Source organism: Mustela nivalis (assembly GCF_964662115.1).
Source record: "Mustela nivalis genome assembly, chromosome: 11".
Taxonomy (NCBI): Eukaryota; Metazoa; Chordata; class Mammalia; order Carnivora; family Mustelidae; genus Mustela; species Mustela nivalis.
The window spans coordinates 113,520,445-113,664,623 of record NC_139030.1 but is presented as its reverse complement, the minus strand read 5'-3'; the positions used below and the strand labels follow the sequence as shown (position 1 = coordinate 113,664,623).

General features: G+C 39.5%; 1 protein-coding gene and 3 long non-coding RNA genes across 5 annotated transcripts; 1 reads left to right on the top strand and 3 right to left on the bottom strand.

The window, feature by feature from the left end:
- Window positions 1-32,665: 32,665 nt before the first annotated feature.
- LOC309844032 lies at window positions 32,666-34,823 on the bottom strand. Its single transcript, XR_014300453.1, has 3 exons — window positions 34,752-34,823; window positions 34,260-34,355; window positions 32,666-33,303 (listed from the first exon to the last, which is right to left on the bottom strand). It is a non-coding gene; the product is annotated as an uncharacterized lncRNA (long non-coding RNA).
- An 8,371-nt stretch (window positions 34,824-43,194) lies between these two features.
- LOC309844033 lies at window positions 43,195-46,860 on the bottom strand. The gene is made up of 2 exons (XR_014300454.1): window positions 46,782-46,860; window positions 43,195-46,541 (listed from the first exon to the last, which is right to left on the bottom strand). It is a non-coding gene; the product is annotated as an uncharacterized lncRNA (long non-coding RNA).
- A 653-nt stretch (window positions 46,861-47,513) lies between these two features.
- On the top strand, window positions 47,514-48,778 carry LOC309844031. Its single transcript, XR_014300452.1, has 2 exons — window positions 47,514-47,598; window positions 47,967-48,778. It is a non-coding gene; the product is annotated as an uncharacterized lncRNA (long non-coding RNA).
- Window positions 48,779-53,893: 5,115 nt separating this feature from the next.
- CALCRL (calcitonin receptor like receptor) lies at window positions 53,894-140,642 on the bottom strand. Of its 2 annotated transcripts, XM_082690170.1 has the most exons (16): window positions 140,263-140,642; window positions 120,777-120,844; window positions 88,766-88,856; window positions 88,510-88,598; window positions 87,179-87,270; window positions 84,272-84,407; window positions 81,535-81,645; window positions 81,314-81,426; window positions 79,836-79,927; window positions 69,769-69,895; window positions 66,612-66,765; window positions 64,921-64,981; window positions 64,771-64,837; window positions 60,479-60,697; window positions 60,285-60,326; window positions 53,894-57,049 (listed from the first exon to the last, which is right to left on the bottom strand). In XM_082690170.1, exons 5-16 carry the CDS (start codon window positions 87,227-87,229, stop codon window positions 56,834-56,836), a joined length of 1,389 nt encoding a protein of 462 aa, XP_082546296.1. In that variant the 5' UTR covers window positions 87,230-87,270; window positions 88,510-88,598; window positions 88,766-88,856; window positions 120,777-120,844; window positions 140,263-140,642; the 3' UTR covers window positions 53,894-56,833. The 2 variants fall into 2 exon arrangements, with proteins under 2 accessions (XP_082546296.1, XP_082546297.1); XM_082690171.1 differs by lacking the exon at window positions 120,777-120,844.
- Window positions 140,643-144,179: the final 3,537 nt, after the last annotated feature.

The following is a 144,179-nucleotide window of genomic DNA, read 5'->3' as shown; positions in this document are numbered from 1 at the left end:
TGCTGCAGCTCATTGGTACCTCCTAGAAAGGAGCTTGTTTGCACATCTGAAACCCTAATCATTGCAACTGTTGCCCAGATAACACCTCCAGACTGGCTGGTCTGGAAGTCAGCAGAGTCTATGTCTGCAGTCTCATAAGACCCTATGTATTTGCATCCTTTAAAACCTGCTGCCTGAATTCCAATCACCCTGTGTCTGGGTGCTGACTGAGACCATTTCCTTTGAAGCACGTCCAGGTCCTGGCACACCCCCAACAACTGAGATCTATCAAGAATAAATTAGGCTGCTAGACAATCACAAAGGTTAGAGAAGCAACCAAGAGATAGGACAAAGTTGAATGATAAGTTTCACCTCCTATACAAGGCCACTCTTCCAATAGTGGAAGAGGTAACTGTTTTGCCTCATATATAGAAATAAACACAGAGCATCAAGAAAACAGAGGAAATGGAGAAATTTGTTACAAATGAGAAAAACAAGACAAAGACCTAGAAAAAGCCTTGAATAAAACAGAGATGGTAATATTCCGCTTGATAAGGAATTCAGAGTAATGGTCATAAAGATTCTTTAAAATAAAAAAAAAGACTTTATTTAGTTATTTGACAGAAAGAGATCACAAGTAGGCAAAGAGGTGGGGGGGGGGGTTGTGGAAGCAGTCTCCCTGATGAACAGAGGGCCAGAGGCAGGGCTTGATCCCAGGACCCCGAGATCATGACCTGAGTTGAAGGCAGAGGCCTAACCCACTGAGCCACCCAGGAACTCCAGTCATAAAGATTCTCACTGAACTCAGGAGAAGAACAGATGGACACAGGGTATAGTACTTCAACAAGAAGATAGATAGTACAAGAAAGTACCAAATGGAAGTCACAGACCTGAAGAATACAATAACTGAACTGAAAAGTGCATGAAAGGGGATAACAACAGACTAAGAAAGCAGAACAACAAGTCAGCAATCTGCAAGACAGGGCAGTGGAACTCACCTAATTAGAGCAGTAACAACAACAACAACAAAAGAATTTTAAAAAGTGAAGATAGCTTAAGAGGCCTATTGGACAACATCAAGCAGGATAATATTTGCATCATAGAGATCCTAGAAGGAGAAGAGAGGAAGGGTAGAAAACTTACTTGAAGAAATTATGGCTAAAGACTTTCCTAACTTGGGGAAGGAAACAGGTTCGGGAAGCACAGAAAGTTCAAATAAGGTGAACCCAGAGATCCATGCCATGACTCATTTTAATTAAATTAAATTAAGTTTAATTTAATTTAAATGCCAAAAGTTAAAAAACTTAAAAGCAGCAAGAGAAAAAAAAAATGTTACAAACAAGGGAACCCCTGTAAGAATATCAGCTGATTTTTCAGCAAAAACTCTGCAGGTCAGAAAGACTAGCATGATATAGTCAAAGTATTGAAAGGAAAACCCTTCTAAAAATACTGTACTCAGCACACTTTTCATTCAGAATTGAAGAAGAGATAAAATGTTTTCCAGACAAGCAAAAGCTAAAGGAATTCATCACCACTAAAATGGCTTTACAAGAAATATTAAAGAAAAGGGTTTCTTTAAGCTGAAGAGAAGAGGGGCTAATTAGTAGTAAGAAAGCATAAGAAAGTAGGGGCACATGGGTGACTTAGTTGGTAAAGCATATGACACTTGGTTTTGCCTCAGGTCATGATCTTGGGGTCATGGGATTGAGACCCACATCAGGCTCCACACTCTGCAGAGAGTCTGTTTGTCCCTCTCCCTCTGCTCCACCCCCGACTTGGGCTCTCTCACACAGATAAATAAATAAAAATCTTTTCAAAAGAAGAAAACATGAGAAAGTAAAAATCGTTCTTGTAAAGACAAATATATAGGAAGGGTAGTGGATTCACCACTTAAAATGCTTGTGTGAAAGTTGAAAGACAAAAGTAGTATAATTAACCAAACTACAATAATTAGTTAAGGCATACATAAAAGAAAAAGGTGAAATGTGACATTAAAGTCATAAAACGGGGGAATAAAAAATGTAGAGTTATTAGAATATGTTTAAATTTAAGTGCTATTACTTAGAGTGCTATAGGCCATTGTATGTGAACCTCACAGAAACCACAAAGAAAAAAGTATAGTGAATACAGAAAAGATCACGAGAAAAGAATTAAGCATAATACTAAAGAAATTTATGAAACCACAAGGGAAGAGAATAAGAAAAGAAGAAGGAACAGAAAGGAACTACAGAAAACGTTAACAGAATGGCAATAAGTACAAATCTATCAATAATTACTTTAAATGTAAATGGATTAAATTCTCCAATCAAAAAAACATGGAATAGATGATGGGATAAAAACAATAATACTTGTCTGGGGGTGCTGACAGGCTTAGAGGAGTGTGTGCCTCTTGAACTCAGGGTTGTGGGTTCAGGCCCCATGCTGGGTGTAGAGATTACTAAAAAAAACTAAACTTAAAAAAAATAAGACTTATCTATATGTTGCCTATAAAAGACTAACTTCAGGTCTAAGGATATACACAGACTGAAAGCGAAGGGATAGAAAAATATTTTCCATGCAAATGAAAACAAAAAGCTGGTGTAGGTATACTTTTATCTCACACACACACACACACACACACACACACACACAGACTTTAAAATAAAGACTGTAATAAAAGAGAAGGCATTACATAATGACAAAGGGAAGATTCCAACAAGAGAATATAACCACTGTAAATATTACACACCCAAAATAGGAACAGCTAAAAATATAAAGCAAATATTTATAGACCTAAAGGGAGAGATCGAGAGCAATAAAACAATAGTAGTATTACTATTAATAGCAACTAATAGTATTGCTTATTAATTAATTAATTAGAGTAATTAGTATTACTTTAATACCCCACTTATACCAATGGATAGATCATCAGACAGAAAATCAGTAAGGAAGCATCAGCATTAAATGACACATTAGACTGGATGGTCTTAATAGGTATATACAAAACATTCCAACCAAAAGCAGCAGAATACACATTCTTATCAAGTGTACATGAAACATTCTGCAGGATTGATCATGTTAGACCACAAAACAGGTCTTAATAAATTTATGAACATATCAAGCATTTTTCTGACCACAATGGTATGAAACTAGAAAGAAACAAGAAAACTTGGATAATCACAAATATATGGAGATTAAACAACATGCTACCAAACAACCAGTGAGCCAATCAAGAAATCAAAGGGAAAATTAAAAGACTTTTTTTTACTTAAAAAATATTTTATTTATTTATTTTAGGGAAATAAAAGCTATTCAAATTGGCAAAGAAGAAGTCAAACTCTCTCTTTCTTTGCAGATGACATGATACTCTATGTGGAAAACCCAACACTCCATTCCCAAATAGAACTCATATAGCAACTCATTAATGGGGCAGGATACAAAATCAATGCACAGGTATCAGTTGCTTTTCTATACACTAACAATGTAACTGTAGAAAGAGAAATTAAAGAATCAATTCCATTTATAATATCACTAAAAACTATAAGATACCTTGGAATAAACCTAACCAAAGAGGTAAATGACCTATACTCTAGGAACTACAAAACACTAACGAAAGAAACTGAAGAAGACACAAAAAGATGAAAAAGCAATCCATGCTCATAGATTAGAAGAATAAACATTATTAAAATGTCTATGCTACTCAGAGTAATCTATACTTTCAATACCAGCCCAAGAAAAATATCAATGGCATTTTTCAAAGCGGTGGAACAAACAATCCTAAAATTTGTATGGAACCAGAAAATACCCCAAATCACCAAAGGAAATGTTGAAAAAGAAAACCAAAGCTGGGGGCATCATGTTGCCTGATTTCAAGGTGTATTACAAAGCTGTGATCACCGAGACAGCATGGTACTGGCACAATAACAAACACATAGATCAATGGAAGAGAATGGAAAGCCCAGATATGGACCCACAACTCTATGGTCAGCTAATCTTCAACAAAGCTGGAAAAAAATATCCAAAGGAAAAAAGACAGTCTTTTAAATAAATGATGCTGGGGAAATTGAACAGCTATATTCAGAAGAATGAAATTTGATCATTCTCTTACACCATACACAAAGATAATCTCAAAATGATGGAAGACCTCAACGTGAGACAGGAATCCATCAAAAGCCTAGAGGAGAACATAGGCAATAACCTCTTTGACATCAGCCACAGCAACTTCTTTCAAGACATGTCTCCAAAAGCAAGGGAAACAAATGCAAAAACGAACTTTTGGGACTTCATTAAAATAAAAAGCAAAAAACAAAGAGGCAACCCACAGAATGGGAGAAAATATTTACAAATGACACTGCAGACAAAGGGCTGATATCCAAGATCTATAAAGATCTATAAAGAATTTCTCAAGCTCAACACCCAAAAAAACAAATAATCAAGTCAAAAAATGGGCAGAAGACATGAACAGACACCTCTCCAAAGAAGACATACAAATGGCTAACAGACACATGAAAAATTGTCCATCATCAATAGCCATCAGGGAAATTCAAAGCAAAACCACATTGAGATACCACCTTACACTAGTTAGAATGGCCAAAATTAACAAGGCAAGAAAGAAGTGTTGGAAAAGATTTGGAGAAAAGGAAACCCTCTCACACTGTTGGGGGGAATGCAAGTTGGTTCAGCCATTTTGGAAAACAGTGTGGAGGTACCTAAAAAAATTAAAAATAGGGGCACCTGGGTGGCTTAGTGAATTAAGCTTCTGCCTTCGGCTCAGGTCATGATCCCTGGGTCCTGGGATCGAGCCCCACATTGGGTTCTCTGTTCAGTGGGGAACCTGCTTCCCCCTCTCTCTCTGCCTGCCTCTCTGCCTACTTGTGATCTCTCTCTGTCAAATAAACAAATAAAATCTTTAAAAAAAATTAAAAATAGAGCAACTGCACTACTGAATATTTACCCCAGAGATATAGATGTAGTAAAAAGAAGGGCCATCTGTACCCCAATGTTCATAGCAGCAATGACCACAGTCACCAAACTGTGGAAAGAACCAAGATGCCCTTCCATGGACAAATGAATAAAGAAGATATGGTTCATATATACAATGGAATATTTGCAGCCATCAGAAAGGATGAATACCCAACTTTTGTATCAACATTGACAGGCCTGAAAGAGATGATGCTGAGTGAAATAAGTCAAGCAGAGAGTCAATTATCTTATGGTTTCACTTATTTGTGGAGCATAAGGAGTAGCATGGAGGACATTAGGAGAAGGAAGGGAAAAATGAAGGGAGGGAATCAGAGCAGGAGATGGACCATGAGAGACTATGGATTCCCGGAAACAAACTGAGGATTTTAGAAGGGAGGGGCATGGGGGAATGGGTGACCCTGGTGGTGGGCACGGATTGCATGGAGCACTGGGTGTTATAGGCAAACAATGAATCATGGAGCACCGTGTCAAAAACTAATGATGTACTGTATGCTGACTGACATAATTTTTTAAAAAGTGCTATTGGGGTGCCTGAGTGGCTCAGTGGGTTAAAGCCTCTGCCCTCGGCTCAGAGTGGCATGTAGAGATTCTGCAAGACATTAGAACTACCATATGAGCCAGCTATTCCACTTTTGGATATTTATCTGAAGAAGATGAAAACTAATTCAAAAAGATACATGCACCCCTATGTTCACTGCAGCATTACTTACAATAGTCAACATACGGAAACAACTTGGTTCATTTATGGATGAGGGATAAATGAGATGGGGTAGATAGACACGGTGGAATAGTATGCAGCCATAAAAAGGAGGGAATCTTGCCATTTGCAACAACATGGATGGACCTTGAGGGTCTTATGCTGAGTGAAATATGTCTGATAGAGAAAGACAAGTATCATAGGATTCAATTATATGTGGAGTCTAAAAATCAAACACACAAAACTCATAGATGCAGATTTAGAGAACAGATTGGCGGCTATCAGAGAGGAAGAGGGTTGGGAGCGGAGCAAAAAGGGTGAAGGGGTCAATCGTATGGTAACAGACGGTAACGATACTCATGTGTTGCTCACTTTGCGGTGTATACGAATAATTATTATGTTGTGCATCTGAAACTGATGTAATGCTTTAATACCAATTTTACCTCAATAAAAGATTGACTTGAAAAAATAAAATTTTCCTTCCCAAATATAAGTGTAAAATTTTAGAACTTATATTGATATATTTTATTGCTCTTTGATATCTTAGTACTTTTTAAAAAGATTTCGTGGTGAATAGTGGTGTTCACAGAATTTTTTTCTGGCTATATTAAGAGCTTCAGTTCTTTTGTATTAGATGGAAGGAATAAAGTGATCATTCTGATTTCAGTTTTGAACGTTGTGTGTACAGACTTTCATGTCGTTCAGAAGGAGATATGAGCTAATTCATTTGCTATCACCTTTTTTCAGCTGAATTAGAGAAATTCAGCTGAAATTTCTTTAATAAATTAATAATTTAATAAATTCTTTATGCTGAAAGAATATCATGTAGTAATAATGATGATGATTTTTATAAAATTTGGTTTACTTCCTAGACAAATCTTTGTTTCTTAAACAGTTGTTATCCCTATATTTTAGGTAAGTAAAATATTAACTGGCAACTTTGTGTTCTGATGACTAAAATGTATAGAAAGTCATTTTATTTATGTTTCTTAATTTGGTTGTTTGTTTTGGTTTCAAGAAACTAAGTCTCAATTAATTTAGGAGTTTGCATGTTTTTTGGAGTGATATACATACATGGAGAATCCAGAGAAGACTGGATGCAAAATAACTTATTGGAGTTGAGCTACACTTTGGTCTTTGAACCAGTGGCTTTTTTTTTTTTTTTTAATAACTAAGACACAGCCACACATACCTATACTTCAGCATCTTCTTTGTATCTTTTCTCTATCTCATTAGTTTTGCTTTCTTATAATTTTGATACCCTTATAACTTGAGTGTATCAAGCCTTCTACAACTCACTCCTCCCTCTGTATTCTGTGTCTTAAGACTATTCAGCTTCAGCATTTATCAATGCCCTTAACACCCTTGTTTGACACCCTCAAGCCCAAACTGGCAATCATGTTGGCCAAGTTCACCTTTCATTCCAAACATGACAAGTGACTCTTCAATTTGAGGATGGGCTGCCCTTGGATCATATATCTAGTTTTTGTCCAATTGTGGAGGGACTAGGTCATGTGAGTCTAATAATGGGTAACAGTTCATCAGAGGGAGAGTTAAAGCATTTTCCTTTAGGAGAAACTCTAGGCTTCGAAGGAACAGTAACTGGAAAATCTAAGATAAGATTCTGTTTTGTCTAACACGAAAGAACTGTGCTCCAGGGTTGTGTATCATTTTTCATTTATATTTTCTTTAATTCATATGTGATATACATATACTATTAGTTTAGGGTAGAATATATTGAACTTTGTATCTCTTCCTAGTCTGAGAATAAGAACACTTTATGTGAGTGGGTTATCAAAGTGAATAATTTTTAACTGACTGCGGATAGGTTCCCTAAAAGTCATGTTTTTTGGCCTTCTATTCTACATTTTATAGGACGAACCTCATCCCATGTATAATCTTCAGGAGCCTTGCCTCCTGGAATACATGTGTTTTTTTATAGGGCTACACTCCTTGGTATTTTGTATCCTAGAACACATTAGCAATGACCCTCATAAGCACCTCTTTCGGATGGGAATAATGGTTCCTTCTAGCCCGTGCTGTTGTTGGTGTATTTGGAATTGGCAGTGCTGTTGACAGTAGGGTTACCATGTTCTCATCAAAATTTTCCATTTCGAGATATTCTTCATACTCAGGGCTTTACAGAGATTCCTTGTAATGAGTGGATGACAGTTCTTAACTGATCTTTGTTTCCTACAGAATGAGAATAAGTTCTCTAGGCAATATGCACTCTGACTTTAAGATTTAATGCCAATGCGTTGGCATAAACATCATCAATCTTACAATAAAGTTATATGGTTATTACCAGCAATTGGGTGTGGCATACTAACCTTTGATTGTATAAAATAGACATATCACACAATATTACATGTTCTCCTAACCCTTCATTAAAATTATAATTGTTTAATCATATAATTCAGCATTATAAAGTTCCAATCTGAAATTATAATTGTGATCTCAGTGTGTAATTAATTTATTCACTAATTCCATAAATATGCTTTGAAGTCCTACTGTGTTTGGGACTCTTATACTAGATGTTGGGGATATAGAAATAAAAATGAGTGTCCTAGAGTTTACAGGGGATTCATAGTATGCTTAGTGCTGGGCAAGACATTGGAAGAAGTGCCATGAGGAATGTGTATATAGATGCTGTTGAAGTTCCCATGTGGTCCCATATCTCAGCCCAGGAGAGGAGAGTTACTGAGTGTTTCCATATGGAATCATTTTTAATCATATTAGTGAGGTATAATTTATATACAATAAAACATAATTTATATTATATATATAATTTATCATTTATAATATATAATATATAATTTATAATTGTATATAAATTATGCTTTATTATATATAAATAAATTATATTATTGTATATAAATATAAAGACAATATATTGTATATAATTTATATACAATAAAGCAGATGTGTTAACTCTACAGGTTGATGACTTCTGACAAACATGTATTACTCTGTAAGCTCCACCCCAATGAAGATCTAGAACTTACCGATGTTCTGTGACATTCTGACCCTTTGCAGTCTTTCCTCATACACTCTTCCCTTCCGCCCTCTTAGAGTGGGCGCATTTTGAGGTGCATTTTAATAGATCTGCAAGTAGTTAATTAACCGTGCAAGAAGGAGAAGAAAAAGCATCTGACTGAAATTAGGGCTTCTGTTGTGCAGTATAAGATGAGGCTGCAGAAGTTAATGTGTTATAGAGACTCTGAGTTTTATCCTTACAGTAATGGGAAGTCTTTGAATGGTCTTAAACTAAGGAGACTCATCATAATAGCAGCAAACAATACTAATTGCTCACCGAGGAGTGAGCACTTACAAGCACGACCATTCCATCTTGATACTTTCCCTGTCAAAGATATAACAAGAAGGAACCTCAAATTCATGAACTGCAGGTTCAAATTTAGTAAGGACTCCAGGGACCATGTTACACAAAAGCACATGTCGTTTCACATTCAACATCAAGTGTCTTTTCAGAGCATAAACAGTAAATTGACAGATAAGACCAGTTAGGCTGCTAGTAGAGGTATCATACAAACGAGGAGTAGTGAGGCTACTACAAGGAGGAGATAGAGCCTTCTCAGCTTCAGAATAAATCACCGTGGGATGCACGGGTCGCTGAGGCAGGTAAGCGTCTGCCGTAGGCTCGGTCCTGGGATTGAGGCCCGAGTCAGACTCCTTGCGCACAGGGAGTCTGCTTCTCCCTCTGCCAGTCCCCTGCTCGGGCTCTCTCCTCTCTCAAGTATGGAAAGTCTTTAAAAGTAACAATAATAAATAGTAATTGTAAATCATTGAAGGAAGCATTTAGTCAAGAAAGTACGGACAATCATCCCCAATTTAGGAGGGGGATGATGCGATCACCTCAGCTGGTGATAACAAGGAGAACAGGCCCGGAGGCAGCAGGGCCAGAGTCGCTCCTGCGGGACGTCGGCGCCTATTGACTCCAACTCCTCAAGTCTGGCAGGAGGTGGCAGATGTGGGCCTACGCTCCTGAGAAGATTTCTGAAGTGCGAAGGAAGAGATAGGATTGTTAGGTCTTTGTCAAAGCCAGGGAGAAAGAAAGTAGTTAGCAGAGAGGCCAAGAATAGGAGAGGAAGACAGGAGCCCTTACGGAGCGCTGGAGAAGCAAGACATGAACCTGGCCACCAAACGGGAAGGCGTAACAGAGACCCCTGCTGGGACTCCAGGCTGCTGGGTTCCCCGCACCGGTGAGCAGTGACATCACAAATAGCGTGGGGACGCGGAAGGACAGAAGAGATCAAATACCTTCATCGCACTCCTAATGCAGGCAATTAGGGCAATTTGAGGGAAAGTAATTTCTTTGATGGGGGAAGAAGTCAGACTGCAATGAGTGGGAAAAGGAAATACAAGACAGAAAACTCAAGGAACTTAACTCGAAGGGAAGGAAACAAGTGGAAAAATTATAGGAAACCATAAACTCAAGAGAGCTTAAAAAATGTTTTTAATGGAAAATAGGTGACGGCCTTTATGTGAAGGAAACAGAGACAGTCCACAGGACAACAAGAAAAAATAAGGAGAAGGAAAAATAGTGAAAAAGAACAGAATCTGAAAAGATTTCTGGACTGAAAAAATATATCAAGTTTTGAGTACATAGGTCTTTGTTAAAGTCAGAGAAAAAGTCAGTCATTCCAGAGGACAGTGTTTGGAGCACGATGCCTGAGGACGGGGAGGGGAAGGTATGTGAGCAGCTGGGGGGACAGCATGAGGGCCACTCCGAGGTGGGACAGTCCGAGTGCTCGTTGGAGAGCAGGCATTTGTGCCACGGCACCGTCCCCGGCCCCGTGTTAGTGGGATGGCGGAGTCTGACTGTCCTCCCTGCGGGCACTGAGGGGGTCTCGATAAGGAAATCTGCTCTGGAGCTCTCCTGAGGCAGCCGTGTGCGCGGCGCTTTCCAACGAGGTACGATTTAGAGGCAACATTTAGGATGAAATTAGCATTGCAGACACTTGCGTGGAAACTTTTGAGAGGGAGGAGGCTTGTTACAACAGAAAATTCTGTTTTAAGTTCTACTCGATGAAGCATCGTGTCCAAGTTCGGAAACCTCGGTGGCCTCTAAGTGTCACTAATCATCTTTCAAGAGCTGCGTCTGCTTCCTCCTGTGAACTCTGTGTTTTTTCTTGTGCTGCCCAGTCACTCAGAGCATTTTCTATGGTTCTTTTTATTGCTTTCTCATTGAATTTTCTTATCTTTTCTCACATTTGTTTCCTTATGATAGAGCGGGGCTGAGTCCTGGTTCCTCAGGAGCTGCGGGACTCTTCGCAGCTGAAGCATTCTCTCCCTCTCTCTGTCTCCCTCAAGGGTGGAGAGGGGCATGTGTTGGTGCAAAGGGAAGAAAAAGTGTTTCTAGAGAGCGGGTGTGAGTGGAAATTGTGAGTAGGGGTTAATCAGGAGGCCTTTCTTTCCTGCAGTTTCAGCGATGACATTTCTGATAACATTGGTCTATTAAATAATAGACCTGTGCTTTCCTGATTTTAAATATACACTTTGGTAAATTAATGGTTCAAGTCACACTATAAGTTCAAGAAGTTAAATGGGGGACACGGTTCCCTAGGAAACTCTGAAGAACATGAGACTTTAACTTTAGCGTGAGACGGAAATATTCTTTGTGTGAAATAGGCAAGACTTACTTTGTGACATGTAAAATGAAATACATAAGTGCCCGCCAATAGCCAGATTTCATAATAGTATAAACATTATAAAATAAAAACTAGAGGACAGAAATCCTGTGTGAAAAGGTCAGTGTCGGAAATTGTGAACAATGTTAGCTGGTTCAGCGCTTACTGCTGGAGAAGACTCGGCGCTTATTCTGAACTCGCCGTCTCCTGAGAAGTGTGGAAGTTTTGTTGCTGAGAGCAGGCAACGATTTTAGCACAACTTACCTCAGCAGACATAGTACAAGCTTTATGTAGAAAAAATAAGACATTTTTGGGGGCGCCTGGGTGGCTCCGTGGGTTAAAGCCGCTGCCTTCGGCTCAGGTCATGATCTCAGGGTCCTGGGATCGAGTCCGCATCGGGCTCTCTGCTCAGCAGGGAGCCTGCTTCCCCCTCTCTCTCTGCCTCTCTGCCTACTTGTGATCCCCGTCTGTCAAATAGGTGAATAAAATCTTTAAAAAGAAAAAAAAAAGACTTTTTTTTTAAGATTTTATTTATTTATTTGACAGATAGGGATCACAAGTAGGCAGAGAGTCAGGCAGAGAGAGAGAGGAGGAAGCAGTCTCGCTGCTGAGCAGAGATCCCAATGTGGACTTGATCCCAGGACCCTGAGATCATGACCTGAGCCGAAGGCAGCGGCTTACCCCACTGAGCCACCCAGGCGCACCCAAAAAAAGACATTTTTAATAGTATATGTGCTTTTTGAAAGTATTTGCAATTCTAAGAGTAACTATATTTCAGAGTCAAAAAATGTTCCTATAGAAAGCAATCACTCACCTTCTCATCACTTCCATTATAGTCCCTCACGAGACTCTCGTTTCTCTAAGGAATGGTACTCTGATTTACTTACTTATCCTCAACAGTCAGCACATTACCCGTGACGTAATACATTTCAACAAATATTTGTTGAATAAATCAATGAACAAACAGTTCTAGTCTAATTGGCCAGTTTCTAGGCAGAAATTTTAGAGATTTGATTTTGAGTTCTAGGAAGAACTCAACTAAACTAAAACAATCTCAAATTGCCAAGTGTCATTTGAAAATGCTAATTACATAATTAGCTCATAATCAAGAAACTGCCAGTTTTACTGAACAATGGTTACTTATCTAGGAAAGGTTACTACTGCTTCTTTGAGAGTGGACAATCGAAAACACTTCTGAGCTGTTACAACTCTTCTTCCTGTGAGTCACGCTGTCACACATGCTGCTGTGGACGTGCGTGTGCGTATATATGTGGACACAGCACATACCTGTTCTATTTCTAAAGACACATTCCAAGAAAGAGAATTCTTTGGAAGAAGAGTGTCACAGATTCGTGTTTTTGATGCACATTGGTCCGCAGGGTCTCTCTCTGCTTCCTCAGCCAGCAGGAAAGGGCAGAAAGAATCTAGAAAATGTTTATTACTGTCTTTGGTTTCCTAGCTAGGAAATGGCACCCATCAATTCTGCTCTGAGCTTCTGCTAAATTTTATGGGAAAACTTGTTCATATGGATGTGTTTGTTTGTTTGTTTGTTTGTTTTTAATGGTGAATCTGCAGTGTTATGTGTTCAAGATATGAGTAGGAAATAGTAATAAAAAGCATTTTAAATATATAAGCAAATTCTAGCTTAAAAATTTAACTATCACTATTGGCCTCCTACTATGATTTTTCTTATTTAAGTTGCTAAATTTTTTAACCTCAAGTTTGTTGAAGCCCTCATGAAAGAATCTTCTTTTATTATACCCTAAATTAGTATAAGGAACATTTCTCAGTCAGGAACATTTTTGGTACAAATAATATCAGAATTAAAATAGCTAATATAGGTGGAAATAGTCAGTAAAGGAAAAGACAGTTAAGGACAGCATTTCCTATCAACGCCTACTGTATGGCACCGTATCTCAGAAGTGCCCTATTTTCCTTTTATGTGTTTTTGTGTTTGTGGTTTTCCTCTTTGGAGCTTACGAGAATTTCAGATGATTTAGAGTAAAGTCAGTGAGTTAAACAGTTCTATGGAATCCATCTACCTGTTCTTTGTTTTTGTTTTGTTTTGTTTTGTTTTTTAAAGATTTTATTTATTTGACAGACAGAGATCACAAGCAGGCAGAGAGGCAGGCAGAGAGAGAAGAGGAAGCAGGCTCCCCGCCTAGCAGAGAGCCTGATGTGGGGCTTGATCCCAGGACCCTGAGATCATGACCTGAGCCGAAGGCAGCGGCTTAATCCACTGAGCCACCCAGACACTCCTTTTGTTTTTTGTTTTTTGTTTTTTTTCCCTAAAAAGGTTTCACCTGTTGTTACTTGCACAAGTTATTTGAAGTTTTAGCAGTTCAACAATAGATAATAAGCTTTACCACATTCAATTAAAAATATAATCATTTCTAAATTAGTTTTCAGATTATTTTTTCTGACTTTAATGATTCACATATTGTCCCTAGAAGTATACTTGGATAAACAGCATTCTGTATAAATAAAGCTCATAATAGGGTTTTTTATTTCCTTACCATAATTAGGCATTTACATACAGAAATGTTTGGTAATCAAATTGAACTACTAAGTATAATTTTAAGTGGCAATTTTTTTATAAAAATGTCTCATGAATTTTTAAATGATACTTCCCACAGAATCTTTAATATATGTATTACAGTGACCAAACAGTATCATGTAATAAGTAATATTATTCAGGTTATCATATCCCCTTGAATGCTATAAACAGTATAGTTATTTCTACTTCTATAAATTTTGTGATTATTAATTTCTAAGGCTATCAGTTTAAAAACATAATGATCATTTGTATTCAATTGTTCCCATCATACAAGCTTTTAATAACTATTTTATATATATTTAATATACATAATACATATTAAGTTTGGTAATTTTTTTTTAAAGGTGGGTAGGGACAGAGGGAAAGGGAAAGGGAATTTAACTAGGCTCTATGCCCAGCATAAACCCCAATGCAGGGCTGGATCTCACAAACCTAAGATCATGACCTGAGCTGAAATCAAGAGTCAGACGCTTAACTGACTGAGCCACCTAAAAACCCCTATGTTTGGTAATTGTTAAATTTATTCTGTTACCTTAAAATTTTTTTATCCCAAAGAATAGCAGAGGGTCAAAGGAGGCTAATTTGTTCCCTTTTCTTTTGCAAATAATGCAACAAAACAGGAATGCAGGTGTATAGTTAGGCCCTGTTGGGATAATGCATCTGTATCTTCCTCTCTCAGATCGCATCTCCAGAAAACAGGCCATCTATGTGTCTCATCTATTGCTGTATTTTATAGACGTTTTTTGAAATAGACTACTGTGTTTCTTCCTTCTTTCCAGGAAAAATTACCAAACACAGTAAACAGTACTTCATAACAACCCTCCATGAAATGAGAAAATTTTCATGATCAAAATAACCTCCTATATTTGTGCCTCCAAATTAAGTTTGAGATGGCAGTAGAAATAGAAATAAAATACAAAGTTTAGAAACTTTGCAAAAGAGAATGATACTTGAAATATTTAAATTCAACATTGTTTGTCACATTGTGATATGGACATCAGGAAGAAGAGCCCTGAAATTCTGAAATTACTTTGGTGTTCAAACATTCTTTTAATTTCTTTTTGAAGACTGGAAGCCATTAAAGTGTATCTCACATGAAAGATTTAGAAATTGTCTTAAAATATTTTGTTTCAGGGGTGCCTGGGTGGCTTAGTCAGTTCAACGTCCACCTCTTGGTTTGGCTCAGATCAGGGTCTCAGGGGTTGGGAAATCAAACCAGGAGTGGGGTTTCACAGCTAAGGCAGAGTCTGCTTGAGATTCTCCCCCACTCCCTCTGCCCCACGCCTGCTTGCTGGCACCGGCTCACACACTTTCTCTCTCAAATAAGGAAGGGAGAGGGAGGGGAAGGGACTCCTGCCAACGGCACACGGAGCGAGGAGCCTGAGGAGGGGCCTCTCCCTCCCCGAAAGCACGACCTGAGCAAGATCCAAGTCAGGTGTCGTCGTCCGAGCCACCCAGGCTTCCTAGAATAAATAAAATCTTCAAAAAAGATATATTTTTTTGTTTCAGATAGATAGGGATATATCCTGTATCATAATGTAAAATATATTGCCTCAGTAGAAAGTTGTTGGAAAAAATGCACTTGAGAATTTGTTTCATTTTCCCACATAACAGTCCATTCAAATGGAAAATGGCTCAGATACATCATGAATAGCTTTTGTTTATGTGACAGGCAAGACCCTGGATTTCAGATTTGAAAAGAAAAGGGGGTGGCTAGTTGTGGAAACCATGTTTGAATCCTAGTTTAATCCTTAAACATGAAACGTCATGCCGAAAGTGAGGGAAAAGGCCATATTGTAGAAGGTAAACTGCCCATTTCTTTAAAAAGCTGACATTCTGGCTCCTAAGCATATATATAACCGTGAAAAGATGAACTTTTATTATACAACGAAACATGACAAATATGTTTCTGTTTTTCAGAAAGCAGTCTCAGAATCCTTGATAGAATAATGCACCAATCTACAGCTTCAGTTCATTAGGTACGGCACAAAGCAGTCCACTTAGAGAAATACATTTTAGGAAGACATGATACTCCAGAAGATTAGAGGTACATTAACATTTTTATTATTCTAGAGAAAAGAATGTACAACCTTAAAAATCGGAAAATTTAGTATTTTGAGTCTAATATGAGTGATAAAAGATTTACTAAAAACGAACTGGGTTTTCTTGTGAAAGGGAAAAAATGTTTAGCAAACTCTTCCCTTTTTCTTAGTTTTAATGCTAATGTTTTCCCTTTATTAGACAGAGAACAAGGTTCCTGCCTTGTTGAAAATGTTATCTGGAAGGAGTCTTGATTTTTCCCTTTAGAATATACATTATTATCACCTAAACTTGAACCAGTTAGAAAAATGTATATTTCAAGTGTTCTTAGAGAAAAGTATAATATAAAAATCGATTCCAGGGTCGCCTGAGTAGCTCAGTCAGTTAAGCATCTGCCTTTGGCTCAGGTCATGATCTCGGTTTCCTGGGATGGGGCCTGCATCGGGCTCTCGGCTCAGCTGGGGAGGCTGCTTCTCCTCTTCCTCGGACCTTCCCTCTGCTTGTGCTCTTTTTCTCTTTCTCTCTTGCCCTGCCTCTCAAATAAATAAATAAAATCTTAAAACAACAACAATAACAACAACAGCAAAGAAAACTATTTCAGAGTGGGGTATATCTTGTCATTTTAGGCTTTAAAAGCTTCCCCTGGAAATAGCTTTAAATCTAGGAGATGCTGTCTCTCGTGCCTCAAGTACTGCTGACCTTCCGCGTACAATGCACGAGGTGGTGGTAATGTTGTTTTCCGTATTTTTAGCTATGAGTACTTTAGAAGTCATCAGCTCATAGTTAGGTGGAGGGTTTTGGCTAATGAGTGCAAATAATATCAATTGCTGTTCTTGAGAAATTCAGGGAAAAGGACTGAAAAAAAATCATTTTTTCAATGAGTCATTGGTAGTACTTGAAATTGTATCATACTGGTGACATTTTCTAATATTTTATGAGTAATTTCTTTGTTTTCTTCACATGTCTATAATAAAAGAAGTGTTTATTTACTTATTCTTCATCCAAAATAATAATTCATCCCACCTAAGAATTGTTACTGGGTATAATGAATTTATTTCCTTACAAGATATAACTATGACAATTATGTATGAAATTTACCAAACAAATAAAGGGTACTTTTCTATCCTCAAAAAAATTGTTAGGTTATAAAATTAGCATGTGTTAATTAGGTAGCATTTTAATTTATGACTTAAAATCAAGTTAATGATGGCCACCAAAAATCAAAATGATGTGAGGTGGGACATTTACATAAGATTTTAAGTAAACCAAGAGGCTAGTTGAACTTCTCTCTCCAACCTTCGACAGTCGCTCTCACTTCTGAAAGAGCAGCCATGGTCTCACATGCTGGAAGAGGAACCCTATGAAGTTTCATTATCATCATGGAAATTGGATCAGAGATTGAAATTAGAGTAGAGGGTCACATTTTTTTTATTTTTTACTATATGGTTACAAACATATACTGGGGTGGGATTAATACTTCGTTTGGGATCATAAAACCAGTTTCCAGTCCTCAGTCATTCTGTATTAAGTACATAATCTTAACACAAATCACGATCAATTTTTGAGTTTTAGCTTTTTCTGCTCTGTAAATGTAATGATGCCCACCTCAGTAATGCAACTAAGTTCGAATTGTGAGAACCTGTTGTAATTAAATACTATACAAAAATGAATTCTTATTCCATATGACTGAATTATTGCAAATGCATCTTTTGCTTGAAATAAATTAGCTTTTTGTAAATCACAAACAAAATCATGTTACTTACACATGATGTGTGGAGAAAATAAATATTGCACAAAGCTGTTTCAAAGCATAGAAAATTTGAAAAACATGACTTGGGAACAACGCCATGTCATTTGTTTATAAGATGAGCTCAATTTGACTTTATTACCATCTTTAATCAATTTGTTCCTATTACAGCAAAGGATACTGGGATTTATTTAATCAGAAGGATAATATGAAAATGCTGGCTCAGAATATCTTTTGCCTTTGTTAACCTTTCCTGTGGTAGGTATAGCATCCAAGTAGAAATTATAATAATAAGTGTGAATTTTTAATACTTTGCTTCTCAAAACCTACTAGGTCAGTAGAGATGATCCAAACCTTTCCATCTCAGCATTTCTTCTAATAAGGACAGAATAAATATGACAATATTCACAAAATAAATTTGATTTGTAAGTCTTGGTCTTATCAGCACATCTGTAAGTTACAACTTAACTGTAAGTTAAATACTAAGTGCATAAGACACAAGTATAAGATGCATGAGATACTTACGCCTCTTATGCACGTAAGTACATAAATACTTATGCATGAAGCATTTAATTACTTACCTGTTAAAGAAACTGCCTATTTTCTCCTTAAACATTGCCCTGTGTCTTTTTTATTTTTCTCTTCATCTGACTTAGAGAAAAATTGATAATCTTTTGACTTGTATTAATATTTTAACATCTCTAATCCCCCTTTCTTCTGAATTTATTGGACCAGTTATCTTCATATCAACATCTTCAACTTCTCACTCTCTAGCTAAGATTAAAAGCATTTTTGAGGGTTTTCATACTATAAAAACATTGTTTGTTCTTTTTATGCTTTTAAAAAATACCATTTATCCTTAACTAATTATAATTTGTACTCTTCATTTTCACGGAAGTAAGGCTTAAATTTACTTTCATAGAACTTTTATTCTTAGCTAAGTCAGCTAATAGTCTACAGTCACTTGTTTGCCTCTTAAGTTTGGCTTTTACTACGACTTTTCTCTTGACACCTATTCCTGAAGCTTTAACATGCTTTACCTTATTTTTCATCCTCTGAATTCTTAACAGCATCCATCACTACTTGATAGAAGTGTGCAGTTTGATGGAATTGGACAACGTTTGACCAGATTCCTGACATGCTGGAGTCCTGCCTTGCCAGTCATCTGTCTCCTGATAACATTTTCTGAACGAGGGAAGCCCAATGAACAAGAGTGAATAGGAAACAAATTATCACTTCATTTTTAGCTAAGCCGGTGCCAATAAACCCCATTTCTAAACACTTGCAGAAGTGAATCATTGTATGTCCCAACCAGAAAGCCAATAACCACCTCTTTTCTTTTTTTACCACTCTAAGCCTAATAGGAAAGATGGAAAAATCCCAAATACCACACAGAGATCATAAGTTCTCAAAATGAAACTTCTCTTCTCTGGATAAAATTCCAGAGTAACCAAAGTCCATTGCACTCTCCTTTCATATTGTCTTATTTTGTTCATCTCAGAAGGATTTCCACTCAGAAGTCTGGGTGGTCAAAATCCCTTGTGCAAGTATTTGTAGCATGCCCGTGTTCCCTGGGATGGGTGTAGCCATCTCAGTAGATCAGAATTTTATTTATTCTGTCCCATTTCGTTTCTTTTTTTCTTAAAGATTTTTATTTATTTATTTGACAGAGAGAGATCACAAGCAGGCAGAGAGGCAGGCAGAGAGAGAGGAGGAAGCAGGCTCCCTGCTGAGCAGAGAGTCCGATGCGGGGCTCGATCCCAGGACCCTGAGATCATGACCTGAGCCGAAGGCAGCGGCTTAACCCACTGAGCCACCCAGGCGCCCGTATTCTATCCCATTTCTTATATGTTTCACTTCTTCAAATTTCCAAGAATAACCACATTCAATAAAAATAGCCCCACACTCAATAAACTTAAAAATCAACAGAGATAATATAGAAATGTATTATCTAAGCTTTATTTCCTTTCTATCAATAAAGAAGAAAATACCCAAACCCGCGACCATTAAATTTGTTTCTCTTTGTGCTTTAAGCAGTCATAGGCCGTAGCTAAGGCTTAGAGCTATTTGGAAAGAACAGGATAAATGTAAGACAAAGACAAAAAAAAAAAAAAAGAAAGAAAAGAAAAGAAAATTTTCTCGGTTTCTACCTTTTTAGGACACCAGTCAGTTCGTGCCGGTTGTCAAAAGTTATAATGTTTGGGTTTAAATGACATTGGGAGAAAATCCCATTCAAAAAGCTGTTTATCTTGTTATGGAAGCAGAGACTGTCTCCAGGTCATGCAGCTTCCTCAGGGACACCCCAAGCCTAGGGATTAAAGGAAAGTCTACTGAGAAGAATCATTGCCTCCTCCCGAGATCTTTCTCTTTGTCAGACTTTAATCGCCTGTCTTGATTAGTTTTCCTATAACTATCCTTTTCCGTCATCTACTATTTTTCTTTAGCTACAGAGCCTCATTTCCCAGCAAAGAAAAATATCATTTTCTCAGTCATTTCTAAATATAGGAAACAACAACAAGCAAGAAGCCATCTCTAGCAAACCGACGCCGGAGCATCAGTCTTCCGCCTGTTGTCAGTTCACATCCGTATAAAGATGCTGGTCCAAACCTCACTCTCTAGACTTCTGCTGTGTGTTACTTCCTCAGTCTTGTGGCCAGCAGCCGTTGTTAAGAATACATTTATGTGTGGAAGATAGGCATATTTTAAGGTGAGTCTTCCTTTCCCTAGCAAGGTCTTAACATCTCTACAGAGAGCTCCCAAGTTCTGAAGAAATGGACCTTCCATTATTACCAGACTTCCTAGGCAGCTGGATTCCGTCAGTTCTCTTTTGCCACAAACACTAGCTGCAGTGATACCTGTTACAACGCGTGGCTACTAAACACGTGGAGCCTTAAATATACACAGGGAGAGGTAGTGCCCAGAGAGGAGTCTCTGAATATGGCATTAGTGAGACTGTCTAGAAATCATGATTATGATGGAATAGAGATTTTGATGGAATTCAGGCTAAGGATCTAAAAATTACTCTGTATACTAAATAGAATCTCTTGTCAACTTTCATTTGCGATGCAGGCTAGAAGACTGAAGACTAATCTAACACTCTCAACCTTCCTGTTATGTTACACTAGTAGGTGGCTCTGAGGAAAGATTGGAAGGAGGCAAGAAGAGCCATTTCCTTTCACGTATTTATAAGATGGAAAGCTCTCACGTCCTTCCAGGAGAAACAAAGAAAAAGAGCAGCTCTCCAGCAACTCAGCCTCAGACTTGATAACTGCTTCTTGATTTTTTCATAAAAAAATCCTTTTCTCCCTTTTGCTTGAACAGCATCATTTATGCCACTTGGTCTTTCAGAACTCTCACAAGCTATCAAATTCCATGGCCTAATGAAAGAATGACCATGAGCGAAATCTCCAGAACCATTTTTCCCCTGACTGAAAACTGACTGATGGGTTTCTTGGTATCAGGAAACATATCCACAAAGATAAGCATCTAGGATTTGTGAGCTGATCTAATTAGATTGAAATGCACTGATGACCTCAGCGCTAGTGGAAAATTGGAGGCTGCTAGTCAAAATGAGGCAGTGGGAAAATAGTCATTCAAGTCACTTTCTGCAGTTGTCTTGTAGGAAGTGGCTATTGAAGATAAAATTTGGGGAGACTGAGGGTCCGCTGCACTTGATCACAATTGAGCAAATGATGACTAAAGGTGGGTGAGCACAGCTGTCTTTGACTTAGCTGAAGAGATTACAGAAATACAGTGTCAAGGTGAAGTTTTTAATCAGCTCAAGTCATTGTCAGACAACCAGAGTACTTCTAGTATTGCCCTAAAATTAATTATTTTCTCTAGAAGCTTCGAGGCTTCTGCAGATAAAATAAGACCCAAAATTTGATTTTGTGGATGAAAAATTACAAAGTGAGTTGAATTCATAGTATTGTCATTTTTTACTTTAAAGTGTAACCCAGGAAGACGTAACTTATACACAGTATAACACACTAACTTCTGCAATGGGAACTTTTCTAAGGATATTAGATCAAAGACAGTAGAGCATAACATTTAGTCAAATTTACCAATATTAGTGTACTTACCAGAGACTCTTGGATCCGTATTTCATCTTGAGCAGCAACCAGGAGCAGATCTAACACTTTGCTGAGATTGACTGAAAGTTTAACTCACATCCAGTGAAGTTGAGATCCCAGAATATTCCTTTCAAATGCCTCTTTGAAATCACATAAAAGAGAGTACCCGAAGGCTTAGGACTATAAGAATATTAAAGTGGATTTATTATGTGTGCCCTTCCTCCTATTCACCAGCTGGACCAGAGGACATTCCACGTAGCAATGTATTTAAAAATCTCAAAATCTTTGTATTGTGTGCTTTCTGAAATTTGAGGACGATGATGCAAAATTGAGTCAAAATTTCATTTCCTGATTTTAAAGGAAATGCTGGCAATGGCAAAGGTTAAGTCATGGTGCTTAATGGACAACAGTCAAGTGGGCATAGTTGCTGTAAAGGACAGAATGGCTTGGGTGGCAATCAATGTCAAAATGATTTTTTCCTTTAGCACTGACTAACTGTTCAGGTTTTGTGACAGAAATAGATGGGCAGCCTCTTAAAATACTGGTGATCTGTATTTTCCAAAAAAAAACCATAAAACACAACCAACTTTAAACCTGACATACATCGCTTAAATAAGCATAGTACAGTTTCAAGAATTTAACCACTTTCTTTACATTTTCCAAACAAAGACCCAAAACCTCTTGAAAGAAGGAGAGGCCTATCGCCTTAAAAAGGGATGTGAGAAATCACACTTTTCCAGAGGAACCAACAACCATTTTTTGGAATTATTATGTATTGGAAAAATGGAAATAATCAGATCTTTTATGAAATTGTTAAAACAATAGCTTTGAATTGGCTTTAATCACTGGAGATCTGAGCCATCATTATCATCCACGGATCAGAAGAGTTGGGAGTTACTGTTGACAAGTAATAAATGTTGATTTGAACCAAGTCCTTCTCAAAGGATCCCTGGGTCTGTGGATACAACTTACAACTCTTTCCCTTTCTGAAATGAGATGTTGGGAGACACATATTTAGCAACTGGTGAAACCCCACATGGCTTCCTGATCTGTGGGACAAGAGCTGCTATACAAGGAAAGATCGTGTAAAAAGCTTTGAGGTTAACCTCCCTCCCTGAATAAACCAAAACAATGCTCTCTGGTAGAATCACAATATCAATGCCATCACTGAAAGCTCGAAAGATTCGTATATGATTACAATCACATTTCGAGTTTACTCAGTTATTTAGCATGAAAAATGATAACCTACAAAAAAACACATGCAAAAGCTGGACAAGTCTGGGAAAAATGACATTTAATTATCATAAAATTAATTAAATTGTAAATACTGTTCTAAATATGATCTCCATACTAGACAAATCAATCCTGTCTTATTTTTATTTTTATTTATTTATTTATTTATTTATTTATTTATATTTTTCTTATTTCCATGGTTCTATTTCCTGCACTTTTGAACAGCACCAATAAAAGAAGTTAATTTTGCTAAGACCAGACTGTGTCTAGCTGAAATTTTTTTTTAATTTCTCTCTCTTTTTGAACTTAATGATTATCATATTGTCTTCTTCACTTTTCTATAATACTTCACTGTCTGCAAGGCATTCTCTCACATATTTACTTGGTCTTTAATGCATATTTTGAAGTAGGTATTTTCATCTTCCCAATAAGAAAACTAATACTCTCCCTATAGTTTTCTAATATATATTTAATAACTTTCTCAAGGGCAAAAGGGTACTGAACTGAGAAGAGATTTCATTTCAGATTTTCTTTTTTTCTTTTTTTTTTTTTAATTTACTTGACAGACAGAGATCACAGTAGGCAGAGAGGCAGTCAGAGAGAGGAGGAAGCAGGCTCTCTGTGAGGTTCCCAGGAACCTGAGATCATGACCTGAGGCAGAGGCTTTAACCCACGGAGCCCCCCAGGGGCCCCCATTTCAGATTTTCTTAAGTGAACCCAGACTCTGTATGTGTTCGCTGAGGGAAGATCAAAGAGCAGGCGAGAGATGCTTTGATGCCTACACACTATCTTCAATGGAAATATCTCTCTATGGAATTATAAATTATGAAGAACCAGATCCAGGATCTTTCAAGGATCCAACCCACTCATTTTACAGACAAAGAAACTATTATAAACAGTTTGAAAAAATTAAAAATGTACACTAAGTGGACAAAAATTTCCTTTCCTAATCTATTACATAAAACTCTCAGAGAAAACACGCACTGTCATTATTCAGGGATCCTATTCTGACTTCTATTACTTACAACTATATGAGTGTGTGTGTGTGTATTCTTCTCACCGTATAATGTTATTACAATATTATTGCCAATATTTCCCATGTTTCTGTGAGTCATTGATTTTATAACTGGAAGTTTGTGCCTCTTAATGCCTTTCACACATTTCTTCATCTATACTAAGTATATTTTTGATAATATATCTGAAATGTTTCATTATTATTATTATTATTATTATTATTATTATTGCTGGGTTTCCAGCCCTTTGCAAGTAAAAGAGTACGAGTGGCACTGAAGAGGTCAAAATAAACCAAACCTAATTATCGTAGTTCAACATATCAGGATGTCAAAGATGACTTCAGTGATGAATTTTCCTCCTGAAATAGTTGTAAGAAGCTAAATGCTGTATGGAGTCAACACAGCTGGTATTTGTTAACTGTGTTCATGGGTCATATTAAAGTCAGTGGGAAGAAGCAATGGGTGGGGAAAGTTCATTTCTTCTTTCCAGATGGCTTCTGTAGCTCAGCCTGTCAGAATTAAAGCCTGATGAGGGAATCTGAGCATGCACACTGAGCCCCAAGTTACCGAAGATTTGAGTAAGATGTTCCTGAATAGCCTCGCCCATTCTTGCCATCCATTACGTGAGGAGACGGGGCACCATTTTGGAAAGGATGCAGAAATTAGCATTAAAATACTTCAGTTCCAATCCTGTCTGGGTGGTCTTGGACAAATGCTACTTGTACTAACTTCTTTAGGTTGAGCTTCTTAATTCATAACAGAAAGGAAAAAATAAAACCAATAGAAATATTATAAGCCAAGATAGATAGTGTTTGTAAAATCTACTACTACTAATCATTCCCTAAATCTTAGTAATTGTTACATATACATATATACATATATACATAGTGCATATCAAGGATGAGTCTTTTCTGATCACCTCAAATCCATAACAGCAACTTCTGCTTCTGAAAATAACCAAATAGCTCGTTGAAGGGGCAGCCCACCATATATAGTTAAAAAGATGGAGTAAATATGTGAAATAACTGTTTTCCAATTTTCAACAAAAAATTACAAAGCAATAATACCTAACATAAGGGAAATAAATGAGATACATCCCCAAACAGTCAGCTTTTTGCCTAGAGGCCCTTTCTGGTTGTCAGCACAGAGGGGAGTCCAGTACGAGCATAGCTGTCGTGCTGAGCAGACGAAGCAGAGACCGGTGGTTTACACACTCTGAAGAGGCTGGAGTTGGTGGGACACCAGAGTGAAGGAAATTTTGCAGAGAAACAACAGGAAACCTGAGAGTAGCAATTATTGTACCATTGATTGTGCAATTTGCTCCAAGTATTTAAATAATCATATACTATAGGGAAAAATATATTTGAAGAACTTTCTATTAAGGCATCATTGAAATATTTCAGAATGTCCGATCTTCTGATCTTGCTGGATTTGGAACATTTCAATATCATACTCCTCACTTCTACACCGACCTTTCAGAAAATCCCAAACCATTGTTATAAAAAGAGACACACAAGAAGAAAAATATACTAACACTCTGAGTCCAAAATATGGCTGTATCAATATGGTAATCAGAGTTCAGAGCTTTCTTATGAAAATGCTCAGTCTTCCTCTTCAAGTCTCTTAAAGATACACTTCTGTGAAATAGTGCGTAATTTATGAGAATAATGCTCCAAGGATGACTGCTATTGCCGTTGTCTGTTACTAATCTATATAGTCGCAGACCGTGATATGTTGCCAAAGCTTCTATGTAAGCATTAAAAAATGGAATTTTTCAGCTTAATTGATGTTTACATTTTGATTTTTCTGTTTTTGTATTTGTTTAAAAAATATGAACTACTTCAGGCACACAGAAAAGTAAAAGAACAAAATAAAACAAATTATGTAATGCAGTGATTAAAAACATGGTCTCAAGAGACGAAATGCATGGGTTCAAACCCAGTTCAACCTTTATTTGCTGAGTAATTTTGGAAAGCTTACTTAGCCTCCCTGCCTCAGTTTTTATTCCATAAAATGGAAAGAGTATGGTGCTCTTCTTGTTGGGTCTTATAATAATGGGTGTAGAGGACAACCGAATCAGTGAGACTTCAGTAAACAGAAGTGATGCAATACAACATCTCCACTCAGTTAAGTCTTTATGTTTAACCATGTTTCCTTTAGATCTCTGTCTCATCTTTTAAGAATTAAAATATAATCTGTAGTTCAAACTCCCTGGAGTTTGTCTTTCTTTCTTTCTTTTTTTTTACTTTTTCATTCCCCAAAGGTGGCAGATGAGGTTGCTGTTTACCATTCCCACGCCTGTTTTTAATCTGTGTGTGTTATGAGACTACAATGAATCTCTATATTGCTTGATATACTAAGCTTTAAACTCCATACGCATATTCCTATGTGTAATAAGGGAGGATGCTAAGTTTTCAGCATGTGTGTTTAAATAACAAAAAAAGAATTGTGCATATGTGTCTTCTATTGAGTGAAAGTTCAGCCTTTTATGACTTGGTGTATCAGCTTAAAGATCAGATAAATAGAAAACTATGTACTATTTCTCAGATGATATGTTACATCTTTTATCTGCTAAAACATATCCCACAGTTATAAAGCATTAAACTCTAAATACAAAGGTATCTTAAATCACATTGTAGTGACTTGAAATGGCAAAGCATTTGCTTATAAATAATCTTGGACTAATATAGTTGATTCTTATCCATCTGAAAGAAGGGCCTGAGTTTATTTTTATGTTTATTTATTTATGTATTTTAAGATGGGCTTGGTTTCAAAAAGTACACATTAGGCAGTGATGAGAAATTGGATTTTGGTTTCTGAAACAAACAAACAAACAAACAATAAAATACTATAATGCTCTGGAGTAACAGCCGAGAGAGGAAGGGGTGAGGGTGAGGAGACAGGGCTGTAGGTAGACCTTCCAGGAACACGTCTTCGGAAGATGTGCTCTGTTGCTCGTGCTGTTCACAGATGCAGGAGGCAGATAGCGTGGGAATAGGGAACAGTGCCTGGGTGGTGCATCCGTTCTACTTGAGGGACCCCGAGGGCTTTCTTGTTCTTGTAGGAGAATGTGCTTCTGTGTTCGTTCACCAAAAGTCGCGCTGTACCATTTCATCACAACAAACATCGTATTTTCAAACCGAGCTCTCCTGGAATCCGTTATACATGGTCTCTTCGTGAGACACATATGGTTTTAGGTTGCACTTCTTATGTAATTCACCTTGAATTCAGATGACTCTGCTTAGCCACAAACACATACTCTATGGGATCTTATGTGCCAGAAAGTGGTTGCCTAATGAGGTCTTATCAAAACAGTGAAAAGTTCCATCCAAAAGAGACATTATTTTCTCAACCCTATCATATTACATGGTCGTTCAAAATCATCTTAAAATTAGTAATTTTCCCTCCTTCTGGCTCTTCTTAGTTTTTTGCTCTCACTTTGGTATTTTTCTGAAAACTATGTGTGGACAAAGACCTGTGCTAGGAATTCAAGTGGCACACACACACACACACACACACACACACACACACACACAGAAACCATATGCACAGCTTAACCGTGTTCCGAACCTCATTAGAGAATAAGCACGTGGATGTGAGAACACTTGCAGGGATGACTAAAGGGTTAAGAAGGAAGTAAAATTAGTTCAGAAAAAAAGTATGAAAATTAACGATGGAGATAGAGAAGCTGTGGGAACAGGCGTGGGTTTGATCGTGGGAGGCCACCGAAACCCTCGCCGGCCGTCAGGTGTGGGGAGGAGTAGTGAAAGCAGACCCTGGGGAAACCCAAACACCCAGTCTCAGCTTCAGAAGGCGATGGGGAATAGACGAAGACATTTACTGTTGTGATATTAGCTAAGAAAAGTGATTTTAACTTTAGAAAAATCCTCCGATTTTAAAATGTTTGAAATGTTCTTTGTGTCTTTGACATGTAGAAGATGACATGGAAGAAGTGGATATGGAGTGTTTCTAAGAGATCTGAGTCTGCTGTTCACTCTTGTTATTTCTAGTTTTATTACACTGCGGTCGGGTTCGCACTTCTGGTTTCACACTCTTCCTTGCTTCATGGAAGACTCCACGCACACCCTCCTGTCCTCTCCTCCGGTCAGTCAAGCAGTGGCTGGAGATACAATTCCTTACTGCTCCTCTGCAATTTTTTCACATAATTCTCTCATCATTTTGCATTTTGTTGATTGAGGGAATGAACAAATTATCCATTGAACAGAATAGTCGTGGATATATAATAAACGTATATCCCTGACAAATATATCCATGGCATTTTAGGATTATTTTTGTGCAACCCCCAAATAAGAAGCTTCTATGTGTTTATAATAACTAGTATATGTCTATTTTATGCTTTTATCTTGAATCCTCACTTAATTATGGAACACTTCTGGAATTGGGCACAGTGGAAATATCATGAAAATCGTTTAATTTTTACTGCTACCATTAATTTAAAGGTAGATAGCCATTGCCCTTTGTCTTATAATTATATGTATTCAGTCTGATAAATATAATAGAAACAGCAATTTCTCTAGGCAGGAATATGAAAGTGGTGGTGGTTGAGCATGAAGAGTTAATAATTCTAAAGGGAGTCTAAAAGATTGCTTTCTGCCAAATCAAAACCATGATGACTGCGGGTCAGGAGAGGGCAGCAAAGTGCAGCCGCGTCGGAAATCTGGACTGGACCAAATGGCCCGGGAGGAGATGAAAAGTGTCCCTGAAAGGACCATGGAGGACGGGTGCGGCATGCAGCAACTGGAGAAACCCAGGTCCAAGAAATTCACCGCTGTCTCTGTAGCAGGGGCAGCAGACGATAAAATCAATAGAACGAGAAGTTTGGAAACAACATTGTTCTTACCCTCCTTATCACGCTTTCATCTTTGAAACATTCCCTGCAGTGTAAATAACTAGACAACCCGAGGGAAAGAACACCCAAAGAGGAACTCCCGGGCACCAGGAGAGCCATGATTTCTCTCGGAAAACCCAGCCAAGGGGAAGAGGAGCAAGTCAGACTGACGAGAGGCAGAACCAGCAAGTTTTCCGCCAGGGAAGCAGAGGCCAAGAGCAGAGTCTAAGAAGCAGAAGCAAATGAAAACAGCAGAAGGCCAGAGTCCGGAGACAGAAACCTCTCCCACAAAAGAGGCACGGTAGCTTTCAAAGGCTGTTGGGAATGGATTCTGAAGTCCTGGAGACCATTCCTTCGGATTCAAGACGCTTTGTTAGGCCCAGAGTCAAAATGAGACCTACATGACTACCAGATTGGTCTTGTTGGAACTCAAATCTTTTGACATCTCTTTATGGCCACGGGGTGTAGCATGGCGTTGGAAGTTGAGTATATGTATTATAATCTAGCCATTTTAGTCCCACTGCTTTTTCCTATTTAGTGAACCTACAACAGTTTTATGTTAGTTTCAGTGGTTCCTGGGGAGGGATAAGATAGTATAATAAGCTCTCGAGCAATTTTTACTAAATGAATGTACTATTAGTGCTTATACCAACAGAGACGAAATACTTTTTAGTACTCCAGTAGTACTCTATTACTTTGCTCTTGAGAGGTAGTAATTGAGGTGATCATTACAGCCAAAATTAACAATTCTTTTGATTGAAATGGCAGGATTCTCTGAGATGGGGTCTTATCCTTAGAGGAAGTAGGTGCCAAAAAGCGTCGTCTACCTTGCAAGTCTGCCAGAAAACTGCCAACGCAGAGACTCCCGAGGATTTCTGCTACACAGCCCCATTTCCACAAGGACACAGTCGGAAGGCGACTCGACAACATACACACTCGGAGCACTTCCTTACCTATCCCCAAGCTCTCCCCCTTCCTCTTTTGTTAAAGCCCTATAGGCCAAAGAGCAAATTTCTTCGATGAAATGAAATACTCATCATTTCCTTTTTCCTCATAAACACATTTTTCCTTTGGCCTTACACAACGTACCTTCTTGATTATTTCAGTCACATTCCACGCTTTCTAATTATTATTGTATTTCTTTACAGTTTTCTGTCTTTTTTTTTTAAATTTTTATTTATTTATCTGACAGACACACAGCTAGAGAGGGAGCACAAGCAGGGGGAGTGGGAGAGGGAGAAACAGGCTTCCCGCTGAGCAGGGAGCCCGATGCGGGGCTGGATCCCAGGACCCTGAGATCATAACCTGAGCCCAAGCCAGACGCTCAATGATTGAGCCACCCAGGTGCCCCTACACATTTCTGTCTTAAATTTAATCAATGTGTATTATGTCCAGTAAAACAGCACTTCTAAATCTTACTGGTATAAAGATCAAAAATCAACATTGGTTGATGAGGAAAATTAATCATTGAAGATAAGCTTCACCTGACTCCTTGGTCACTGATAAAACAGGCCTGATTATATTCCAGTATCTTGATTGAAAAATTTATCTGAGCAATATTAGCCACCCCAGTAGCAAAAACAAATTTTCTGAGGTCTAATTTCATCTCTGTATTCTACAAGCATATCACAGTATAGTATAGGATCACCAGTTTCTCTAGGGAAATTTTGTTTTCTTTTTGGCTGTTGTAACATAAAATTCTGAGATTTCTAAAGAGTAACAGTATATAACAAAACTTGTTTCTAATATTTTTATTTCAACCAAGTTTGCAATGCTTTTAGTAATTATGTGGATAATGGCCATGCAATTAAGGGTTTTAAATGACAAAACCAAATGCTGTATGTTGTTTCAAAACAGGAATTTTAATTTTAATAGCAATACATTTATAAATGTATGTTTAAGCATGAAATGTTCAATCATAATAGCCCTACAATTTAGTTGGTAAATTAAAGATATATATATACTCTAAAAATAATTCTTACAATTTCCACTTCCAATACCTAAACACTAAAACAAATATTTCCAACTGGAATGAAAATCGTGTATGCTTGATGTCTAAGCTTTCTATAGAGCATCGCACAGTAAATTCATATTTTCTATTAATTTCAGAACTGTATTTTTAATATTGCAAAATAATTTTCAATGAAAGTTAAATATTGACCTGAGGAAAAATTACATTCATCTTAAGTTTCTTTTCATTCACAACTTTCATAGTAAATTTTAATTTTTTCTGTTACGAGGAGAAAAGGGGTAAATATTAGAGACATCATGTTGATATTAGAAACGGATACCCGTTCACTACAATGTGCATTATTTTTAGAGTTTTGATTTGGCAAGACTTATTGGTATTTTTTTCAAAAGCAGAATTCATTTAGGCTGTGCATCCGGACACCACCACCTCCATTTAGAGAAGACACGGACAAGTGGCCAGGGAAGGGTGCTTCCCACGCGCACTGGACCGGATGGCAGAGGTCCCGAAGCAGCAGCACTGGCCCAGCGGCTTGAAGCTGCCCTGGACTATTGGATCCACAGGAATTCTATGTTCCTTTGGGAAAGGGCACAGTTCTCTGAGAACTGAAGGGAAATTTCGGTGGTACTCGGGAGGAGAAACAGACACACAGTAGTAAACCTAATAGCCCGTTATTTGGCAGTAATAGGAACTCTACTTTGAAAACAAAGTACAACCACTGCTAACTAGTGTGGTGTTACGTACTGAAGAACACAGAAGCAAGTAAGAGAAGAGTGACTTGGAATCGTGTGAAAGCACAGTATTCATGGCATAAAGTGAATCACAAAATATAGAGGATTCAATTTATTGTTTTTTGGAGAGATGTAAGCAGGCAGGCGTGTGTGCATGCACACACACACACACACACACACACACACACACAGACACACACTTCCTTTCACAATGGAAATATTGCCCCTGTATTTAGTACCCAGTTTTATCCCATTGTTTTTGAAGACCAGGATGTGATTCATCCTAAAAATAGCTTTCGCCCTTATAAAGTGTCTGAATAAAAATAGTTTGTTGTTGTAGTGTTCAGGAAAGTCTAAAGACCTTGTGTGTGTGCGTGTGTGTGTGTGTGTGTTTTAAACTTAGCAACCTTGTAACACTGCTGAAGAATCACCAGGGAACAGGGTACTATATGGAGAAGAATTATTTAATAGCTTGACATATTAAGGACATGAAAATATATTGGTGTTTAACTTATGATATCTGATTTAAATATTAGTCTTTTCTATTAATAATTGAACACAGTTTGCTTCATTTTATGTAATACTTTTTAATAATAAGCTGGTCAGATTTTAAATAAAGTTCTAAATCTTCACAGTGTTTTCTCTTTTCGTGAATGCTACATTTTGTGTGTTTTAGACACACAGTCACCTATGGGGGAACGTGTCCACATTTAATGCTCCCCCTGTTATTATATGTTGTTTGATTTTGCAATGATTATTTACTTTCAATAATTTTCAAGTATAAAAGAAAAAAGACTATGCGGAAGGGGGGAGAAATGAGAAACTGCTCGTGTTTGTGAGTACTTGGTTTTGGGTTGTTTTACTTTTTTGTTTTGTTTTAAATGAAACTGTACCTAATTTTACATTACTGCAACAGAGGGTTTTTTGAGCTTTTTTCACCAAAGGCCTGAATGAAGTTAGTTGCAATATCTGTGTGGTAGGTGTTTTTAAAAAGCTTCTCACCTCAGTCTAATAATCAGGATTTATCTGAAAAAGACTCTACTCTGTAGAGCAAATAAGAGCTTCAATGTCATTACGATCTGAGGGTGTTGACAATGAGGCGCGTCTTATTTTCAATATTTAAAGTTTATTTATTTATTTATTTATTTGACAGACAGAGATCACTAGCAGGCAGAGAGACAGGCAGAGAGAGAGAGAGAGGAAAGCAGGTTCCCCACCGAGCAGAGAGCCCGATGCGGGGCTCGATCCCAGGACTCTGGGATCATGACCCGACTGAAAGCAGAGGCTTCAACCCACTGAGCCACCCAGGCGCGCCTTATTTTCAATATTTAGAAGAACAGATCACTGTAGTAGGTTTTTGTACTGAAGTGCAGCCATTCCTTCAGTCTCGTTCAGAATTCATTCAAGTGATTTAAGATGAATACGCACTGATGGTGATGCAAGGAGTCGTGCTTGTGGGTGACGACCCAGTTCAAGAGCAAACGGAATATTAATTGAAACAGTAAACATTTTTGAGACTAAACTTCTTGAAAGATTTTTATAATCAAACTAGTTCGTACTCCTCCGTTTTTGGTTTGGTTATTTTTTTTTTCCTCTTTCACAGGGAAGTTTTCTTTCATTTATTTCCTACTAGAGTAATTCAGTGTTCAAAAGCAGGAAGCAATCATTAGGAGTGGGCCAGGCTCTGTTATATATTAAAAGAACTGAGTTTTTCTTGTCACTCTATCTTTGCAAATGGTGATGAATATTCATTAAGCTAGGGAAAGATTTGCCAGCTGTGAATCTTTGCAAAGTGTCCCAGTGCTCTAAACCAAAAAGAAAACACAAGTTATAAAGCCTCTATTTCTGTGTGTCATAAAGGATGAGGAAACAAGCTAGCCAAAGGATTCTCAGAGGAAATACATTCTGTTTCACACAATTTACAGGAATATATACACTTTTTTTGAGTAAAATTATGATGTTCAGTTTTTTTTCCAACATCATCTTTAAAAGACAAAAAGCAAAGAATATCTCCCAAGTATACTAGCCTTTAAGTTTATTTCCCTTCTGCTGCCTATAAGGGATCTGCCTTTTTTTTTTTTAATAAAGTGTGAGACTTTTTGAAGTAGCGACACTTTATATTTAGTCAGTATGAATGAGCATGGAGCATTTTTGCTCTAAAAGACCCAGACCTTCCCTGTAAAAATCTGTGTTAAGTTCTTGAATATTAAAGTACTTGAGTTAATTCTGTGTTTTTTTGTGATGTAATGGTGACCACACTTAAACTGAAAAGAAATATGCTCCGTTGTGTTAGAAAATGTTACCTGTATTAACTGAATCATAGTGTATTTTCAGTTTTTATATTTCTTTAGATAAGGATGCTTTTACATTTTAATGTAAAAAAGCAATGTAAAAATGTAAAAAGCAAAATTTGAAAGTTTTACTTTCACTTTTCTCCATACTTCAGAATGAGAGTTAATAATTACTTAAAATTGATATTAATTTGTGTTAAATGGACCATGCTATTCACTTTAAGTTATAATTAGGAATAGTGAAAATATTATTTTGTTCCCAAAATATTTAATTATTTTTTATTAAAAGGCTTTCTTTCCTCTGCATCAGGGAACAAAAAGAAGAGTTTCCCACCAGCCGAAATCAGTTTGCTGATTACTTGGAACCATCTGGTTATGAGAAGAGGAAGAGATTCAAAGTGAAAGAAATAGCACATTTATATCACCACCCTGGGCCATTGTCTTTGGCCATTTGCACTTAAGATGCTTACATGAGCAGGCAGTGTCTGTCTTCCCAAACCACTGCTGTGCAACGATTATCCTCGACAACCTGCTCCGTCTTCACTGGAACATAACTGACATATAATCTTGAGGAAATAAGATGTACGTGAGTTGATTCAATGACATATTGTATGATTCCCATGGAGCATTAACTAACACTCTCTGACTTTACATAATGATCATTTCTTTTTTGTGGCGGGAACAATTAAGTTCCAGTCTCTTACCAGCTTTAAAGTCTATAATGTAGTGGGGTTATGTGCAATCACCGCGCTGTACGCGAGAGCTCCAGCCTTGTTTGTACCCTTGCTCAGCCCCTCAACCCCCCCAACCCCAGAGCTCCTGGGAGCTACCACCCTACTCCCCACGCTCATGAGTTTGGCTTTGATAAACAGCTCGATCCTAACAGGATCTCTGACTCCTAGTACTTTTGTGGGAATTTCAAGTGCCAATATCCTCTCTTCATGAAAATGAAAACTACATACCTTTTCTAAGAAGGTGGAAAACTCCTGCTTCTAAATGGTGCCTCGTGTTCTAAAACGATACCACTACATGCTTCTTCGGCTATGAAACCATCATCATACAATCAGGTCAAAGGGTTTTAAGTCGTACTTACAAAGTTTTTACTACTATAGGGTAGTTGGAAGACACTACTGGTAAATTGTTTTAGTTCCCTATAATGTACTTGCATCTGTGCATAAAGATGTAGAGGAAATATTTTTAATGTAATACAGGTATATAGAAAATGCCGTATCTTGTAATGTAGATTTCATATGTAACTGAATTTTCAAATCTAGATCACTTTTTTGGAATAATCCCCCTAACTGCCCCTGCTTGTTTGGCTGCCTTAGAGCTGCCTTCTAAATGTGACTTCCCCAAGGAGACCTCACTGATCCTTCTGCTTTTTTTCCTAGGCTAGGTGAGATATGACATAGTTCTCCTTCTATAACATGACACAATTTTAATTGTGTTTTTGAGTTATGTCCTACCTTGCCACAAATGTATGGCAAGTTTCATGATGGTGCACATATATAATTTCTATCATCTAAGTCATACTGTATCCTCAGCACCTAGCAAGTTAACTGATATGAAGTACTCAAGCTTTTTTTGAGTCAATAAATAAGTTAATTAATTAAGTCATTACCCTGACCATTGGAATAATTCAATCTGTCATACTAATTTTTAATTTCATGCTAAACACCTGTTTCTTGACTGGCACGTGGTGGTAAGTGGCCTCCAATAGCTGGTGAGACAGAAAATAATAAGTAGATGATTGTGGCAATGTCAACACACTAGAATAACCTCACGGACCCTCAAACAAATAAATGTTCCGTATGACCACCACCGTCGTTAGTGTTTTCATTGTTTAATTCATCTGTTCAAGCCATATTTATTGAGCATCTATCTCTAGGCACTGGAGAGGTAGCAGTCGGCAAGACAGAAAAAATCCCTGAGCTTATGGTGCCTACATGTTAATGGAAACAAACAAACCATTAATACGTAAGCGGATAAGTGAAAAGATGCAGATAATTGAAGAAAACAAAGCAAACAGACCGATAGGGTGAGGAGTACTAAATGGAGAAGAAGGAGAAGATACGCCACAGAGAGTGCTGTAGAAGACTGCTCTGAGAAAATGACATTGGTCCTAATTCAGGAGAAGTCAGTCAATAAATTGGTTTTATCTGAAAAAGCCCACTTTTTTCCCTAAAGTCTTTAATAAAATGATTAACTTCATGAAACACACCTGAATGATATACTTTAATTATTCATTCATTTAGTCCCCAGTTTATGGTTTTTCAAATAGAACCTTGAGAGTAATACATTATAAATTAAAAAGTTTAAATTAACTTACAAATTAAATTAGGCAAATAATTTTTTTTCAAGATCTTAGCAGGGAATTTGAGATATCTTCTTGGCATTACTTCAAAATTTGATACAGACACAAAGTAAGATCTATAAACCACAGTAGATTTAAACCCCCTCTCACGTAAAGCACAGATACTATTATCAGGCTTCTTGACCGATTTTGTGTTAGTATTCCCTTGACAACCATATTATTAACCATAGGAAAATAGTTTTCCTTAAATACAGTTGGGAATAAGGATGCTGTCCTGGAGTTTGCTTTGTGTGATGGTCATGTGCAAACGAGAAGACCAAGGGACGATTTGATTCAGTTTAGCAATTGCTACAAGTGAGAAATTTTAATATGGAGTTGTAGAATGAATGGTATCTAAGGAACTTCTCAGATTGCCTAACTTACAGAACTGAATGGGGTAGTGTGTACCATATCAGTTTGTCTGATATTGGAACCTAATTGTAATTTTCAGTAAAAAATCCAATATTAGCACTTTTTTTTAAAGAATTTTATTTATCTCTTCATTTGACAGAGAGATAGAGAGACACGAGTAGGCAGAGGCAGGCAGAGAGAGAGGGGGAAGCAGGCTCCCCGCTGAGCAGAGAGCCCAATGCGGGGCTCCATCCCAGGACCCTGAGATCATGACCCGAGCCAAAGGCACATGCTTAAGCAGCTGAGCCACCCAGGTGCCCCTATTAGCATGTTTCAATTCTGTCAGTCTATATTTAGCAGAAATGGTTTTTATAAGAATATTATCACCTTTTAAAGTTCTTATTTATACTCAAGAAAAATTGCAATTCAAAAATTGTGTTATTATTGCAACACAAGGGAGAAAGCAGCATTATTTGATGAAGTTAAGAGTTAAGCATAAAACCACATCTCTTACCTTCACAATGAGAAAAAAGATCCTGGAATGATTTTATGTGGTTATTTATTTCATTCATATCTGTATTTTCGAGAACTAAATTCTTCAGACCTTGTCAGGGAACAAAAGGGCATCTTCCTCTTTTCCTCTTCCGCTTGTCTTAATATTTAGTTACATTCACCCTTGGAATGTTTAAAATTAGACATTCTCACAGTCTTTCTTGGCATTTCAATGCTCCATGTGAAAATATCAACAGGAGTTATCTGTTTTTAGTTTATCTGCTCTTTGTTTTGATATTTGTGAAATCTCTTTTCTCCCATTATTTAAAAATTCATAAAATATAAACATGAATGTATTTAAGTTGTGTCTGTGTTACGTTGTGTATTTTGTTTTGCTTTGTTGGTAGGGATTGGATTGCAGTCAGAAATACAGTTTCTCATCCTGTTTTTATTTTCTGGTTTGTGTGTGTGTGTGTGTTTAAATGGTAAACATTTTTTGTTGTTGTTTTTCTGCTGCAGACCTCTGCAGGCTTCTGGAACCACAGTAGGGGCACGGAGTGTCCCTTGTCACGTTGCACAAAGTCAGTACTGTGTTTCAGCTAGTAGCACAGGCTGCAGGGGCAGGGGACCTCCATCCAGATCCGGGATCTCTTTATCTCTGAAAACTTCTAGAAACTACTTAACAACCCTGCACCTTCTTTCACTCATTGATGAGATGAAGATCGTGATGTGCTCACTTCGCAACACCGTTGTGAGGACCCGCACTGATGTGCACAGAGTGCTTTGAAGAGTCCTGGTAGATGGAAGCAGCACAGAGAGCAGGAGATCTGCTCCCAACGTCACTCCCACTCCCTCCACCTGCGGGAAGACGGGGGCGTAGACCTCATCACCTCCTTGTGCTGTTGAGCCCCTGGGTACTGTAAGAACAAGCGAAGGAATGAAATTGTAAAAACGGAGAAATCGTGAAGAAAATATTGGAGGGTGCTTAGAAGCACCTGACAGAACACAGTCAGTAAATGTGTTCACTTAACTTTATCTTTTCCTTCATCCATAGATTTATAGTTTACGTTTTTTAATTGAGGCAGACTGGTCATTGTCGTCGTTACTATAATGATATAACGATACAATGCCTGTGTGTGTTGCAACGTGATCGCCACAATAAGTCTAGATAATATCTGTCATCATACATTGTTAAAGTCTTTTATAACTATAACAGTATATAGATTAATTTTGATTAATTTACTTTTTAACTTAAAAGCACAGGGCCGAATGGCAAACGTGTGGCCAGGAAGTTTGATCTTTTGTCAGTCTTCCAGAAAGGCCCCTCAGCTTTATGGATCCAAGATTTATTAATATGTTCAATGTCTGTAACCAGTCACATCTGGGAAGAATGCTCGTTCTGTCATTTCCTAATGATCTTGGGAAAGTCACAAAAGTTCTGTGAATCTCAATTTCCTCATCTGCAAAATGGAGCCACAATGACTGGTGAAAATTTGTTGTGGTGGTTAAAATAACTGATTTTGGAAAACTTAGCACCCTGTCAAGCAGATAGGGTAGCATGAAACCAATGGCATTAGGTGTTTCTAATCTTCCCTAAGTCAGAATTACACTTGGTTGACTTCGGCCATGGTTCTTGGTTTGACGTGACCGAGGCTCGTCGCTGTCAAGTCAAGTGAGGTGACACGCACAGGAAAACACTGTGGCACAACACACACGATGCACACGTTATAATTTTGAAATTTGCATTAGTAGCTTCTCCGCTATGGCTATCTCATGGTTGACCTTAGACCATCTGTTTTCCTTTAAATGTTCTCTCGCTGCTCCTTCTCCTCAATGACTTCAGCCGTCATCCTTCCAGGCCCTTGGGCACAATTTTCAGTCTTCCCCATCTCACTCTTCATAATCAAAATCTTGCAAAATAGTCTTCTGTATTCCTCTGAGAAAAATATTTACTTCATTTGTCCTCTTTTATCTACCCTAGTAGGATAATCCCTAGTGAAAGTTTTAGTCACATCATGTCATTTTCTTTCACATCAATGCTCCTCTGTTTGTGATAAAACTCCTCCACCTAACGTCAGAGTCTTAGTCTTCTAGAACCTCCGAGCTCATGGCTGAGGACCCCGAGGGCCTCGGATTCTTTCTGATCCTTGTGCCTTTGCTCTTTCTCTCTACTTCAGCACATACTCTCCCTTTTCTTCAATTTCTGTTAATAAATTGAATAATTTTAAGAATCATTGGGGTTATTGACCATTTTGAACAGTAACAAATGATTTAATATGACTTTAATTTGTATCGTTGAACAATAATACTGTTTGGAAAATCGAGCCATATAAAGTTCATCAATTTGTATTTGTTCAAATCTAGTAATTTCTTTAAAAATTCTTAATCTTTATATGAGACATAGTCATGATACCATCATTTAAATATTCCCTAGAGATTGTCACCTACTACAAATATACACAGATGTATTTGTAAAGATATAATCATCATCATTTTAAGCAGAAAATTATTATATTATTTTAATACACGTAAGAAGCCACATCTACAAAAAGAGAGGTTTTTGTAGCTGCGCCTGTGTTTGTGTCACTCACTGCAGGGACAGTGGCTGGGAAAGTACAGCCCAGTCTGTGAGCTATTGGCAGTGGTTCCAGTTTGACGAAACAAGAAGGGGGCATGTGGGAAAGAAAGGGTCTCAGAGAAGTTAGTCCAGTGGCGTTTGTCATCTTTGTTAACCTTAATTTTCGCTCTAACAAATGCATAAACGTACGACATTCTGAGTTGGATCGAATTCAGCTATTTTAGAGGAAAGAAGCGATGGCTCTTGTCCTCAAGCCGAGATACCGGCGCACCGACGCTGGCTCGCCAAGCCTGAGTCCACAAACCGCCTTATATTTATTTTCTTCGTGTTGGCTGTTTATCAGGAAGTGATTTCAGTAAAGAGCTGTAATTCGTTTATTAAGGAGACTCTCAGGACTCGGAAGATGGTCCATATGCTGTATTCAAAACTGCTTTCAAAATCTGTACGTGCAGACATCCATTGCATTTCATTTGACTGACTTTTTTTTTAATCATTTAAATGGAGAAATGAGGTCATAGTGAAATGGGTGTATTTGCTTCTTAATCTCTTTGCTTTCAGTTCTGAAACATCTTACTGATCTAGTACAATACCTAAGAGCAAAGGAGATATGTGTGTGTGTGTGTGTGTGTGTTTATATATAAATTCTTTTAGTCTTAGTTATTTGAGAGAGAGACAGGGCAGAGGAAGAGAGAGAAGCCGATCTCCCCAGAGCCAGCAGCTCAGTCCGAGGGCCCTGAGATCATGACGTGTAACCAGCCGAGCCACCCATGTGCCCTGATATGTGTATTTTTAAAAACAATTTTTCTTCGGGGTAAATCCAACGACAATACAGAACACAGACCACCGTGCCAGGCAACCTTAAGAACAAAATCCAATATAAAGTTTGTTTGAATAAACCAAAGGCAAATCTTGACTGAGAGGATTTTGAGAGTTGTAGATCCAAAATTACTCTCCCAAAAGTTGTTTGTAGCAAACACTAAAACATCGGAACAATAGGGAAGTTTTCTGTTTCCTTTAACCCTTTATCTCCATTCCAAATACTAAGCAAAATAGCCAGATTTTGAGAGGTAATTAAGTCCTTAACATATCCTGTTTTATTTTAGAATTTTTTCAACTTTTTTCTTTTTTTTTTTAATTTGGAGCCTCAAAAGTACTCTTAATTATTGCCTTGGAATTATTTCATTTCTGATCTCATTTTCTCTGTCTTTCTCTCCCTCCTGCGCTTTGGGCTTTTAAACTTTTGGATAATGATAGGTCCCTCGGAGGATCTGATGAATATTATAAACTCCGTCTCCATTAAAATATACTAGGAATCCTTTCGTGTACTGAAGCTCACTCCTGACGACACGTTAGGAACACTTTGGCTGTGTCACTGTCCTTTCTCCTCTGCGCACCTAGATGCGTAGTAGTAGACGAAATAATGTCAGCTTTATGGCGAATGTTCTTGGGAACTGACTTGACATCCGTGCTTTTTTGAAGGTCTTCTGTAGTACGGCTCTGGACTGCATTTTACATACATATTCACGCTGTCATGAAATACAGTTTGGGGGCAAAGACTAGGATAAAGCCTTTTCCTTTTTCCATATTTCTTTTCTCTTCTTTTTTTTTTTTTTTTTTAATTTAGTTGAGACAGAGAGAGAGAGCATACACTGGGAGAGGGTCACAGAGAGGGAGAAGCAGACTCCCTGCGAGACCCCATCCTGGGACCTGAGCAGAAGGCAGACACTTCACTGATTGAGCCACCCAGGCACCTCTCTTTTTCCATATTTCTAATGCAGTTTACTGAATTTGTGAAACTGGCACTTTACGTTGGACAATCTGGCAGTGTACTACCTAAATAGTATTTTCCCAATCTCTCCTATATACCCTTTAAAACTTTCATATTCACTTATTTATTAACTATTTTAGCTACTAAATTCTCTAATATCTTTTTTTTTCATTATACATAGCATACTGAATTCTCATCTACAATTTATTATAGAAATTTTTCATGATGTGTTTTTAGTAACACATCATTTATTTAGAAATCTCTTGGTCATTAGAGACCTAATAGTGGAAATCTCTAAGTGCCGTGACGTGCGCGTGGCGTCTGTGCTTACTCACTACGAGCTGCTCCTCTGCCACACTACAGGACTTGGATAGATAGTTACTGAATGAATGAGTGAATTTTAAAAAATCATAGTTATAAGTAGGCAGAATATTACAATTGCCATTGAATAGAAGTTGTTTACACAAGTTCCTAGTAAACTTCAGTGTCCCCGAATATACCCTTTACCCTTGCAAGGAAGTCAAACAGATGATTGAAACGCCCACAACATCTTGCACAAAATTTCATCACTAAAGCTGTAGAATTTATTCTCTCAGGCCAATACATGCCTCTTGGGGGATATTTATTCCTTGTAACACAATTGTAACATGCTTATAGTCCTTTTTTTTTTTTAAATCTTTATTTATTTATTTGACAGAGATCACAAGTAGGCAGAGAGGCAGGCAGAGAGAGAGGAGGAAGCAGGGTCCCCACCGAGCAGATAGCCCGATGCGGGCTCGATCCCAGGACCCCGAGATCATGACCTGAGCCGAAGGCAGAGGCTTTAACCCACTGAGCCACGCAGGCGCCCCACATGCTTGAAGTCAGGTCATATTTATGTTTTGGTTCATTTCAGAGATAGAGTTTGGTGATTCATCAGTTGCGTGGAACACCCTGTGCTCCTCACATCACGTGCCCTTCCTGATGCCCGTCCCCCAGTCACTCTCCCTCCCACCTCCCCTCTAGCAACCCGCAGTTTGTTTCCTGGAGCTGTGTCTCTTATGGTTTGCCTCCCTCTTCAGTTTCATCTTACTTTATTTTTCCTTCCCAAAGCATATTTTTTAAATGTATTTATTTGGGAGAGAGAGAGTGTGTATGCTCTGGGGGGCGGGGCAGAGGAGAAAGGGGATCCCAAGCATCCGCCCCACTCATTGTGGAACTCAACATGGGGCTTCTCATGACCCTGATCAGGACCTGACCTCAAGTCAAGTGGGGGTCACTTAACCAGCTGAGCCACCCAGATGCTCCAAGCCAAATCACATTTAAAAAATTATGTACGGATTGATTGTAATTTGTAAACTTGGGAAAAGTTGAAGAAGCCATAACCACGAAGGCCTCAAGCCCTGAGACTGAGGAGCCGACCTAGAGCGAGAGACGGATTCGTACTGAGGGCCTCACCCACGCCGGTGAGGCGGCGTGCAGATTGTATGCGTGATTGTCGTCTTTAGAAACATGGAGGTGTTTGGGGGCATCTTGCTGGCTCAGTTGGATAAATGTCCAACTCTCAACTCCCTCTCAGGTCATGAGCTCAGGGTTGTGAGATCAAGCCCCAAGCCAGGCTCTGTGCTGGGCATGGACCTGCTTGAGATTTCCTCTCTCCCGTTGTCCTCCTCCTGCCCACACTCACTTGCTTAAAAAAAAAAAAAGTGTTTAAATAAATGATTTCTTTTAAATAGTTAAAATTACATTAGATTTTACCAAAATTTCAAACTAGGGTAAATTATTATTACAATGACTACTATAACTTTAAGCTAAAAGGAGATATGAAATGAATTTAAATGGATATTTGAATGAAATTTTGGCATGTAAACACGAATGCATAAATTTAGATTATTGTAAATTTATTATATTAGGGATGGAGGCTCAGATGAGTACAACAGCGTGGTGAAGAACATGGAGACCAAACTCCGTCACTATGCTAGTGTGACCACTGATACAATCACTATGTGAGCTTGAGTCCTTTGGGAGAAGGAAAGATAACAATGACTTGCCTGAGGGAGTGAGGAAAAGCCAGGATGAGATACATTTGAACCGGCACCCGATGATGGTGGAAGATTGCCAAGAGAAGGAGGTGGGGTAGGGCATTCAGGGCGCCATGTTCTGGAAGCGTGCCGTGTGTTGAGAGAAGGAGGAGGTCAGCGCGCTTGGCTCCAAACCGTGGAGAAGGGAGGAAAAGAAGAGTAGAGAAATGAGTCGCACCTCCGTTACAAGAGACATATGTTCTGTGTGCAAGATTTTGAGCTTTATAGCATAGGTAATGATAAGGGAAGGTCTTAGGAGGGAAAATGAAATGGTCTAATTTGTTCCAGGTAAGAAATATTGATAGTTGGGAGCAGCATGTGGATAGATGCCCAAAGAAGGAGGGATCCACAGAAGGAAGCCGGAAGAAAGGACGCTCCAACTGGACGACTTTAAGAAACTGAACTAAGGCAATGGAAGAGGAAAACAGAAATGACCTTCCTGCGACATCGGTGAAAACGAATCAACAGGCCCTGGGGAATGACTGAGCATAGATGGCCAGTAAAGGGAGTATGTTCAAGGACTTTTAAAATTTGAGCTTCAGCAAAGACAGAATGTGACAATGGTCATTAAATCTAGAATGCTGGGGAAGGATTAACAAGATAAGTGAGTAGCTCGTCTTTGGACATGTTGGTGTGAGATGATCCTGGAGTATTAGTTTGATATTTCCAAAGCCAAGTTCTCCCCCTTCTCTTTCTGTTTCTTCAACATAAACGTGATAGTTGAAGACATAACATTGACTGGGACCACCCGGAGAGAGTGTGATTGGAGGAGGCGGTGAAGGCGCCCCGTAAATTAGTGGCATTTGAGAGATGGTGAGAAGAAGACAGTAAAGGTGACAGAGAAAAGCTGATCATAAAAGTAGGGAAGCAACAAAAAGTCATCTTGGAAGGTAAATAGTATAGCAAATGCTGCAGAGGCTGAGGAGTAACACGGTGCTTTGATAAGAGCAGTTAAGTGTGAACATTTTTAATTATTCATTTATTCGATAAGAGTTTCCGGAGTTCTTCCATGTGCTTGGGCTTGGGACTCAAATGTCAACACTACATATCACAATGTACGTACATCACTGTGAAATAAGGAGACTTTTACACCATCAATAATTTAGCCCAAAAGTACTCCATTTAAGAGTAGACCATCCCGGTTATTAGGCATTCATTGCAGCCTTCTCCCTAACAAGAGTAACTCATTATATGGCATCTACGAATCAAAGACTTGAAGCCAGTGGGGATTTCGATCAAAATGGTTCCTAAGTACAGCTGACCTGGAGCGACAAGTCAGTAAAAGTCCTCCCAGTCATCCCGGCACACCCATGACCAAGGGCCAGCCACACGTCGTTATCTAACATTCTGGATACAATGAAGGGCATGTAAGTGAGATTTTTTACTTCTCAGTTAGAAACACAAACATTCCCTGCATTTCTAACTATTAACCTTTTTTTGGGCAGAGAGAGAGCGCACACACGTGTGAGCCACAGGGGAAAGGCCAGGGGGAGAGAGAACCTTCAGCAGGCTCCACGGCGGGCAGAGCCCAGCCGGGGCTTGACCACCTGACACTGGGATGATGACCTGACCCGAAACCAGAGTCAGAGGCGTAAGCGACTGAACCACCAGGCCCCCTTAACTGTTCATCTTTAAAATGAATGACCCGTCCCGCTGCGAGCGCTGTGGAAGTCTGGACCCAGATGGGTCCTTCACTGTCCACTGACAGCCACGTGGCTCCTCGACAAACGCATTAATTGCTTCAAATCCTTCACAGGCAAACCAGGAACTCCAATACCTGCCTTGCCGAGTTATGAATTAAGAGGAAACAAGCGAATATGAAAGAAATAATTAAGAGTTTGCCAGATGAAGTTTTGATAAATAACAATTATTAATCTAGGAAGGTGTCTAGCAAAATGTGTAACACATCGTAGCTCATGTCGTGGACACAATGTGTTCATGACTTTGGTGTCCTCGACAATCAAAGCATCAGTTAGTCATGTAAGTTTTGGAGCTATGTCATCTTTTTTTTACTTTTGACATGAGAGAGAACAATATCTAATTAACCAGATGATTGGCTGTTATCATTTACTACTTACTAAGTGTCCTTTCCTTGTACAGTTGAATAAGTTAGAGACGATAATGATTCTACGAACATTTTCTTAGCTGCTGCTTCTCTGAACTACAATAAATCTTGGAATGTCTTAGAGATCTTGGGTACTTATGAAAGCTTTCATTTATTTTGATAAAAAGGAAACTAAGAAATCTTTTCCTCTTATGGGTTAACGTCTGTGTTTTGATCATTGTCCCTGCTGCTCTTTCGTCAGTAAAAAAATGAAACTAATAATAATCATATTTAACAGTGAAGTGATCCAGGTCATTAACTGGTCACTAACCGCCTTTTTACTCAGGATTCTCAAATGCTAAGTGCCTGCAGCATATTTGGCTGACTTACTTACATTTCCTAAGCCTGTTGGCTGCTGATTTCCCCACTTATTTAACAACGTAGCTCCACGGCCAGCCTGGGCAGCTGCCCACCGCCCCGGGAGTGTTGTTTGCATGTGTGCGTTTCCTGGTACCTCGCGAACGTTAATGCTGGTCCACCGTACGTTTTGTCATGTTGGCTCCCTCCGTGCTCACATATTACCTCTTCTTTTAGTATGTAAGCTAAGCTTGACTGAATGGTTGTATAAGCAGGGAGCCTGTGTGTCCTGACGGGGTTCCGGAGAACGGAATGATACCAGAATTCTGAGCTGGACGTCATTTCTGGAACACAGTGTGTGGAGAACCTCGTGTGTTGATTCACAGTCACGTTATCTCTTTTCCTCTCAGCTGGTGTCTGTGCATCTGTCTCTGCTGGGAAGGTTTGCTGCACGTCCAACCTGACCGCACGCCTCCGGAGCTCCTGTTAGCTGAAGACGGCAGTCGGGGGGCGCAGCTGTCACCACACGCTCTGCCGAACGCTTTGGCCTGAGGAGGAACAGAAGTGCGCACGAGAAAATGAAACACTCCAGCGGCAACTGTCCCGATCTGGATCAGAAATGCAAAGTCGACCTTCAGAGCTTGAACCGATTGCAGATGGGAAGACCCTTTGCTGTTCATCAGCTCATACCAACGTCTACGCAATTAGATTCCAAAGTGTTCTGTCTTGGACGGGCTTCTGAGAGGGACCTGAGGAGGAATAAAAGAAACAGAATGAGTTGTTTTTCTTTTTGCAGTGAATGTTTCGTCACATGCACGGCACACTTAGAGACACTGAGTTTTAAGGAATGTACATTTGAAAATATCAAAACTAGACACTTTCACTCTGGTTTGGTTTCTTGAATACAGCAGCCTGACTAGCAAATCTCCTTCCTTAAGGTAAAAATGTGTGCTTCTTTGACAACAATGTTGATTTTTCTGTTGACTTACATTGTTCTCGTGATGAGTGCAGACCAAGTGTATAAGCTACAAATCTTCACACCGTGCATTTGCTGCGCTCTGATGGCAGAAAGTCATCTGAGCATTTCTTTTTAATGTGTGCACACTTCAAGTTCTTCTGAACTGTCACTTGCCAGCATCTCTCTGATTTTTTAAAACAAGCCTAGGTTTTGGTTTTAGGAGCTCCCCACTCTTTTCTCCAAGCAGTCCTTTTTGAAGTGCGGTCCCTGGACGCGCTGCCTCAGCTTCAACAGGAACCTATTCTGAATGCAAGTTCTCAGCCCCCAACTCCCCCGCCCTGCACTGGCTGGATCAGAAGCTCTGGGGAGGCCTCCGTGGCCAGCGTGTTAACAAGCTCTGCAGGGATTCTGACCCACACTCAGCTTTGAGAAGCCCCGCTCTGCTTGTCACTGCTTTGGACGCGTTTCACCGCTTCCGCAATAATGGTGAAGCTTGTGGGTCTTCTTGTCAGAATATTTTTAAATGTCCAAGACAAAACACACAGATTACTAACAAAGTAAGTCATGTTGAAATTCCATTATCCAAATATTAAAAACAAATTTGTGATACAATAATACATGTGCTTCTACTAACACATTTACCTAACAAGATTCATGGGTGAGTCTGATAACCATCATAGTTTTAAAATATTGCTGATCAAAAATGTTATTTCCAGAAATCTGCAATAATTACATGTGTTATGACTGTATCTATGATTTACAGCGGGGACAAAGTCATGGGTGTTGCTGATACTATGCAGTTTATTCCTCTAGCCGTAATGGAAGCAGACCCTGCATGTCAGCCAAAGGTAATGAAAGCACAAGTTTTCTGTGCATCTAAACTCATGGGTTCCCCTGAATTCTATCCACAATCCCCAAGAGAAAAGAAGACTTATAAGATGTGTGATCTGCCACCCACCTATAAAATGCTTATCTTGTCAAATGAGAAACGTGATACATTGTAAAACAACCTAGGAGACAGGATATGAATCAAACGTGTCCTGGAAGCCATGGAATAAATCATTCTCCCCCGGGGCACCTCGTGGTCTGACACCGGTGACAGTGAAAGGCATAGCTGAACTAATAGTTTACTGGAAATTGCCAACAGTGTACATATTTTCCTGCTTAATCATACAAAATCTTTGTATTCATTACAATTGAAAAATTTTTTCCACAGGCTCTCTGGAGATCTTTACTTGTCATTTTATGTATTAATTGACACCTCCTGAAATTCCTTGGAAACTCTTAGAAACTGAATGTGCAGCTCTTCATGTTGTCACTGCCAGCCCCCTTTGAGGAAATGCATGCTCAAAGGGCACACAGACAAGTCAAGGTCGCGGAGCACAGTTCGAGGCCCTGACTCCTGCTGAGCTCCACATCTCTGGTCCTGCATTCTGGCCTTGCTGACGCGGCTACAGAGGGGCAGGGAGCCATGGGACCTGGCCTGGCCACCACTTGAGACAGCCGAGCGGTGGTGTCCCTGGAATACAAAGAACAGATTTCTGTTCCAGCCTCTGATGACAGACGCTCAAACAGGAAATAATCAGAGGAAGAAAGGACAAACCTACTCTCATCAGGAGACAGAAGAGACAATAGACTTCCAGGAAAGGAACATGCCTCTGCTTTGTAGATGGGCCATGGAACGAAAGACTGTTTGCCAATCCCTTGTTTCAGAAGCTGGTGTTGAAAGTCTCCTCTTTGCTTCCAGCTTGTCTTATTTGACAGATTCTTCCCCTACACCCTGGTTTTAAGGACATTTTAAGGTCTTCTGAAGGGCTGCCTTACAACGTCTTCTCTACGTTCTTTTTATGGTTTGAATAATTTGATCTTGTTTTTAGTATCAATTACTGACACTGACTTCTAGTCTTAGCTTTATAATTCGAAAACTGTGACATTAACACAAATTTTCAAGGGCTCGGTTTTAGTATCTGAAGAAGAGATTTTTCCTAATGATTCAAATACAGCTTTTAATAAATAAAAGAAAAAGAAGGAATATTTATTGAGTGGCTGCCATGTGCCAAGCTCTCACAATAGAGAAGAAGCCGTATAATACAGGGAAGGGGTCAAGGTATCCCACTGGGCAGGTGGAGAAAAGGAAAAGATAGAGAAAGACACATCTGCAGGTGCTACAGCTGCTCAGGGAGCCACAGGGAAGCAAGGAGGCAGAGGACAGAGGAGGGCACTGGGCGAACCATGAGCACCTTAATGAGGTGGAAGGGTCTGCAAAGAATCAGTAGTAGCGGGAACCAACCCACCTGTTTTAGTTATGGCGAGTGCTGAGTTTTCTCCTTCAGCTTTTGCTATGGGCATAGAGACGTCCCTAGGCAGCTGCAGATAGAAAATTAAGAAAGTTGGACGACAGGACGAATCTGTCTAGTGTGGAACAGCACAGGCGGCATTTTTACAGGAAAAAGAGGAAGGACACCCGTGTTTTCTGCCAGTTTCTGTTTATCATACATAATGTCTGCATTTGGAGAGTTGAATAAAAGCAGAGAGGAGAAAAAGTGAAGCTTACGACTTTCCAGGGGACCCAAGGCAACTCCACTTCGCAAGTCAGAGGAAATGTTAGCCCCTTTCAGGACTGGCCTGTTCCTGACAGGACCTGGAGACCTAATATTTGATCAGTAGAGTTTTGGAATAGCAGTCGTAAAACCAGCTATTTTCATGGTTATTGCCAAGAATTATTGAATTGTGACGGATTGACAATAGCAGATAAACATGGGGTTGAAAAAGCATGAAACAGGGGCGCCTGGGTGGCTCAGTGGGTTAAGCCTCTGCCTTCGGCTCAGGTCATGATCCTGGGATCCTGGATCGAGCCCCACATCGGGCTCTCTGCTCAGCGGGGAGCCTGCTTCCTCCTCTCTCTCTGCCTGCCTCTCTGCCTCCTTGTGATCTCTGTCTCTCTGTCAAATAAATAAATAAAATCTTAAAAAAAAAAAAGGCATGAAATAGCTCTCTGTGAAAAACAAAAATGGTCTTAGCCATTTAGTAAGTACTTTTCGCTGGGGGCCAGGGAAGGGTTAGAGTAGAAGTGAGTTAGGAAACATATAATTCATTATCCAGACCAAGAAATGTTTATCTAAGAAAATAGTTCAGGCTCTTCCCTAACTGTGGAGCCTGCAGGAAGAGCATAAATTGAAGCCCATGTATCTGACATACCTCGAGGATTTAAAGGAAACCAGAGCAATAGTAAGTAGCTTTCTCTTCTATCTTGACAAACAAATATTCAAAATAACCCAAAATATTAGTTTCAAATTTAGATTTCTCAGGATTCTTGGAGTTTTGTGCAGGGACATGCTGGTGTTGGGTGAACCGGCCCCCGGCCGCAGAAAGCCTTTTCTGTCCGTCCTCAGCTTCTCCTTGCACTGGGGGAGCCTCCCATACACATCTGAGTTACCCCTTCAGCCTGCAGATATGAATCTATCCACTTCTCAGTGTAAACAATGATTCTACAGCAACTCCTTGAGACTGGGGCGGGCATGGAAGAGGCAAGGTCCATCATCAAAGAGAAATACAGCCAAAAGGCTTGTGTAGTTCCTGGGTGTGAGCATACGTGGTTGGGGCTGGAAGCCCTGGGGTGCCCAGGGCATGGTTAGAGGGGGAAGATTAAGCTTTAGGTAGACCTGTCTTCTTGGCTCAGATAACTCCTAATCACATGGAAAGAATAAGGCCAGAGTTGGGGTCACTAAAGTGCCAGGACAAGAACATGGTCCCTTTCTCATGGATCTGAGCCCAGTACTGCAAGTGCCAACCTGAAATGGACACCAAAACAACAAGCAATAAACCTAGATTCTTGAGGAAATTGAAATGTACCATTAGCTTAAATTTATGGAGCACATGTTGGAGTGTGAACTGCAGTCTGGAAAAGCGTCCTGGGTGTGTAGACCTGGATCAGGTGTTTTATAAGAAGAGCGCTTTGTATATCATGGGAGAGGAAGAGCCTTCTCATGCAGACCTTGCGTGAGTGAGTAACACTGACGGTAGGAGAGAGACAGCTGGACAAGCTTTTGGACACAAACTCAGAAGGAGAAACGTTGACTCTGGCTGAGCATGAAGAAAGAAAAGGTTAAAGTGACCTAAATGAACTCTAAGGAGAGAGAATCTTGAAGTTTGTGAGGAGACTGGATGTCCTCTGATGGCCATCACCGTCTGGACACAGACTTAGCCACAAGACGACGTTTGCACGACTCCTATTTCAGGAAAGGAAGCGTTATCTGGTCTGCAGGAAGAGTGGAGATTCTAGTTTTGTTGTTGTGCTTTGCTTGCTTCACTCTGGGGAGATGAGCACAGAGAACTTCTGCGGAAGCAGCGGGGGCTGTGAGTTGAATGTTTGTGTCCACCCCACTGGGACTGTATTTGAAGACAGGGTCTCTATGCAAGTAATTAAGGTTAAACGTCAAGGTTAGACATCCTAAAGGTGGGGCCCTGATCCAACGTGATTAGCATCGTGATGCGGAGAGGTCGCAGACTGCTCACTCACTGTCTCTCCACCTGCGAAGAAGCCACGTGAGCACAGCGAGATGGCAGCCGCCTACAAGCCTGGAGAAGAGGCTTCAGAACGAAACTTCAGTCTTGGTACTTTGTTGGCACCATGAGCTCCGACTTTCCAGCATCCAGAACTGTGAGAAATTAATCTCTGTTCATTATGCCACTCGGTCTATAGTATTTTTGTTGTGGGGGCTGAGCAGACTACAATATGGAGTGAATAGTAAGACACTGGGGGGTAGGGATACAAACAGGTTTCCAGAAAATTTTGGAAAACAATGGGATGAAATACCACACAGAGCCTGAGCTGAGATAAAGAGTCCCAGGAGGGTGTCTGGCCGCCTTGCAGCTCTCAGTGCAGCTGTCGATCCCGGGTTCATGGGTTCAAGCCCCACTTTGGGCATGGAGCCTTCTTGAAAAAAATTTTAAAAAGGTAAAAAGAAATTTTGAAGGACAAAAATAAAATTACATGATAAAAATATCTGAGGTTTCAATAAGCCAAAGAAATGCCTTCTCACTGGGGTCTGAAAGAAGAGAATTCTGGAATTTGGAAACCACAGAATATCCATTCAGCTTTGCTATAAATGTAGGCTCACGGGCGTTACTTGGGGTTTAGGTGCTCCGAGATCTTCCACGGGTCTGTTTGGAATCCCTGAATCTATTAAATTAGTGAAATAATATGCAAAATCTTCTATGCTTATACGTGTAACTTGAAACAGACTGTTGGCATCCCCACTCCTTTCCCAGGCAAAAATTAACGAGGAGGATGACCTTTTCTGCAGTCCTCAGTGCTCACCAGATGATCATTTCAGCATATCGGCTTTTCTAAAGCCAAGACAGCAGCAATAGCCACCACATGAGTGCAGGTAAGTCCGTCTCGTACACCTGGTTCTCCAGGGGCGGCGTGTTTCTCAAAAAGAGGAAGTGAGAAAAGAAAAGAACGAATGATTCTCTGGTGATAATGTCATTTCACTCCCTATTGGGATTAACATTCCTGGCTCTGTCTCCAGCAACATACTCAAAAGCGTGGTCCACACACTACTTCTCTTACATGCTCTCTGCCCTTTTCCCGTATGCTATTACCACTGTTTCAGCTGTTGGGTCACAGATATGTCAAGTCTTATCTCCTCCCTTGCTTAGCGCTTTCATGGCTTTTTTGAAATTTAGAATCATCACGTTTGGTTTCAAAATAATTATGTATCGTTATTTTTACTTGGATCATAGGTTTCACAGTTTATTTAGGGGCAGACTGACATCTTTATGGTGATCTTCCGATTCAAGAACATGAGATCTTCCCATGACCTCATTGATGTCTTCTGTTGCAATTGTTCATAGTGTTAAAATGTATTTCACTCATTTCTTATTTAATTTGTTCCTATGTATTTTACCTCCTCTTGATGCTGCTATAAATTTGCTCCTTTTTACCTCACTGCAGCTTCTACCTGGTTGTTGTAGCTCTACAACAACAGAGCTGGGAAGTACTGATCTGTGAACATTTACTCTGTGGGTTGCTACATTGCTGAACCCTCTTCCTTCTCAGATTAGTGTGTCCACGTCTGTCATCTGTGTGTGCATATGTATAAGCACCTGTCGTCTGTGTGTGTGCACATGTACAAGCATTTATTGCACAGCTGCATATGCATCTCTCAACGTATAGGCAAAATATATGTTAGAGTCATCAAAGTGTCCTTTCTAATGTTTTCTAGTATGTTCTTTGGGGTTATCTCTACCTTTCATTATTTTGAGCTATTTTACAGATGTATTAGTTGCAAAAACCTGATCATGATGCATATTATTCTTGATCATAGAAATACACATTAGTTATTCAATAGAATGCAACTGTTTATTGCCCTAAAAAGAAGCCATTTATTTAAATTCACTTCAGCATTTCTTATATTTTTCTATATGTGTGATATTTTAAAATCTTCCATGAATTGTAGTAACATCTTGTCCCCCATCAATGAATGAACTAAACAAATTCTTTGACATGTTTTCATTTTATGTATGTGTCATCATTATGTTCTTTTTAAAAAAATTATCTTTAAATACTTCCTTTCCTTCTTTTTCTTTATGCTATTCAAAACAACACTATACAATGGAATCTAGTGGAAAGAGGAGAAAAATTCCTGTACATTTTCCTGCGTCTGGCCATGCTCTCACTTCTTTCAGCCTAGGAAGGAATCTGAATATATTGCAGTTTATTTGGAGTTTTCTAGCTTGAAAACAGATTATAATATTTTTTCTAATTCATAGTTGTTTTTTTTAAAGATTTATTTATTTATCAGAGAGAGAGGGGTGAGGAGAGAGCGAGCACAGGCAGACAGAATGGCAGGCAGAGGCAGAGGGAGAAGCAGGCTCCCTGCTGAGCAAGGAGCCCAATGCGGGACTCAATCCCAGGACGCTGGGATCATCACCTGAGCCAAAGGCATCTGCTTAGCCAACTGAGCCATCCAGGCGTCCCTCTAATTCATAGTTTTTAAAAATTGGTTTGTGGAATGTTTTACTTGCTATTGAAGATTGTGAAGAGAATAATAGAGGTAGAGTTATTGATTTTAAGTAGTATTCCTTTTACTGCTGTAAAGAATTATGATTATAAATTATTCAGCACTTCAGCACACATGAGTGAAAATCAACTTTAACTCATATACTTTTAACATTTTCATACAATCAAAAAATAAAGATATACATTAAGTAGACATAACATGACTTATTTTAATTGATCAGAATATATTTTTTATGACTTACAGAAAAAAGAAATGGTGGTTTCTATTAGCCGATTAAAACCAAAAGAAAATTAAAATAAGTTCACATTTTAAAAAATTATAAGCAATAATTACAGCACTACACCTACCACTAATTCTGTGTACACTGGACTACAGTTTAGCAAACACAAGTTTCAGAATGGACATTTTACAAATAAATGCACTGGAAAAAAACTTGTGAAAATTCAAAAAGGACAGATTAGAATTCTTTTTAATTAAAATGTAACTTTCACAAGTACAGAAAAATAGCAGATCTACATTTTGAAGGTTAGAAATTCCCCCAATTAGTTTTTAGATACCAAAAAAGTTTCCTTTTAAAAAGTATTTATTTTATCTTTTCTTCATAAGTAAGACATAAAGAAGATCTTAATTAGCACTTCAGCTTTAGAAAAGTCTAATATTTAAAAATATTACTCATAAAAAATATGGGTACAAAAATAACACTGAGTAATTATTGGATGCTTTCGTTTGAAGACTGCAGTAGATGATCCTTGGCCAGAAAGGAAATCTGATCTGAACTTAATATGATAAAAGCACAATGAAAACTACTGGAAAATTACATGTAACTTTAATAGAATGCTCGTGGAGAATCTGACATTTTCCACGTCGTTTATGGTTGACACTTGAAAGTCTGGAAGAATGAGGAAATACGTGAACAGTATTGTGCAAAGGATTTGAATCGGTGTCTTTGAATAGTAATACCTAAAAAAGTGAGTTTACTTAAAGGAATTTTTGTATAATTTAGATAATAGCAAGTCCAGGACAGCCTAATTCCTTCTTAAGACAGTTACTATAAAATCCACAAATTTGAAACTAACAGTAAAACCTTTGCATGTATACAGATTATAGATTATAGATCTATTGATGACCATTTAATATGTTAATTCTTGCTGATTTAGGTGATTTTCCTGGACAATTTCAAATGACTTCTGAACTCACAATCCATTGACAGCTTAAGAAAGAAGCTATGATTACTAAGTCATTAGTTTAATCCATTTTAAACAAATTAACACACTAGGAAAACACATACACATAGTGAATTCTCCTCAAATGGACTTTTACTAATTGAAGGCATTTTTGTTTTCCAGAAATTTGAGTGGAAAATAACATTAAGGAATATGAATCCCATTTAAACGTCCCTTTAATTCATTAGCAAGGTTTTCTTCCATCTTAATTACTCCCTGAACGTTCTGACAGGTCTTCCTCACTGATAGATTCGAGTCTTTCACTGACTTGTTAGTATCGTATTATCACAGCAGCTCTATTAAAGCATCGTAGATGATATACACATCCATAGTATTCCTCTAGTTGTGTTTTTAAAAAAATAGTCTGGAACATTTCCAAAGCCACATATATTTATACAGTATGAGTCAGAAAAGTAATATTTTTACTGGTGTAAAAACCGTAAGAGTGGCACTTTGACATTTATTACTGTAGGAATCCTTTAAAGCTTCTGGATTAGAATGCAAATTCATCGTCAAAATAAAAGGAGAAATATGTCAAACATACTTATTATTAAGTTATTAAAGAATCACCTAAGCTAATGTAATTAAACAGTGGCCTTGAGTTTTTTTAATAAATATTTTATATCATATCACAGATATTTCTATTCTCTTGGTTCTCAAACTTCTGATGCTGGCATCTGGTTGTCTTTAAAATATTTACCAAATATAGAATTCCAGACTCTTTTTTATTATAAAATCAGCCCAGACACAGTATCAGATATCAACAAGCATACATTGTTACATTATGTATTTGTTTTTTAAACTTATCTAGATTATATGCATTTGATTTAAGACTATAAAATAGAATAGCAAAGTATCTACAAGCTTATTTTCACAACACTTTCTTTTTAAAAACTTCCAAGAAATTAGAAATCCTTCACTGATTTTCTTCATGTAAAATAACTGCTAATTTGTCTACACAGTAGAAATGGAAGGGGCAGTTTCTATTTACAAATACAGGGAAACTGATTCCCTCCCACTTGTGTAGTAAGATAGGAAAGTAGCTGACAAGTTGTTTGTAACATCAACCAAGACGTCTCCCTAGTGATAGCACAGTAGGATTGCACGTCCTACAAACTATTCATCGAATCTCAAAATCAGATGCCATCGGCTATAACTGCTACACCGGCCAGTGGATAGCCAATAGCAGTTCTGTTCAGTCACTTCTCTTGGAGAGAAAAGGGTAAGCCAACAGAAATAATCACTTCTCTCTCCAGTCCATTTGAAAGGGTAAATCCAGAAAAGGCTAGAATACTTACTGGGGAGGAAAAAAAAAAAAAAACTGCATCAGTGAATATGGGATAAAGATTTCAAAAACAAACAAAGGAAAAGCTAGTTCTCCCTTGGAGTCTGGAGGCCTTACCTAGCTCTCATTAGTCAGTGGGAGTAGAAGCATGTCGAATGTGTATATGAACTTTTATAGTCCTACTGATTTGTAAATTCATGCAGTGATATCCTGGAGCTGGTCCGTACCAGCCTATAAGAGTTGATCGTACTCGTATTTTCCCAGTTTCACATTCAGGAATGTCAGATTTGTGGCCTGAGATCAACCACGGTGAGAATACACCACAGAAACTAGAAAACATTACAAATCAGGGTATTTTGTTTTAGTTTTTTCTCCCAAAGAGCTAGCTGTTAAATATTTAATAACACACTACTGAATCAAGGTGTGGGTTTTCTTGGTGGCATTCGAGACCTTCATCGAGTAGTGAAGTCTTCTGGTTGTAAAGTCATGGATCCAAGCCCTTTAGTTAGGAGTGGCACAAAACAGCTACACAGGACTCCCTCAATCATCAGTCATATAACTTTTCTGGTTTTAAGACAACATTTTCAATATCAGGGATGCTTTTTCCATTTAAGTGTTCGCTAGGACAGTCATGACTGTAACCTGTACCATCACTGATAGTTGACACTGTGTAAGACGCGCTTCGGAGAGCATCTGTATGGGAAAAGCTGTTACCAAATTGGATTTTATATTGATTCCAATTTCTTTTCAGAATTGCTTGAACCTGTCAACCAAAGAGAAACAGAAAGGACGAGAGCAATCCATTATCTGAAATAAATATATTGTATTTAAAAGCAAAATGAAATAATTTATGTAAAACTTAAAAGTATTGATGTTAATGAATAATATTGCTTTATTTTCTTAATTAAAAGAATTAAATTGGTAACATTAGGAAATTTACATTTAGGAAATTCATTGCATTATTCTTTACTCTTAGATCCCATTAATATTTTGTATGCTTTATCTTTGAAGCTTTAATAATGCAGATGAATGTATTATGGTCAAATCAGTAGTTAATCCAGACCCCCATTTCCAAGGTTGCATGTGTAACATTCAATTTTATATTGGTATCTTAATAATAGAATGAGAAGACAATTAGTGAAAATACAAAAGGAAAGAGAAAAGAGATAGAAAAAAGAAGAAGTTAGGGATACAGGGACTATAAATCATCATCATCATTAAAAGCAACAACTACTTTTTACTGAGTGATTATCATGTGTTAGGTATTGTGCTACATTCTGGAAAAAAAGGAGGTTTTTTAGGTTTTTTGTCCTCCTGAAGCTTACTACCCAGAGGAAAGAAAGTGTTGAACAGGTCATTACAAATGGGATTGGCCTGTGAAAAAGGTTAGGAATGTCACCACTCCCCTTTCTGATGATTGGATCCCCCTCTAACTGGGTGAATCGGACAATTAATGACTTTCTTCTGCTCTAGGGCTGGAGATCACGTCTGGTAGTCTGTGTGACTCTGGTTTTATTGAGCATGAAACACTAAGGTGGTTTTCTTCACATTGAGTCAGTAAGCAGAAATGAGAATATTCAAATACACCTCCTACTTGGTAACCTGGATATTTCCAGGTATCTGATGACTGAGGAGAACAGTGTAGGTCTGTCTACTCCTACTTGACCAGTATAATAGCCACATCCCTGTGACCTAAGCTAGGTCGATCCAAAACATGTCTGGTTTTGAATTGTCTTCCCTAAGCTCTCTACAGCTCTTTGACGCTATGACTCCTTCCTCAGAGGCAATCTGAGCATCACTGAAAGCAATTTTCTAGTAACCCACGCACTAGAAAGACACTCATGCAATAACTGTCTACCTTGCTACCAGTTACGCAGAATCCCTCAACTTTCCTTTCACTGTATTCATGTGTAAAAAATAGTATTAAACTCTAAAATAGGGCTGGTTTACTTGTATACATTCTTTTGCCTAATAGATCTAGAAAACTCCAAATTATGAGCCATCTATTACCAATACCTACTCCAGGAGCTCTTTTAGTGAGAGGATTCGGTGGGACACTCAACAGCCCTTGTAGAGTGTCCTGCACTTCCTCCCTTAAAATGAACACAAAGTTTTACCATGGCACTTTGTGTTTTAGCATATAGAAAAATGAGAGACACAAATACAAAGTCAATGGGTTTCTTCAGTTAGAATTCAGAATGAGTTATAGAATTTCAGGTAAAATTGTGGAATTAGAAAGGCAATATATGTGTTTTAAAAGTTGAATTTTTATGAAATTCAGAATCTCAGGACTTTTAAGCTTATTTATATATAAACTGTATCTGAAGGAAATAATTTATATCCTTGTAAATTTTCTTTGAAATAAAAGCATTTATAGGACAACAAATACATTTATGTTGCAAAAATATATATACTACTGCTTCCTTTATGGTTTAGTAATGTGTTTCTTAATTCTCCAATTAGCATATTTAAACTACACTAAATATAAAATAATGTCTGTGTATGTAATATCTTTGCAATCACAAGCAAATGACAAGTGGAATGGCTTTAGAGTATGCATTTTAAATAAATGTTCAAAGGTTTACAACAAAATTTACCTTTGGTCAATTATCTAGATATTTCTACTGTGTTTGACAGTTCTAGACTCTGTATTAAATAAATAAATAAATAAATAAATAAAAATTTCTAAAATCAGTTTAATGAAATCAAACATGAAATTTCATTATATGCTAAGAGAAAGTAATAAACTATTATTAAGCAAAGGAAAGCCATATTTTATAGTTTTTCATGACATGCACATGATTTCTAATGTTGATTTATTTTTTAGGACTAGTTCTCATAAATTTACACCTACTGGTTCATACGTTTCCCATCTGAAGCTTTGTGATAAGCTTCACAGTTACCAAGCATTTGAGTCCCACTCAATTGCTGTCTAGATTTTTAAACTTGGTTGAATTTTCCAATATCCTCCAACAGATTAAAATTTGTCAAATAGATTAAAAATAGATGAAGACTATGGACTCTGAAAAACAATCTGAGGGTTTTGAAGTGGGGTAGGGAGGTCGGGGTACCAGGTGGTGGGTATTAGGGCAAGGATTGCATGGAGCATTGGGTGTGGTGCAAAACCAATGAATACTGTTATGCTGAAAATAAATAAAAAATAAATTTTAAAAAAAAGATGAAGAGCTAAATCAGTACGGCTTAAACCACTGATCATGAAAACCACATCACCAGCTTCTGAAACACCTGAAACTTTCTAATTCAGAAATCCTTGGATAAAAATCTTGAAATATCCAAGAGCAAAGTGCCATGTTACAAATTCCAGCATTCTGTTCTCATAAGTTTTCTAACCGACTGCATGTCCTCCCTGTATAACTCAGAGTTTAATTTTTTTAAATCTTTTTGTAATCACCATAAAACTGTTTTCCAAAACCACATTGTGAGCCAGGCAAAGCCAAAAACAGAGAAAGGGGGAAAATGAAAATGAGCCAATTCTCTTTCCTCTTTAGGAGGTCAAGGATTGTCTAGCACACTGTACCTAGGACAAAAGCCAGACTTAATGGGATTAGTGCAAAATGTAGGTCAAAGTCTACATGACAAAAATCACTGATGGACTATTTTATTTTATTTTTTTGATTTTATTTACTTATTTGAGAGAGAGAGAGAGCATGAGAGGAGAAAGGTCAGTGGGAGGCTCCGTCCTGGGACTCCAGGATCATGACCCGAGCCCAAGGCGGTCACTCAACCCACTGAGCCACCCGGCGCCCCTGGAGGACTGTTTCAAAGTGAGGCTGGATTTGCCCTGCTCTTGAACTCCAGTATGACCCACGCCTTTGGGAAATAGAGTTTCATCCATGAAAAGAGATTCTATATTTATTTCGTGATCAGAACCGAATTTGGAGTAATTATCCATAAGGAATATAAATTTGTCTTTCTTCTTAAGAAAAAGATAGATTGCAAATATAAAATGATAAAAGGAATAAAAATGATTACCATACCTCTCCATTAAAGAAACAGAAAATTGTAGAAACCAAAAGACCCTGTAAAAGAAAAATAGAATTTTCTGATTCCAAATGGAAAAGATACATTGTTTGTAACCAACTTGCTACATACATAGTCAAACGAAACCAAAGCTATAAGCAATTTAATACCAAATTTCACAAGCTGCCTTCCTGATTCAAGAGTACCACACCTGGTAGTGCATAAGGATGTGCATGATGTAGTCATATATCTCCTCTGCGATCCTCCCCTCAGGCCGCCACGGAATCAGCACGAACTCGATGCCGAGCAACGGCACCAGGATGAGCGTCGCTCTCACGGCTTTCATGTAGAGATTGGATTCGGCTTGGTGAGTGACTTTTAACTTGGTAATGAGAACACGTACAATATTCAATAGAAAAAAGAGATTCACCTGAAAAAATTGAAATGGCATATTGAAAATCACTTCATATTTAATATTAAGCATTTTGAAGGATTCTTTGATTTTAGAAGTCATAGATTATTTTCAATGTACACAAATATGTTCTCCTGCAGAGGATACACACCTAATATGTTAATTTGTGTTTCTAGAATTGTGATTTATTAATTTAACAAGCACATCAGTGTTAATGGACTTAGGTTTTACAAAAATAGAATTTATGGTGGAATTATTGTGGGACACATTCAGTTAAGGAACACCTGAGTGTTTTTCTCAGTTCATTTTCTTATGCAGTTTTTTCAAATTTTGCAATGATCCAAAAACTAAGTCTTTGAACATTTTCAGCTGAAACAAAGAATTGTTTACAACAAATGCTAATTTTCAAGTGTCTCCTCTGCATCATTGTCCATATTAGTCCTTTCCACGTATGTATCATACCATAATAATCATTTTCGTTTTTTTTGGTTTCTCCTTCCTGTGATTCTTTTTGCGACAGTAACCCTCACAACTGCCCAAGATAGCTCCGTAAGCTGCTTTATCATTCCAAGGAGGCCGAGCACACACCTACCAGGTCATGTTCAACCTAGATCATTCCTGAGTTAACAGTTTTGGCCTCCCACGGGGCTTCCTGTGAGTTACCTTCTTTAATTACATTTACTGTGGGTTAAAAGCTTTCCTTGAGAGAAATCATTCTCTTTGAAAGGGAGTTAGAAACGTCAAAGTTATAAGGTGGGTAACTAAGTTCCTCAGGAAACAGCCTGCTTTCATACATCTCGTGCGCGCTCACCGTGCACACCGCTGCCGTACGTTCATCCGAGTCAGTACCTTTCATGCTGCTCGCTTTCTCTGTGCCCATATTTTGCATCTTCTGTAAGACTGTGGATGTTGACTCCGGAAGACCCGCTCTGGGCTCTTCCGTTATTATACTATATCCTCTTTCCTTATTCTTCACCCTGACTTCTGGAATCTGTGCTTCAATAATCTAAAACTTCTGAACTGCATGCTGCAGGCAGTTGGTAGCTGCTCACCTCAGCAAATTGGAAGGGTAATGAGAGCACCTCATTTAATACAGAAAACAGTGAATAAATAACATATATTTGCTGATTTAAGGCACGTGTTATGAAAATAACTGGGCATTAAAATAGTCCACTACTATTCTTGGAGAATCTAATGGAACATATGCTCCCCAATTCACTACAATCCCGATGGAAACACATCTATGAAAAGTAACATGGTTGTAGGCACAGGAATGTCTCTGCTGAAGAAAAAGGCAGAATAAGCCATTTCGACAGGTGTAGAAAGAAATGAAACCTGATGAGACACCAGCTGCTCTCCTGCCCATCCTATTCTAGTCCCTTCCTAAGCACTCATGGCTGTTTTAAAGTTTTGACTAAATGGAAATTACTACCAGCCCAAGGAAGAAAATATAATGGCCTTTCATCAGCTTATAAATTTATAATATAAAATATTTTATAATCCTTATGTGCAAAATTCATAAATTATAAAATCAGTAGAAATGTTGCAATTTAGATGCTCATTCTTTGAAAAATCTCTAAATGCAAAGTGCTTTTCCAAAACGACAAATCTGATGTTAAAACGTGAAACTGGGAAGTCATTCTCCTTTATTGTACGCAAATACTTCCATTTATTTTGAATAAGAATGGAAGAAAAATTTTAAATTTCAGATGAACTATATCTGAATTTCATGTGTCTTAGAGCAAAACTAGTTAAGGGGAAGAAAAGAAACCTGTTTTTGCTCCAGTATCCTAAAGATCACATAACTGGTAGGCACCACAGGACGTTTTCATGTCATGATACCACACTCGGGTCATGAAAGAAAGCGGCGTACCCCAGCACAGTGACTGCCAGAGGGTTCCTAGAAGCCACCCCGGACTGGAACAGCCAGCCACCCCTTACCCATGCACCAGACTAACTTACAAATCCCTCACTGAACACAAATCAAACGTATCTTCTCTCAACTTCCCTTTGGCAAAAGTGCTGCAGCCGCTTGAATACCGTCCTGCTCAAGAGGAAATATGACAGGGGAAGTCTGAGTGGAAAGAAACGGATTGAGCTTGAAATATTTTATTTATAAAACTTGTACTTAAGCATGTGACCATATAAACAACTGCTACGGCCCCTCCCAAGACCTTGGAATTGGCCAGAACCAGTGAAGAGCCGTAGAACCTAAACAAAGATGGAACAATTCATCCTGTTAGAAAAATAGGCTCCTGTTCTTTTTTTAAGCCAAGAAAATGGAAAATGTTTTATGCAAAGAATGTGGATTTTCACTTTCTTTCTTACAGAGCGGATCGGTGAGTTGTATCTCTGTGTGATGTTCTACTGTCAACTGTCCAGTCTACTCTGCCCTTCCAGAAGCCGCGTGGCGGGACCTTTCCATGGGCGACGCGAGCGCGATCCCACTTGTCCTTTGCCAGGTGCTTTTACTTGATTCCCTGAGCCTCTCTGGTCTGGGCATTCGCACTGACCCTCTGAAGAATCAGTCAGGTCTCCTGTAATAACATTTTGCCTCGTATTTGTTCTGTAAGCTCCTGGGTGGCCCAAACAGTGTCTCTTATTTCTTTGAACAGTCCTCAGAGCAGAATCATAGTATCATGTAGAAATTACAAGAAACTTTTTAAAGCATGTTTGAAGAGAGTTTATTATATTCTAGGCACTGTGTTGATAAGGTAGATCTCACTTAACCCTTACAATGCCCCATGTGGTATCTATGCTTATTATTCCTTTGTCACAGAAGAGACAACAACGGCACTGAGAGGTTAAACACAACAAGGTTAGGTGCTCCCAGAGGTTTATACATGCCAGGCTAAGTCCTTTATGGCTATTAACTCCTTGGACTCTTTGTTAAAAATGTGAATTGTGTAAGGCTGATGAATCACAGACATGTACCCCTGAAGCAAATGTTAAAAAAAGATTAAAAATCACTATTATCATCTTCTTTATTTCACCAATGAGGCACTTGAAATGCAGAGTGATTAGTTTAATTGCCTAAAGTCAAGGCCAGGCCTTCAACCTCCAGAAGTTTCTCTCTAATTGTGACATGCTTTTGAGAATGGCTCGAACACTGGTCTACCATAATTGTACACAAAACTGCAACTAGCAAATATAGTAAAATAACAGAAGAATCTTTGTCTAAAAACGAATTTGAAAACAAGGATTACGAAGTTCTGAACTTTAACTGAGAAACGTAACACCTTTATGTGTCTCTGTACAACTGAGTATCAGCTGTAATTATAATCTTGGGCAGTAATTGCATTCTGGTCTCTAAGGCTTTATGAAAAAAAAATTAATGTGCATGAATTTATTTCCCCACTGACACAACCTAATACAAGCATTGAATGTGACTTCCGCTTCTCTGGAACCATAAGTGAAAGTGCCCGATGGGTGTATTCACATTGAGTGATGATCAGTATCATAATGAAACAATAACTTCTTTTTCCAAATTAAGGTCTTTTTTTAATTGGACTGTTACTCTTATCACCAACATAGGTGTGTGTTTTTTCCCACGTGACATTCCCCTCACTAGATCTCTCCTCTGGCCTTCTCTGCTCTGCTCTGTGTCCCAGAGAGCTCGGAGGCACCACAAAGGAGTGCACCCCTGCCCAGGCTGTTGCTTTCTGACATTTGCTGTGTTGGCCAACGGGAAGAACCGAGCAATCAGGGAAGAGAGAAGTCTGAGTAATTCTTCCTCCTTCTTCTTCCCTGCCAGGCTGTGGTCTGGGCAGCAGCTGTGTTTCCCCACTCAGGCCAGACATCCCAGCACCAGCCCAAACCCCACAGCACTGTTGTGTCCTCTCTTTAGGTCTAGAGCCATTGAGAGCTTCCCACGGCCGGTCCCTGGTGCCTGGCCGTTCCTGACGGATTAGCTCCTTTCCTCGTCCTACCAACACGTCCAATCAACATCTTCATTAAACTCTCTTCAAGCAAATACTGCGAGCGTGTCATTCACGTCCACCAGGATCCTGAAGGATACCACAGGCCCGAGGATTCAGGAAATCAAGTTGAAATGCGAACCGTGATGAAACAAGGGGAATTTTGTTACATACCAGTAGCGCAGCACAAATCGGACCATGGATAATGTAGAGGAGATGGGTATCAGAACTGATCCAGCAGCTTGGGGGAAAAACAGCAAAATTATGTTGAAGATTTTCATTTTACTTAGTTCCAGTAGAAATCAAAAAGAGAGATTATCTTACTTGTCATTGTAATATAAGCTTCTCGCAACAGCATGTATACAAGCAGGAATCAGTGGAAATCCTGTAAATATCAAACAAAAAGAAAATTAACAGGCGACTTTCTCTGTAGATGCAATTCCTATAATGTGGTCACAAAACACGCATCTCAGAGGACTCCGGGAGCAAAAATAACTGGTCACTATACACTTAATGAGTAAATATTACCTGCATAGTCAAGCAGTAACTATGGCAAATATCAGGTATTTATATATCCAGGTTTGTGTGTCTCTGTGTGTTTTCTTCTAATAGAAGTCATTTTGAATCCATGCATTTCAGAACCTAAGTCCGTAAATGTGCTGTTTAAGCCCCAAGGCTTAGAAGAAGTCAGGTGTATTTTCTATGATACGGATTGGCCAGCATTTGCTCGGTTGATGGTCTGACGTGGATGAGGGTGAGACGGATCAAGTGAGAGGGAGGGTTTATGTATTAGGTGTTTTTCATGTTTTTAGTGCTCTAAATCAGATCTTTCCAACACGAAATGAAGAAATGCTTTTTTTTTTAAATGTTTTATTTATTCATTTGACAGACAGAGATCCCAAATAGACAGAGAGGCAGGTGGGGTGTGGGGCAGGGGTGTGGGGGGGGGGAGTAGGCTCCCTGCCGAGCAGAGAGCCCGATGTGGGGCTCGATCCCAGGACCCTGAGACCATGACCTGAGCCGAAGGCAGAGGCTTCACCCACTGAGCCACCCGGGCGCCCCTGAAGAAATGTTTATGAAGATGACTATACCACTGCACTGCATATGCTGAGGCGTGTGCGCATCTTTATGTCTCTGCGCCTGCTGTCCGGCTGGACAGATAGGTAGACGGACATATGGGAGATGAGTGTAATTTCAATTATGTTTCTGGAAACCAGTCCAGCTGAATTCATTTTCAGCATTTCGTATTTTGAATTATTCTGGTTGTTTTTAAAAATACACTAGAGGCACAAATCAAGAACAGTCTCTTAATCACAGAGAACGAACCGGCAGTTCCCAGAGGAGAGGCCGGGGTGGCTGACACAGGTGTGCAGTTGCAGGGTGACGTACGGAGGTGCGAGCCGCTACGTTGTACACCGGGAACTAATATAATACTGTGTGTTAACTAACTTGAATTAAAACTAAAACTGAAAGAACAGGGGGGAAATATGTTAAAAGTGTATCATTTGCATTGTGAATAATATTATGTCAGGAGCTTGTGTGGAAAAATAGATCTTTTGTGCGCCTTTATTCAATTACTGCTCCCTCTGTTCTTAAGATAAAATGACATTTAAAAAAAAAACAAACTTTTTTTGACTGGAATTTCAAAGCTGGCTAAGCCAAGTGCCCTCATTTTGGACAAAGGAAAAAGGAGAGTGAAACAGTATGAAGACTAGATCCCCAATTCGTGATTCCAGTTCTATCGTGTCAGCCACTGCACACGCAGCCAAGATGCACACTGGGAGACTAAATAGAAAAAACCCCAACAACATCATATTATTGACCTGCGACTATGAAAACAATGAGTCAGTGGTTCTTTGTTTAAATATTTCAATTTACGGCAATAAGCAAAGGTTAATCACTTGATGTTGTTTAAGAATTATTAATAATAAATATAATTTTGTCACAAAGGAGTTCTGCATCCCCTAAGAGCTTTCTTAAAAAGTGAGTCAGCAGATACCCGTAATGGCACTTACCCCAGCCCAGAAAATAATACCACATCAAGTGCTGCTTCTCTGCAAACACAGCCACCACAATGAGTGTGTGTAGGTAAATGCCTTCACAGAGCATCCAAAAGTAGTTACAGCCCATTAGGTAAAGATGAATGAACTGAGACACTTTACAACTGACCTGTGAGAAAAAAAAAGAAAGCCATCACTATTTAGTTGTTCATGAATTCACATGTAAAGCAATGGTCTAGTTTAGGTTAGTTACATAGAAACATGGAACTTTCTCTCCTCTCTGCGAAATCTTATATACTAATGATTCTGATTTGTAAAATGCCAGTCTTCATCCTGATCTGGTGGGGCTTCTAAAGTTTTTGAACACTGACTCTAAAGATTTATAATGATAAAAAATAATATTTATTATTAATATTATATTATATTATATTTAATAAATAATAATAAATATTTAGTAATAAAGATTTATATACCTCCCAGGAAATGTGTAAATTCCAAACTTATTACAGCTAGTGGATGTGTATTTTCCAAATACATTTTTTTAAAGATTTTATTTATTTATTTGACAGAGAGAGATCACAAGTAGACAGAGAGGCAGGCAGAGAGAGGAGGAAGCAGGCTCCCCACTGAGCAGAGAGCCCGATGTGGGGCTCGATCCCAGGACCCTGAGATCATGACCTGAGCTGAAGGCAGTGGCTTAACCCACTGAGCCACCCAGGTGCCCCCAAATACATTTTTTAATGAAAAATGGTTAATAATTAAGTCTTCCATATTACTGCTACCAATGCAATTACTTAGTAAATAATTACCTAATGGGCTCATATTTTATATTATTCATATGTGAGGTTGATGATTTCATGTAAGTAAAAAGAAGAAAAAGTTATGGTTTCCTTCCTCTTTTCCTGAGATACGCACTTTCTCTTCTCTATTCTTTAAGAGATCGGAAGAGGAAGCTTCAAATACAGGGTAAAATAAGCATGAAGGAGTAAGAGACAGATTTTGCTTCCTTAGAGAGGAGAATAAACTTAAAACTCTCTCAGAAATATGTGTCCCGTTACTCCCAATGGCTCTAGTCTGGTCAATAAATATTTAGAGGCAATTATCATTATTTGTGAAATAAATATTTTTCCACTAAAAAGAAAATTGGAAGGGAGACACGCTAGAAAATGAATATTGGGTTCTCAGAACAGTAATCATGACATGTGCCCATTAGTTAGTTTAAAATATTTTTAATATGTTATTTTATTTAATCTTGAATTCTGTGTGGCATAATTTATCGTCACATATTTTACAGATAGAAAACTGAGAAGTGAAGTGATTTGCTAATATTCACACACCCTCAGTCAAAGCTCTACCCTGAACACAAGTCTTGTAACTCCGAGTTTGTTTTCGTGATGACACACAAGCCTTCTGCTGTAGGACATTGATAAAACCTGTTCTTCCCTTAAACACATTGGCATGACATTAAACTTTCAGTACCTTGATGTCAAATATCATGTTATAGTAACAAAGTCTTTCTTCTCAAGGGTAAAAATGAGTTATTCAGCTATATTATATGGAAATAACAGACTTCTGCTTCAGATGTTTATCTAGAAACATTTTTATTTAGAAACAGTTTTTAGGCATGCATATCTAATTGGGCTTCTTACTCTTGATTTCATGTAAAAAATTTATCTGTAAGCCACTATGACAAAAATAACTTAAAACATGCTTCAGAAAAGTGTTTTTATGAAGGGCATTGCTGATATAAAGAAACATAATAAATTTTCCAAGAATATATTAAAAATATATTACAGCTTGCAATTTGTATGTTAAACAGAAGATCCTTTTATCTAAATGTGAGCCTTGGAATCTCTTGTCCTGCAGCTTCATGGCAAAACGTCTGATCTCGTTGCTCTAGAGAAAATTGCTCTAAAGCGGTAGGTCATTGGCCCGTTTTTTTGTGTTGCTGATTCTCTCCGAGGGTGTTTCCTCCCCCAGCGACACTGGGGTGGAACACACGAGATTAAGCCATCCGGATACACATGTGCAAACAATGCAGGGAATTTTAGATTTTGGAAATTACCCTAAAACACACGTAAAACACATAGGAAAGTATTGTTTATTGACCCACTGAGTGAAAATTCCTTCCCTTCCGTGATTTCATTAACTAGATAAATTAATCTTTTAAAAAAACTACTTTATGGACACCATATATATATACAGTCTTCCACAAACCCACATCCAAAACTGTAGTGTGGATAATGTAAACATGAGGAAACAGATAATTTTAAATACTTGAAAATATGGTTGTTATTTATGCAGATACTTTAGATACAGCTCACATATGCATATAGTTTGCATAAAGTATATACATTTATATAAGTAAATTTTAGCTCATGTTTTAAAGTATGGCTTCTGTATTATGACAGTCTCTCTACTTATTTTTATGTACCTTTTGATACTCATCCTAAACATGGTGCTTCTGGAGACAGACCCCAAAATACAGAGAACAGACTACGTACGGTTACCAGGGGTGGGGAGTAGAGGAGCAGGAGATGGGAAAATTGGGTAAAGGGAGTGGGAGGTCCAGGCCTCCGGTAACGGAGTGAGTGAATCGTGGGAATGGAGGACACAGCACAGAGATCACAGTCAGCATCCTGGGCGGGCGATGGGTCAAGAGTAGCTACACTCGTGGTGAGCAAAGCATCCGGAGCTGTCGAATCGCTTGGCTGTACGCCTGAAGCTCATGTAACATTGTGTGTGAACTAATTAAAATCTTTCTATTTTCATGCCTTTTGTTTTCTAACATCTGTAGCTAGTTGTTTTGACTGATTTTTTAAATTCTATGGAGTATATGTTACATGTTCATAAACGCTTATGTCCCACCGGCAGGAGGACTCTCGCATAAAACGAGGTGAAGTTGTGTACAGCATGTATAAATAACTGAAGCAAGAAATGTTTTCCTCCTCTGGTATTCAACCTCTCTAGCTTGGAAAGATTGAGATGTATTTACCTTCATACATTAGAGTACAGATACACTACTCTCAGATGCCTGACCTCAAATGCATACACGGTGCTTACACACACTTACGTCTATCAGGACCCCTGCCCGCTACCCCGCTCTCACCACCTTTCACATTTCTTTCCCTCTAACCTCTTGAACCTAGAGGCACAACCTCATTTTACTTACAGGATTTGTGGCCACTAAAGCCTGGTTGTTGGCCACTGCCGTGAGGTGGATGATGGTTACAACAGAGTTACAAACGAAGGAGAAAAACAGATTTTTGTGCAAGGTAATCCTCTGGCAACTTAGGCTCCTAAAAGGCAAGAGAAACCAAATATTTTATTTTTATTAATAATCATTCAAAGAGGGTGCCTGGGTGGCTCAGTGGGTGAAGCCTCTGCCTTCGGCTCAGGTCATCATCCCAGGGTCCTGGGATCGAGCCCCACATCGGGCTCTCTGCTCAGCGGGAGCCTGCTTCCCCCTCTCTCTCTGCCTGCCTCTCTGCCTGCTTGTGATCTCTCTCTGTCAAATAAATAAATAAAACTTTAAGAAAATAAGTAAATGAAATGCTAACTGTAGTTCGTTGAAAACAATTTTAATTTTTTGTGTACACTTAAGCTTCCTTTTCTCCTCTCTGATAGTGTGTATTTCTGCTCCTCTCAGAATTCCCACTTTTCTGACGACCCTCCTCCCAGCTCGATCTGGTTTGAATGTTAAGGACTTAAAAATGAGCTGCTGGCATCTATGCTCTTCTAAAGATGTAGTTATCATAGGTTTTCTAGCCAAAACAAACAAACAAAAACTGCTTTTTACTCTCTTACTCTGTGGTAAATGGATATACTGCATCTTCCCCTTTGAAGGCCAAAACAATGCCATATTATGGGCAAAGTTTTAAAATAAAAAAATGAAATCTTATTGTAAGTAAAATATTTAATATTAAAAACCAAACAAATACTGAAGACGATTCATGGAATCATTTCAGAATACAGAAATAACGTCTATTTTGAGTGTTTTATAAAATCATCTCACTAATACGGTCAACATAGATAATCTAGCCTGTATAATGCAAACTAAGCACTCCTGCTTTAGAAACCTTGGTATCCCCTTTAGCTGTTCGTATGGTTGTGTCGAACTGAACCATTGCAAAACAGACTGACTTTGTGTTGTGTAAGTGTGTCCAACACTCTATAATGTTAGCCTGTGGGCTATTGTTTTGGTTTCTTCCATGTTCCTCTAGGTTCTGTGCAACTTAAATGCAGACAGATGCTATCTGGCATACGTTTTCTATCAATGTCTAATGGTAAAAATGCTCAAATTTTTCTAGTTATGCATGTTGTTTTTCTCTAAACATATTCATTAACACATGTAAGTTCATCAGTATGAATAAAATCAATTGGTAAGTGGAAACCAAAAGATGAACTGGGTAATAAACACATTGGATTGTTTAATAAAAACCTAAAAATACCCAATTTTTTTCAGATGTTAACCTGAAACCAGTTTCACCTACTCTAAGTTTTAAAATGTACTTATTTTACTCAAAATAATTAAAACAATTGTTTTATACACTTGGAGAATGTTTTACAAAAAGCTCTCTGCTTTCTTTATGAGTTATAATACCTCTTTCTATCGGAGCATAACCACAGAATAGAAAATGTGGTTTGTGGGTTTGGATTGTCTCCATTTCATATTTTTACACACACTTATTCTAGAGCACTGTTTCGGTGCTCAGTGGGACAAGCAGAGTGGTGGAGGCAGCGCACGGAAGCGTGTCAGCAGCCGACCCCTCCGCGCGTTTCTGTTCTCCGTCGGACCAACCAGGTGTGGGTAGCATCCAGTCGGACACGTGCTCCAAAGAGGGTTTCGAAATGGGCCTGAGACTGCATCTGAACTATGTTAACTCCGGGCGCTATGACTTCGGGAAAGTTATTTGAAAACTCTAATCCTTAGTTTCTGCATCTGTAAAATACGGAGAACAATGGTCTTTCCTAGGACCGGCCGTCAGGTGAAGTGAGATTAACCATGTCTACTGCTCAGCATAATATCTCAACCGTGTTCAGTGAGTGTTACACAAGTGTTATTATTTTTTTTTAACATAGTTATCGTACGGCTGATTTTTGTCCAGTTCTCTAAGGGTTTCCTCTCAGAAATAATAAAGAGGCATCAAGGTTCAACTTTGTAATCTAAAACTGTCTATGATTTACGTAGCACAATGAAATAGTGAATCGCCATCTTTTTGTGACAAAGCAAAAGAATTTAGCATTGGAAAGACAGTTTCCTATGATGAAGGGTGATAGATTAAGCAAACTGACTTGTTTCCCAAGGAATTTCATCCTTCCCAGAGCCGTCTCCACATCACCACTTTCATTATCATACAGGCCCAGGTCTGAAAGACTTACTTATTTGAGAAACGCAGAGTAAGCACATGTGGGGGGGAGGGGCAAAGAGACAGAGAGAGGGACCTTCTCCAGCGACTCCCCACCGAGCCCGGAGCCCAACGCAGGGCTCCGACGTGCCATCCTGAGATCACGTCTTGAGCTGAAATCAAGAGTAGGACCTTAACCGACAGTGCCACCCAGGTACCTCATACCGGCCCCAAGTATTACGCGGCTCCATATTCAAACTTCTGCCACAACATGAGCAAAACACTTGCCTTTGCTTCCCGTTTGGGTGTGAGGCAGAGATTTCCAGACGACTTTCACTCAGTCCTAGTCCTGAGCAGAACCAATGACCGAAAGAGCAAGTACAAGCAATGTAAGAACTGCCCAGGCTGCCGAGTCCTGCTTCCTGAGGCTACTGTAGCTGGTCTAGTTTCCCAACGATGAGCCGTGTTCCCAAGACAGCACTAGCCATGTACTAGGAGGAAAGCTCGTGCTGGTGGGAACCCTGCCTAAAGAGCAGGCCGAAAGCAATCAATGTGTCAAAAGGAAACGCAGCGTGGCCACCTTCTGCCTACCGAAGGGGACACTGAGTGGATGGGTTCACCTGGTTCGGTGTGACCTAGGGTAGATATGAGCTCTACCTATGGCTCCTCCGAGGCTGCCGGCGACCCTCTTGATCAGGTTAGAGAGGACAAGAGTGCCAGCCAAGGTGGTCAGTGGAAGTCCTGGAGGGAAGTGGTTGCTCGCCTACCCCTGCCTTTCGCGGCTCCTCCGGCTCCTCCGTTAAGACAGCTGATGGGTACGGGCTGCGCAAGGAGCAGATGGGCACCCTTTGTGGGGCCAAACGGCCTTCTCATGTGCGAGCTGCCTGACGCGACAGCTCTCCCTGGTCTTCTAAAGGGCAGGAAACCAAGGGAAGAAATGGGCTTTCTGAATACCTAACCCCTTGAAGCGTTGTTAGTAAAATGTAAGTACGTTGCTCCAGATTACAACCCTATTAAGTCATCTGCTGAATGTGAATGTTGCATTTTAAGAAAATGTAAGGTTTTTGTCTCTTTTAATATTAATTTAAGCACTATAACTATTGATGCATAAGTAATACATTGTACACTATTTCTAGATTTTGAGGAAACACCTGTGAATATCATAGATGTCATTCACATTCACGCGGCAATGGGAGATAAACAGACAAGTTACATCAGGTAATCCCTGATAGTGCTATATGCGTTTTACGAATCATAATAGGATTACGAAATAAAGACAGTAGCCAGAGGGGAGACTCAAGATAGAGCTGAAACAGGAGAAGATAGGGGAGAAAAGCATTGAAAAAAAAAAATTGAGCTTAGAGTTTTTACAGAGCACAAAAAACGATGTGAGGAAAGACATAGGCAAGACTCCACACTGTTTTTTTCCCCCCTATTCTAAGATGAAGAAAATTGAGGAGCATAATTTACTAAAAGACTTTTTGATTATAAAGCTCATACTCATTGGTGTTACATTTCAATGTTCTGGCAGCACATGTTAGCAGCATACTGCCCAGTCACTCCCGGGTTCTGTCTTCCCGAACTACTGCAAGGACGTGGCAGGTTGGAGGACGGACTGGGGTTTCTCCTCTTCTGTAGTCATGTCTGTGGGCACAGTCTAGCAAAATAAACTATGCCCACAAGAGTAAAAAACTTAGTTGCGACATACATTATGACTTTGAGGAGGGCAAAGGAATAGTATTTATGTTCTCTAGTTCAAATCATGAAGTTTTAATCCATTCCAATGATGATCCTTTAAACCTCAAGCAATGGATCATTTGTTTTCTTAAAAGGATTTGTCATTCTGTTCCCATGAAAATGTAGTTATGCTTAAATAGCACTTATGTTTCAACTTGCTCAATAAAATCGATTACACTTATAAAGAAGTTGCATATTTATCAAAAAAGATTAACAGAAATATGTAAACTTTACCATTCAGTTATAGCTTTAAATAATAAATTTGCTGTTTAAAATAAGTCCAAAATCTTTAATTCAGTTATTCACTTTATATTTCCATACTTGGGACTCTTCACCGCAAACCGGCGACAGCGGTTACATTGAAGCGGAAGTGGTTTTGTTAGAGTAAATCCGTTAGCTCTGCCCTCTCGCCCTACTAAATCCGTTAGCTCTGCCCTCTCGCCCTACTCGGCTGGGACACGAATGCGGAATTACAGTGCTTTATTACATAACCCCAGCAAGCGTTTCTGAAGAGCTTTCCGACTAAGACTTTTCAGTTCTCACCATGTTTCGTTTGAGGAGGATAGACGTTTCAGCACATGGATCAAAATTCGTTAATTTGGAAATAGACTGAGTACGATCTAATAAAATGTTACATGAAAAATTATGGTGAATTACCCAATATTCAATGTTAGGTTGAAGGAAGTCTGGGATGCAGAGAGGAATGAAATGTGCCTCCAAGGACGGACGCGTGCCAACGAGCTGAGAACACCCAGACGATGCCGGTAGCCCTGAGCCCTGTGATTCAGGGCCACCTGCTGATTGTTTCTGAACTCGGCCATTGTCCAACCTCTGATGGCAGATTTGCCCGGTTTTCAACAACTTATGGAAGTGAAAGTTCTAATTTGCCAGAACAAAAACATCAGGGTATGGTTTATAGAGTTAAGACTTTTTGTTCTCTATGTTGCTATGGAGGATTTCGTTGACTAGGTAGCTTTGTTTAAAATTGATTTGAAGATTGAACCACGAAGTTTTCAGGAGGAAATGTGTAGCTTAAAGAGGAAAACCATACTTGGTTCTAGTTGGAGAGATATAGGAAGAACTGGAATTGAAAGAGGCGTTCGCAGCATTGGTGGGGCGTGTTCAGACATGATCTGAGAAGAAAAGGTGAGCATGATTCACCTGTCCTGAAAAGCAGAAATATAAGCATTAAAGGGTTATTTTATTAAGGAAGTTTAGCCTATCAGCTGGATAGATTTTTGTTGAATTTTATTTAAAACTATCTCAACTACCTAAACATGACATCATTGTCTATATAGTTGCAAATATGCAACGTGGCTTTGAAATTACTTGGAATCAGTGTCTAAAAGATGACAACAATTAAGATGTCAAAAATAAAAAGAACCATTGTTTCTCCATACAAGTCAGATGTTGTATGTGCTCTTTTATGTGCAAGAAATGGAGCCCTTTATCTGGGTTGAAAGTAAGAGCCAGATTTGCTATGCTCTCCAATTTTAAACAGTAATTAAAATATAATTTATAACTAATTCTGGTAAAGTTTATTTTTTTTATCTGAAGGGTTGTGCTTTGTTTTTCTAAGGATCATTATGAGTAAGAGTCATTGCCTCTTAGGGCTTGGCAAATCCCAAAGCTCTATCTGTTCCCTCCCTTTCAGTTCCTTTTCTTTTTATCTCCCACTCTGATTCTTTCCTTTAATTGGCTTTAATATAAAACTGAAGTATATCTGGTAAATACTGTTTGGAGCTCTCTGTTTCTAATTTAAAGCATGGATGAGTAGGAGACTTTTCTCTGTCTAAATAAACATGACAAACAGCACCCTACATCAACTGTTTTGTTTGGTTCTTGGTTTTTATTAGGATAGGTCAGTAACCCCGGATTAACAGACCCACAAAAAAATGTTCCCTCTACCAAAGACGAAGCAAGAGCGACTGCATTCTGGGGAATTGGGGCAAGCAGCAGAGATGAGATACTGGTAGGTTTTCAGTACACAGTGATTTCATGTGAAACATCAGCTCCTACAGGATGCTTCCAGGTTGGTGGGAAGAAAGCTAAAATTTCTAGAGCTCTTGACTTAAGTTAACCCTTCAATTCAGCATCTTCCGAGGCAATCTGTATCTTCCTTCAGTCCAGCTACAGAGTACCCTATATCGTTTTATACAGAGCCTCCTCCTGATTGGAATTTTAAGGAGTCGTGCTCTAGTTCCTTTCTTTGTTGATGGAGACAACAAAGGCCAAACTCAAGGGACTTGTCCAAGGTCATAGGTAAGTCATGGAAAAGTCAGTCTTAGAAATAAGCTTCCAAGTCGCTCCATGTCTTTCATTGCTCAAAAATGTATCAAAAACCTACTATGAGCAAAGCCTTAGGCTAAGCCCTGGAATGTGTTTAAAAAAAGGAAAGCAGAGATGATTTGTGCTGCCATGGGACTGACTTTGTGATGTTCTTTCCAGTTCTTTGCATCACTTGCTGGTCGTGGACGGTTGTTTTCAGTAGGCGGCACCTTCGACTGTTGTGGTAGATGGTTTTGAGGAGTATGTAGTAGAAATAAGTGTCTTAGAATCAAAGGTTACAGATTCATCACTATGGTTTCAAGTACTGAATAAGCCAGAGGGTATCTTATGGGCATAAAGAGCTTTATTATTTTTGACTAGTTTAATGAAACACAATTTTCTGATATATTAAGAACTTTAATAAAATTTTTCATTCACTGTTTACTTATTTTCCTAGGTGAAAATTATAACAATTTTTTTATAAATTGTGTTTTTTAATTTTGTTTTTTAAAGTGCCCACTGGTTTTGTGCACCTAGCAGGGCTGAATATTTACATAAAAATATTTTAATGGACTAATAAGGAAGAGTGATAACTATACCATTTCCAAATTAGACATTCCACTTAACACTGAATATTTACTATGTTAGTCTTTATGCCGAATCTATGACATAAATACTGATAGAATATAGATGTGAGGGGCACCTGGGTGACTCAGTCATTAAGTGTCTGCCTTCAGCTCAGGTCATGATCTCAGGGTCCTGGGATCGAGCCCTACATCAGGCTCTCTGCTCAGTGGGGAGCCTGCTTCCTCCTCTTTGTCTGCCTGCCTCTCTGCCTGCTTGTGATCTCTGTGATTTTAAAAATCTTAAAAAAAAAATAAGAAGTTAAAAAAAGAATAAGATGGGAAATTCAGGATTACAGAAATGAAAGAACTTGCCGCACAGCAGGTGAAAGACAGAGGTGGTATCTGTCAGATGTGTCCAGAGAACACCCTTAACACCCCGTGAGTCAGGGTGTCCAGACATATAAAAACACTTCAGATGTTATATGTAGGTCTTAACTTGAAGAGGGTTTTTCATGTTTTATATAAAGCCTGAGCATGTATAATAAAAATTAATTTGTAGTTTTACTTCTTTCTGTCCAAGTGTTCCATTTATAAAAGATAATTAAAGTCAAATAAAATTACTAAAAAGCAGAAAAAAACAGACGTTGGGAGGAAGTATGGATAATTTAGTTAACGACTTAGAACACAAAGAAAATTAGGTGTTGGACTAGGTAATCTCTTCATTCTATATTTCTCAAGACTATAGTTTGTCTTTGAATAAGGAGTGAATTCTTTTTCTGAGGTTAGAAATAGTTAAAACTTGTAATTTTTTCCCCAAGATTTGTGAGATAGTGTTAAACAATTCTTATTATTTCTATTTTATGATTTTAGGATAGAGGTTATCCTTATATTCAGTCATAGTTGTAAGAGCTTTCATATTTAAAAAACTTAGCTAATATTAGTTACATTTAAATTCATTCTCTCAGTGTGTTTGTATGGTACGGTATGGTCTGGTAGGTATGTAATTTTAGTGAACTAAAAATCTGACCTCTACGAGTATTGCATAAATTTAATAGCAATTAATTATTTAGTTCTAAGAGCCAAGAGTGTCATATTTTCAAATTTAGGCAGTTTGTATTTTTTATTTTTTAAGATTTATTTATTTATTTGACAGAGAGATAGAGACTACAAGCAGGCAGAGCAGCAGGAAAAGGAAGAGGGAGAAGCAGACTCCCCACTGAGTAGGGAGTCCAATGAGGGGCTTGGCCTCAGGACCCCGGGATCATGACCTGGGCCAAAGGCAGCTGCTTAACCCACTGAGCCACCCAGGGGCCCCCTAGACAGTTTGTATTTTTAAATTGTAAAGATTCTGTCTTTGTGAATGAGAAAAGAAATGAACTATATATTTTTGAAACTGTTTATTTTATTATACTAAATAAGAATTTGAAATTTTAATTTCATTTTGAGTATACAAAGTCATTATTAACTAATTTTCATTGCCCTATTTTACCAATAAGTGTGTTAGCCTCAGCAGCATTGCTTCACTTTGTCAATTAGCATGAGTTATATAGCACTATGGACCAGAGAACTTCATTTAAAAATTATCCCTTTGGGTGCCTGGGTGGCTCAGTTGGTTAAGCATCTGCCTTCAGCTGAGGTCATGGGTCCTGAGGGCTCCCTGCTCAGCAGGGAGCCTGCTTCTCCCTCTCCCTCTGCCCCTCCCCCTGCTCATGCTCTCTCTTTCTTTCAAATAAATAATTGAAATCTTTTTATTTAAATTTTAAATAAAAAATAAATAAAAATCATTACCTTGAAAAATGTTTTTTTCCTGTTTTTTAGAACAGACGTTTTTAATTTATTATAGAATCATAAAGTTTTCTTACTCCAAAGACAGTGTTCATTTAAAAAATATTGTTTAAGGAGAAAATATATTGAAGAGTGAAGTCATGAAGTTGTATTAAGCAATATATAAGCAACTGATATGATGTAACAAATTTGTTTTCAGTAAGAACCTTTTGATAACTTGTTGCAAAATATGGTACAGTAAATTAAATTCCTTAAGAAATGTTTTCTGTATTTTAGAATAAAAATTCTTTTCAACTGACTTTGATACATTTTTACATAATTTACTAAAGAAAACATGTCGAATATAAAAGTGTACACAGATGCTTAATTAGCTTTATTCATAGGGGAGTTTTTTAAAGTCATTTTCTAATGGTGCCTAGATAATGTTCTAAATCAAAAGTGCCATTAAAAAGTATCTATGAGGATTCCTCAAAGTAACTGATCTTGAAGATTTTTTAAAAGGTACAGGTTTCCAAAAACAGCAATTCTGATGCAATCTCTAGATCCCGTGATTTTGAAGTCATGAGAGACCATGGCTGGTCATATATTATTCAATATACTCTAAATAGCTGATTGACTGTGGGCCAGAAGCTGGTGTTCTAGTTACACACGTAGCTAACATCCGGCTCCCTGGTATCTGACGTGCGCTACTCCAGCTGGTCTGAAGCTGCTCGTGCGGCAAGACTGTTGTTGAAGAAGAAAAGTGCAGAAGGAGGAGTTGGACGTAGAGGAAAGACAGTGGTGACAGGGTCATGCGGAGGCACAGGGACACAGCCATGCACTCGTCACACTGCATTCTGTAATCACCGGTGGTGATCATAATTACGAAAACCGTGTTAATGCGTAAAACATGGTATTCGCATTTTGGAATTTCTTTCCCATCAATTTAAAACATAACCTGTTGATTGGTTAAACTAAGAAATGGGAGCTGACTCTCCCTCTCAAAAGAAGGAAATAAATTTCTAATAAAATTCAAAATGCAAGCTAACTATACAAACGATGACGTCCCAAACGAGGAAAAGTAATCCAACCATAACAGACTTAGATCATTAGATTTAATAATACGTATTAAATCCTGCTGCCATTATTTGCACAAAATGCCAGTTTCTTTAATGGACCATGTATACTAACACAGAACTTGACCTAGAAGTTGAAAATTCAATTAAGATGTCCTATAATATTGGACAGTTACTAAAATAAATACAGATAGATTCACATACAAAATTGACCTAATATTGGCTCTCTTCTCACTACCTGACTTTATTCTTATCTACTAATTTTGTACAGTTGGGCTTCAGATTTCATCAGTCTCTGCTCTATATATTTTACAAAGCCAAGTTCAATATATTTCAAATTGTTTTAGACATTCAATTTATTTTAAATGTTATAAGTCACCTATATTTCATACATTTTATCAGAACGTGATGGAAACACGCACATGGCCCCGCATTCACCAATGACAACTGGTCGACTTGGAAGTATGTTAATGTACTTACTTGAAATAGAAGAATATGGCAAGCGAGATAAGCAGTGAGGCGATGGACAGTCCGTGTCCGATGATCGTCAGGTAGAACAGGTTCAGCGCGGTCTGTAAGTCGTACGAACAACAGCACGAGTGAGGGCCGTGTCAGTACTATGACCTCCCTGTGCAAAACTGAGCTCCATAGAGTAAGCTGTGTTTTTGAGAATATGTGCTCTGAGAGCCTCGCCATCTGGTGTGTATTAGACGTGTGAGTACGTCTGGAGTGAAGGATAGCCATGCGAATCTATCGAGTGACATCAAAACTTACAAATTGTGTGCCCTTTTTATTTAAGAAATTAGAAGTATTATGAGAGGCAGGAATAGTTTTATAGATCTAGGTTGTGTAATATAAGAAACTAGCATTTTATGTTTTGAAAGATATTGGCAATTTCCACTCTATCACTTTGTGCACATTGAATCAAATGCTCTGTAGTTATTTTTGTGTGTTTCGTTTAGATAGAACTTTCTTTATTACTGGATTTTTCTTTTTCCTTTGACTATTTGAGACTCCAAGACAAATCTCAATATAGTAATTATAGGAGCTTCTGATACCAATGTACAAATACATTCTTTTGCATGATTTTGACTTTTCCTCTGATTTTTTAATTTTTCTATATTCCATCTATTTGTAACTTATTATTGTATTGTGTATTTTTATAATTCTCTTTAAACCCTTCTCTGAGTCAACAAAGAATCCATGATTTATAGTTATACTGGTAGCGGACAGTTATCAAATGCTCAATCTGTGCTATAGTTTTCTAAGGTTTTTCCTTGTATTAAGTCAATCCATACCGAACTTTGAGCGAGTTTACTGTTATCTTCATTGCATACTACAGGGAGCAGAGGCTGAGAGCGGTCATCATTCGCCTGCCGTCCTCGGGCTGCTCAACGGCAGCAGCAGGGAGTCCGATCGAGGACCGGGCCTCAGTCCCTGACCAGCTTGTCCGTGTCCCCCATGAGCACATACATGCAGGCACCTCTGCCAGAGCTTCACCGTGACAGACCGTGACTAGCCTTGACTTTGCGTGTGGTGCTGAGTGAGAACGTGGGAAGGCCCTGGAACCCGGGGGCAGGAGAGCCTGCCGTCAAGGGGCAGAGAGGGCCGTTCAGACCCTGCTGGGCTGCCTTGTCCCCTTGAGCACAATTCCTGGACTTAATTCTCAAAATTCCCACTACTGAAAGGGTCCCTTTTCTTAGGCTTCCAAAGTCCGCTTTCTGAGGGAAATCTGAAACTCCAGGACTGACACAGGTGACCCCTGTCACCTAACGGGGCTACTTCCTCCTCATCATGACGGAAGGAACAATTATTTCCACAAAGACTTTTCTCCACTGTTTTTCTCCAAGTGTATTATGAACATCGAGCAGAACACAAAGTAAATGTCCTCCAGTCTGTACCAGCAGCTAACGTTTTAAGCAGTGTGGACCGCGTGTCGGTTTATGCCCATTCCGCACCTTCACTTTCTCGTGTGTGTTCACGTTGCACTGGGTGTAGTTGGTCCACGTCCGGTTGCTCAGTGGGTGTCTGAACCAGTTTCCGTCTTGGTCACAGATTTTTGTAACTTTTTCTTTATAATTAAAAAGAAAAGAAGAAGACAGTAATTTAGTTAACTTGAGGCTTATTTAATTTTCTTTAATTAACGTAAGCGGATCTGTAGATAAATTTCTGCTTTTACCTGATGGGTCGAAGTCCTGAAAGTAATCGGGGCAGTGCTGTATCGACTCGGTTCCAGCGGCGACGTCGTTCCAGCACAACCACCCGTCCCAGGTTCTGTTGCAGTAAATGCCTGGAGGGGGAGGAAACGTCAGCGGTTGCTAGAGCTTCTAGTTGCCCCTGCAGACATCCAAATCCTCCTGGTGGGTTAACCGACGGGAAATACCGACTGAACATGAAGACGACATATACAATCTGTAGCTATTCCTCAAACTTTTCACTGAGTAACTATTGGAAAAACTGCTAAATTCAACTCAGAAATATCTGAGTATATTTAAAAGTTTAACTTTAATTCCAATTCTCAAAGGCAGCTCTTCACTCAATAAATCGAGTGGTCTTTGCTAGTTGTCCTTAACCATAAAGGTAGTAGTTACTTAGTGTCTCTACACTTAATTTTTTTTTTTTAATGGGAAATTGGAAAATGTGTTATCACAGAAACTGTGTTCCTAGGGCAAGGGGTTAGTATTTTCTGGAAAAAAAAAAGAATACTCCAACGTTTCCCATTCCACTACATTGACCCTAACAGATATTTGGACCTTTCCGCCAAATTCTAGCTCTTACTTGCCTTCTTTTACTTTTCAAACGAGTGGAGTGTCTAACATTCTCACAATTTTCTTTTATCACCCTATTACATGGAAAAAAAAATTTTAAAGGCATGAATAGATGGCCAGCTTCCAAAGTTATAACAGTCTATAATCAAAGAAAATAATTTTCCACCTCGTCAGGCAAGCACTCGTAGATAAAAGCCCGAATGTTGTATGAGATGTTTATTATTTTAACAGATTTGTGCCACAATCTCAGAAAAATTCTATTGGCCTGAAAGTATAAATAATTCTGACTAAAACAAAACTCAGATTGTCTCCTTTTTTTCTCCTTTGATTTTTCAAACACTTATTCATATAGTCTGCATTCATAAGTTACTGAATAAAATATATTTGGGGGCCCATCAGAGAAGAATTCCCTGATAGAAAGCATCTCAAATAAGTCTTATCACTGATCCAAAGATTCTATTTAATTAATGGCCACACTGGTGGTATGATAGATTTCAGGGCCCAGAAACTTTCAAACTGTGTTGTACGGCCTTCGAGCGAGACAGGAGTAGGTATTCCATTAAAAGAGTTTCTATGGTCAAAAAACTTGGTAAGCACAAAGTGAACATAACGAGAGTTCTTCATTGCAAGACTTTCTAGAGTATTTAAAATTACAAAGTGTGTTACGAAGCTCCAGCAGAAGGATTGATTACTGTTATTCTAAAATTATTGTATCACAAAATTGTCTCATAAAGATTTCCCTGTTGTTCAACAATTATATTTGAAGCTGCTTTTACATATATCTACGTGATCTGGAAGGGGTCCGTTCAATCACTTTGAACTTACAACACTTGGATTTTAATGGAATAAAGCGAGAAGCCAAAGGGATTAACACAGAATTTGTATAATTTGCGTACTTGATGATTTAACCCAGATATTTTGTCATTGTCTCTATATTTCAAAGATATTTTTAACTGGATAAATTTCTCATAATAGGGCGCTTGGGTGGCTCAGTGGGTTAAACCTCTGCCTTCGGCTCAGGTCATGATCTCAGGGTCCTGGGATCGAGCCCCGCATTGGGCTCTCGGCTCAGCGGGGAGCCTGCTTCCTCCTCTCTCTCTGTCTGCCTCTCTGCCTACTTGTGATCTCTGTCTGTCAAATAAATAAATAAAATCTTTGAAAAAAAATGTTTGGATGAATATATCTAAATAGTTCTCCAAAGATAAACAAACTACATTGTTCATTAACATTCTTCATCAAGAAGAATTTTTCATTAAGATTGTGAAAGTTGCCCAGTATGGGAAAGTCACCTTTTTCCTCACAAACAAGTTCGTTCTGTCAATTACAAATATCAATAACAAACTACTTTCAACATTTTGTTTATATAAGAAACATTACATATTATACCATCAAATTTTTCCCTCTAAATTTTAAGATCTTTGTTTCCACTGATAATTTAGAAATAGTGAAAGTCTTTACATTTTTGGTATGTTTCATTGTGAGTTTTGCATTTTATATTTGGAAGATATACCCTGTCTTTATGGTTGCCAGATAAAATATAGAGCCTGGTTTTGTTTTTGATTTTTTAGTTTGTTTTCGTTAAATCTGGCAACTCTGTCTGTGCCACTCATCTGTGTATCTTAAGAATCTAGGCAAACATCTGGCATTTCGCAGTCCCTCAGTAATGTAATAAAAACATCTAAAGAATATCTTAATAGAAACAGAAGCACTTAGAGTGTATTAGCATTGCTACAAATATATTATGTAAAGCACATGCTATACAAAAAAAGGTTATACTTTTGTTGTGCCGACTCCTATCAAGCAGGTTGTGAAAAAAAGAAATACAAATTACATAAACTGAAGATCGATGGCCACTGTAAATTTTAGTTCAAGATGCACATTTGATATTTTAAATATCTTTGTACCATAAAAGCTCTTACTAAAAATGTTTCTGTTACACATATTTCTTAGTAGAATTTTTTAAAAGAAGCAAGATAAAGTATGTCATAAAATGTTCATGTATTATTGAGAATGCACACATGCCAGGAAAGCTAACAACTAATCCATTTTTAGTAAGGGACCTAAAGAACCCATAAATGATGTAATGGAGTAGTTTTCTTTTAAAAATACATCAAGCGCATTTAAAATTAAAAAGTTTATCATGTTTACCTTCTGTTTGTTGAATCGGGTCTTGCATAATTTTTTGGTAACATTCATATTGAGCTGTCATGATTTTATTTCTAGTATAGAAACCGAACTGACTTAAGCCATCAGTGTTCTCCTCTGATTCTGCTATGTCAAGAATCTAAGGGATTAAAAAAAAAACAAACAAACAAACTTCAGAACTGTGAGAATGTCCGTTAATGTCCGTTAGAGGCAGTCTGTCCCATGAAAAGCAGCTACGCGGTCATCTGGCTCCGGGGGAATCCCTGATCTGAAGTGTTTGCCAGTTTTCATGGTTTAAATATCCCCACATGGTTAGTTTCATGTGCCCCAAACTAAACCGCTGCCAGAGGCAGCTCTGGAAGTGTGGTCCACGGATGGCTCTCCGAAGCCTGCGGGAGCCGCCCGGGACATGCACTCGGGAATACGGACGGAGCTGTGGTCCAGGTCCTTCCCTGCGTGTTCTCCGGCTCTGCAAATAGAGGCAAGATCTTTAAGGCCCGAGTCCCGAGCTTTCTTACTGTCCAGTGGAGTAAGTCAGTGCAGGATGACAGAGGGCAGTATCGGACGCGCGGCAAATATTCAACATCGTCTCACCGTCATATTTTGACGACCGCAGTATTGACAATGTTCATCTATGGTGTGGGCAAACAGGATTCTCATTGTCTGCACATCAGCAAGCGCTTTTGGACAAGGCATAGATTTATGATCTTCCAACTCAGAAGCACTATTCTAGGCTTCACTTCAGTTTTAGTATCTATATGACTTGTTTCTGTTCTGTAATATGAAGCCTGTACAGCCTGTCTTTGACCTTATTTCTTCTTTACTTTTCCATTATTTCTACCAATTTCCCTAAGCAGTAATTTTCTACTTTTATTTTGTCACCTTTTTCTTTTATTCTATTTAATTTCAACTACACAACATACAGTACATCTTTAGTTTTTGATGTAGTAGTGTTCATTGATTCCTGAGTTGCATGTAACACCCAGGGCTCATCACATCATGTGCCCCGTGAATGACCCTCACCCAGTTACCCCGTCCCTCCACCCTCCTCCCCTCAGTTTGTTTCCGGGACTCTCGAGGTTTGTCTTCCTCTCTGATTCTTCCCAATCAGTTGTCCCTCCTTCCCCTAGTCCTCTACCCTATTCTTAACATCCATGTAATAGGAAAGCCGTATGATAATTTCCTGTCTCTGATTGACTCATTTCATTTAGCATAATACCCTCGAGGTCCATCCACATCGATGTAAATGGTGGGTATTCATCCTTTTGGATGGCTGGGTAATATTCCACTGGATACACGAACCATTTCTTCTTTATCCATTCATCTGTTGAAGGACATCTTGGCTCCATCCACACTTTGGCGACTGTGGCCATTGCTGCTATGAACATTGGGGTACAGATGGCCCTTCTTTTCACGACATCTGTATCTTTGGGGTAAATACCCAGGAGTGCAATTGCAGGGTCATAGGGAAGCTCTATTTTTAATTTCTTGAGGAATCTCCACACTGTTCTCCAAAGTGTCTGCACCAACGTGCTTTCCCACCAACAGTGTAAGAGGGTTCCCCTTTCTCCACATCCCTCCAACACACGTTGTTTCCTGTCCTGTTCATTTTAGCCGTTCTGACTGGTGTAAGTTGGTATCTCATTGTGGGTTTAATCTGTATTTCCCTTGTCCCCTTACTCTTGATTCTCTGTTCCCTAGCCCAAAGTTGTATTTAATAAAGTCTAAATAGAAATATTCCCTCAGTGTGTGGCACCACTTAATTTCACTATCGCCTGCCCACCATGTAACACACACACTCTCTCTCTCACTCTGTGATTAGTTTAATTTCCTAATAAAGATTTATGCAGTAGTTTGCTGAAAAAGCAAGCAACACAAATTTACAGCATTGAGAAAATTAATATTTTTCTCCCGTTCTCAGGAAGTTTATGAGATTGAATAAAATCAGCATTTTTATTCTTAAAAACTCAGATTTGCAAAAAAAAAAAAAAAACCCTCAGATTTGCACACTGAATTCAAGAAAAATGGTCACAATCCTTAAGTTACAGTAATCAGACTGGTAATCTGATACAGTCCCCTGCAGTCAGGCAGGGTTGGCAGGTGCAGCTCACTGGCACCCTCCGCGGCGGAAGCAGGCTGAGGGAACAGGCGTCCTGCTCTTGCATTCCAGCCTGTTTACCTAAGATAACATCGGGACGAGCAGGGTTTGGACGGCTCCTGGACTGGAGAATGTTTTCAAATTCAAATGCTGACAGGAATGTAGTCTTGCTTTTTTCTGTTTAGGTTTTCTGTATTTTTCTTGAGTCTCTCTGTTTGAATCTTTTTATGGGGTTGCTTGAAAACAGCACAGGAAAGTTATTCGCTGGCACAACATCAGATGAGATTGCATCCTGTTTCTGATGCGTGTAGTGAGATAAGAGAACCGTCACTGTCTTCACGTGGACGGAGGAAACCGTAAACAAGACACTTGTGTGACTGAAGACAACACGGTGTGTATGAAGGACTGTGACCTCCAGCACACGGTATGTATGAAGGACTGTGACCTCCAGCACACGGTATGTATGAAGGACTGTGACCTCCAGCACACGGTATGCAGGTCTGGCTGAAAATATCTGACCTACTACGTGCGACTACCCTTCGGAGCCCCCTCATTCTTGGGTCAAACCGCCGTCTCTTCAGTCTGTCACCGACCTCCCCCTCACCTCCCACCTCTGCCTCCCCTTGATTTAACCTGAACACATGCACTGAAAGAAAATAAAATATTGCTTTGTTGATTAAAATGTACTTGACTTATGCATCCAAGAACAGCATGTCATTCTGTTGTTATGAATCCTTATTAATTAAAGGTAAATTGGAAGTTAAAACAAATCATCATAAATAGGGATTTACATTAGAGGAATTTATACCTACCATAAAGAAAGGCAAGACTAGCAGTAAATACAGGATACGCTTTTTCTCCATCACTGAAGCCAGAATGAAGTTGCTACACAACGTAAGTCAAACTGCAACCGAGATGAAAGAAATAAAATTCATCAGTATTTATAAAATACAGGTGGCACTCAATGATAAAATTTTAAAACTATATAATAATTTTGCTTTAAGGATTTGATTGATAGTTTATATATTACAGATGTTAAGAGCATTGGGTGCTTGGGTGGCTCAGTCAGTTAAGCATCTGCTTTTGGGTTAGGTCATGACCCCGGGGTCCTCAGATCCTGCCCTCACCAGGCTCCCCTCTGCCCCTCCCCCGTTTGTGTGCACGCGCACACTCTCTCTCTCTCTCTGAAATGAATAAATAAAGAGCATTATGGCTTAAAATACTAAAGAGCCTAAATACATTTTAGTCTTACAAACAGAAAATCTTCTTCCATATGTATTTTTAAGAAATTAGAAAACGTCTTGCTTTCTTTGCCCTTACCAAAATTGGAATAAAATGATTAAAGTATCAAAATAAAGAGCTTCACAAGAATATAGAAACACAAAATTTGATAATATATCTTACTATAAAGCTCACCTTTATTTCCTATAAATAATTAACCTCATTTTTAATTTTCCAAGTCTTCAATAATTTAAGGGGAAAATTGTTAATCAGGATAATTTCGTGAGAATTAACAACCATGTGTCACAAAAATGGTCTTATAACGTAATAGAAATTCATCTTTAATCAGGAAATCAAAGATTTCCCTATCTATGTTATTCCCCATCTATGTTATTAAAATAAAGTTATAGGAAATGGGCAATACTACATAAAGTATTTCTGTTAAATATTTCTGATGGTAGACACAATTCTGAACTAACGAAAATGGCCTCTAAAACAATACCCCTAACTTATTAATTCTTAGAAACAAACATTGCTGGGCTTGCTTACTCACTAGAAGGTCCATGAGCAACCTACTTTGACAGGACTTTTATGATAGAAGTTATCATGATGTAGTCATAATATAATATTTATTTAACTGAACGTGGAAGCAGTATATTTCAAGGCAAGGGAGATTTAAGAAATCCAATCAATAGATATTTGCCAGAAAACCATGAACTTACACTTTATTGCTAAGAAATTTGTCATGATTTTTATTACAGGGCCAATGTTAGAGTAAGACTTTAAAAATCATTTCCATAATAATATTTCCATAAAATCATTTCCGATAATAATATTAACTATTTTCATTATCCCTTGCACCAGGAGCACGTGTTTCTAGAGCACAGACTCTATTCATTGTTTACCCTCACCAAGGACTCACCTAGACACAGCTTTTCCTCTTAACTGTAGCAAACTTCCAAATAACGTTTTCTCTTCTATCAGCTATACTGGTTTTTATTATTAGTTGATCTTAAAAAAACAAATCAGGAGGCATTGTATTAATTTCAATATTAAAAAACATGTTGTAACAGAAGGAAAACAATGAATCAAAGTTTTTGTAATTTAGTAATGAATGCGTTGATATTTTAGTTTTTATTACATTTTACCCTGAGAAAATCTAATTTTCTAATACTTACATACACAGCTGTCTCCAGACTCAAATTACATTTTCCCTCGGATCATATTGGACATTGTCCTGAAGAATCCCTTAAATCCAAGGGTCATGACCTGAAATATTGATTGATGTAATAATTTAATGTTATTTCAAGGAGACAATAAAATTTCCATGGTAAATTGAAATTTTCAAAGAAAATACCACCATTAAAATATTTTTATTAAGCTATTCCAATTTTTAAAAACCTCTTTTGCTTACAATATATTTGAGTTTTTTCACAAATATTTGTTGTTTTCCATTATACAGAGAAAGTTAAATTAATTTCCATTCATCCAAGATAGCTAAGATACTGAAATTTTAAGTTAAACTAGTTTATTTTTTCTTTGAATGACTTTCTTTAATAACGTGTTAGGATGTGTTAATAGTCTTGGTGACATACACCCATTTCTTTGGCTGGTATGGTTTCTCAAAGCCAGGAACCATATCTGCTCACTCCATGTATCTTTGGTGACTGGCGGTTAATTTACATTTGCTATACAAATAAATTAGTGAATGAATAAAAAATGTAAACCAAAATTTACTTTAGGATTTTAAACTTAGAATCAAGAAAAATAATCATAAATTTTAAATAACTGCCATTTCTTCTATTAGAAGGTTTTTGATAGTGTTGGAATCTATAAATTAGGGGAAATAACAATAAAAATTAGGGGGAAAAAGGTCTTATATAAGCATTTTTACTTTCTTAAAAAGCAGTGTGCTGAAAACTATTTTTCAAGGTCTGTGACTGGGTACTGAATAAACGGTAGTCTGCTCTACTGACTGTGGAAGTCTTTATAAGGTGAAGCCCAACTTAAAGCATTGGTAATTCACAGTTCTTTGTATAGGGATGTATGGGATCCAGAAATACACCAATAAGAATGTCCAGAAGTATTATTTTATTTGGAAGTTTTTTAGTTTTTTATGAAACATGGCTTTGATGATTTACACGTGAGTCAGGATTAAACTAACTATAATACAGGCGTAGGCTCAAAAAAGTGCTTCAGAACCATGTTTGGAGTTTTGCCAAACCCTGTATGTTTGAAAAAAACATTTCACCCGACACCTGTAGGTATTCGCATGGCTTATCTAATCTGGGAGTTCCAAAAAGTATGTCAGTAAAAAACCTCTCTGTGTTTACTGGATTACTCTGGCCCCGCAATTTAAGAAGATTTTATTCATTTCAGGAAATATTTCCCAACGAAGCTATTGTGCTTTCATAGCTTGCCTCTTCACCCCGTTCCTTCGTGATCTGGAGAAGGTCTTACCCGTCACAAGGTGGGTTTTTGCGGTGTGGACACGTGCAGCACCGAGTCAGGGCTGTCTGCAGCCCGGTGTCATTGAGGACCAGCCCAGGTTTAGGCGGCCGTGCCCAGACCCGTGCTGGTCCCTGTGCTCCATGACATCCAACGATGACCCTTTCACGTGGTCATCCCGCTCCTGTGAGTCACCCCGGACAAACGACTGACCAGCTTTCCTTGCGGCAGACCCACGTGCTGAGGGGCAGTGACAGAGCCATCACCACATTCCCCAAACGTTCCCAAGGTCAGTAACGGAGGCCTGTGCCTGGGTGTGCAGCTACCACCGCTGAGGACACGCCTGCAGATGGTTTAGACCCCATGTCTGGCCTGCAGAAGCCATGGCCCGGCCGTCCCCAGAGCGTGTGACTGCACCTAGCTGTGTCCTCACTTCAACTCCGTGGTTCTTTGTTGTGACCTCTAGTATGTTCCTGCAGCAAGGGCCCCTCTCTTCTCTAGCTTATTCCACATCCATCTTTGCTAAAATATCTTTGACGCTAACTGACCAAAGCTCGCAGACAAATCATGGTAAATGTCTTCCAGATCTTGTTAAATAATCGACTGAGCGCCGAGTGCGTGTGTCTCCTGAGACGCAGTAGTTCCCATTAAGAGAGGAAGGAGGCCATGAGGGTCACGTCACATGACTAAATCTGCCTGTGGCTTTTCCCGCGTGTCCTCAGATTTGTTTAGGAGGAAAAGGGCTTGTTCAAACTAAGAAAGCTCTCATTTAAACTCTGAAGTGAATCTGTAACGCACCGGCGCTCCCAGTCCTTACCGGCCTTTGCTCTAACCGCGAGCCTCACGGAACCTGGCAGTACCGTTGTATTTCCAGGTCTCAAAATTAAAGTGGAAGTTTTGGTTCTATTACTAGAAACAAAATAATTTTCTTTACTGAACACATGGAATAAAATAGTAGTTTATTTCTAAATTGTCTTTATTTTTTGGCCAAAGAATCACCAACATAAAGTAAAAATGATTTATTTCATCATAGAACTTTGAAGATGAAGAATATTGTAAAACCTCAAAGAACTTTTGAAATACAGCTTCCTCGTCTCTCAGGACTTATGTAACCTCATTCTGGTTTCATTTCCTAAGATACCACTGAACTGTACTAAGACATTTTTCATGGATCTATATTTCCAAGTCCAAAACTTCCAACCAATCATTTTGCTTGCTTCAGTGTAAAAGCATGTTTTATTCTGCATAAAAAATCACAACTCAGTGTGACTTAATCAGTACTAAGTTATCAGAACACAAAAACCTAAATCCTATAAATGCATAGCAGTACATGGCAAACCTGCTTCTTATTTTCTAAAAATTGTATTATTCCTGTACACACTTTTTATTAATGTGCTTTTCTTTGTAACAGTTCTTAGTTTTAGTTGAGTTACCTAACCCTGATACTAAAAGTGTATGTTTGCTCCAAGATTGAGGAAAACAAAACCAAACAACTCCCACCCCTCCATTTCCCAAATATCTTGGATTTCGGGGGCCTCTGCCACGTTTTCTTCCCCTTACTTATCCCGTCACTACAAAGTGGGCTCACAGGGGCACGAATCTCATGTACCTCATTTGAGGATTTTGGTTCTATTACTTTCCCCTATAGCATATTCAACACATATATTTCTATTTTTTAATTTGAATTCAATTAATTAACATATAGTGCAGCATTCAGCGACCCATCCCATAAGCCTCAGTTGGTGTCCTACGATCAAGAGTCTCCTACGGTTCGTCTCGTGCTACCTTTCTGAATCAAAATAGGGAACAAGCCCTCCTCCAACCCAGTCCTCCTCCAACCCAGTCCTCCACACCGGGAAGCAGATGGAAGCTTCTGCCGTACACTGTGTGAGAGATTGTGCCACTGAGGAAAAGTGTCAAAGTGTGAGATCAGGGCTACCTTCTATTTTCTCCTCACTGCCTTTGTGTTCTTGTTTTGGTCAAAACCTAAGTGTTTCTGCTAGAATTATCCTTGCAAATTACTGTCTTTACTTTCAACGACCTCTTTAAGAAATATATACAGTACAAGGTTTTAAGTGACTACCCCCATTCTGGCCTATAATGTCCTTAACACTTTCAATACATGAAACAGTAAGAAAATTAAAATGTGAGGACCTCTTCCTAAATATCTGTTACTGATGTAAGAAACTCAAATATAAGGTTTTTTTTAAAAAAATAGTATCACTTGGGGCTTCCATAGTTTTCAGAACCGAGTCACTGACGGAGCATAGAGCTCCACAGGGTTTTGTTTGTTTGTCTGTCTGTCTGTCTGCTCCTCAGACTGTGGGCTCGCGGGTCGTCTGCATGAGAATCGCTATGAGAACGTCGCTGACCACGTTAGAAGTTGTAGGCCGCACAGCGGTCCCTCTGCATCAGGATCTTTGGGGGAGAACTGGGAATCTGGATTTTTAGGAAGACTTTAAGGAAATTCTTGGCCTGAAATTTTGGGGAGCACACCATGAATACCACAGCCTCATTGGACCATGCTAAAACCTGGACACATTCATATTCCTCTGTCTCTAGGTACTACCAGACTATTCTGGTTTTTTTTCAAAGATTTATTTACTTTTTTCTGTGAGAGAGAGGTGGGAAGGGGCAGAGGGCGAGGGAGAGAGAATCCTTAAGCAGATTCCCCGGTGAGTGCAGAGCCGAACACCGGGCTGGGTCCCAGGACCCTGAGATCATGACCTGAACTTTGCTTCATGGACTGAGCCAGCCAGGTGCCCCTGTCAGACTATTTCAAGGATAATTACTAAGGGGGCACCTGGCTGGCCCAGTTGGAGGAGCGTGTGACTCTTGATCTAGAAGTCATGAGTGCAAACCCCCCGTTGAAAACAGAGCTTACTACAGGAAAAAGCAAGCAAACAAAAAAACAAAACCCTATCAAATATGACTCAAGCAAAAGAGTCTGTCATGTTCCCAGGAACAATAAATGCTTCAGAACTCCCACAGCAAATAATTCGAAAATCTATTTTCTTTTATTTTTAAATTTATTTATTTGACAGACAGAGATCACAAGTAGGCAGAGAGGCAGGCAGAGAGAGAGGAGGAAGCAGGCTCCCGCTGAGCAGAGAGCCCAATGTGGGACTCGATCCCAGGACCCTGAGATCATGACCTGAGCCGAAGGCAGAGGCTTTAACCCACTGAGCCACCCAGGTGCCCCCGAAAATCTATTTTAAATCTGTTTTGAAATATATCCTTTAGGGCACTTGGGTGGCCCAGTTGGTTAGGGGACCGCCTTTGGCTCAGGTCATGATCCCAGAGTCCTGTAATGGAGCCCCGCATCGGGCTCTCTGCTCTGCGGGGGGCCTGCTTCTCCCTCTGCCTGCCGCTCCCCGCTTGTGCTCTCTCTCTGACAAATAAACAAATAATACTTAAAAAAATAAATTAATAAAATGTATCCTTTAATGTTGTAATTCCTTTTTTGTGTCTTTATTTATGCCACTAGATTGTGAGCGCAGTAAAAATAGGACGCACATTGTGTTGGCCTCTATAACTCCAAACCCTAGGCATAAAGAGAATAAATCAAAAGTGTGTTTGAATAAATTATGTACACAATGAATTTAATTAGGTTGAAGAAACTGGTGTTTGGGGGTGCTCTCAGCCCTATGAAGCACATTATAATTTCTGACACCTTAAAAGGGTCATTGACTGGATTCTACTCCAAGAAATTTGGATTCAGCTCATATTGATTGGGGTCTAGGGAGAACATTCTCTCCAAGTTTCTGAGTATGGAGCAGGAGTTCAGAATCAGTGGTGCAGACAGAAGAACTCTGTGGCAGCCGGAATCATCAGCCCCAAGTACTTCCATGCCCTAATCCCCAGATCCTGCAGTCTCAAGGTTAGGGACCATAAGCAGGAGGATTATGCTAGCTTACCATGAAGCATCCTGGTAGCCTAGACGCATCACCTGAGCCCTTCAAAGCAGGAGAGGAAGCTAAACAGTCAGCCATGGGGATGCAATGGAAGGAGAGGAAGCGGAAGGCCTATGGCGCGGTTGGCGGCTTGGCTGGAGAGCCCATGTCCAGAGACCGGGAAGAAGCCTCCAGGAGATAAAGGCGGCTCTCAGGTTAACAGCCGGCCGGGAAATCGGGACCCCAGCTCTACAACCTCAAGGAATTCAATTCTGTCAACAACCTGAATGGATCAGGAAGTACATTTTCTCCCAGAGCCTCCAGAAGAGAATTTCTTGATTTGGGCCTTGTAAGATTCGCAGCAGGAACACTAGCCAAGCCCACAGGACCCCTGACCTATGGAGCTGTGATGCAACACATGTGTGGCATTTATTATAATGCATCGGTGGCAATTTGTTACAGCCACACTGAACAACTTTACTCGGTCAGAAATTACATTTTCCCGTCACACGTAAGTGGTGACTTTCTGCTTCACAACTGGCTAGTCATCCTTCCTAACTTGAGAATACATTTTTCATGGTGCAAAGATCACATCTTGCAACTGCTCCTGAATTGTTAGGTGATTTTAAGAAAATCATTGCAACTCTTCTCCTGGGCTTACCCAACTAGAAAATCAGTACTTGATCTTCAGCTCCCTTTGCACGCTCCTGAGAGACGGTGCTGGAGTCAGAGACACCGCTTCTGGCGGGGAAGGAGCACACAGACAGTTCCAATGCTGCCAAGAACTTTTATCATCACTCGTCTTGCCAGGTTGTTTTAGTGTTCGATCATACGGTAGATGTGAAGAACTTATAGTAAACCCCCAGTGAGGAGTAGCTGTTGTTACTATCGTTATTATTCTGTGATTTCAATTAGTCATAGCAACGTCAATCTCATACTTCATATCCTATCCATGTCTTAGTGACTTGGCCAAGGGCGCACAGATGCTTCAGGCTGATCCCACGCTAAGAACGTAGATTTTCCGAATCTAAATCTAAAGCCCTTTGACCAAATTATATTGACTCAGAGAACTGAGTCATTTTTTGGACAATTAAGATTGAGAAAGTAGGGCAGAATACATTTCTGTTTCGCTTATCCAGTTATTTTGTCTAACCACGTTTCATTTCACTTTCATTTATCAAACTTTTTTTATGGTTTCTCATGCAATTTCTTTTGATTCTTTTTCTTAGTAAAGTTGGGATATTTTACTTTTTTAAAACTTACATGAGTAAACAGCTTCACAACTCAGATTTGCCATTCTGGTAAGGTGCCAAGAAAAAAATCACATGCATTTTAATTTAAGAAATGCTTCTGGAAATTCAATTAATCATCTTACCGTATTTTTTGAGCATCTACTTTCACCTACTTGTGTAGGAAGATGGAAGTGAATATAAGTTAAGATTCCTCAACAAAAATATTTATCAAGTTAGAGAATGGTGATCTTATATTTAAGGACTCATTCATAAGGATCTGAAGAGAGATGATTTCACCAACATTTAAAACAGGAAGTTAGTCCCAGGGCTCAGCCAGTATAAGCCATTCGGTGAGACTGAGGAAGTAACATACCTTCCCAGGTATCTCGTTTGTAAACTGAAAGAGTGGAATAAGATTATTTCAGCCTTGGGTAAGGGTTCAAACTTTATGTAAAAGGCAGGAGGAACAGTTTTGTTCAAACTAACCCAAATCCAAATATCCTCAAAACCAAGCCTTACTGACACTGTTTTTTTTCTGGCTCAGGACTTTCCCTAGGTCTCCTCCTTCTAACTGCCCAAAAGACTTTGAGTTTGAATCTAAGACATTGGAACATAGACCCATGATTTTTTCTTTTGCTACATGAGAATTCAGGAAAATGTATCTAGGCCAAAAGGATTACGTTTTGATTTCAGCTCTTCATATAATGCTTCTTTTTAGAGCTATTCTTACTTTTAAAAGGCTGTTTGGGGTAAGTCTAGCTCTCTCCTCTCCACTGCAGAAAACTGAAATTAGAAAAGCAAACGTACTTCTTCATAAGCCTCCTTGCCAGACTTCTTCAGAGTGGGGTCTGATTTTCATCTAAGCCAACGTGCACTCACTGTCATCAACACTACGACAGCCTCAATGCTCCTGGGGCTAGAAGCCAACTATTTACGAGTTTGGGATACATTGGGTTTTCATATCTTTTGCCTTTAACAGGAAATGACATAGATAAAAAAAATAATAATAATTAAATTATACAGCTCCAAAAATTACAGGACATGTTAAGGAATGATTCAACAATGCATAAACTCAACAAGGTAACCAATGAAATAGCAAGAAAGATTATTACAGTTAATTCATCAAAATCTTGTGAATGACTTAGTATATAAAAACACATCTAATAGTCAATTTTAAAAAGTCAATAAGAACCTCCAAAAACTATTTTATTTTGAAGAGACATCTGAGTTTAACTACAACTATTAAATTCCACGTGCTAAGAAAATATAAATATTGTCTACTGACCAATTTCCCTTTTCCACGGAGATAATAAAGTAAATAAAGTAACATCCACCTGATACTTAATAATTAGCCTAATAGAGGGACAACTGTGATAAGTAGAGGCAGGAGTTTTACTGGTTACAAATTCTGATTTGAAAACCCAACCCAACCTCACACTTTCACGTTAAACAACTTCTGTAAGAATAGCTTTCTCACTAGCAAAACAGCTGCAATAGCAGAGGCTATTGTGAAAATAAAATGAGATAAAGTACACAGACCTTTTAGAACTTAGTAAAGTTAGATATTATTATTATTACTATTATTATTGTATCACATTAAAACTTTGAGAAACATAACCAAGATTATACATGTTTTTGAGTTATTTGCCACAATTTCTATAGCATCATAAATGAAAATTTACCCTATATTTCAAGGGGTGGTCATATGCATTGTGAGTTTATCTTCTTTAGATATAATATGCTCAGTTTTATTCTGTCATCTACGTCAGTTATGAAAATATCAAATAAAGTGAACGGTTACAAGAATATTCCCAAATATGAAGTCCATTTAGTGAACATAACTGCGTATTTCCCAACATTGAACTTACATAAACTAAAGATCTAGCAAATTGTTTGTCTACATTTTAATCAAATATTTACATCTTAAAGAATATAACATGCTAATCCAATTAAAAACAAGTAATAAAATCTCCCAAATTTGAGATTAATTTTAGGTTGACTATAATAGCATTTGCTAATACCGTATCGGAACAAAAAAAAAAATATCGACTCTGTGCTTACTTGCTTATCTAACGAACATTCCAGGTTGAATAGCTGAAGAGCCATTAAAGACAGATAAAATTGTGATTAAATTTGGGACCTCATTTTACACTCTGAAGTACGTACTCTTGGGAATAATTTTCCCATTGTGGGCATGATTAGCCATTTTCCGGTGATTTTGGTCACCTTCTTTTTATTTGAAAGAGGCAAGTGGCCAAATCTCACCCAATTAGTAAAAGGTGGGAGGGAGACTGAAAAACAGCTCGGCACTTGACGGAAACGCTCCCTCCAGGAGGTCTAGTACGGAAAGAATTGCTGCTCAGAGAGCACAGAAACAGAACATATCTTTCCAGCTCTTTGGCTATGAGCTTTACACCTATTTCCCTTTCACAAAGTCAGGAGTCAAATTCTATGTGAAAACATGTTTTCTTCCAAAGGCAATAAAATCAGAAAACATATAATTCTCCTGGAATTTTAATTTAACAGAATAGCTCATCATCAACACTGTATTTCTATTATTTGGGGCTTTCAATTTTTCTTAAAAAATCAAATTTATACGGTACCTCCTAGCACATCTCAGCATTTGGGAAGCACAAGAACTCTGTGATACTGTTGATCAGCATAATTTCTTTTTTTCCTGATAAAATGAACCCCTCTTTCCAGCAGAGAATCCATTCCCTGTGGTTCGAGTGAGTCTGTCGTCCTGGTCCCAGAGGTAGGAAGTCACTGAAACCTGGTCAGATTAGCACAGTCCTCTGGTTTGGGTTTGTTTGGGCGTGGAGGCATGGTCAAGCTACATCATTAGTATTCTCTCTAGGACTTTTCTATTAGTGTTATCAGGGAAGACTTCCTTTTCCTGGGAGTTGCAAAGCAAGTAGGAGAAGGTATATCCTAATGCATCCTTCCAACCAATATATATATATATATATATATATTTTTTTTTTTTTAAATAAGAAGCCAGTCAGAGCTAGAGACTGGTGGAGAATCTGAGGACATTATTAGAGCCTTTGAATCTGGCCACACCCAAAATAGCTATAATAATGTACTTCCTCATCAATGTAGCCAGAAAGTTATATTTTATGTCTAAACAGGATTGACTTGGAATTTTGTCTCCAAAACATTTTCAACATTTTTAGAAATTCTGGTGTGGTGGAGAGATCAAGAAGAAGATTCCATTTTGCATTTTGCCTAACTTACTGAGCCCGAATATTCTCAGGTTAGTGACGTTGCTAGGCCTCTGTTTCCTGTGAGATGACTTAAGTGAGATGACTTAAAACTCTCTCCACTGTAATCTAAATATCTACAGATTATTTTCCTTTTCACCAAAGCAAGACATTGTTATTCATTCCCAAAGCATATCAGAAGCCCATCCAATAGGAGTTCAGAAGCTTTTCTCCCCAAAGTATATCTATGAAGTGATTCCTTTTTATAAAATCTGAAATAGACTTTGCAGTATATGCTCTTGGATAGTCCATAACTAGTATGTGCTTACAGCAAGATATTTATAGCTAGCTCAACAAATAATGGGACCCCTGGATGGCTCAGTCAGTTAAGTGTCTGCCTGGAGCAGGTCCTGGGATCAAGTCCACACTGGGCTCCTTGCTCAGGGAGGACCTTCTCCTCCCACAGCCTGCTGCTTCCCCTGCTTGTGCTCTTGCTTTCTCTCCGACAAATAGATAAATGAAAATATTTATTAAAAATTAGAGAGAGGGTGCCTGGGTGGCTCAGTGGGTTAAGCCTCTGCCTTCGGCTCAGGTCATGATCTCAGCGTCCTGGGATCGAGTCCCGCGCATCGGGCTCTCTGCTCAGCAGGGAGCCTTCTTCTCCCTCTCTCTCTCTCTCTGCCTGTCTATTTGTGATCTCTCTCTGTAAAATAAATAAATAGAATTTTTTAAAAAATAAATAAATAAATAAAAATTAGAGAGAAATGCAGCTCTTATATGACAATGTATGAATACATTTTTGTGACCTTGGGTTAGGCAATGTGTTTTTAGATATGATACCAAAAGCACAAATAACAAAAAAATAGATGTTCGACTACATCAATATTAGAAACTTTTGTGAAGAAATGATAGCATCAAGAAAATGAAGCAACAAATCACAGGAGAAAAGATTTAAAAGTCACATATTTGATAAAGGATTTATATCTAGAATATATGAAGAACTTTAATTATTCAATAATGAAAAGAAGAACAATGCAATTAAAAAATGGGCAAAGGGAGAATTAATTAATTAATTAATTAATTAAAAACAAAAAATGGGCAAAGGACCTGAAAAGACATTTCTCTGCATAAGATACACATACGGCCAAGTCTATGGAAAACATGTTCAACATCGTTAGTTATTGGGAAGTGCACTTCAAAACCATAGTGTTACCACTTCTGACCCACTAGGATCAATGTACTTAGACTTGTAAGTGTAGGAAAGATATAGAGAAATTGTAACTTTACTTTGCTGGTGGGAGTGAAAAATGATGTAGTCACTTTGGAAAACAGTTGAACAGTTCTTCAAAACGTTAACCATAGAATTGCCATAGGACCCTGAAATTACACATATACACAAAGGTATATATGTATATCTATGTACGACAGAAATGAAAACGTATGTCCAAAAAACCTTGTATGTGAATATTCATAGCAACATTAATTTCAATAGCTGTAAAGTGGTAACAACTAAATGTCCATGAATTAATGGATGGATAAACAAAATATGATATATTCATACTACAGATATTATTTGGCAATAAAAAGAAGGGAGTATTAACTCTATTTTACATGTTTACAACTGTCTTATTTATAAGGAAAAGTACATTTTCCTTGAAATTGGCTTTTGGAAACTACTTCCCAGCTCACACACAAAAAACATTGTATTTCTTTTGAGATAAAAATTTTAGCTTATAAAAATTAACCAACATACATAATTGAGGCAAAAGCTATTGTGATAGACTTAGAAAATATTCCTTAGATTTAAAGAATTTATAATTGTTTATTTCTTTCTCCTGTTAGTAACTTCTTTTATTTACATTTCTACAGTCTTATTTTATTTTTCTTACAGGGGTGGGAGACTGACAATTTATATACAGAAAATTTGTCGATACTTGATTCCACTTGTGACCTATTTAATTTGTGTTATTACAAACACTAACAAAGAGACTACAAATGGGAGTGTTAGCAAGGAAAAATAGGGAACTTTAGTATGTTCTTAGAAATCAACCCAAGTCAGAAAACTCGCACCCCACTGCCTCCCTTCTGTGAAGTCGTTCCTCAGTGAAGGAAGCGAGGAAGGAGCGCGGGCGAGACGGGTCGTGCGTCTCAGGTAAATGCACATGTTGTCTGAAGTTAGCCACATGCCCGTTACCTTTGTAAAGGAGCAAACAGTGTGGAGCCAGCGTCCACTCATTGACCTGAGAGGGCGAGGGAGCTTGCAGGGAGCGAGGCAGGGGCGAGGGAGACGGACAGCAGGCCCCACGCTGGGCCGGAGCCGGACGGGGCCTGGGTCCCAGGACGCCGGGTCAGGACCTGAGCCGAGGTCGGACACTTAACAGCCGAGCCCCCGGGCGCCCTGGCCAGGCCGGAGGTCGTTTCTTTACAGGATCTCTATTTCTTTCAACATGAAACATTCCCTCTTCGTGTTTTTGAACACATTCATTCACGTGTTCGTTCATCCAAACCGCCATTTGGAACCCAAGATTTTCCAAAAGCAATGCTAAGTGCTGGGGACCCAGAAATGATGCAGTTTTGGCTCTGAGAGTTGGTTAAAACCTTGTAGAGAAGAAAGGCATGAACAAGTACGGATAATGCAGTGTCCTCGGTCATCAATAAATATTTTTAGTGTTGATCTGATGAGTGATGCATCTTACATGGGAGTGGCTGGTGCGTGTGTCTCACAGCCGTGTGGAAAGAGCAAGAGCGACACAGAGACCAGGACGCTCCAGTGGAGGTTCTACAATCAGCACTTGATGCTCCGGGTGCGTGCGAGACGCAGGTACAGAGAGATGAGGCTTTCCGGGGAGGCAAGTCAGAGACGGCATTTTCTACCACACTGAGGAGTTTTTGTTTAATGTTCTAGGCTAGAGATTTCCACCTAGAAAAATCTAGATTTGATGTTCTGGTTTTCAAGATTTCATCAGGAAAAAAGTCCGCTTTGATGTGCTGTGGCTGTGATTCGCAGCGATAAGCCTGAGTCTGGCCTCAGTGAGAGGCTCTGACCCATCAGTGACGCCGGCCACACGCACCACCCTAAGGAGCAACAAGTATCCCAAAGACCTGTTAACGCTGCTACAAAAAAAATACTAATAGTAGTAGTAGTAGAGCACTATGATGAGTTTTTCATCTGAGAAAACAGGAGGATTGGGCGCCAGGGCGGCTCTGTGGGTTAAGGGACTGCCTTCAGCTCAGGTCATGATCTCAGGGTCCCGGGATCGAGCCCCGCATGGGGCTGTCTGCTCAGCAGGGAGCCTGCTTCTCCCTCCACTGCTCCCCCGCTTTTGCTCTCTCTCCATCAAATAAATAAATAAAATCTTGAAAGAAGGAAAGAAGGAAGCAGGAGGGTGAACTCAAAGACGGCAACAAGATAGCTGTGGAGAGATTAGAGCGCTGTAGTGCCTCCCAAGTAAGGGAGGCGAGAAAATCATCATGAAGCCCAGAACCAAGAGTAAGGATGATGGGGACAGGAAGGGGCATTTAGCAGAGACATGAAGAATACTCAACTGGAAGAGACTTTCAGGAGTGTAAGAAACCTGAGCAGATTCCCCAGATTCTACCGTGAACATCTGCATAAGGTCCAACCACTAAGACGGGGGGACAGCAGAGGAAGAGGTTAGGGTTAGGACAGTACCTGAGTACAGACCCGACCTTCTGAAGAAGAAAGGGCCTGGGAGTTTGTGCAGACGATTCTGGAACCCCACGAAGGGAGGACACTGAGACGGAAAGTTCACTCCCATCGGCACAGAGGAGGACAGTGGCCGGCCGGACCGTCCAGAAGGGCTGTGGCAGGGAAGGGAGCACTCGGGGCACCCGAGCTGGTGTGTGAGAGCACCAGGAGCGGTTTCCAAACGCCCGTGTGCACAGAGCTCGGTGTCTGGACGTGCTGACCGAGCACGGAGGCAGAGTTCTAGGGACAAGGGACTCGGAAACAGGGCATGGGTCCGGCACGAGCAGGGTCTGTGTGAGGGCAGGTGCCGGCCTGCAGGACTCGAGATTCTCGGGGGAATTAAGGGTGGAAACCGGCTGAGTCACTGGGACCTTTGCAGGGCGCAGACTCTCAGGATGGGCTCCAGGCCTGCCGCCGTCTTGCACATACCGAGCACGGCTTATTTTTAATTATTTACTCCTGTGACTAAGTCTGGGTTGTAATTTAAAAATAGCTTTTCCAGCACAAAAGCAGTGGCACAGGAAGGCGCTGGCTGCTGAGCTGAGCTTAGTGAGCACCGCGGCTTGGGAAGAGCATCCCCGGAGGACAGAGGCAGGTCGGCTTCAGGGAGTCGAACTTCGTGGGGCTATTATCAGCTCCACTGTATGTTTTTTCCTGTTTCACAAACATGTTCCCAAAAGACTTTTAAAATAGCTTTCTTTCCTGCTAAATTGTTGTGTCAGGCACTTTTTCTGAACTTCAGCCTTCACTGGGCCAGGATGTGTTAAAGGAAAAAACGCCTTGTCACACTTGACGTGGTGCAGGAGGCCTTCCCTGCCGGAGTGAAAGGCTTTCGTAACCTGACCGCCTGTCCCACCGCCTCCGAGGACAACGCGGTTCCTGAAAATGCAAAATACCTAAGAAACGAGATGATTTCCCGAAAAACTCAAGACTACACTAGGGTTTTTTTCCTAATAAAGAGAAAAAAATAATCACTGTAGAGAATTAATGTTTTTTCTTTAACAAAAGTTAGGATAACCTAAAATAAAACCTATTCATCATATGGAATGGTCCCCAGGTACCTAATACATTGATCTTGTATTTTTTTTCTTTTTTCTTTTCTTTTTTTTTTTTTTTTTTTTGGAGGAAAAGAAAAGCTCCAGCGCGTCCTGAGGTCTACGTGGTCACTTCACATGAATCTTTCTGCCCTGCTGGGGCGGCTTGCAACTTGGGCAGTAGGACTACATGTGCTTGTCTCCCTCGTGAGCGGTTTCCCCACCAGCAGTCTTTCTGAGCAGTGATAACCCTGGTCATCTCGGAGGGAAGAGAAGGTGATGACCAAAGTCAGCACAAGATAAAAGCAGCTCAAGGCCCGTCATGATAGAGACGGTGCGAGGGAAGCTCTCACGTGTCCTTCTGGGGCAAGCCCATCCGCCTCACTGAACAGGCTGCTTTCGGCAGTAGATAACAGCAGTTACAAACAAACAAGCAAATAACAGTAGGGACTTGAATGGGGGGGGTGGGAAAAGACAGGAAAACAGTAGAAAGTGGAGGGCAGAGGGCACAGGTCTTCCCACCTCTGGTTTTGGATTCGAGCTGCCGTATCTATGAATGAGGAAAGTAGGCAGAAATCGTGACCTGAGCCAAGCGGACGCTTAACTGACTGAACCACTCCGGCGCCTTCTCCCTGGTGTCTTGAGCTCTCAGACGGACACAATGACACACTCGCACCATCACCTGTCGCGTTCGGGGACCTGACAAGTACTTAAGAAGTATCTCTCTCCCCTGCGTAGAGTGGGAGCGCCTGGGTTTGCTTTAATTGGTCCCAGTGACAGGATTTGTAATTTTAAGTAAAATTAAATGTCAACCCAGTCTTTGCAGAAGGACTTTATCAGCCGTCCTAGGCATGGGATCACCACACTCAAGGGAGTGTGGACAAAGGCACTGCTTCCAAAAACACTTACCCTCTTACCGAAACTATTTCGCTCAGGCACGTAACACTGCCAACCCTTACTCTGTCAGGAGGTGCCTTTTCCTACATATATTAGGACCTTCCTCTAAAAATGGTAATAAATACCTGTGGTTAAACCTCTCAGATCATTTCTTTAGATCCCCAGGACACCACTGTTAAGAAGTGAAGTCTTTTTTTTTTTTTAAAGATTTTATTTATTTATTTGACAGACAGAGATCACAAGTAGGCAGCGAGGCAGGCAGAGAGAGAGGAGGAAGCCGACTCCCCGCAGAGCAGAGAGCCCGATGCGGGACTCGACCGACCTTAAGAACTCTGAGCTTCTCCCCCGTGACGCCTCCACCACATGCTTTACATGTGAATGCCTTTAATTGACTCGGTTTACCAAACAAGGACGGGTAATAGCCCTCAGATTCCTGGGAAAATGTTTTAAACATCAAAGCTTTTCCCCTTTCACTGGATCAGCTTTTCAAACTCCCTTGCTCTGATTCAGGAATTTATCTTAGTTAAGATCAGGATTTTCCTCTGGACCAATCCCGAAGATACTCTTGTGATCTAAGCGAGCGTGAGAGTAGAAGAGGGAAGGATGGGTGGAGAGAGCAAGGCTGGGAGGTTAATCCAGAAGGGAAGGAACAGGCCAAAAAAAAAAAATAATAATAATAAAGCAACAAAAGACAGGGAGAAAAGCTTCAGCATCAAATAGGCATGATACATATCAGAATTCCAAACTTCGGAGCTGGAAACCTCCGCGCTGTTTTCCTTGACAACTATCATACGTGATTATCGTCAGTTATATCTAAGTCTTGGAAGGCAGTTGCTCCATATGATGACTCTCTACCTATATTTGTTGAATTTTTACAAGTTAAATAAATTGTATCTGCCCTTCCCGTGAGAGGCAGCAGGAAGGTGCTCTAGGACCGCATTGTGACTTGCCGCACGGGTGTTCACACACCTACAGGACAAAAGCAGGTTTGGAGCAGACTGTTTCAAGCAAATAAGAAATTATTCTTCCTTCAGCAGTTCTGATACAAAACTACACAAAGTAATTGCCATTAGCTTTATCATGAAATAATCTTTTTTTATTAAAGGAATAACTTGTGTGCTGAGACACATAAAAAAAACTTTGATTTGTGTCTCAGTGCCTGCAAAGTACCAGAGGACCATCCACTCTGCTTTGTTCACTTTCTATCTTGGGAGACTGAGAGACATTATTTTCTCAGAGTTGGTCATTGATTAAGTTTGTATTTTGTTGAACTCTGATGCAGACTGATACTATGTATCTATCCAACTCAGGCAACTTCTTTTACCCCATAACCTTGATCTATACAAAAAATAGGGATAATGATATTATACCCTACTTAGAGTTGATGCATCATATGAAAAAAGTGCATGTAGTGAGTTTAGAACACTTGATGACACATTAGTTAGCACTTAATAATGTTAGTTATTATTTTGGATCATTTGAATGCAGAACTACCATTATCATTGTTGGGTCGGCGGCGGGGGGTGCAGGAGGAACAACCGACTGGCCGCTGCGCCCCTCTTCCCGGCCGCCTCCTCCTCTCCCCACGCCTCTCCCACCAGAAGGACGGATGCGAGGACCCGGCCCCCAAGTAACCAGATACCTGTGCAGGGAACAGAACATCAGGACCCCCGCCCTCCAGCCACCAAACACGCTACCACATACACTTGTGAACCCCAATACCTTACCTTACATGGCTGCGGACCTCTGCCCTGTCTGAGCCCAAATGAAAGACCCACCGACCCCCTCCGGCCCGACTTCCCCGGAGTGGCGGACCTCGCCTGAGAGCCCCTAATAAGCCTTGCCTTGGCCTGCCTGGCCTCGTGTGTCTCCCTGTAAAACCTTCATTAGCTGTCGCCTAGCAGGAGGAACAGAAAGCTAATTTGGGACATCAGTAAGCAAATATTTTATTTATACAAAAACTTCACTTTTGGGAGGAACTTTTATTTCCCAGCAAGTTTTATCAGAGTGTGAGAATGGGTAAGTTGTATAATTGTAGTTGCCTAAGAAAGCCAATTAGCGTATTTTATCCAACAAAGTTTTTTAATTCCTCAGTATTTGTCAACAATATTTCATTTGTAAATATAAAAGTTACTTCAAATAAAGAAGTTACAAGTAGATGACCACATTTTAAACTCACTGCGCACATATGAATGTCATAATGGACTCATTTAAATTCACCTTTTTAAAGAAAGGTCATAATTATTAGCTGCAAAATCTGTAAGGGGTTGAAAACATGATCTTTCTTTTATCATAATAGAAAAGATCATACCTAAAATCGAAGTACCTCTGTGAATCCTGGCTAAAAATAGCAACTGACTGGCAACCTCTGCACTCCGGGCGGGCTGCTGTCTATAAGCCCACACACACGGAAAGCACAAAAATTGAAGAAAAACCCATGGAAACACTGACATTTAAGACAGGATATTCCAGGACTATGGAGGCATTTCTAATTAACATAGAACAGGATTAGAAGCAATCAGGGCCTGCCCAACTGACACAAGGTTGATAAACACATCGTCCCCAGACTCTTGTCTTTTCGGAGGCTCATAGGATTAGGAGTTGTGCCTATCAGGAAATTAATAAGTATTGGTGGCTTACTTTTTTTAAAGAAGTGAGAGAAATGGGTCTAATCTTTCTGCACCTCCTGTCCCCACGCCCCTCGCCCCCACCCTGCTTCCATTTATTCTGGAATCCCACACTCCGGAAGATCAGGCACATTTTGTTTGCTGATTGACTCGGCTAGGAGCAGACGCTGGTGTTGTCAGCATCTCCGTGGTTAAGAGTGGATCTAAGAAACCAAGCCCCGTAGGGAAGGAAGGAGGAGCAAGACCCCCAGCAGCGATACGCTGAAGCTCCCGGAGAAGGGGTTTCATGCATTCTGCTGGTCGAAGTATACGGGCTCTAGGTGATGGGATAGGGGACAGACACAGGGATGAGACAAGTCTACATTAGAAAAGTCTAGATCACTGTTTAGAGAAATGCTTCCTTAGTGTTGGGAAATTGGCTAAAATCAGTAATTATATGCTTGCCTTTGAATTTCTAGCCAGAAAAGAGGTTTTTGGGAACCCCTAGAGACCAGTGAACATAGCCAAGGTCATTTCTCAAAATGTGGAGGTCGGCAAGCAGGTCTGTCTTCAGGCTGTATTTAGCAAACAAAATAAAGTGAATTTGTTCTATAAAGGGGCATGCTTGAAAAATATTGAAGAATTAGGGCAGGAATTGAAGAATTAGGGAAAGAGAAATCTTTTTTGAAGAATCTGAGGTTGAATATAGATCCGAAAAGTATGTTTACTAAATAGAGAAAATTTTTCACAAACCATTAATACTGTCTCCGGGAGGAAACTAGTAGTATCTCTGATATCAACTTGACATTGTCATAAAAGTGTTTTTAGTTATATATAGTTCATGAAATATTTGGCTGAACAACTCTTTTTGAAGTATTGATATGTAAGAAGTTCTCACACAACAGTTTAAATTGAGGAGTTACTGGTAGATAGAAGACGTGATGACTATTTTCTACTCAGGGATTCAACTGCGTTATTATCTGGGATAACTTTAAATTTTTAAAGTAATTATTACTTATTTACATCTACTCCTTTGAAATAATTCTTAGAAATTGTTGGCATTAGGGACTAAATTCTTTCTTCCAAAAACTTACATGTTGAAGCCTTACCCCACAATGTGACTGTATCTGGAGACAGTTCCTAAGGAGGTAATTAAGATGAAATGAGGTCCTAAGTGTGGAACTGGGAGAAACATCAGGGTTGCACACACAGAGGAAAGGCCCTGCGAGGACACAGTCGGAAGCTGGAGATCTGCCAGCCCCGAAGGGAGGCCTAAAGAGAAACTGAACCAGCCAACACCTTGATCTCGAGCTCCCAGCATCCAGAAATGTGAGAAAATCAATTTAATCGTGTAAGTCTCCCAGCCTGTGATTTTTTTTTATAGCAGCTCTAGCAGACTAATACAGTTAGGTTTTAGTCCATTCTCAGAACATGAATCTAAAGTGAAACTGAGAGAAAAATTTCCAAGAACTTTATAAATGGTCTGAGTACAAATTATCTCCTTTTAAACACTTTCTTATTGATGAATAGGTCACTTCATTTACTCAAAATTTAGAACAAAGAAATATATTTCAATTTGCAAAAGAACAATTTGTGTTAACTAAAGAAAATACTGTATGTGATGTTAAATTAAAATGCATTAAAAAGGCCTTCCAGGGGTACCTGGGTGGCTCAGTCACCCAGCATTTGCCTTTGGCTTAGGTCATGATCGCGGGGTCCTGGGTTCGAGTCTCATGTAGGAATCCCTCTCATCAGGGAGCCGGCTCCTCCCTCTCCCACTCCCCCTGCTTGTGTTCCCTCTCTCGCTGTCTCTCTCTCTGTCAAATAAATAAGTAAAATAATTAAGGGGAAAAAGAAAAGGCCTTCCTTAGATTATTTTAACTAGTGGCATAAATCTATCTCTAAAAGATCTATGGTATCTGCCTGAAGGCATTGGAAAGATGAATAGTATAATATCAAGCCATTAAATGTAGCAGTTTAAAAAATGCTCTGATTAATAGCTGAGTTCTGGAGTCACATGCTCACCTTTTTGGAAGCAGAGACTGACTCAAATACCAACCTACCCTCTGTTTGCTCTACTAATCATCGAACCTTCAGTTGTGATTCCAAAATCTATAAAATGTTATAGATGCTAACATTCCTAAGAGAGCTTTCAGAATGAAACCACTGAAAATAATTTTCATGGAGTGGTTGAAGTTAATCAAATCTGTTATTTCATGTTTTTAAAAGATCCTATCTTTCCAAGATAGGGAATATAAGATACAAATCTGTCTTTTGTATTAAGATCAGCTTGATTAAAAGAATCATTGATTTTTTTTTTAACATTTTATTTACTTGAGAGAGAGCAAGAGAGATTGAGAGAATGAGTCTCGGAAGGCGTAGTAGACCACCCGCAGGGAGCCTACCCTGGGGCTCTAGCCCAGGACCCTGGATCATGACCTGAGCTGAAGGCAAACACTTAACCGACTGAGCCACCCAGGCTTCCTAAAAGAAACATTTATTTATTTATTTATTTATGAAGATATATTTTTTTAAATTTATTTATTTGAGAGACGGCAATCACAAGTAGGCAGAGAGGCAGGCAGAGAGAGAGGAGGGAAGCAGGCTCCCCGCAGAGCAGAGAGCCTGATGCGGGACTCGATCCCAGGAACCTGGGATCACGACCTGAGCAGAGAGCAGAGGCTTTAACCCACTGAGCCACCCAGGCACCCCAAGAATCACTTAAATTGCTGGTTCTGGATGAGATCAAAGTTCTTTCATGACATTATAACTTAGTGTTCATAATGCATATCTTGAGAAAATCTCTTATTTATTGAACTACTATTTTTTCCAAAGTGTAACAGTAACATTACAATGAACTGGATAAAAGTATAGCTCAAATAGGCTAATGCTCGTAATTATTTTTCTTCTTCTTTTGATAATTTTTTTAAAAGGAAAGAAGTGGGCCAGCAGGGAGAGGCAGCTGTCTCTGTGGTGAAGGGTGTGCTGATGCTTTTGCCAAGTTTCACATATTTGCCCCCAGCTACAAAGAGCTCAGCCGGCCAAGAGCCTCTACTGCAAGAATACACTGAAACTGATTAAAATTCTTGTCAACCGCTTCCAGGAGGAAAATACATCATTAAGGGCTTCGTATGACTGAATTAGGAGTCCAGACTCAACAGGTGATAATATGAATTTACTTTCCAAGAGTATATATGTTTAAGTGGTACCTTCAAGAAAAGAAAAAGAATTTTGAAATGTTCATGAAAGGGATATAAGACAGTAGAGTGTGGGGGAATGTTAGTGTTCAGACAAGGAATGAAAGAAAATTCCTAATATCTAGTCCTAAATTATTTACACATAAATATATCAATCCTACATGCTTAGGAGTTTATCTTTAAGTGGACATATCAAATATTGAATGCTTTGCAGGGGGGTTGAGAATTAATTGAGTTAAGGGTTTCAAAGCCATTGGAGAGCTTCCTCTGAACGCACTAAATGTTGACTTCTGAATGCTGACTTACGGGAATTTGCATGTTGGCTCTTAGCTAGATGATCTAAGCCAAGAATAGATGAATCCTAGCAGTCACGTAGAGCAGTAGCAAGACTTCCCGAGCGGAAGTAGCTGTCCTCCTTTTTGCCTAGTTGAAAATAACTTTATTAGGAAATACCATCCACTGTCTTTATTGCCATGCGACTCACATGGAACCACAAGATACTTTGAATCAAGCAGCTAATACCGTAGTTCACTTACTATTTCCATAAATCCAAACACCGTGAAACCTACTCTTGGTTCCATACAATCTAAATATCTTAATTATCAGTAAGACTAATAAAGAACCAAGACTTAAAAAGCTCTTTTTCATATAACTGAAACCTTACATCTTAAATTGTTAGACCCCAGAAGCCTATAGATATCAAGTCCTATCAGGTCATTTCTGATTTTGTCTGCCCCTTGGAATATATGACCTCCAGCATCCTGCAAAGTCTAAAGTGTCTCTTGAAATCTCTAAAGAGATGCGTCGCAAGCCAATGTCCTTCACAGGACCAGCCAACAGCGTCCGGCCTCCAGCATGCCACTGCCTTAGTCTAGGCCTCTGCCCCTGGAATCACTGTAAGTGACCCTAATCTTGCCATGTCTTATTACTTCAATCTGACAACAATATCACAAAAACTATACCTTAATCCTCTCAAAGTCTTCTATTCTAGCAGTGCCAGAGTCCTGTGTTCTATGCAGAACGGTAGAAAATGGCTTCTTTTTAAATAAATAAATAAGTAAATAAATAAAAGACTTCTAAGTTTACCCTCTGCTCTATTGTCACCTGAGCTCTAAAACAGCACAATTCCTGACCAGAATTTTACTAATTTTCTCATGAAAATGCCCCTCCCTCTTCGGGTCCTTGGAATCTCCAAGCCAGTTCAAACGTCCAGTGAAGTATAGGTTCTTGCCACACCATGAATTTTTATGTCTTCCTCGTCTTAATTTAGGCCTCAGCAAAACAAACAGAACAGCCTCCTGTTTCCTTCTTCAGCAACACTCAAAGTCCTCTGTGTTCTTCAAGCACATACAAGCTGGTGGAGGTCGTAGGAAGACCAGGCATCTCATCCTGGTTCCTCTAATTAATAAAAGGAATTCATCGAGGTAGCATTCAATAATCTATTATCAAAATATAAAAAAATAGATACACTATCTAAATACTATCTAAAATAAATTACTATAAACCAAGGTTTAATTTGATGTTATGTATAACAGTTATAATCAGGATTATAGGATAATTTGCATGGTAATAGCTACCATTTATTGTTTACTGCGTGCTAAGCACTGTCAGGCACGATAGGCATACTATCATACTCAGTTCTGAGGGTAACAAATCATTACATTCTTTCTCTTATTTTTTCCAGATAAGGAAATTAAAGCTCAAAGTTATCTCACTAGTGAAGTCAGCAAGGTAAGATTCCAACCCGAGACTCCCTGACTCCTCAACGTACATTCTTAACCAGAACTGCTTCTGGACCCTGTTATATTTCACCTTCCCCAATAGTCACTGGTTATCTAGATACTTATCAGTACTATTTTGAAGTTTATATGAGGCACATGCTCCCCGCCCCCCCGCCCCGTAGAACCATCACTGAAAGGTCCATGTTTGTGGAGCACTTGCTTACTATGTGCCCACCCGCATGGTAGCTCCTCCTGAGAGAGGACATGGATATAAGGAGCCCTGACTGTTGCTTCACATTCAACTTGGTTTCTTTGCTTCTGGTAAGAGTATTAGTGCATACTTCAAGAAAAAAATGGACCATATTAAATAATACTATGCAACTTCTGCCTTAAAATTGTTCATTTTAGCAATCACATACAGTTTTAAATCTTTCTGACTCCAGAAAGTATCTTTTTTTTTTTTGTTTCAGAATTAGTAAAACAGAATGTAACATGATTTTTGGAAAATGACATAGAAAGGAAGCCTTCAGGTAGCCATACAAGAGTGGCCAGCGACCAGTTGAAGAGAATTAATCATAGAAGACACTTTTAACTTTTTAAAATTTTATCTTGATACTAGTGAAACACAGGAAGTACCCATATCTTTACATACAATTCTAGTGAAACACAGACTGTTGGAATGATTTAAAACAGAACACGTCAGACAAAACTGAATCAATGCCATTCATAGAAATTAAAGTTAAAAGAACCTAATGGCTTCATTAATAACAATAATAATAATAGTAATAAAAGCTTTTATTTGATGAGACCCAATTATATACATGTTGTCTTTATTATTTTGTTTAAATGTCATCATTTCACAATATAAACAAGATTGAGTAGGTACAAAACCTTTGCTTTATAGATGAGGACACTCAGGACAGTGGACAGGAAATATCCTGACCACATTAATGCAAATGGTCAGGCAGAGACCAGACTAGAAACACGTTTCCTACCTCAAATCCCTATTTGTTATCCTGTGCTGCCTCAGGGAAATCACTCCAAATATACAAAATCCTGTGAACTAACAGCGTGTTTGATATAAAATATGAACAACCAATTATATCCACAAACAGTCATGTGTTCTTTATCACTGAGATTTCAGTAGAAATTATGGATTTACATATGGGTTCAGACAGATTTAAAAATCCGTGATTTAGGGGCGCCTGGGTGGCTCAGTGGATTAAGCCGCTGCCTTCGGCTCAGGTCATGATCTCAGGGTCCTGGGATCGAGCCCCGCATCGGGCTCTCTGCTCAGCAGGGAGCCTGCTTCCCCCTCTGTCTCTGCCTGCCTCTCTGCCTACTTGTGATCTCTCTCTCTGTCAAATAAAAAATTTAAAAAAAAAAAAAAACTTAAAAAAATCCGTGACTTAAAACAGTTACATTTAATGGACAGAGTCTGTGCTTTGTCTTTATTTTGGTCTACGTCACCAAGGTTTGAAGTCAGCTTGATGCCCCTACTGAGTCTGGCTTTATCTTCTGTAATAAAATAAATTTTATCTCAAAACTTTTTCAGTATAAAAACTTAATGCCTCCTGAGGGTCTTCAGGCCCTGGTGCTAAGTCGGCTGCTACATAAAGAGAGAAAAGTAGAGAAAAATGGCAATTGAGAGACCGGAAGACATACTGTGGCCACCGTCTCTACGCACATGGGTGTGCTTTCTGTGAACGAGGTAGTATTTTCATGTCAGGTTATGGAGAGTAGTTTCAAAACTTTGAAGGTTACAGTTCTTCAACAGAGATACATCACAGTGCTTATTTGAGCAGAGTTTGCACTAAACTGCATGAGAGATCTTGAGGCAACTGTCCTAAAGTTTGAGATACATCAGCACATGATGTGAGCCCAGTTAGAAAATAATTGGACGGATTCAGTGGACACCGAATTGGACAAGAACCCCAAACAGGGTGATTTCTTGAAGTTCAGACTGAACAGGATGTGACTGGGGACGTCGTGGAAAAGATTTATCAACTTCGACAACAGCGACAGCCTAAGGATGACAAGGTTGTTGACCAGAGACGCTGGAAGTTCAAGAGAACATCCAGAGCGAGGAGAAAAGTTAAGTTTATGTGAAGAATGGAGCGTCGCTTATAGCTAAGCTCTAAAAGGCATGATTACGTATTTGTAGGCATTATGTGCAATGATCAATACATGTATATTGAAGAGAAACAGATACTAATTTTGGTTGTGACAAAGGTTACTATTTTCTTTCTTTTAACCATTTTTTTGCCTATTTCTCTGTTTTTCATTTCAGAAATGTGGAGGGTTGAATCAAAAATCTGTAAGGAGGGCACCTGGGGGGCTCAGTTGGTTAAGCAGCTGCCTTCAGCTCAGGTCATGATCCCGGAGTCCCAGGATCGAGTCCCGTGTTGGGTCCTTGCTCAGCAGGGAGTCGGCTTCTCCCTCTGACCCTCCCTCCTCATGCTCTGTCTCTCATTTTCTCTTTCTTTCTCAAATTAAAAAAAAAAAAAATCTGTAAGGATATTTCTGGCCCTACAAAGCTATAAAGCTGTTATATTAGAATATTAAATATAAGGGTTTTTAAAGCTCTGTGCCAAGAAATGGCATCAAAGACTTCCAAGTTAAAGAATAGTAATAGAGAGAATAGAAATCATCATTCACATTACAATATTTAGGTAGGTAGGGCTTATCAGAGAAAACTTGACTATCTCTGTTCACTACAAAATTTTGCAAAGATTAATACGACCTTCAAAGACAGTAATAGAAATTAACAATAGAATGTAATAGAAGAATCTTTCTTTTTTCTTTTTTAAGATTTATTTATTTATTCAGAGAGGTCGTGTGCATGTCTGCAAGCAGGGGAAGGGCAGAGGCAGCCCCGAAGAGGGGCAGAAGAGCAGGAGAGAATCCTCAAGCAGACTCTCCGCTGACTGGAGAGACCCACAGGGGCTCCATTCCAGGACCCTGAGATCATGATCCAAGCCCAAACCCAGAGTTGGATGCTTAATTGACTGAGTCACCCAGAAGTCACCCTAGAAGAATTTTCTGGCTACAAAGATATATAGAACTTTCCAAACCATTTTACATTATAAAATGTAAACCAAAAAAATAGTCTTAGCTTTTTAACTTAATATATCTGTATCAACACACTTTTTTCTCTTCGTTTTTATAGCATTAATTTTTTTTTCTCAGAACGCATTTGAAGTTCAGCTAATGTTCTCCAAAGTTACACATATGTATATGTGTTTGTATATAAATTTCCACCAAATATTCTAGCAAATGTAATACAGAATCTGAGATGTTATAGAAGTATTGAACAGTATTCTTCCCTTGTTAAGAAAACACAAAACTTATCTTAATAGGATACTGTGGAGGAATATTTTTATGATCTGGATATAACCATAAATTCTAAGGTCCAATGTGATTCAGAAAATTTACACTTTTGATGGGGAAAAAATGTGATTCAGAAAATTTACACTCACGATGGGGAAAAAATGTGATTCAGAAAATTTACACTCACGACGGGGAAAGTATTTCATGATTTCATATGTGTTTGTGTGTTAGTGTTTCCAGTGGGGCAGCAGCCTGTGTGTTACACCCCCGTCTGGATCCTTCACTGAATGTCCAAAGACTTCAGAAAAAATTGAGAGTAAATAGGGAATAATAAACTTTTTCTGGAAATAAGTAACTAAGATTAGCACATCTATAAAGTGGAATCCCAAATGATTTAAAGTTGGATATTATTACTAATTATGCAGTAAATGTGAAAAACAAGTTACTCTATTTTGGAGATAATAAAAAATAATAAATTTAGCATGGCATAATTTTTCCTTTAGATAGGGGCTATTCTGCTTAAAGCTTCATTACCAGTAGCCAACTTTTATTTTTATAATATGAATATGCCCTGGGGCACCTGGGTGGCTCAGCGGGTGAAGCCACGGCCTTCGGCTCAGGTCATGGTCCCAGGGTCCTGGGATCGAGCCCCGCATCGGGCTCTCTGCTCAGCGGGGAGTCTGCTTCCTCCTCTCTCTCTGCCTGCCTCTCTGCCTACTCGTGATCTCTGTCTGTCAAATAAATAAATAAAATCTTTAAAAAAACATATGAATATGCCCCAAAAGGGAATTCTTTACATTGGGAATTGATAGTTATTTGTTACTTAAATTTCTCTTACTTTTTGGTGGCACGTAGACAAAACATTTGACAGAAATGTTAAATTTTCATCTGGTGGTTTTGGGGTCATATAAAACAGCCTAAAGCAAATAAAAGTGTCTAAAGGCTGGCTTGAATTAACTAATTGTCACCAAGTCTATTTGCCAGGGTTACTGAATCACAGCTTTCGCTCCCTTCAAATCCAGAGTCTGTTTCTCACGGCAGCAAACTTTAGACTCAGCGTTTTAAAAGCTACAACGGTTCGTGTGGGTTTTCCTTTGTCTTGTGTCTGCAGCGGTCTGAGAGGGCAAGGAGCTTTAGCCACAGCAGGAATTTCCTGTGAATTACAATAAATGACCCTGCTTTCCTCATCGTCCACATCCTTTTTTAATTCCTAAGTCCTAGGCATTTTTCCACTCCTTTAGGTAGAAATTTCCTCACTTTTACAGAAGCAGTACCTGTAAATGCTTTTCGGTTTTTTAATATCTCATAGACATATAAATAATATGTCATTGAATAAATTAGCAGGACGCAATGCGTTAATGGAGCAAGCCACAAAGTGGAAGACTTGCCCAACTGGCACTTATCTTTTTTTTTTTTTAATTTTTAAGTATTTTATTTATTTACTTGAGAGAGAGAGAGTGAGAGCGTGATTGGGGGAGAGGCAGAGGCAGAGGGAGAAGCAGGCTCGCTGCTCACCGGGACCCTGGTGGGGGCTCATCCCAGGAGCCTGATCGTGAGGCAGATGCTGAACCAACGGAGCCCCGGGCGCCCCCCAGGCCAGCATTTACAAGCGTGATGTGACGGGTGGAATAACATAAACGGAAAATGAAAGAATCTCAGAAACAGGTTAGATTGGGCAGTTTAGGAAGAGCAGGCCGGGAACTCATCGCAGTCCTGATGGGTCTAAAGGAAGAGGCAAAACCAAGGTGATGGTGTCCCTTGCAACACTTGGGCTGAACTCTGCATATTTTGGAGAGAGGAAAGGTTTGGCAAAAGCGATGTATTCCATAAAAAGATAAAGAATTTGCTTTGAAAAGAAGCTTAAGGAAGGCCTGGGAGAGGGGTTGGAAGACCGACGAAGCAAGAATAAAATATTGAAGCCGAACAAGCAGTGTTTTCTGTAGGGGCGGGGGAGGTGCTTTCTTTTCATGTGGGGTTTTCCTGCCTGGGGGGGGTCCGCCCCACATCCACCATTAGAATCCATCTGGAGTCTGATAGACTCTGCCTGACATTTGGCCGGAAGTATCCGAGTCTTAGTCATAAGCACGGGTCCGTCCCACTGAGCAAGGTTTCAAATATAAAAACTCCTTCATTGTAGGTGTTCCTGTTCAACTGATTGCTAATTTTATGAGTCAGTGCATTTTGGTAAATGATAGGGAGTTTCACCACATCTAACGGAAACCTCTTACGTTTTTTGCAAATGTATAATGTTCTTCATTATCAAAAATCAAGCTTCATTATCAAAAAATAAAAGTAAGCTCTTTGTTACTGATCATAAATTACAAATATAGGCTATTCACAATAGAATTATAAGCCCAGGTTCAAAGGAACTTTCTTAACCTCCTTATAATTTGCTATTTTTCATAACAAAAGAGAAGCCTTTTTGGTATGTTCTGATCCATCACTTATAAAGCCTTATATTTATCGTTTACTGGGAACACCCACAGCTCGCTTCCCTGTGATAGATGTGGTATCTAGTCCCATTATCCCAGATGCATCTTACAGTAGGTGAGCCAGAAAGATAAGGAAAGGTAGAAGGTAGGTCACTGAGTAGTAGAATGTTTTAAGGACAGCAGTGTTTGTTCTCTTCCCTTCCCTTAAAGTGCCTGCACAGCTGCCAGGCCAGTCTCTTCTAATCTTTTCATAGGAGAGTTTTCAATCAACTCTTCCCTGCTCAAAATCTTCTATGCAACAAAATATGCACCTCGGTGAAATTTTATTTAAAAAATTTCCCATCCAAATGAATGTCAGTGAAAGTTTTTAAAAATCCTACTTGATTGCATTACTATTACAATTATATTATAATTATCTTATAAGCATAAAATAATTTTTTGTAAATAGGCACTTTATTAGTAAATGAAAAACAAAAATGTATGAAGATGCTTAATTATCTTCCCAGTAATGTATAAGTGTAATGCAATCAAGATAATGAATGATTCTAAAGTTTGAACCAATAAAAGACAAATGGACCTTAGAATCCAAATAATTTTTTTTGAAGATTTTATTTATTTATTTGAAAGAGGGAGAGAACAAAAAACTGCAGAGCAGGGGGGGCAGCAGAGGGAGAGGGAGAAGCAGGCTCCGCACTGAGCAGGGAGCAGATACGGAGCTGGATCCCAGGACCCTGGGATCATGACCTGAGCCAAAGGCAGACGCCTAACAGACTGAGACACCCAGGCGTCCCTCCAAAATAATTTTGTTAACAGAATTTAGTAAGTATGATAATTCAGTTAAATTTAAATTCAGTAATAGAAAAGATTAACTATTTAGTGAAAAGTGTAGATAAACCTGCCCATCCATTTGGAGGAAAAGTTTATATCTGAGATTTAATTTCAGCTGGATTAAGATTTAAATGTGAACGTGGACTATCAAGTTATTACAAATGTAAAAATTAATATTGTTGCCATGTTGGGACAAAAAAGAATTTTTAGTCAGATAATTAAACGTAGTGATAACTACAAACTAGACGCTTCTGCTGCCAATATTCAGTTTAGCCAGAGATAGTCTCTTTATTTTTTTCTCTTTCCCACCTCTTTGTTTTCTTTAAGATTTTATTTATTTATTTGACAGAGACAGATCACAAGTAGGCAGAGAGGCAGGCAGAGAGAGAGGAGGAAGCAGGCTCCCCGCTGAGCAGAGAGCCCGATGCGGGACTCGATCCCAGGACCCTGAGATCATGACCGGAGCCGAAGGCAGAGGCTTAACCCACTGAGCCACCCAGGTGCCCCTTTCCTGCCTCTTAACCATCAGTTCTATTTCAGAGTCTAACTGATGAAAGAAGTGCAAAAATGTTCAAAGTTAGAATTGAGCTATGACAAATCACTTCATTTGTTACAGAAAACTTCAGATAGTATTTAATCTTGTTCCTGTCTTTAATTCAGCATAGTTACGTTCAGAGGTTCCAGAATCTCAGCGCTGAATGGACCTGAGAAGTTTTGTAGAGAAACTTGCTCATTTTACAGATTTGGAAAGTAGGAGTTGAGGAGACTTTTTGCCTCCTAAGCCACAGCTGTGGTAGATGAGCTCAGAGTATGAGTTTCCTGAGTTTCGTTTCTGTGCTTCTTTCATTAGGTTGAAATTAAACCATAGATGAGTCAAACTAATAGGATAGCAAATTTCAATCCTGGTTCTCATTTGTATTTTTTTATCTCCCCAGAGACAATTTTTCAACATCTTTCCTGCTGGAATTTAAACACACATTCACTTTAACTGTACTTGTTTAAAATAAAATTTTAAATACTGCAAAAGAGGCAATACACTTCTCCCCCCCAAAAAAAATCTTACAAAACTCCTTAAGTCAGGGATAATCTAATGAAAAGAGTTTAAATTTGTACCTTTCATTTTCCAGCCATTTCCAATTCATGTCCTTTACAGTATTCCAAAAGATGTTAAGATTTATTAAGTTAGAAAGACATTTATAAAAAATATTGAATAATCCTCTTAAATTCCACAGGAAGATGACTGGTACTGTTCATCTTGACAGAGGAACTGTGGAGGTCAAAATCAGTCTTTGCCTAGTAGTGAATTTTTTTCCATTTTATGCTCTTTCCTACATGTCTTCATTAAGCAAATTTGGGGCTTATAAAAATTGATCTGGCTCCATTTCACATAAAAAAGCTCAGGAAGAGAAATTCAGCTGTCAGAGATGAATAGGCATTTCGAGCGTCCAGACTCTGCACAGGACGGTGAGTCATGTGCAACGTCGTGTGCAAAGGAAGCGGACACACGGAGGAGGACAATGCTGAGTTCTGAAGACCTGCTGTGGGGCAGGACGGTGATGGAGGGGCTATTTCTGGGCCCAGCAGGATGACTTGGGAATTTAAAAAGCAGAAGAAGGAATTATGTCATTAGCTTTGAATTTAAGATGAAATTCTTCAGGAGGCTTTTTTCATTAACGCTATTACAGTTTATCAGGATGGTACATGATTGAATCGCTCACATACTTTGCTGTCTAAAAATAAGTTAGGACAGGGAAACCACTTCGATTCTGTCAGGGAAGGGCTGTGAGGTGTAATAATAATCGCATAATTAGTATGTATTGACATGGAAGGAAAATGCTAAACGTGAGTTAAAAGACGTGTCTGTCTGCAGCAGGAGTCTCTTCGGAAGCACCCGTGCCCGGCGCTCCTAATCACTGCCCAGGATTGAAATCGAAACTGTTCGTCCAGGGAGTTCTAAAAATAGTCTCTAGAACAACTTAAATCTTTAAAACAGCTTACCCCCCATTTTCCTGTTCTCTTATTGACAAGTTATATCCTCTTACGTTCCAATTACGGGAAGTTTTACAAGCATTTGTAGGAATAGAACGGTGACTACGTGATTCAGCAAAGAAAGAACTCTACAGAGGAATGTCATTTAGTTCAAATGAGCAACCTAGTTCTATTATTTAATAACATTAAACATCATTTGTTTTCTATGTATGTCTATATAGAAATATAATGTAGCTATAATAAGGTTAGCTACAGACATTACATATGTGCATATATGAACATACATGTATGCTTGTGTGTGTGTGCGGTGTTTGTGGCAAATATTACCAGATTACTAACATTGCTAAATCTGATAGGACCTATTTAAATTAATTTAACACTCCTAGTTCTCTGGCCAAGGTAACAAGAATTTAGGAGCTAAATTCATAACCTAAGACCCAGGAAATGACTTCATAAGGTTGCTGGACGTCCATAAGTCCATCTCCACCAATAGTTTGTTGGGCTTTCAAAGTTTTCCTTTACTGGGGAGCTACTAGGCATTTAGTTATAAGTCAGTCTGTGAAATCTTCCTTACTATTGTTAACACGTTCATATTATTGTCAGTTCCACTGAAAATCCCGCATGTTCCTCTCCTTAGGCCCTGAATGTTCTTTTGTGATGTAGACAATACCTGAACGTAGGGCCATCCAAAGTCTGGACAGGTGCCAGCACAAATGGTTGCTGTATCATCGTAGAGCCCTGAAGGACAAGAGAACATTCCTGTGAATTTGGTAATATTATTAGAGAATAAAATTACTAGTGAATAGTGATTTTACAGAATTTAACTTAAAGGTATATCCTGGTGTGGGCTCTTTTGTTCAAACCATAAACCCTTTTAATGGGAAGTTGGGAGGAGATATGTCCGGCACTTTCAGCTGGCCGTCACGCTAACCTGGAGCTAATCAAGAACTTTGCTCTTGGCACGTTATTTTTAATGATGAAGATTTTAAGGGACACCAACACGAAGGATGTTCCCTGTTGTTCAAGATCTTAGCAGTAGGAAGAATTAATGTTCAGGGGAAAGTTTGCTCCTGGAAGAAAGGAAGGCTCGGTCAGTGGTTCTGAGAATGGGATGATGCAGCCGGCTCAGAGTACACAGAGAGGGTCAGTGTGGTCAGAGAGGAGTAAGTGGGGGTCAGAGAGTGTCACAGACCTTGTCAAAGAGGAAGGCAGAGCCTAGATCATGGCAGTCTAGCATTTAACTTTCTTTAAACATAGGACATTACCAAAAAGCGAGATTCCCCCACCACTGAATGAGGACTTAATGTATGTAAACGGGGTTTATATGCCTCTTTTTGGACTCAAACTGATGTTGTGGGCAAGATATGGCCGTAGGAGGATTTAATCCTGCTCTGCATTTACATGGTATTTGGACTTCCTGAACTTCAAAAATGTCAAGTTTGTGTTCACGAGTTACTTATCTCCATTAGTTCCTACTGTGATCTGCGAGGTCTTTATTGGACCCATTCTTGTGGGTCATCAGTTTGCTGCTACTTCTAGCAACAACCTCGGAATCGTCGCGAAGGATTTCTATGACGTCAATAGAGACATTTACATGAAAACTCAAAAGTTAAGAGAGATCTTTGCAATCAAATTTTTGTGACTCAAAAAACATGTTTGGATTACTTTGTAAAGCAGTACACCTTCATGTGTTTTTAGGAACTCATTATGTCTTATTATAAGTCGGTATATGTTACCATCAGGATCATGATCCAGTCTTATTAAGGAGATGTGTATTTTTATGCCAACAAACACTGCACACTTTTAGAATCTGGATTTTCTACAAGCTATTTTGGAAAGAGTAAAAACTCTTGTCCGTCTCAGGCTTTATTGGCATATGTATGGAATTCAGAAGGTTCAAAGTGGAAGTTTATTTTGAGTATTTTCCCAACTTGCTAGAAAATAGCACATGAAAAAGAAAGGACCGTGAAGTGTTACTGGTTTTCTTCTGCAGGGCTCTAGAGGTTTTGTTTTGACTCCAGCTGAAAATGCTGGGAAGAGTCTTTCCACCCCTTTGGTGACGTGGGATAAATAAAAACCAAATATGTCAGTAGTTTCTTCTGGCCATCAGAAATTTTACTCATGAGGTAAGTTCGATTAGTAAATGCACTGTACTTTTTTTAAAGATTTATTTATTTATTTGAAAGAGAGAGAACAGGGGAAGGGGCGGAGGGAGAGGGAAGAATCGCATGCAGACCCCCGTGGAGCGCAGACCCCCGCGGAGCGCAGACCCCCGCGGAACGCAGAGCCCTTCCCAGGACTCAATTCCACAACCTTGAGAGCATGACCAGAGCCAAAGCCAACAGTGGGGCGCTTAGCCAGCTGAGCCACCCAGGCCCGCCAGTGCGTCGTACGTTTTAACAAAATAAGGCATATGTGAGCATGGTCTGACTTCCACTTTCCTCAGAAAAATATCTGTGTCTGTAGTACCAAAGGTTAACTGACATCCCAGGAGAAAAGATGCGAAGAAAACGTAAAGCCTCTAGATCGATATAACGGGAGAAACTCGAAAGAAGCTGATCTTGTTCAAGTGTCATTGCCTAAACTGATCAGATAATGAAATCAAGATCAACTAAACCCTGAAAACAGAGAAAAGAAATTCAGCAGTAAGAATAACAGATAAACCCTCATAATGTAATGTCAAGGTAACGCACAACAGGTGAGCTAAAAAGATGCAAATCTAAGTGAATTTAGTAATTTGAAAAAATATATTGGTTAGATTCAGCTGATGTGTCTAATGACAAGCAAGTTGTTTCCAAAATGAGAGATTATGTGAAAGACACAAACTTCAATGCCTCCTATAACGTTTTTATGTAGGAGAAACAAATTTTACCACAGTAGACACGACCTCTTTCAAGAGATCTGTATGCTCCATAAGTGATTTTAACTATTTGAAGGATTATAAAAAGCTTACAACACATGTCGTTATGTATTTGTCCAAAGTCACAGAACGTTCAACACCAAGATTGAGCCCTAACGTGAACTCTGGGTTTGGGGTGGTTACGTGCCGTGGGAACGGCAGGTTCCTCAGCTGTAGCAAGTGTGCGTCTCTGGCGGCAGATGTGGACGGGGAGGGAGGCTGTGCACGATGGCGGACAGGGCTGTGCGGGCACCGCTAGTCCTTCCACAGTGTAGCAGTGAACTTACAACTGCTTCAAAAAATAAAGTGTGCATCCATCCGAATGGACTTGTCCATTTTCTTCCTCTATTTTTAAAAGAGGTTTTGATGTGTATTTGATGGGGTGTTTGAATCAAGGAAATGGGAAGTTAGAGATAGGACTGAAGGCATGGCCAGTTTGTGTTCTTGTCACGGCGAGGAAGGGTACTTATACCTTTCCAGTTTTAAAAGTAATTTTTAAATTACTTTACAAAATTTAAAAGTACTTTTAAAAGTTTTAAAAGTAACAAAGTACATGTTATACATTCAGTACACATTTAAAAGTAAGAAAATACATTTCTTCTTTTCCTGGACCACCAACCAAAACGAGATAATTAGTCCTTCTCTTAAGTACTTATAAGCAAAACTGGCTCACCTGTAATTCTAGAACCTCGCGTCACTGCTACCCTTTCACAGAAAAATGTTAATTCCTTGTATATACATATTTGCTGTGATTCCTGACCAGGGCAATGCAACTTAAAATCACAATGGGATCCTACGGTACTCCCACCAGTGTGGCAGAAATGTGAAGTTCAACAATAAAACGTTGGGAAGGATGCGGTGCAGCAGAAACGTCACACACAGTGAGAGTGGAAACGGGTGCCAGCGCTTTGACTCTCGGAAGGACAGTCCCTCAAGAGACTCGGGCGTTCGTGCACCAGGACACTGGGGAGAAATGCATTCGCTGCGTCGCGGCTCGTAGCAGTCAAGTGGAGGGAGCGATGCAGCCCTCTGTCAGGAGGAGAGAAACTCGCTCCTGTCCTGCCCCCAGCTGCCCTGTTCTGCGGCCCGTTCCCACAGGCAGCAGGGCCACACTGGAAAAGGACAGCCGCCCGCGCTCACAGGGCTGCATCTGCAAGGATGCTGAATGGAAGAGGCCGTCTCTGAGGGCTGCATTCGGAATGACCTTCATAGTGACCTTCGTGAGATGAAAGCGGCACAACTGAGTAACACTCTGCTTACAAGCATGCCTGAGGGCGAGAATGCCGTGAGGGAAAGCACAGGCTCGGAGTCGGCGTACTTCTGGGCCGTGTGTGCGACTCCGCTGAGGGGAACACGGTGGACCGGCTGGTCCCATGAGCAGGCATTTGTTTCTTTAAACAACGTATTTATGCTGCGCATAATCCTCTGCGTCTCCAAGATTTTTAAAATTAGAAAACATTTTTGTAGAACAGTAGGAAGAGTATGATTCGTTCGTCTGAAATTGTGGATTTAATGTGGATTTATGGGTAAAATATCAAAATGCACTATATTTGGGACAGGTCAGAGCACTGGGGTGGAGAAATGCCACGTCATCCGCCACCGATCCGGCTGGAAAGTTCTCTTACTTTGTCAGGAATATTGTTCAGATCAGACACCTTTGAGATGCGCAAGTTAAATACTTAGAATTTCATAAATATGATTTATGCATATGAATTCTATTTGACTTTAGGTCACTTTCCTAGCTGTATGGAGGGAATTTTAGAACATCAACGAAGAACAGCCCATGAATCACGTGTGTGTGTGTGTGTGTGTGTGTGTGCGTGTGTGTGCGTGTGTCTGTGCGCTTACCCCTGTGTCCAGGGAAAGAGGAAAGGTCAGTAAAGTTACGTTTTGGATTATTATAAGGTTCTCAAGACTCTTAAGTTCTGATTATTCAGATGGGGAAATGCACCCACAAATCACAAAACTATTAATTTTCAAAGTCAACATTAGAAGAATTTTGTCTTGCTGTTTATATGTAGTTCATGTGAATTAATGTTTGTTATTTCATTATTTAGAAAGAGAATCACTTGGTTTATCATGTGTCTTGTTCATGCTTTCATTTTCTCATTGTAAACTTAAACCTAACTGTGTTTTTATGTCTTAATTCTCACCATATCCAGAGTTCAATGGAGAGAAAACTATTTTCAGGGCACAGAGATCATTTAAGCATTCCTTCTTCTGAATGCTGAGCAAACTCTGCCTGATTTGGTAGATTTAGAATAACCCAAGAGATTTGCATTTTACCAAACAGTTTCTGCCGCTACAGATGTGCTGTGATTAAAACAGAGTCTTAAAAATAAGTAATTAATTAAAAATTAATTAGTAAAGTAGCTTACTAATGTCTAATATTAGTATCTGGGCTAATATTAATGTCTGGCTGCCTTTTGAGAAAGTGTCCCAGACAGACTAGACTTGCCAGGAGTCAGACCCCACGAACGCTGAGAAGCACAGTCATCATCTCGACCAACAGGGCCCAAGCATTAGGACACGATTATCGTCCAGGACGTGGTCTTTGCCTCTCACAACTTCGTCATAAACACTCCCCACCTCAGAGGGAAAAACTTCTAGGCTTAACCCTCAACCCAGTTTCCCAAACCAAGGGGCAGACGCAGTTTTCCTGTCTGAACTGTTAGGCCACGCAGCTGGGGGGCATTTGAATGCTAACCCTTGTCCTGGCCCTGTGTGCTGAGTGTCTCCACATCTTAATTTATACGGTTCAGTGCTGGGTTTGACTTTCTAACGTTTCCGGCAAATAAAATCTCTCCTAGTGAATCTGTTGATCTTCTTTTATTGCCTCCCCTTTGTCTTCTGTTTTCCTCTCTATTTTGTTCACTCCCTTTCCTTGATCTAAGTTCTTTTACTTTCAAAACCCGTTTCCGACTCTGACTTTACGTCAGTCTGTTTACTCAGTGAACAGTAATTAATCACTTACGGTCCTTTATGTATCTGTTCTCTAGATGAAAATTTTCTGAATCTTCTCTAGATTGGCTCTTCCCTCCCTGACTTGTTCCCTTCTTGTTTTGTTTTATCAGCTTCTGGGTGAATCTTCAAACCCTTCATCTTGCCTTTGACCAAAGATACTGTCACAGACCTGGGACAACACGCAGAGCTCGGGTTCATTCCAGGACGGGATGCAAGTCAACACAGACAGCACATCTGTTCCGTTAGAGACGCCCGAGGTGAGCACAGCTAGGAAGAGGAATTAGTTAGAATAGTGCTAATTAGAGAATTGTTAATCACATTGGTTTGGGCAACATCAGGAACCACGAAGCTGATATGGTGTCCTAGTTTATGCTGTAGGTTAGCTGGCTCTGTCTCTGCGGTTACTGTCAATGTCCTGGAGGAGAGATTCCTAACACAGTGAGGTGATTTAGCAGATATAAAAGCTGAAAAATTACTAATATATATGTATATATGCATATTAGGATATATCTTTGATTCCATGGTGCAGTGGAGAGCCAATTGTAATATTTAGTGAAACTATTTTAAATTGACAGCATTTTGTACATCAGGCAATTATTCAAACCTCAGAACAGCCTTTTTCATTCTGCAAGCAGCACTGTTAGAAAAGCCTCTCAAGAATGCATGGTGTCTCTGCTGCATCTTGATGAGAGAGAACACATATTCTGGCCGTTTACTGAATCAGACTTCTGGAGCATCCGTTTGTCCTCATAAGGACTGATACTCACTTGAGAAAGTATAAAATGTCTGCTCACTGTCAGATATTAGTAATTTCTGCATCTTATTTTTAATTGGTTACTTATTTCTAAGACTTTATTTTATTTTAACTTATTTTAAATATTTTATTTTTAAGTAATCTCTGTACCCGATGTGGAACTTGAACTCACAACCCTGAGACCAAGAGCCGCACGCTCTTCTGACGGAGCCAGCCAGGCTCCCCTGTACAATAATTTAACACGAAGTACTTGAGCTGAAACTTCTATTGGGGTCTTTACTGGTTTAAAACGCATTTTTGCATGCTTTTTCCACCAATTTACCAAGCTCATCTAGATTAAAAATTGTCAGTTGGCTGTTGGTCTCGGCTTTATTTTGTTATTATTAATTCTGTCTATTTTAAGCCACTTAGGACAAAGAAAATGTGTTGTAGAATATTGGGTTGCTATATAAACATACCAAAAATAAATTGAATGTAGACTAATCCTTAAAACAAAATACAGTTTTTGTTAGGGCCTCGCTATCATTTTGTTTCGCAATCAGAAATTTATTTTAACTACATTCTTGATAATGACCATATCCAGTAAAGTCAGGAAGTTCAAAAAGAGTGACAGACTAGGAAAGGCCAGGGGAAGAAGCTGTTTGAGAGTTTGCTTTTATGTTTTGAGCAATCATTTATGACAGAGTTGTTTAATCCAGATTTGTTTTGTGGCTTGTGTTTAAAAATTCAGCCAGTGTGTTATTAGATAATGTGTTGAAATAAACAGCAAAATAACTCCAACATATTTTATATAGATATTTTCTCTGAATACTATGAGCATAATTTGAGAAGCAGTCTTTTTCTCAAAGGAAAATTATTGTTTCCATAAATGACGTGTGTATCTGGGCTCAGAAGAAAAAAAAAACAATTTTGATATTTCTAGGTAAATGAATGATTAGCACTTTGACTTATTTTTTTAATATTTTATTAATTTAGTTGCCAGAGAGAGAGAGAGAGAGGAAACACAGGCAGGGAAAGTGGAAGAGGGAGAAGCAGGCCTCTTGTTGCGCAGAGAACCCGATAACGGACTCCATCCCAGGACCCTGGGACTATGACCTGAGCTGAAGGCAGCCACTTAACAACTGAGCCGCCCAAGCGCCCCTAGTGCTCTATACTAAAAGAAAATAAAGTTAGCTATACAAATCTCAACGCATAGAAAAATCCAAATTTAAAAAGACAAGTATTGTCATAAGTTGTGAGATGAGTCAGTTCAGAAGATTTATTTTGTGAAAATCCATCATGAAGATTTCAGGTAAATCATGACTTTATTTAATGACGAATATATGCTTCCGTTTATAAAAAAGCCCTCTGATTTTACATTTGGAAAATTTCCAAAACTATACAAGGATGAAGGGGCATTTATAGTTGGTTTTCGTTTTAGAATTACCTTAAATATTTATAAATCAATACTTAGAAACTTTACAAAATATAGATTTTCAAACACAGAAGTCATGACTTCTCAAACAGGTGTATAGCTTTTTGTGAATTAAACAAACTTGTATTCTACATATATTTTTTAAAAACTGATTTATTTATTTATTTATTTTCATTTCACTGCTTAGGTTTTTTCTCCTTCTATAGACTTTTTACTGTTACTGTCCAGGAAGGCCATAAGTAATGGAGTAAGACTTTTGTTGGGAGCCAACAGTTGGCAGGTCTGCCAGTTTCAACAAGAAATTCTGCCAAGTTCAGCCATTGTTTGGCCATTTGGTGAAATGCTTCAACATTTTTTGTTAAAATACCGAGCAACCTTCTCATTTACCCTAGATTGAAGGTCACTCTTTGGAATTCAGTGAAACCTGAACACTGCGTTACAGAAAGCATCTTTACCAATTTATTTCCCTTCACAGAAGCGGTGGAGACATAAATATGAGGTTGACCTAAGAATAATAAATGGTAATTAGTTTCTGAATATTTTCTCTTTGGCAGTGGGTCATGTTTCTAACACCTCCACAGTCTGCATTTTGTATGTATCGTACACTGCACACAAAACTACAGAGTCAACTACCTAGTTTTCTGTGGACACTGATACAAAGAAACATATTCATTTATTTAATCATTTATTAAGCAATATTTAAGGACCTAGTAGGTGCAGTCACTTATCGAGATGCTTAAGATATATTAGTGAAAAAAAGCAGGCGGAAGTACTTGTAGAGGTTATGTGCTAAAGATATGGACAGCAAATAACAATATAGAATATAAGTAAATGATAGTCGACGGTTTGTTGCAATGTGATGGATGTTACAGGAAGAAGCCAGGACAAATCAAAATAGATGACGATGGGCTAAAGTGTTTTGGTGGTGCAGGCGTAGCGGACTTTAAGTATTTGTGTCTAGGTTAGGTCCCAAAGAAAACTCTGCATCTGAGCAAAGACTCCAGGGAGGCGTGGGGAGCTGACATGCGGTTTTCCGAAAGAGCATTCAGGGCTCTTTGAGAGGAACCCACTGATAGTTTTGAACCTTAGTTCAGATAATATGCTTTCCTTTCTTTAATTTTATGCCAGTTGATATCAGAAGTACTAACAAGAAGTAAATTTGTCTGGAGGTGAAGGAAAAGGAAATACTGAAGTCCAGAATCCAGGAACTATAGACCCAGAAATAAAGATGAGCGTTGTTTTCACATTCAGGGGCCGGAAGGGTGGGCGTGTGACGGAGAGTAAGGGAGACATGGTAAGCTTGTCCGTTAATTCATCCCAGTTAGCATTCTGTCACTAGTTTCTATTATAACCTTATATCAATGAATATTGTGCACAATGACCTTTGTTGTTTCCTATAAATTTAATTTAATTCTAAAGAGTTATCCAAGTTAGAATTGATAAAAAAGCTAGAAAAGCTCATACGTTGTATTTATACTCTAGGTCCCTCTCTATTTATAAAATTATGCAGTTACATCTGGAAGTAAATCTTAAGCCAGAATGTAGAACAATCCTTTAAGTCTATATGACTGAGTAATTTAGGAGTGCAATGTTGTCTAAATATAGAAATCTAACGTTTTTTAAAGCAGATGCTATTTATTTATTATTATTTTTTATTTTTTATCATTTATTATTTTTTAAAGATTTTATTTATTTATTTGACAACCAGAGACCACAAGTAGGCAGAGAGGCAGGCAGAGAGAGAGAGAGAGGAGGAAGCAGGCTCCCTGCTGATCAGAGAGCCCGATGTGGGGCTCAATCCCAGGACCCTGGGATCATGACCTGAGCCAAAGGCAGAGGCTTCATCCACTAAGCCACCCAGGCGTCCCACAAATGCTATTTAAAGATCTACATCCTAGTTACACTTAATGAAACCCTCTGAGGACATATGGATCTAGAATCTCGTATTTCTGTTAGGAACCCATTAGCTAGACTTATGTAACTTATTCAGGACTCCAGTTCAGAAACCGTATGTAACATGAATAGTTTTGAACATGTGGCCCTTTGTGGTACAGATAGAACTAGACAGAACTAAGTAGAACTAGGTAGAACTAGATAGAACCAGAACTGATGCGGTTGCGAGCTCACAACCTCAAATACGCAGTCGTTATGATGTTGAGCATTTGGTGAGTAATCAGCTTTCACGGGGTTAACCTGAAAAATCACACAATTAGTGAATTTTTAAAGCATGTTTCAGTTACACAATGACTCAAACATAAACTCTTTGCTAATTTTGGTGTATTTATCTTGAAGGAAGGGGGCTGGACTCTGGTTCATTAAATATGGACACATATTAATTTTATGATGAAAAAGATTCAGTGTTTTCTAATAATTTTGAACTGATAACACAGACAGGAAATCCTTTTGGAAAGTCTGTAATTAAGGAAGTTAACTCATGTGAGGAATTCAATTAATTAAAATATTAAACAATATTTAGGAAAGTCATTTTATGGGCTTCACCCAGGTCAGTTTGTTCTAGACCTTAATGCTTGCTCATATCTCATCTGAAGGCCTTCCTGTTCGAAGTAACGAAATCAAGCATTCTTCAAAGCTTTATTTAGAATATCTTTCTTTCACCACATTATTTCTGTCTTAAAAATGAACATTTCTGATACCCAGGCATGATGTTTGCCATTGATTTAGATGCAAGGAAATAGTTCTGTTAAAGGTATGAAAAGACGAAGTTATAATGGATGCAGTTAAAAGTAAGATATTTCAGAATATCTTAACCAAAGCACATACAATTGTGAACTAGGTAGTGTCCGTTCGACTGTTCTTTATTTCAGGGTTGGTTTTTGTTTTTGTTTTTGTTTTTAACGTTTCTTCTATAATCCAAGGTTTCCCAGACATAATCATATGTACAGAAAGTATCTGATTTATCAAGTTTTGTCATTTCGGAAAACATCCTACTTCAAGCATTCAGTTCTGCCCTTGCGACCAGGTGAGAAGTCGCGTGGCAGTCGGCGGCGTGCAGGAGGAGGTCGTGCTGCCAGCGGGCGCAGAGGCGCTGATGCTGCCTGGAGCAGGCCTGTCCCGCTCCCCCCTGGCCGCCTGCGTGGGGCCGGCTGGCTAAGCTGAGGGCCATTCTGTTTACCCACACCCTCAGTGGGAATTAGTCATGTGACTTAAAATTCAGCTGTTCTCTGACGAGACTAAATTCTGGTATGAACAGAAAGTTCCCCAAAAATGATATGCAAGGTGAACAGACTTTAGTTTTTAAAGAGAGATCAATTCTGGAAGGTCTTCTGTGAATCATGAAGCAGAAGAGCAAGCTACCTTTTTTTTTTTTTGGAGTGTAGAAGCCTTCTATCTTTTCGGCCTCCCTCATTAATAATATAAGTATTTTAAATATTTCTTCTACCTCTACTTAGGACCAAATCAGACTCTGCCCCTCTCCAAACAACCAACCAAACAAACACAGCCACTGAGTAACAGGAGACTTGATGCCCTGCTCTGCCCACAGTCAGGTAACGCCACGTCATTAAGACGTTCATCATTTTCAGTTCAACTAATGAATTCACTGCCGTTCCAATTGTTGTTCCAGCAGGAATTTTTAAAGAATTTTCAAAATCTAAAAACTTAAATAATTTGGGGAAAAAAGAGCAAGTATGGACAAACACCCCTAACTAGTTGTAACGGCTACTTGTGTACGTTAATCTGGCCGGGAGACGGTGCCGGCTTGATCAAACACTAGTCTGCGCGTGGCTGTCAAGGTATTTCGCCGATGCGATCGGCATCTGACATCCGCTGACTTTGAGCAAAGGGGATTGTCTGGATGATGTGTCTCCGTCACCTCCAGTCAGCTGAAGGCTTTAAGAGCAACACTGAGGTCCTCTGAGAAAGAATTCTTCAAAATTTTTGTTTTCCAAGCTCCTGTTAACTACCAGAGGCTAGAGAGCAACCACGGGCATTTGGTTTGGAGGAAGGCGAGGGAGAAGCAGGTCTAGACAGAGGAAGTCAGTGAAAGAAAATGCAGAAGGAAAGACGGGAGCGACCGGTTGCAGATCCCGCCGGCCCCACGCAGGCATCCCTCGTTCTCTTGTGCCTCTCCGCTACTGCAGTTTTTACAAACTGAAAGTTTTGGTAATCCTGAATTTAACAAGCTTCTCAGCACCATTTGTCTAACAGACTTTGTTAACTTCATGTCTTTGTGTCACATATCGGTGATTCTCTCCGTAGTTCAAACTTCCTCATTATTTGTAGATTGTTCTGGTGACCTGGGATCAGTGTTCTTTCGTAGTACTCTAGGAATTGTTTTGGGCACCACTGACCGTGCCAGTAGAAGACGGCAAACTGAATATATGTCGTGTGCATTCTGACCACCACCCATCTCTGAGCCTTTCGGTAGGCTTCCCTATTCCCTGAGACACAACCACGTTGAAATCACCCTGCAATAGCCCCTGTTTGAGGTTGAAAGGAAGAGTCACATACCTCCCACTTCGAGTCAAAAGTGGGAAATGATTAAGCTTAGTGAGGAAGATATGTTGAAAGCTGAGATAGGTCAAAAGCTAACTTTCTTGCACAGTTAGCCAAGTTCTGAATGTAAATTAAAAGGAAATTAAAAGTGCTACACCAAGGAACACACAATGAGAGAGGTGAAGAGTCTCGTTGATGATCTAGAGAAAGCTTCAGTGGTCTGGATAGATCAAACCAGCCCCAACACTCCCTAAAGCCAAAGGCCTCATTGAGAGCAAGACCCTGACTGTCTTCAGGGAAGGCAGAGAGAGGTGAGGAGTTGAAGTAGGAAGTTGAAGCTCAGGTGGGTTCATGAGGTTTAAGGAAAGAAGCCGTCTCAGTGACATAAGTGTGTCCGCAAGCGCTGATGCAGAAGCCGCAGCAAAGTACCCAGATCTAGCCAAGATAGTCCTGAAGGTGGCTAAGGTGGCTACAGCAAACAACACACCTTCAGTGTAGCCTCCAGTGGGAAGATGTCCTCTAGGCCTTATGTGGCTAGGGAGGAGAAGTCAATGCCTGGCTTCAAAGCATCAAAGGACAGGTGGACTCTCCTGTCAGGGGCGAACGCAGCCAGTGACTTGAGGTTAAGCCAGTGCTCATCGACCCTTTGACATCCTAAAGCCCAAAGGGTTATGCTAAATCTACTCTGCCTGTGATCTACAAAATAGAACCACAGCAGACGTCTGCTTAAAGCATGGTCTACTGAATATTTTAAGCCCACTGTCAAGAACCACTGATCAGAAAAAAATTATTCCTTTCAAAAGATTACTGATCACTGAAGATGCATCCAGTCACCCAGGAGGTCTGCTGTACAATGAGATCAACGATGGTTATTATCGACCTCATGCCTGCTAAGACATCCATTCTGTAGCCCACGGATGAAGGAGTGGTTTCAACTTCCAAGTCTTATTATTTAAGAAATACATTTTATAAGGTTATAACTTCCATACATAGTGATTCCTCTGATGGATCTGGGCAAAATAAACTGAAAACCTTTTGGAAAGAATTCACCATTTCAGATGCCATTAAAAACATACATGATTCATGGCAGAAGGTCAAAATATCAGCATTCACAGGAGTTTGGGAGAAGCTGATTCCAACCCTCAAGGCTGACTCTGAGGGCTTCAAGATTTCAGTGGAGCGAATTCCTGCAGATGTGGCAGATACAGCAAGAGAACTAGAACTCAAGGAGAGACTGAGGACGGACTGGACTGGAGGGGTCGCAGGACAAAACTTGGACAGATGAGCGGGTGCTTTTTATGGGGGAGCAGAGATGGTGATTTGAAATAGAATCTATTCTTGGGGAAGATGGTGTGAAGACTGTTGAGACAACAACCAAGGATTTAGAAAAGTCCACAAAGTTTGTCGATAACGTCGCTGCAGGGTTCGAGAGGACTGACTCGAATTTTGAAAGTTTGTGGTACAATGCTACTGAACAGCATCTCATGCTATAGAGAGCTCACTCACAAAATGTGTCCGTGGATGCAGCAAACTTCGCTAGTCACTAATTTTAAGGAATTGCCACAGCCACCGCACCCTCCAGCACCCCTACCCTGACCAGTCAGCAGCCACCATCATCACAGCAAGACCCTCTCCAGGAAGAAGACTTCAACTCACTCAAAGCTGCAGATGATGGTTAGTGGATTTTAGCAATAAAGTATTTTTTAATTAAGGTCGATGTGTTTTTAAACATAATGCTATTGTACTGTACTATTTACTTAACTTTCATAGGTACTGGGAAACCAAAAAATTCACTAACTGGTGTTACTTTATTACGATGCCACTTTGTTGAGATGATCTAGAACCAAACCCTCAGTATATCTGAGGTCTGCCTGTGGTTTAACCTAGGGTTCCGGGACCAGCATCCGTTCATCTGGTGACTAGATACGGCCTCCAGCTGGAGAAGGAAGCTGAGTGGTTAAGAGCCTGAGCTCTGGTTGCCAGGACTCAGTTCCTGGAACCTCCACCTGCACAGCTACGTGGTTTGGACATGGTATTTAGAAGCTCTGTGCCTCTGTTTTGGAGTTTATCTGCACAACAACAACAACAATTCCTGAGGTTTGGGGGAAGGTTAAATGAGTTTATACATGAGTAATGAGTAATGTACACGGCAGAAGGCAAATCCTCAAAGAAATGAGCTCAACATCTCAGTAGGGCAAGCCACCCCTCCACAAGAGGTTCTCCTGACTAGTGCGGTCTGGAAACACTCATCTGCTGCTAACTTGGGGGGAAGAGCTGCCGCAGGGAAGGAAAACTCTCCTGTTAGAGGGGAAAAAAATTATTCATCCCACAGGAATATGAAGATATGTGCACCCGCCTAATAATGCCAAGGACCAGAGGCTTAAAGCGGACAATAAATATGTATATTCACCCAAATAAACCTGACAAGTTCAAAGATATTTTAGTGAGTTAACGGGCTTTGATGAGACTGTGTCTAACGGATTTAACCCGCAGCGGCCTGCCGGCCGCGGGGACACGACTGTGTCGGAGGTGCTCCCCATTCCAGAAGTTGTTTCAAACGGGATCGCACCACAGTTGCGTGAGTTACAGTTTTTGCCTCAGCTAAAAATTATATTGCCATGTTTTGAAAAAGATTTAAAATAAAAAGGTTTTATTGGAAACAACTTTTTGAAGAAGACATATGTAGCTTCGTAAAATATGTAAACATGTTAGTCTAATACTAGGTTTCCATTATTTAAGTAAAAGGAAAGCTGCTCTCTTGCCTCGCATTTGAAAACAACTAAAGACAACCGCCGAGTTAGGCAAAAAGCACCCACACACGCACGTTCTGTGTGACGACATCCCTTCCCATAGTTTTATCCTCCTTATTTTCAGTACTAACACGCTTTATTCTTCTCCAGTACTTACCGAGTTCCAATTTTCCCTTCACATTATCCTTGGAAAGAAGGCAGAATTGAGTCGCTAGACAACAATCGACATCATGTCAATGAACATGGATCTGATTAACACTCGTTTGCGGAACAACGACATTGGTGCTTGGACACGAGACAAACTTGGCTTTGATTGACAAAACCCAGCCTGTGTGCTCATGAATATGCTAATGAGCGCCCTTGTGACTAAGCCATAGGGGAGAGGCGCTCTGGTCACCTGGTGGCCATTCATGTTTCTCCCTCGTCCAATAGACCAGATGACAACGCGTCCCTGCGGTTTCACGAGAAACACAGTTGGACTTAGGTTAGCCTAAACACAAATAGGATAGTAAAGGCAGATTTATACAAAAGTTTATGCCATGTTGCCATTTTTGTAATTAAAAAATACATTCCACGTTAAGGAGATAAGTTTTCTCTGAAAATTGGGCTCCATCCAATCCTCAATGAAGTTAATATTACAAGGGTAGGTTGGTTATTTATTTGTTTACTTATTTATGTTTATGTTGGGTTGAGCAGATCTGAGATTTTTGTACTGTTAGTTGGTAGTAAGGCAAAAAAAAAAACATACATTTAATTAAAAGCACAAAGGAATAAAAAGATAAAACTTGTTTTACATTTAAAAAATAAATTCAGTATTTTTATCATTTTTCAAAACATAATATATTAGTCTGTTAGTTTTGTAGAATATTATCTCTTTGAAGTAAACAAACTAAAGGGAAAATAGGAAGAAACTTGTTCTAGGAAAATATTTGCGATTTATCATCCAATAATATCAGTAAATGCAAAAACATAAGCTCTAACTCAGTTCACAGCCAGTGACTCCCTTTTATTTTTAAATAGTAAGACTTTTATTGTGTGCTTAAAAATTAAATTCATTTCTTCATTTTTTGGTAAAATAGTCTATTAAATTAAAAAAAAACCTTGATTTCAAGAGTATACAAATACTGGAAAATGCAAAAATTATTGATTTAATGCACAATATAATACTAATTAGGCATAAAATAATCTAGATTTATTGAGGACTTTTCTGCTTAAATTGGAATGACAATGTAATGTATAAAGATGTATTTCCTATCATTCAAATGGTTTGCTGACTTAATTTATCTAATCATATGTTCTTTTACCCTACATAACACTAACTCAGTATTTACAGCCCAGATTTTACAATTAAAGATATGCCACCTAGTACTTCTTCAATTCTATGCTAATTAAGACTCTATGTCTTCAAAATTATAAACCAAATTATAGGTACGTAAACCAAAATTAAGGTGTGAAAACTGACTGGACCCTTCGGGTTGTGTAACTGCTATTGATGAAGGAATTCGGGCAGGAATTCCTAAGGGAAATCTTTGAGAATAAACGGGAAAATGATTGAAGTATCTGGTCAGTGTGTAGCCCTGCTCTCCTGTTTCTCATAAATTTTTATTTTCCTTCTAATTTCATCAGAGTATTTTATTTTTTTTAACATTTTATGAATTTTATTTGACAGAGAGAGAGATCACAAGTAGGCAGAGAAGCAGGCAGAGAGAGAGAGGAGGAAGCAGGCTTCCCACTGAGCAGAGAGACTCGATTCCAGGACTCTGGGATCATGACCGGAGCCGAACGGAGGCTTTAACCCACTGAGCCACCCAGGTGCCCCAGAACATTTTCTTATATTAAATGGGAAGATTTCTTAAAGTAATGTAGTAGCGCTGCATGGTAGAAGTCCTGGGACAGAAAAAGAGAGCTTTCCTAAGAAATTACAAATGTTTCATGCGTTGACTTCAAACCCAGATACAGAATATGTTTTAAATAGCTATGTCCTGACTTTCCATCTTAAGAGTGTTCTCTGATGGTCTAACTGAGTCAGGAACCCAGAGGTGCGACAAACTGGGCACTGTGTGTCTTTCATCAACACCACTGCAATGATAGGACTTGCGTTCCTGAGTTAATGCCGTCCCTGAATCCTAAGCAGAGATAAGATAGAGAATAAAGCCAATGATTTCAAATAATGTCCTTTGAATATATTTGGTATTTTTTTAAAGTTGATACCGTAATCATGATATCTCTATAAATAGTATTATCTTTTCAGGTTGTGTTGACAGTCATACACAGAGAATGAAATCAGTTTTATTTTGTGAATGTATATTTTGATCCTTTAAAAAATGTTTTGTTAATTTTTGTATAAATATCTCTAAGACAATTCTTAGAAATTAAGTTACTCCCAAATTTTAATCATGGAGCTAAAAATTGAATGCAAAATAGTGTTATAATAGTCACAAAAATGATGTACTTTAAAAATATATTGTAATACTATTAACTGAAGTTTGATTAGTTTTATGTGTTTATCAAATGATTTATCCACATTAACATAAAGCATATAAGGTCATCATTTTTTGTCTTAATATTATTTTGAATTTCTTACTTAAATAAATTTGTTATGCATAAAATAATGGTAAAATACATACAATGATCGTGAAGATTTTCCTAAATATGCTAGAGGTTTGGTTCCATTTAAACTTACGTTCGGCGTCACCAGGAGTAAAGTATACAGAGTATACCTTGGTCATTCATTTAACACAATTTTTTAAATTACAGAGTCAATTTTAATTTCTTTTTGCTTTCCTGTTTTTCCAATCTTTGCTTTTCAGAGTGAGTGAATAGTTTTGTATATTCTAGAAGTTTATATATTTTAAGTAACAAAACAATTTGGAACATGCTAAGATATATTAGGAAAAAAAGACCTAGTAGTAATAACCTCAAGCACATTTCTAAAAGATAACTGAATATTGCAGGTAAAACATACCTCAGCTCACATTATTTTTATGATTTCTGAATCTTATGTTTCATACTTAGAACTGGCCTTAGACTCTACATAGCATCTAGAAAAAGAAGTTAGTTCTTCATGGCTGAAAGCATGCAAGGATCCTCTGATATTCTCTTATCATTAAAGAAAACAAACTTTAGAAATAATAATATGAGTTCTTACTTAAACTTTCACATACATACATATCTGGGAAAACCTTGTCACTTTTATTCACAGTTCTCTCTATTTCACACCCTCCCCCCAAAGTCTTTGCCTAATGACCCTTGAAATTCAGTGCCTAGTGGTTTTCAACAGTATTTTCTGAAAATAAAAGATGATACGTCATACTATTAATACAGTTTTAAGATTTTAATTAAATTATGGAAAAATTATGGGGAGTTCCTTATTATAAAAATACGATATTAGTGTAAGACCTCCTTCTAAGAAAATAATCTAAATTAAAAATAAAGCTATTTTCATTTTTGTTACTAATCCGGGGCTTTGGGCATTTCCTTCCCTAATTATCTAATGGCTACTTACAAAGTCCCCTTCTAAAAACAGGTTTTCCATTTCTACACATGTGTCAGGGAATCCGATACAACTGACTGAAAGGAAATGGGAAATCAGCCATAATATTTTTAAGAATCACAAAAATAAGACTTAATTGAAGTTTCCATAATTTAAAGAAATTTGTGGAAAACTGAGGGGAAGATTTTGAGGGATTTGCTCAGAATGAGTTTGTAGTCCACTCTTACTGGGCCGGATTACGGGCGTGTGAGTAGAGGACGTCCCCACCGAAAGGCCTGCTGCAGAGGATGATCACACAGGTGAGAAAGAACATGAGTATGTGTCTGTCTATGTTATTTATTATGTGTAAAATGCACACATGCAATGTCGATCAAGGTAATTTAAACCCAAATCGGATGTCTCGTTTTATATAAATAAATTACATCAGTCAGTATAACTTGGACCCAGATCTGACACCTGATTTTCTTAGCAACAGGTTTGTGCCGTCCCTCACCAGCCCGGAGCAGACCAGTTTCTGCACAGCCCAGCGCAGCCTGTGCTGCTGAAGGAAGCAGTAGCGGATGTTTCATCTCCGTCACTGGACGTGTTTTCTGGACGTTCCTTTTTTCAATACACGCTTTAACTTCTCTGTTAGTGATCTGGCTTACATGTCTGGGAAAACCTTGTCACTTTTGTTCACAGCTCTCTCTGTTTCACACCGTCCCCCCGAATCGTCCGAGGGGCCCGCTGCGAGCTGGAGTTGTGAACCACAGCGGCTGCCCAGGGGCGCTGCCTCAGTCCTCGCTGGGCTTTTCTTTTTCTCTTGCTCTCGTAGCCCACCCCAGGGGCCAACACAACGGAAACGATGCAGGGTCAGCCAGAGACATGGAGCCCATCGGGGACAACGAGCCATGAACACCCCCGCAGCTCGCTGGTTACAGGGGCGAGTGCAAATGAAGGTGGAGGCACGCGGGACACACACAGGAGTCCGAAGGGATTGCTTTTCTCTTCATTCCCCATTTTGTGCCACTACAGAGGGACTGAGACCCCGGGACCCTGTCCGTAGTTCGTGTCCCCCCGTCCGCAGAGTTCTGACTGGATAAAAACTTTGAAGACCCTTCCTGAGGGGAAAATGCTTTCCGGCTGTCAGCATCGAAGCTCAGCTAAGAGCAGAGCAGATTCTCAAAGGCATTGTTCCCTGATGGGGTCGTCGCTTTGAAGTATGCCTTTTAGTCCATTTAGACTTTCGTCGGCTGCTGAATCCCCCCCCCAGATAGCACCGCACGCGACAGTGGCTGCGCGGGGAGGTGGCGCCCACTGCAGAGCCGGGGAAGCAGCCCGGGCAGGCTGCAGGTCACCGCACGTCCCTGAACTCTGCGGGAGAAACGCTGCCCGCCCAGGTGCGACTCCCCCTCGGACCGTGTGTCGGCTCGGAGTCCCGCACTTACCAGCCCAGCTTCCGAAGGCTCGGGACAAACGTCCTCAGGATGGAGCTGGATCTTCTGAGACTCCGCAGGGGGGATGTGGCCCAGGCGAGGCGGCGAGCGTGGGAGCCTCCGGGCAGCCCTGAGGCTGAGGTCGGGCAGCAGAGCCGGGGCTGCTCAGCCTGGAGGGGACCCTGTGCGGGGAGAAGCTGCTCTGCCGCGCAGCTTGTCACACTGCCTCTGCTCAGCAGCAGGGAGCTCGAGCTTCCTGTGACATCACCCTGACCCCGCCTGCAGCTCGTGTTGGGTTACTTTCCTCCTCCGGAGCTCACCCGGGGAAGCAGCGTCCTCGCCCACCCAGCCCTGGCAGCACGGAGCAGAGGCCACCATGCGCTGTCCCCACTGTCCCCAGCCCGGCTGTCACCTGGGCGGGGAGTCAGGAGGAGCCACACTCTGCCTGCGGCTGGAGGGGTGTGCGGCGTCCTGCGGGCACTGGGAGGGCTTGGGGGTGTGAGTGTGTCTGTGAGTGTGTGAATGAGAGAGTGTGAGTGTGTGTCTGTGTGTGTGGAATCAGACTTGCACGGTGCTGAGCAGCTGCTGTCAACGTCTTTCTTCCTAATAAACACAAAAGTAGCTCCGCGTCCATCCGAGGCTCCTCCGTGACCCCACGGAGCCTTCATAACCAGGGCTGCTCCCCGCTCAGGTTTGCACAATCAAACGGTGAAGCTTTATCCTCTAGGTTTTCTGACTTTTTTACTTTGTCCACGACATGACCACGTGCGTGTGTGTCATAAACAAAACCACTGTGTGTGCTGTGTGTGTGCGCATACGTAGGATCCTTTGTCATGTTGTGTGGGTTTCATTATCTTATCACCTGTGAAATAAAAGAGAAATTTGTATTACATTTATCCCTCAAAATAAACCCTGCCAAACATGCAGACAACTTACAAGCATAATGATCACGTAAAACATGCAACATATTCTAATTCTTTACAAAAAGTTTTCCCTCAAAACATAAATTTATTCCAAATGTGTTTAATAAATCATTGGACATTATCTGAGAAGAATGCTTTAAATTTGAAATGCAGCTGTCTTCTCGTAGTGCGGAGAGTGTGTGGGATTCAACAATAATCATAATTGCTGAACCCTGAACAGCACTGGGCATCAATAGCTTCCCCTGTAAACTAGAAGACATGAATCAAATAATATGTAGAATTACTTATATCTCTTAAAATTTCAATCAACAAATTATGTAACATTTAGAAATAGATAAGATACTGTGATAATTATTCAATTCTTAGTAAATTTGAGGTCAGAGGCACTGAAAAATTAGTAAATTACTGCAAAATTCAGGAACAAAATGAGATGCTCACACTTTTTGCTAACTAATCCAGGAGGACAAGGCAGCATGAATTAAAGGGACACCATGGTCTGAAGCGGCCCCTCTCGCTGACATCTGTATACCTGGATCCCCTGAAGAAGCTCATCACACAACTTTGATTTTAAAGATCCGTAGGATCAAGGTGAATGAAAATAAATACCTATAAAAATAGGATATAAACTAATCTCTGTCGTTATAGTTAAAAAGTTGCAAGAAACTGAGAGTCATACCTTTGGTTACTGACAGAGAGAAATAACCAGAGGAGTTAAATTGCCGAGTTACAGAATATTGCATTTTCGGGGACACTTTGGTGAGCTTTGCCCTGGGAGCTGCTGAAACCTGCTTCATTGCGAGCTATTTCCTCGCGCATCAGAGGAAAGGCCAAGCCAAGGCTGCGTCTGGCTCCACAAACAAGGGTTCTTCAGGCAGAACACGGCCGTGGATAACCCCGAGGGCCAGCGTGACTGGGCCCTTCCACGGAGGACGGCTCTGCTCGGGGACCACACAGCAGGAAGTGCCCAGCGCTGGGGTTGGACCCAGAGGCATGACATTCCTGTCCGGGTCCGGACGCGCTCCAGGGTGTCCTTTGACAGAACCTGTTAGGCCTTGGTGTTTCCTTCTGAAAACTCACAGGGGAACCGAGTCCTGGATTTTAATCCCCGAATGACCACTGGCCACGCCGTGATAATGATATCGGACCCCTGGAAAGAGATGAATGTAGCTTTTGAAGTTTAGTCATGAAAAACTAAGACTTTTCCCAGAAGTTCACAAGCATAGGTACTTTTTTTCAAAGATTCATTTATTCATTTGTCCAACACGAGTGAAGTCCGGTGAGGGAAACGTCTGTGCCGCACGTGGGTCTTCGGACCCTCACTCCGCGGCTCTGGTCCTTTACTGAACGACAGTCGCATCCTGAAGCCCAACGGACGCTCCCACACTCCTGCTTACGCGACCGGTCCGGCGTGTGGTCCGAGTTCAAGAAGACCCCCGGGGAATTCGTACCGGCGTCATCTCTAAGCCTTGCTCAGAGGTAACAGGCACCTGCGCCCCAGGCACCCGGCCCTCGAGGGTCCAGTTCGTAAGTTCCAGGCGGGATGAGCAGCACGAGCACCTCCAAGGAGCCCGTCTGTGTCCGGAGAGACAGGACCCGAGGTGGCCCATGCGGCTTTCCCAAGGCACACGGAGGCATGGCGACGGACATTTAAGAAAATGCCGCAGAACGAAACACGTCTTTCAGGGATCGATGAGGCGGTTCTTGGGCGACGTGGCACTGCCAACAAATCAGTGCGGCCCGCTCTGTTTCCTGCACAGTAACGGACCTTTTCCCACACAGATGGAAGACCCCGGGGCGTGTGTTTGGGTCACATGCTGTCACAGTTGTGCAGGGAGCTCCGGAGAGCAGGACGCGACCCACTGTGTAGCTGTTCACGGCACAGGGTGACGGCCCTCGAGGGCAGGAGCACCAGACTCTGCGGTTACAAGGGACCTGCAGAGTCTAGAGGCCGCCGGGCCGAGCGCTCAGTGGGGTCTTCTCAGACTGAGGGGTAATGTGCGACGGAAGAACGACACGCGTGATGACAGACGGTCGTGGTTGTCCTCGTGAGAGTCCTGCCTGCGGGGCCGCACCTACCCTCGTGGCCCCCGTAGGCTCGCAGGTGCCACCGTCCCACAATACTGAATACCGATTGCCATGTGAGGTGCACTTTTTTAAAGATTTTATTTATTTATTTGGAAGAAAAAGAGCAAGAGAGAGTCTGAGAAGGGTGAGGGTGAGAGGGAGAAGCAGGCTCCCCGCTGAGCAGGCCTGGGACCCCGACGCAGGCCTGCATCCTGGGACTCCGGGATCACGACCTGAGCCGAAGGCAGTCGCCCACCCACGGAGCCACCCGGGCGCCCTGAAATGCAGTGTGACTCGAACTCAGGAGGAAGCGAACGCAGAATCTCTGGATTACCTCGGATAGTATTTACTAACTTAGCCAAATGGGCCAAAAATGGGTCTTGACACATTTAGTTCTCTACAGGCTGTCCTGACCCCTGACTTTGAGTTTCTGTAGTTACAGTCTCCAGGGATGGTTCAGCCACAAAAATAAAGAAAGCAAAAGAAAACATTTTTACATAATATTACGGACAGACTTACCTCTGAGGAGACAGTAAGAAAGATCTTTACAAACGCTTCCTATGCTGATGTTGTGGATTAAAATATTTCAGGCGTTATGATGTATGTTAATAATTCCTCTGGGTCCACAATTGCCTGAAAGTCGTTACACCCAGAGACCATTTATGCAGCCAACAAAACCACATATGCCATGCTTTACTAAAAATGCACCAATAATTTGAGGAGAAACATGTGATTTTTATAATCTTGGAATCAAAAAATTCTATGAAGGTAATAAGTTGACCCGAACTTTTATTTATTATTTTACCTAGCAATTGCTTAGTATATTTAAAGTTGTTTCATTACGAAATGAACTGTATTCAGTAGAAGGACCAGATCAAATGAATGGCTGGGCCATTAAGAGAGAATCTGCTGTTCCCACTATGACTACAAATTTGAGAAGAG

Bases quoted from the DNA above. Each gene is read 5' to 3' on its own strand.
- CALCRL (XM_082690170.1), bottom strand. From the start codon at position 87,229: ATGGAGAAAAAGCGTATCCTGTATTTACTGCTAGTCTTGCCTTTCTTT. The intron at 81,427-81,534 runs GTAAAAGCAGAA...TTAATTATAAAG, and splicing joins TCAGGACTTCGACCCATCAG to AAAAAGTTACAAAAATCTGT. The intron at 64,982-66,611 runs GTAAGTGCCATT...TGATATTTACAG, and splicing joins GTATTATTTTCTGGGCTGGG to GATTTCCACTGATTCCTGCT.